The sequence below is a fragment of the Zingiber officinale genome, chromosome 2A, assembly GCF_018446385.1.
Source record: "Zingiber officinale cultivar Zhangliang chromosome 2A, Zo_v1.1, whole genome shotgun sequence".
NCBI classification, from domain to species: domain Eukaryota; kingdom Viridiplantae; phylum Streptophyta; class Magnoliopsida; order Zingiberales; family Zingiberaceae; genus Zingiber; species Zingiber officinale.
Window position 1 is genome coordinate 5,694,030 of NC_055988.1, and position 144,179 is coordinate 5,838,208.

Below are 144,179 nucleotides of genomic sequence, written 5' to 3' on the forward strand. Positions count from 1 at the left end.
GAACGCCGGCGCCACCTACCAGAGACTCATGAACAAGGTGTTCTAGAAGCAGATCGGTCGAAACATAGAGGTATATGTCGATAACAAACTAAGAAAATCTCCAAGAGCTATTGATCTTTGTATAGACATCAAGGAGACATGTCAAACTCTGAGGGCTTATGGAATAAAGCTGAACCTGAACAAGTGTCTGTTCGGCGCCAAAAGTTGTCGATTCCTGGGATATATAGTCACCAAGCAAGGGATCGAGGCGAATCCAAGCAAGGTCAAGGCTCTAAAGATATGCCACCACCACGCAACTTAAAGGAAGCCCAACGGCTAACTGAGCATATTATCGCTCTGCCCATATTCATATCCAAATCATCCAATAGGAGCTTACCGTTCTTCAAGGTGTTGCGTCAGGTTACTAAATTCCAATGGGATGCGGAGTGCGACCGGACGTTTGAAGAACTCAAAAATTATCTCAACTCCTTGCCTATATTAGCTAAGCCGAGTGCAGGAGAGCTGCTCTGGATTTATCTGTTATCCACCGAAAATGCGGTCAGCTCGGCATTAGTTAAGAAGAATGGGCAAGAACAATAGCCTGTGTATTTTTTAAGTTATATATTCAAAGACATTGAATCCCGTTACACTGGTCTGGAAAAATTGGCTTACGCTTTGGTACTAGCCGCTCAAAGACTTCGCCCGTACTTCCTCTCCCATCCAATCATCGTGATGACTAGCAGTACCTTAAGAAGAGTCCTCCTCAACCCAGAAGCACCCAATTGGTTGATCAAGTAGACCGTTGAGCTAAGTGAATTCGACATTCAATACCAACCCTGAACGACGATAAAATCTCAGGCCTTAGCTGATTTCATCATAGAAATCCAGAGTAACAAGCTAGAAGCAACTTGGAGAATATATGTTGATGGCTCTTCCACACGACAAGGTAGCGGGATCGGCATCCTGCTCATTTCTCCAAAGGAAGACCGAATGTAACTTTTCGTTCGGCTAGATTATCGTGCTACCAATAACGAGGTCGAGTATGAAGCCTTGATACCTGGCTTGCAAGCAGCGAGGCATGTCGGAGCCACAAAGGTCCTCATTCACTCGGACTCCCAGTTGGTCGCACAGCAGCTGGCGGGGGCATTAGAGATTAGCAACCCCCGACTCAAGTTATATGCAGAAGCCTTTGAGAACCTAAAGACAAATTTTCAAGAAGTCACTGTCCAGAAGATTCCCCGATCGGACAATCAAGCAGCAAATGAACTGGCTAAGTTAGCAGGTTTCTTTGGTGGCGCATATTGACCAAATGGTGGGAATTGTCTTTCTGAGCGACTAGAGAACACCGTTAATCGAATTTCTTCGATCGGGAAGTACGTCGGTTGACCAAGAAGCGACATGTTTATTGAAGAAGAGAGTCAGACAGTTCACATTGGTCGGACATCAGCTATACAAAAGAGTCTTCTCTAGGCCTTTGCTCAAGTGTGTTGGACCAGAGGACGCAACGTACATCTTGCAAGAAGTACACCAAGACTCCTGTGGAAGTCATCCGGGTGTCGTTCACTAACTCGAAAGATTCTCCTGGCCGAATACTTCTGGCCAACTCTCCAAAAGGACGACAATCACATGTCTATCCTGCCAAAAGTATCACAATATTTCACACCGGCGGACCATCGTCAACTGTATCTTGTCCGTTCAACCAATCGGGCATGGACATCGTGGGGTCGTTCCCTATGGCAACCGGTCAGCGGAGGTTTCTGCTCGTCGTTGTGGACTACTTCTCAAAATGGGTGAAGGTCGAGCCGCTAGCAAGAATAAGTGTGCAGATAGTCATTAAATTCATCTAGCAAAGCATCCTCTGTCGATTCGGCATCCCCCGCCATCTCGTCTCGAATAACGGGAGGCAATTCGCGGGTTAGAAGCTCAGAGAGTGGTGTGAAGATTATGGTATCCAACAGACATTCATCTCAGTTTCCTACCCCCAGAACAACGGCCAGACAGAGATTGCAAACCAAGAGATCCTCAGAGGCTTACGAACTTGGCTCGACCACGTAGGAGGTAGCTGGGTCGACGAGCTCTCAAGGCTACGTTTGGTTGGGTGTAATGTAATATAGCTTGTAATGTAATCAAATTTGTAATGTAATGTAATGTAATCTTGATTACATTACTTCATTTGTTAATATAATGTATGTAATCTTTGATTACAGGGATGATTACATTCTTTTGTTTGGTATCCATTATTTTTTATAAGAAATGTAATTCATATTATTATAAAATGACAAAAATATCCTGCGACTTCTATCGACGGCCGCCGCACCTCTGTCGGAGCTTGTGTTCGGTGACCGATGTCGGCCGGCCGGCCGGCGACCGGTGACGACTGGCGGCGGAGGGCGGCGGCGGGCGCCGACTGGCGACCGGCGACAGCACCCGCTGACCGGCGACAGCGGCCGACGACCGGTGACCGGCGGCGGCGGCCGACGACCGGCGACCGGCAGCGGCGGCCGACGACCGGCGACCGGCAGCGGCGGCCGACGGCAACCGGTGGTGGCCGGGGGCCTGCGACCGGCGGCGGCCGGTGAGCGGCGACGGCTGCCGGTGAGTGGGCGACAGTCAGTAGGCTAACTAGGGGTATATTCGGTATTCAATTTTTGGTTAAACAATGACCTCGTAATGTAATCGGATTACATATTATTTGCTTTGTGATCCAGATTACAAAACTTCACTACCTTTTGTAATCGATATTACATTACATTACAGGTTTAAAGTTTAAACAAACAAAATAATCAACCTTGTAATGTAATCCTGATTACATTACAAGGCAGATTACACCCTACCAAACGTAGCCCAAGTGTCTTGTGGGCACTTCGCATTACTCCAAAGAGCCAACCGACGTAACACCATTTCAACTGGTATATGGAGGAGAAGTGGTGGTTCCTATAGAGATTGGAATATAATCCGACCGAGTACGACTCTACAACGAAGGAAATGGCGATCGAAGGCTAATGGAGCTTGACTTGGTGGATGAAGCGCGAGATAAAGCGGTCGTTCGGCTAATGGCTTACTGACAGCGGATGAGGCAGAACTACAATAGAAGGGTGATCTCGAGGTCCTTCCAGGTCGGTGCTCTAGTGTGGAAGAAAATCAAATCGGTCGATGACGTCACCAAACTTGAAGCTCCATGAGTGGGACCTTATAAGGTCGTACAGAAACTCCGCTTGAGGGCCTATTACTTGGAAGACAAAAATAGGAGACGACTCGAGCGGTCGTGGAGCGCAAATCATCTCCAATCCTACAGGCATGATTGAGAGGTGCGTGAGCAAATATAAAAGTACTTGTGTATATGCCTTCTAGATGCAGGGCCAACATGAATAAAATCGAAGTTTTCCAGACTCTTGGGCCGACCAGGCCAAGTTAAAAGTCGAGTGGCGACTATAAACCCCTGTCGTCATAGCGGTCGAGTGGCGACCTTAAACCCCTGTCTACGTCAGCAGTCGAGTGGCGACCTTAAACCCCTGTCTCAGACTTCAGCGCTGCTTCAGCCTCCTTCAAATTCTGAGCCAACACCCTATACTTTTTGTTTTTTTATTTCTAGATCTTCAATGGCCCGGAGCTTTCTGGTGTTGGCTGAGTGGATTTTCGACTCAAAGGAGGTTGCTTGTTTATTGAGACGAGCCAGTTGTGTCGCATACTCGGCGCTCTTACCTTTCTCCATCTCCAGCATCTCGACCCTCTTAGCCAGATTGACCCTTAGTTGCGACATCTCAATATTCATTTGCTCCAGTTGCGCCCGAGAAGCAGATGATTGGTCACTCGGCGCACGCAGCTGCTTAACTTCGTGCTCCAAAAAAGTAAGCCTTTAGCACATGGCTAGACTCTCTACCCAATATTGTGAGGAATCAGGAAATTATAAGCAGATCAAGGATAAATTAAGAATATACAACTTACCCCAGTAGACATCTGGGTATGGCTATCCGCAAGTGCTCCCGGAGGCATGATCGTTGCATGGGCTCGGGCGTCCGCCCATATCTGTGCGAGCGCCCCTTGAATGATTATCTGGTGCTCGAGGGCTCGAGATTCAGCGCCGTCTGATTCACGCCATTCTTCAGTCGGAAGATGAATAACCGCTATTATGTGGCGCTGACCGCTCGGAGCTGATTAGGCCGAGGTGGCTCTACTGGATGGCCGAGATGATGATGTCGGCCGGATGCCAAACTTTTGAATCTTCAGCGGCGGCGGCATGAAGGCAACTGGCGGCGCACAAATGGTTCCCTGGGACAGACCGGATATGGATGGTGTCCAATCAGATGATGTAAGCGAAACAGTCACCGTGGCGGGAGCTGGCGTTGAGGTTTCAACTCACTCAGTGGAAGGAAGGCAAGAGCTAGTTCTAGTGGGTGTCCGCACAACGGAGGAAGTGGAGCAGGATGTAGCCTCCACCCTGCGCCTCTTGCGGCTTATCAATGGGTCTCCAAAAGAGGCTAAATCTGACGCCCCCTCAATCGGAATCACCGACAGCCGAGCAGGGGGAGGCACCAACCGCTCCACCGCTGGGCGTCCGGCTGGCTATCCCTTCGCTTGCTAGGGTTGGTGTTCCCTCTCTCTCTCCGAGCAGGTCTTCTTGCGAGCCGATTGACCTCGAACTGTGACTCTACAACTCAACAACGATCGTCGATTTGTTCTCATCGTCCGCAAGCTTGGCTTTACCAACCAGACGAGCACGCAACATGACTTCGGCTGCAAAAGAAAGGAAGAAATAAGTTAGATTCAAAAGTTAGGCCAAGAAGGAGCGTACTTAGGCTACACAGAAGTCTTGTGTAGATTAGACTCAGGCCGAACACGTATTGAACACCCTCTAGCAACAACTTGTGTATATGAAATTTCTACCCGTCTAATTGAGAAGCTGTGTGGAGGTAATCCAATCGGCTCTTGTATTTCTTGAGCTCTGGAGGATTTGACGCCTCTAATTGTCATCTGGTCGGGAAGTCCGGTCGCTCGGGAAAGCAAACAAAAAAGTAATATTCCTTCCAATGTTTATTGGAGGAAGACATCTTATCAAAGAAAACAAGGCCCACTCAGGCTTGGAAAAGAAAAGTCCCCAGCTCGGACAATTTGAGATAATAGAAATAATGAAAGAGTCAAGGAGTAAGGGGGATGTCGTGCAGGCGGAATAGAATGATGACCCCACACAACAACTGAAAGGAGTTTGACACTAGTTGGTGGAGAGAAATATGAAAATATTTACAAACAACAAAAAAGAAAGGGTGGATCAGGAACCACAGACCGACGGTAAATTGTTCCCTAAAAAAGGTTACAAAATCGGACGGCGGTTCATCCGGACGATCGAAAGCCGAGGGCAGGCCAATTTGGTAATCAGAAGGAATTTCAAAAACACCTCTCAAACTTTCAGCATCGCCTCCATCGAACCTGGATTCAAGGGATGTGTACCAGAGCCCAGGGACAGAAGCATGAGGTTGTGAGAAGCTTGCCATCGAAACTAAAAATCAACAAGAAACAAAGAAGAAATGTGACTGGAAAAGGGGACACTAAGAGCAACGAGCAGCTTCAATCGAAGGGGGACAATGGCTTACTAGAAAGATTGCAGAGATCGCTAGAGGAAGATCGTGAAGACGAAAAGCATGGTGACGCCGCGATGCTCACTAACGAAGACGAGGACGACAAGTGGGGAAATCGGAGAAGCACGCGAGTTTATAAACCTCGAGGCTAATCGACCTCAATCGTTCGATTCGGCGGTACAAAAACCTAGAAGAAACAGCGCACGTCTCAGGATCGGTGGATATCCACCTGTCACATCGGGCATGCGGCGACAATAGTAGACGTGTGCCATTCAATCATCGAGAGTATTTTAATGCGCTTCATTACAAAGATATGGTCACGTGCTCGCCCATAATTATCAAGAATTTGCACATGCTTCGAAAAATATAGGTGACATCAACGATAACCAAGACCGCTCAAAGAAGCGTGTTTGGAGAATTTTCCATGTGTCACTGCTCATTGCCCCGCTCGACGTAGAGACCCTCGATCGTCCATTGGTCATGGTCAGACAGAGACCGAGCGGCGTTGGTTGATGTGCCGATCGAAAATTAGGGACCGAACATTTCGATCGGAAGTAAAAAATCGCCAAGGACCAGTTGTTCAGTCAGTCGGACCTATAGCCTCCTTCGACTAGACTTAAGGGGGAGGCTTGTAATGTGGTAATAAGGGAGAGCTCATCTGTCACGGATCAATTGACACGGTGTCGGTCAAAGTTAAGGCGGTCAACGTCGGACTTACAGTTATCTCGATCAGAAAAGGAGCGGCCGAGCGGACATCACCTAGCCGGTCGGGGCATCATGAGCCGGTTGGCAGGGAAATGAGCTACTCGGATCGCCCGTCCGATGCAAGAAATGACAGTACACATGAGGAAACAAGAAAGTAAAAGAAAACACGTCGTCTATCATTAAATATGAGGAAGTCAAGATAAAGAAGAACACTACATTTGAATAATGACAGATGAACGATCACAGAAAAATGTATAAAAGGATACGTCAGGTATGCAGAAGACAAGATTTATCATTTTTCTTGATTACTCTCTTTTTCTGATTTTGACTTGAGCGTCGGAGAGTCAACGCCAAAGACCCCTTCCATAGTTTAGTTTTGTTTTACAGGATCAAAATCTTCTTCTCGTCAACCGTCACTATATCTTTAGTTTCTCAACTTTCTTCGTTCTAAAATACAGATGGAGTCAATAATTAATAATGTATGAAAAATAATTGATAATGTAGTGTAAAAAAATAATAGAAAATAAATTATTATAAAAAGAAATGGTAGATTTTTATATTTGTAACGTGGTATTAAATTGACATATGGGAGATTATAAAAAAAATCATATAAAACTTTCGAGATATCTTAACATTAGAATATCTAGATTATAAAAATAATAATTTTGGTAATTTCTAAACAGTGCCATTTTAAATTCACCGGTTGGCCCACTCCTGCCGCCAGCAGTGGGTCCCGCTCTCGCTAGCCAAACGTGCGCTGGCAGAGCGGTGACGGCAGCGCACGCGTGGGAAAACGAATGGCGTGAGACACGGGTCAAATTTTGTACACGTACGAGTGGGAATTATCAACATTGAGCGCGCCAAAACATGCCCAATTTCAACCATGCAATTCACGCACATCCTGTCGTTGGTGGCCCCCACTGGAAATTTTGTAATTATAACATGTCGCATTGGGTTCAGGCCCATGCTGTTCACGAAAGCTGCGTGTGACTGCGAACCGTCTAAAATCTAATTATAAATTAACGGATGAAACTTTTGACAGACGATTGACTATTTTGAGAGCTTCTTGATTTGTTTGAGTGGTTAGTAAGAAGAAATTTCTGTGGGAGATCGAATTAATTATTTTTAGAATTAGTCAATATAAATATCTAAGATTAATTAAAAAATAATAAAAGTTATGTGTAGACATGTAAAAGATTAAGTCCCAGATTAATAAATTAATGGATAACTTTTTTTTTTAATAAATAGATCCTTCATTGTGAATATTTTTTAATTTACTTAAACTGTTAGTGACAAATATTTGTGAAATTGAATCGGTCCTCCTTAAGATTGATCGGTATAAATTTAGTATCTAGTGTGAATTAAAAAAATAAAAAATAAATAAAAGTTGTATGTGGGACTTCCAGTCTAAGGTGCTGTTATTATGTCTTCTAAGTAGTTAAATAAATATTTAAAGTTCGAATTTTAACTATAATGCACTAGAGAGATTTTTCTCTGGTAGTACAACAAATTTAAGAATGTTAGTGACTTGTATGAATATCTGTGAACGTTTTCTGATTTATTTTAGAAGTCGTTGGAAAATTTTTATGAGTCAGATTGATCCTTTCCAATATTAGTTAGTTTAAACAATTAAATATTTAAATTATTAATAAAAATAAAAATTACATGTGGAACACCCGGAGGGATGGTGCAACAGTAAAATGTTTGACATAGTAACCAGGTACTCACGCTCCGATTTTCCATTATGATGTATTATATGACATTTTCTTTAAATGAGATTAAAAATTTAGGACATTAGTTGCGCAAAAAATGAGCCTTTCTAGATTTATTCTAATGATTGATAAAAATTTTTTAGAATCGAGCCTATCATTTCTAAAAGTTTATCAATTTGAAGAATTAAATATCTAGATTTTTTAAAAAAAAAAGAAATTTGTGTGTGAGTCCCATGTCATGGTAAAAATAAAACGGACTCACACACAATAATAATTTAGAATTTAGGATTCAAATTTCTCATAATATTATATGTATGATGTTTGAATCACTCGTAATATTGTGTCATCTATCAAAATTTATATAAGCTTCTAAAATTTACAGGAGTTGATGTTGGATATTGGGGTCTAAATGGACCAATACGATTTTGAGGAGGAAAAATCGGAAGCCATCAATTGTTGAAAGTCGTAATTGACTTCAAAATTGAAATCTACGTTTCGCGTAGATAGATTTAGACTATTAATTTGCTCAAAACCGATTAAGGGTGAATGAGAAATTAATGTTCAAAGTCGGCTCAAAATAACGTTGGTTATTCATTAAGGAAATGCATGGGAGAATAGTCCCACATCGGAAATTTCCAATGTGCATTCCTTACTTATTAATGATGTTGAGTTATTGGAGTTAACTCAGAAAAGTACCAGGTACTCTCTGCTCAGGGGCGAGCAGGTGCTCGCACCTGTGAGCCCGCCACCCGCCACGTGCGCACGTGCGCACGTGCGCACGTGCGCACGTGCGCACGTGCGCAATGGGCGCTTTGGGCGCTTTGTAGGCGCACTTTGTACTTCACATGGCAGTGCCTATGTGGCATCCTCGTGGGCAAAGGGAGATGACTGGACAGTTGGTTGGGCGAACGGATGGCAGCCGTTGATCAACGTTGATCAAAGAAGTATGGTGGATCGCTTGTGATGCGATCTAGAGCGTTGGATCACAATGAGTCACGATCTGACGGCTTGGGATGAGACATGATCTGAAGCATCGGATCAATGGATCCAGATCCGATGGCTGATAGATCTGAGGGTCACAACTCTTAGATCTGATGGATGAGATTAAAGGGGCTATGTGAAGGGTTATAACTCTTCAGTCCGGACGGCCCAGATTAATCCACCCAAAGGTCACACCCCTCCCTAAAGCCTCTTCCTTCTGTATAAATAGAACCCTCCAGATTGGAATCAAATCACTCAACTTAATCTTCTCTTCCTCAAGTATTCACTCACTCATCTTGTGCATTCAAGAGTCCAAGAAGCCTACGAGAAGGTTCGCTGGTCTCGGAAGTCGGAGTGCTACGATTCCGAGACGATTGTCGTCGTTGTATCTTGGGAACGAATTGCAACAATCCGTTAAGCACCGTAGCGGAGCAATATCGTTTACGGAGATAGTGTCGAACACTAGCCTCGACGATCAGTTTGCATACTCCGAATTTACCGGATCAACATCGTAAACGATATTCCGTACAAACCGATATGGCTACCAACGAACGCTATTCCAACGCCGTTCCGACGGTCGTTCCGACCGTCATTCCGACATCCATTCCGACGGAGAAAAGCCGAGAAATTCACGGAGCCGACTTCAAAAGATGGCAGCAGAAGATGTTGTTTACTTAACAACGCTAAACCTTGTACGGTTTTTGCGTGAAGACCCGCCATCGCTACGGACGGTAGCAAGGTTGCTTGCGATACGTGGACGCACGGAGATTTTTTGTGTCGCAACTACATTCTCAACGCCTTGGACAACACGTTGTATAACGTGTATTGTTCATTGGAGACAACGAAATCTTTGTGGGAATCGCTTGAGAAGAAATACAAGACCGAAAATGCCGGACTGAAGAAATTCATCGTCGGTCGGTTTCTGGATTTCAAGATGGTGGACTCAAAGAGCGTCTCATCTCAAGTCCAAGATATGCAATTAATACTGCATGATCTGGACGCCGAAGGAATGAAGCTGAATGAGTCATTCGCAGTTGTTGCGGTAATTGAGAAGCTCCCTCCGTCATGGAAGGATTTCAAGAATTACCTAAAGCACAAGCAAAAGGAGATAGGGCTGCAAGACCTGATCCTGAGGCTACGAATAGAGGAGGATAATCGAAAGTTATCCGACTGCAGAGGAACCAAGCGGACTATAGACGATATGTCCAACCTGGTCGAGCCGAACGCTAAAAAGCCGAAACAGTTCAAGAAGAAGGCACAAGCGAAGAAGTTCAAGGGATCCTGCTACAACTGTGGAAAGGCAGGACACCTGTCCAAGGACTGCAGACGCCCGAAGAAGCCAACCAAGGGGCCAAAGGATGCTGCGAACCACGTCGCAACCTCTCTTGAGGACTTGGATCTCACTGCGGTTGTATTTGAAGCCAACTTGGTGGATACCAACCCGAAGCAGTGGTTCATTGATACTGGAGCAACTCGTCATATCTGTTCCGATAAGGCGATGTTCTCCAAGTATACTCCGATAAATGGCAGGAAGCTCTATATGGGTAATTCCACGACGTCGCCAATTGTCGGACTCGGAAAAGTTGTTCTGAAGATGACGTCCGGAAAGGAGCTAACACTCATTGATGTACTCCATGTTCCCGACATCAGTAAGAACCTAGTTTCTGGAGCGGCATTAGTTAAGGCCGGATTTTGGCTAGTGTTCCAGTCAGACAACTTTGTACTTACGAAGAATAATATCTTCGTAGGAAAGGGGTACCTAGAAAAGGGTCTATTCAAAATGGTTGTAATGCCTGTATTCCGAAATATTGATGGTAATAAAATAAATGCTTCCAGCTATGTTGTTGAGTGTTTTAATTTGTGGCATGATCGACTCGGACATGTGCATAATAATACTCTTAAACGTCTCGTCAAATTAAATTTATTACCAAACGTCAATGTTGACAGAACACACAAATGTGAAGTGTGCGTGGAAGCAAAAATGACGAAACTACCTTTTCATTCGGTGGAAAGGTCAACGACTCCTCTAGAGTTAATACATAGTGATCTATGCGACTTGAAATTTGTGCAAACTATAGGAGGTAAAAAGTATTTTATTACTTTTATCGATGACTGCACAAAGTTTTGTTATGTCTTTCTTTTAAGAAGTAAAGACGAAGCCCTAGAGGCATTTAGAACTTATAAAACAGAAGTTGAAAATCAACTTGACAAACGAATTAAAATAATTCGTAGCGATAGAGGTGGAGAATATGGTGCACCGTTTAATGAATTTTGTTCAGAATCTGGCATTATTCATCAAACAACGGCACCTTACTCACCTCAATCGAACGGTGTTGCCGAACGTAAAAATCGGACACTAAAAGAGATGATGAATGCCTTGTTGATAAATTCAGGCTTACCTCAAAACTTGTGGGGGGAAGCAATATTATCGGCAAATCACAATCTCCTCATAATAAAAGTGATAAAACTCCTAATGAACTATGGAAAGGCCGCGAGCCATCGTACAAATACCTGAAAGTGTGGGGGTGCTTGGCAAAGGTCAAAGTACCTAAACCAAAGCAAGTAAAGATCGGACCTAAAACGTTCGATGCGGTATTTGTCGGATATGCCCATAATAGTAGTGCATATCGTTTCCTAGTTCACAAATCAGACATTCCTGATATTCATGTGGGAACAACCATAGAATCTCGGAATGCAATATTCTTTGAAAACGTATTCCCAAATAAGAAGGGAAATGTTGAAAATGATAACAACGGAAGTTCAAACGAGAATGTCGTTACCGAACTTAGCTGTTATAAAAGAACTATTGACAATCAAAACAAAGAGCCACGTCGTAGCAAACGGGCTAGAGTTGAGAAATCGTTCGGGCCAGATTACATAACTTTCATGTCAGAAATGGAACCAAGAACATTAAGTGAGGCTCTCTCTAGTCCCGATGCTCCAATGTGAAAAGAAGCTGTCAATAGTGAGATTGAGTCTATCATGAATAATCATACTTGGGAATTAGTAGACATTCCTTCTGGTAATAAACCATTAGGTTGTAAGTGGATACTAAAACGCAAGTATAAAGCTGATGGATCAATTGACAAGTATAAGGCCAGACTTGTAGCCAAAGGGTACAAGCAAGAGGAAGACCTTAATTACTTCGACACCTACTCACCAGTGACAAGGATTACGTCCATACAAGTGCTAATAGCCATTGCAGCACTGTATGACCTTGAAATACATCAAATGGATGTTAAGACTGCGTTCTTAAATGGTGAGTTGGAAGAAGAAATTTATATGGAGCAACCCGAAGGGTTCATAGCTCCAAGAAATGAGAAAAAGGTGTGTCGACTTGTTAAGTCGTTATACGGACTTAAGCAAGCGCCTAAACAATGGCACGAAAAATTTGACAAAGTAATGCTGTCAAACGAATTCAGAATAAATGAATGTGACAAATGCATTTATGTCAAAGACACACCCAAAGGCTATATAATCGTCTGTCTGTACGTAGACGACATGCTAATAATGGGCAGTAATCATGATGTAATCATGACTGCAAAGAAAATGTTGACCAAAAATTTCGAAATGAAAGATATGGGTCAAGCAGATGTTATATTGGGAATTAAAATTCTCAGGACATCAGAGGGGATAGTTCTAACACAATCCCATTATGTAGAATCAGTATTGAAAAGATTCAATGCGTACGATCTTTCTACTGTAAAAACACCTATGGATCTAAGTCAACACTTAGCGAAAAATCATGGTGAGACCATATCGCAGTTGGAATACTCTCGGATAATAGGCAGTTTGATGTATCTTACAAACTGCACACGTCCGGATATTGCCTGTACGGTCAACAAGCTGAGTCGTTTCACCAGTAATCCAAACGACGCCCATTGGAAGGCATTGATGCGAGTTCTTAGATATTTGAAATATACTATGAACTATGGATTACATTATGGAAAATATCCCGCTGTGTTGGAGGGATATTGTGATGCTAATTGGATATCAGATACAAAAGACTCCAAATCCACTAGTGGATATGTATTCACGATCGGTGGGGGAGCAGTATCTTGGAAATCCACTAAGCAGACGTGCATTGCTCGGTCAACTATGGAATCCGAGTTTATAGCACTAGACAAAGCAGCTGAGGAAGCTGAATGGCTGCGGAACTTCTTGGAAGATATTCCGAGCTGGGAAAAACCTGTACCTGCCGTACTGATCCACTGTGATAGTCAATCGGCGATTGGAAGGGCACAGAGTAGTATGTATAATGGGAAGTCAAGACATATACGTCGTAGACATAATACCATTAGGCAGTTGATCTCGAATGGAGTGATTGCAATCGACTATGTTAAGTCCAAAGATAATTTGGCAGATCCTCTTACGAAAGGGTTGAGTCGAGATCAAGTATACTGCTCATCAAGAGGAATGAGATTAAAAAATCTACAACTGAAAACGACTGAAGTGGAAAACCCAACCTTGTTGACTGGAGATCCCAAGATCTTGGTTCAATGGGACAACAAAGTTTCAGAAGTTGTGGTTCAGCACAGGAGATAGTTTATCTCTATCCCAATCCTAGGATGAATTTGTGCTGTCCTACCTCATGTAGTGAGGTTAAGCTTATGCTTTTAGTGACTTTTATACCTTATAAGGTGGAGTATGGTAGGATACTCTTGATAGAAGTGTCACCTATGTGAGTGTGAAGACAGGCCGCTTCAATGAAACACTCATGAATCCAAGATGGTGTCCATGGCCAAAACGGAACCATCCATGAGAACCTAAAGTAGGTGAGATAGGTCTCTGTGTGAGTGTTATTGTCTTAGTATACACAAACAGCTGAGCAGTTCAAGACATCACGTTCACTGCGCATACCGATAGCATTCCACTACGGAAGGTTCAAAGCCACAAGCTACCTCTCCCGATGCAGTGACTTATCGATTGGACTCTTGTAAAGTGTCAGCATGCATACACGCATTACATTAATTTCCATTCATGTGGGGGATTGTTGGATATTGGGGCCTAAATGGACCAATACGATTTTGAGGAGGAAAAATCGGAAGCCATCAATTGTTGAAAGTAGTAATTGACTTCAAAATTGAAATCTACGTTTCGCGTAGATAGATTTAGACTATTAATTTGCTCAAAACCGATTAAGGGTGAATGAGAAATTAATGTTCAAAGTCGGCCCAAAATAACGTTGGTTATTCATTAAGGAAATGCAAGGGAGAATAGTCCCACATCGGAAATTTCCGATGTGCATTCCTTACTTATTAATGATGTTGAGTTATTGGAGTTAACTCAGAAAAGTACCAGGTACTCTCTGCTCAGGGGCGAGCAGGTGCTGCGAGGAGCATTGAGGAGCTTAAATTTATGCTCCAGGTGACATTGCAGTGCCTACATGGCACTCGGGTGACGTGTCAGGCTAGTACCTGACATGGCAGTGCCTATGTGGCATCCTCGTGGGCAAAGGGAGATGACTGGACAGTTGGTTGGGCGAACGGATGGCAGCCGTTGATCAACGTTGATCAAAGAAGTATGGTGGATCACTTGTGATGCGATCTAGAGCGTTGGATCACAATGAGTCACGATCTGACGGCTTGGGATGAGACATGATCTGAAGCATCGGATCAATGGATCCAGATCCGATGGCTGATAGATCTGAGGGTCACAACTCTTAGATCTGATGGATGAGATTAAAGGGGCTATGTGAAGGGTTATAACTCTTCAGTCCGGACGGCTCAGATTAATCCACCCAAAGGTCACACCCCTCCCTAAAGCCTCTTCCTTCTGTATAAATAGAACCCTCCAAATTGGAATCAAATCACTCAACTTAATCTTCTCTTCCTCAAGTATTCACTCACTCATCTTGTGCATTCAAGAGTCCAAGAAGCCTACGAGAAGGTTCGCTGGTCTCGGAAGTCGGAGTGCTACGATTCCGAGACGATTGTCGTCGTTGTATCTTGGAAACGAATTGCAACAATCCGTTAAGCATCGTAGCGGAGCAATATCGTTTACGGAGATAGTGTCGAACACTAGCCTCGACGATCAGTTTGCATACTCCGGAATTTACCGGATCCAACAGTTGAATCAATAACTTTGAATTAAGAATTGAATATCTAAATTAAAAAAGAAAAAAAAAGTTACGTGTGGCGTGGTGTGCAGCGGTAAGCTTCCGGATTTACGAAAAAGACCGCCCACCTTTTAAAAAGACAACAATGGAAAAAACAAAGGATCAAATTATAAAAAAATAATGAACGCGTGTGCCCTCCAAATTCACGATTAACTTAATTGAGAATGACTAACCATTTAATTAATTGACTAATTGAATTGAAAACTTTCAATTACTAGAGACGTCGTTCAGAATCGGGAATAGGTCAGAATATTTTATTTTCACTTTATAAAATTATGGAAAGATACAATAGCACACGAGGGTAGAATTGAAAAAAATGGATAAAGTACGGGGCAAAATCAAATTTAATTAGGCTGCCAACGATGGCCAAAGACATTCCATGGGATGGGACCATGGCTATGTCCCTCCACGTGAATTGCCTCTCGATCGGACGGAGGAGATCTCCCCGCACCGCCCCTCGACGGTTCCGGACCGCAGGATCCCAACCGGGCGACATGATGGGTTGCCGGTATATGCCCGGCAATCGACCGACATGGTCCAGTTCGTTGTTCGCCTTCCGCCCGACCGGCCTCGTTGTCGATCTTAAATCCCTAAGACGTTTCCACGCATTGACGCCGAGCTTGTCGTCTACGACTCCGCTTCTTCCCCCTTTTTCTATTGCGCTATAAATCGATGACAGGATCGTCTCGTCGGCAACCGACTCATCGCCTTCGACGAACTGATCTCAGGTCGCGTAGCTGCATCGGACGAAATCCAGCGACATGGCGAGCTACGTCGAGGATACCGAGCTGCGCCTCGGTTTGCCGGGATCCGATGCGCCGGCGTCAAGGGGTAGCAAGCGATCGCTGCCGGAGAATAGCTCAGCGGGGGACGAATCCTGCTGCCGGAATGACGGATCTGCCTCGGCGGCGAAGTAAGTCTTAGTCGTTGAGATAAAAGGTGCGAACTTTATGCGCCTTTTTGGTGGTTTTCGTTTGTTGATCAGTATATGTTCGTTGACATGCAGGGCGCAAGTGGTTGGGTGGCCGCCGATCGGAACGTACAGGAAGAATAACTTCCAGGCGATGAAAGAGGAGACGATGATGGTGGAGCCGGAGGCTTCTGGGTTGTATGTGAAGGTTAGCATGGATGGGGCTCCTTATTTGAGGAAGATTGATCTCAAGGTTTACAAAGGGTACCAAGAGCTCAAAGAGGCCTTGGACAGCATGTTCAAGTGCTTTTCCCAAGGTGAGGAAGATGATTTAACAATTATTACCATAAAAATATGATCTTTTTGTGTTGCACAACGTAACAATCTAATGATGTAAATTTATGTTTTTTTTTACTATGCAGGAGAATTATCAAGGAAAGAAGGGTGTAATGGATCTGAATATGCTATTGCTTATCAAGACAAAGATGGAGATTTGATGTTGGTCGGAGATGTTCCTTGGGAGTAAGTGTCATGATTTCCTTGTAATTAGCTTAATTTTGCAGTAATTCATGTGCGCTTAGCTGACAGGGATCTCTTTGATTTCATGTTTGCAGGATGTTTACATCTTCTTGCAAAAGGCTAAGGATAATGAAAGGATCTGAAGCAAGAGGTTTAGAATTCAGACAATAAGGGATCAACTACTCTACATAGATAATAAGGAACCAAGTATATTTTCTTTATGAAAAAAAAGGAGAATTTTGCTTGGATTTGCCCAAGTTCTGCCGAAAAGAAAGCTTGAAAGTGCATCTGCCAATTGGAGCATCTTCTGAAAGCAAAAGCTGATAAATGAAGATATCAAAGAAAGAGAAACAAAAAAAAGAGTAGCGAGACAAGATGCTACAGAGATGCTTCAAGCTTGCATCAATGTCAGAGATTTATATATAGTGTTCTTCAGGACTTGTCTTCCATGCAATTGTACAAAAGTTGTTTGCCTGTTTGCTTGATTCTGTAACATGTCAAAGTTGAATTTTGTGGCTAAAGATTTGTATCTTCCTGCTATGTTGTATAAGAAAAGAAAAGATCAGGTTTTGGGGATATATCTCTTGTCATTTTAACTTTTCAATATAATTATTTTGTTCCTTGTGATTTTGAGGGTCTGATTACTTGATATAAAAGAAACGCAGGAAACTATGATTTTTTGTATCACTCTTCTTTCTCTCCCTCATGTATTTTTTGCTAGTAATTGGATCTTAAATCATTACTACATCAAATTAAACCATATCAGATTGAGTTGGAAGCATACTGGTCTTTGACTTAATTTGATTAGGAACAATTGATTAATAGTTTGCTGATGGAACTAATATTATTGGAGTTGTAAAGTGAATCAAAGCCCTAAATATCTAACATCCTATTCTCTTCTCTCCCATCTCTCTTGCAGTAAACAAGGCCTAAGAAGACATGTGATAATGCTCCGACAACACATGTGATCACTGTGAAAGTGAAGAAGGGAGAGTGAAATCCCAGAAACAGATTTGTGAATTATTATTTCAGGCTACATTGTGGAAGGCAGCAGTAGATATCATAACTCATTGTGTGCACACACAGCCTCCATCATCTCCACATGGGATGATGACAACCTTCATAAAGCACCCTTTTTCCAGCACTTCAATTAGCTTCTGATGGACCAAAAGTCATCTCCAAGAAAGACTTTTTTTTTGTTTCTTGGCTGAGAACTCCATGATTCGCCAGGCTAGAGAAAAGCTAGTTGTGGCTGTGACAATCTACCTAAAATGCACGCTAGCAGACAGTTCATTGGTGCTTGGCCTATTCAGATGCACATCAACACAGATGTTGAAAATCTGAATGATAGTTGTGTTGATCTGCTAATGAATTGTGAGATGAAAAAGGATGGTGCATGGAAACGCACACTGTTCATTGTGAAATGGAGGAGGAGAAAAATATGAACCACAAGCATCGGTTGGTGCATTTGTTTTGTAGAATGAGATGAATGAGGACTAAAATACTGATTGAAAGAGAGTAGAAATAGACAGGAATCAACACGTTGATATATGATTTATAGATAGGTTTATCCGTTTATGAAATAAAATAGATATAAAATAATTGTCTTTATTTATGGGCATAGTAATTGAGGTAAAATTCCTTGCTTACTTAGGTTAAGAATGATCCAATTTGTCAGTGGTTCATTTTTGTTTCATCTACTGAAAATTCCATCGTTTACATAGCATAACTTCTTAGTCAATTCCGAAACGAGATCATAACCCTCACAAGTATGATTTGCAGAATCATGATCCAAATCATAGGATCGTATGATCTTACGATTCGGAAATACTAAATTGCTCCTGAATAATTTAGAATTATCTTTTACAATAGAGTCAAAGCAACATCGTTGGGATTATTTAAGATGGACAGAGAACATAGCATCATTGTGTTCTAAATGATCCTACGAGGATATTTTTTTAAAAAAAAAACAAAGCACCATCTTGAATTTACTCTAAGTTCATCTCAATGAGATCCCCTACGTGGTACAATAGTTTGACAGTTGAGACATGAAGTATTGTCATATGAGATTTTGGGATGGAAACTTGACATATCTGAATATGTTTTCTTCATATCTTGACCACCTACACTAATGACTAATAACTATCCATGATTTATATTCTTCATATTGACCTAGCAACGAATTGACAGAAGTACAAGGATGAGTCAATCACCTTTTACCATGTAAATTCGTCTTAATGATAAGGATTGACTTGCCAAAGGATTTGTAGCTTTGAATTGGGCCTTGGCCTATTTATATTAGTGGGCTTATTATGGAATTCAAGCTTCCATCGTTTGACCCTTAAAAATCCAACGAACGGTTGGATGAAAAACCCTACTCCACGTCTCACTCCCTTTATAATCTAGTGTCTTCCGTCCATTTTCTTTCGGAGGGCTCGCTTTAACCCTAACAGCCGTCGCGCTCTCTCTCGCTTCCGTCATGGCCGCCGCCGCCGCCGTTCGCCCCCTAGTCACGGTCCAGCCCCTCGATGGCGACATGGCTACCGATGCGGCTGCCACTGTCCCGCTCCCCGACGTCCTCAAGGCCCCGATCCGCCCCGACGTCGTCCGGTTCGTCCACGCTAATTTATCGAAGAACAGCCGTCAGCCCTACGCCGTCTCTAAGCGCGCCGGCCACCAGACCTCAGCCGAGTCCTGGGGAACCGGTCGTGCCGTTTCGCGTATACCTCGCGTTCCTGGTGGAGGCACCCACCGCGCTGGCCAGGGTGCTTTCGGGAACATGTGCCGTGGCGGTCGCATGTTCGCCCCCACCAAGATCTGGCGTCGGTGGCACCGTCGCGTTAACATCAGTATGCGCCGCTACGCCGTGTCTTCCGCCCTTGCTGCCACTGCCGTCCCGTCCATCGTCTTGGCCCGGGGACACCGCATCGAGTCCGTTCCCGAGATCCCTCTCGTGGTCTCTGACTCTGCTGAAGGCGTAGAGAAGACTGCAGCTGCCATCAAGGTACTCAAGCAGATCGGTGCTTTTCCTGATGTCGAGAAGTCTAAGGACAGCCAGAAAATCCGCCCAGGAAAGGGTAAGATGCGAAACCGCCGCTATGTTACACGCAAGGGTCCATTGATCGTCTATGGCACGGAGGGATCGAAGATCGTCAAAGCTTTCCGGAACATCCCTGGTATCGACATTGCTAATGTGGAGCGCCTCAACCTTCTGAAGCTGGCACCGGGAGGCCATATCGGCAGGTTCATCATCTGGACAAAATCTGCCTTTGAGAAGCTGGATCATGTGTTTGGAACCTTTGATAAACCATCTGAGTTTAAGAAAGGGTTTCTCTTGCCACGGGCGAAGATGCTAAATCCTGATCTCTCAAGGATTATTAACTCGGATGAGGTGCAGTCCGTGGTCCGCCCTATCAAAAAGGACGCAAAGAGACGTCATATCAAGAAGAATCCTCTGAAGAATCTCTACACGCTTTTGAAGCTGAACCCTTATGCCAAGACTGCCAGGAGAATGTCTTTGCTTGCAGAAGCTCAACGAGTGAAAGCAAAGAAGGAAAAGCTTGACAAGAAGAGGACAAATCTTTCCAAGGTACTCCGCGCATAACTTTCTTTGTTTTTTATTCTCTTACATAGCTTAGAAACAACCTTTTTTTTATTAATATTAGTTCAACATTTGATACAATTGAAGTAATACAGTCAATTCTAGGATTTGATAAAAAAACACGTGCAATCATGCATAATTTTGGTTGGTTATATGGAATTAGAAGTCTATTTAGATGTCATTCAATTTTTTTTATCTAGAAAATGGTTCAGTGCTCATATTGAAGCTTCAGAACATAATTTTACTTCTATGCCTTTTCTCTTGTATTGTTTCTGATCCTCTATGTTGTTTAGTTTAAATTATTTGTCTGGTAGGATTTGTTAAACGAGCATGATTATATTAAACGCACATATTTGACATACAAGTATAGAAAAAAATTCTTGTAATGAGTAATTATACTACTAATTACTTAGAACACATTAATACAAGTACAGAGCAGAACTGCATTGGGAATTAGAACCCCTGGACCTTGGAACAGCCACTAGGTTCTTAGAGTCACCTAAACATTATCTAACTACTTACATTGAAATTTCAAAGGTTTAGCTACAATACTTCTTAAGATGTACGTTTTAATAATGTTCTATTTCAAGGTTCTGGCAGCCAAGCATTTGGCTATACTTCATTGATCAAATCTTTGTTATTTTCTTTACCCATGGCTGTGTGATGCTTGTTTATCTCAGAATAGGGATAAAACTTGGATTCTTGTAAGTACAATTATTAGTAACTGTCATCTAATATATCGATAAACTCTTTTGTGATCTTATTTTTCCTCTCGCAGGAAGAAGCTGCTGCAATCAAGGCTGCTGGACGGGCGTGGTATAGAACAATGATCTCGGATAGTGATTATGCACAATTCGATAACTTCTCCAAGTGGCTGGGCGTGTCACAGTAAGCGCTGAGTCTCCACATTAGCTCTTAGCTCGATAAGCCAAGATTTTACTTCATGTTAGTTTCGCAACCAATTTGTTTGTCATTAAGAACACCTCATTCAGACATGTTTACATTTCCTCGAGTCTACTTTGTTTTGCATGTTTTGGTTCAGAATTTGGAAAGAGAATTTGGGTTCTTGTTTAATTTAAAAGATGTTAAAGGATTTTGCATGAAGTTTGTGTTCTTTGATTTGCCTTAAATTTTAGCTATATTTTCAAATATGTTTTCAACGAAATGTTTTCCCAAAATCATTCAGCGATATATAAGCTTTGCGTTTAACGTATCATGTTATAAGTTGCTTATATAAAGAGATATTCATGATTGTAGAGTTTGTTAAATTAAAGGTTTATGAGTAAGTTTGGTGTTCAATTCAGTATGAGCGTGTTTATATTTGTTTAATAAATATAAAGTTTGTTAAATAAATAAGGTCAAATAATTTGTTGAATATAAAGTTTGTTAAATAAGTAACTTTAAATAATTTATTAAATTAAATGATATGTTGTCTTGTTTGTCTGTCTGTGAATAAAATTTATGAATAATAATAATATTATTATTATTATTATGTAATTGTGGTATTAAATCCTATTTGATTAATTCTGGATCACCAATTCTGGAGGTGATCCGCGCAATTTGGGAAGTGCATAGTGGTATTGTTGCAGTCGTATCAATTGCAAACGTATAGAATAAAATGACATCAAATTATGTTTTATATATTTGTTTAATTCTTTTAATTTTATTTATATTTTTGAATATTATTTTTATATATTGAGTAATAATTTTTGAATAAGAATAGATTTTTAAAATATTTTAGTGTTTAAAAAATTATTATTTTTAATAGGACATATGAAAATGATATTGGAATGCATGAATAGAATCAGGAGAATTAGACAAACATATAAAATTAGATTTGTCAAACAAGTCGATCTGAGGTGAGGTGAGCCGACTATTTATCGGGTAAGGTGGGGGCAAATTGTTACTTCTTAATATGGCACATGAAAATTATATTGGAGTGTATGAATAAAATCAGAAGAACTAGATAAACATATAAAATTAGAGCTGTCAAACAAATCGATCTGAGGTGAAGTGGGGCGGGCTGACTATTTATCGAGGCGGGATAAGGTGGGTTGACGCGTCATCTTAGCAAATTGGAAAGTTCTTAATCCAAACCAAAGTGAGTTGCAGATTAGGCGAGCTAATCTTGGGTTCGTCAAAAAATAAATAAAAAATAAAGAAGATATACAACAACAACTACTAAGCTTTTTCCCACTAGGTGGGGTCGGCTGTATGAATCCTTTTACGCCATTGAGCTCTATCTCCTATTATATCATCATCTATATTTAAATAAATTTTATCTTGTTTTATTGTTGTTAACCAAGTCTTTTTTGGTCTTCCTCTTCCTCGTTTGATATGCATGTTTATCATAGTTTCACATCGCCTAATTAGAGCATTTATTGGTCGTCTAAGTACATGTTCGTACCATCTTAAACGTGTCTCTCGGAGTTTTTCCTCAATAGATGCAACTCCGACTTTCTCTCTAATACTCTCATTTCTTATTTTGTCCATCTTCGTATGCCCACACATCCACCTTAACATCCTCATCTCTGCAACTCTCATCTTCTGCTCGTGTGCTCAAGTCATAGCCCAACATTCAGCTCCATATAACATAGCAGGTCTAACTGCGATTTTATAGAACTTACCTTTAAGTTTAAGAGGTACTTTACGGTCACATAAAACACTCGACGTTCCCCTCAATTTCACCCATCCTGCTTATATTCTATGTAAGACATCTCTCTCAATCCCTCCATCATTTTGTAAAAATGATCCTAAATATTTAAATCGCTCGGTTCCAGGCAACTCGTCCTCTCCTATGTTAATAATTGTTTCATTACTTCTAATATTGCTAAACTTAAATTCCATATATTCTGTCTTTAATCTACTAACCTTAAAACATTTCCCTTCTAGTGTTTCCCTCCAAGATTTTAGCTTAGCATTTACTCCTTCACGTGTCTCATCTACCAAAATAATATCATCTGCAAACAACATGCACCACGGTACTGTGTCTTGAATGTGCGCAGTGAGCTCGTCCATAATTAGTGTAAAAAGATAGGGACTTAGAATTGATCCTTGATGTAACTCTATCTTTATTGGAAATGCTTCATTACTCTTTGAAGTCTTTACTCTGGTCGTTACATCCTCATACATATCCTTAATTAGTTCAATATATGTTACGCTAACACCTCTCTTTTTTAAAATTCTCCATATAATTTCTCTTGGGACTCTATCATACGTTTTTTCTAAGTCAATGAATACCATGTGTAGATCTTGTTTTTGCTCCCGATATTTTTCAATTAATTGTCTAAGAAGATGTATAACTTCTATTGTCGACCTTCTAGGCATGAACCCAAATTGATTTTCTGTCAAGTCTCCTTCCTAATCTTTTTTCTATTATTTTTTCCCAAAGTTTCATAGTATGACTCATTAGTTTAATACTCCTATAGTTTGCACAATTTTGTACATCTCCCTTATTCTTATATAAGGGAACTAGAGTACTTATCCTCCATTGATCAGACAATTTTTTCGTTTTCAATATCATGTTAAATAATTTTGTAAGTCATTCAATACCTTATTTCCCTAAGCACTTCCATACCTCTATCGGAATATCATCTGGTCCAACGGCTTTTCCATTGTGCATCTCATTTAAAGTTTGTTTTACTTCTGAAGTTTGAATTCTACGATAAAAATTAAAATTTCGATGCTCATTTGACCTAATTAAATTACCCAAGTTAAGTTGGTCTCCTAAACTTTTATTAAAAAGTTGATGAAAATACCTCTTCCACCACTCTTTTATTTCTCCATCGCTTACTAATACCCTATTACATTCATCTTTAATACATTTTATTTGATTAAGATCTCTTGTTTTTTCTTTCTCTCACTTTAGCTATTCTATAAATGTCTCTTTCCCCTTCTTTTGTATCCAATTTTTTATATAACCGTTCAAAAGTTTCATTTTTTGCTTCACTCACCACTTTCTTAGCTTCTTTCTTGGCTATTGTATATTTTTTTAAGTTTTCCTCATTCTTACAAATATATAATTCCTTATAAGCTATTCGTTTTTCCTTCACTTTCTCTTGTACTTTCTCATTCCACCACCAAGATTCTTTACTTAACGGTGCATGCCCCTTTGACTCACCGAGGACACTCTTAGCTACTATTTTCAACTTTGATACCATCTTATCTCATGTTGTATTTGAGTCATCGTATATTTCACCTAATGCTTGTACTTCTACCTTCTCCTTAAATATATGTTGCTTCCCATCCTTTAACTTCCACCACTTAATTCTAGGAATTGTATATATTTTCTTTCTATTTATACTATGTTTAAAACGTAAATCCAACACTACTACCATATGTTGGGTAGTTAAGCTTTCTCCAGGGATGACTTTACAATCTTTACAAATATTTCTATCCTTCTTCCTAACCATAAGAAAGTCAATTTGCGATTTATTATTCCCACTTTTAAATGTGACCAAGTGTTCTTCTCTTTTCTTAAAAAATGTATTAGCTAATATAAGGTTATATGCTATCGCAAAATCTAATATAGTTTTCCCTTCCTCATTTCTTGTTCCAAACTCATAACTCTCATGTACTCTCTCATATTCCTCATTTTTCACTCCGACATATCTATTTAGATCACCTCCTATTAAAATCCTTTCATTTGGTGAAATATTTTGTAATATTTCATCTAAGTCCTCCCAAAACCTTGATTTGGTAGTTTCATATAATCCTACTTGTGGTGCATATACGCTAATTATGTTCATAGTTTCTTTCGCCACTATTATCTTAAGGGCTATAATTCTATCCCCTTTTCTAACTACTCCTACAACTTTATCCTTTAACAAACTATCTACAATAATACCCACTCCATTTCTTGCTTTACTCTTTCCAGTGTACCATAACTTAAAACCCGTGTTCTCTATCATTTTTTCCTTCTCACCTATCCATTTTGTCTCTTGTATACACAAAATATTAATTTTTCTCCTAATCATCATATCTACTACCTCCATTGATTTACCAGTGAGAATTCCTATGTTCCAAGTTCCAAATATTAGATTATTAGTTTTCCTATCATATTTGTTCTTATCTAACCTATGGTGTGAGAACTTTTGCCTATTTAACACTACACTCAAGTTCTCATGAAGATGTAGTGGTCCTTGCTGAGACGTTACAGTCGGACCCTGTAACGCGAACTCTTGCATATTTATCACTACATCTGAGTTATGGAGATGTAGCGGTCATTGCCAAGACGTTACAGTCGAACCCTGCAACGCGTTCCTTCCGGGGAACAACCTAGCATTAGCACAATAATTTAATGGATTCATTCATGAAATATTTGCCATAGTTTGGCGCTGGCTGACAACCTAACGCAACCCTCCTTCTTTATCTGCGTTTGGGACCGGTCATGATCGATTATCATGGGCGGAGTTATAGAAATGATTAAAAAATTTAAATTTGAATGATGCTTTGAATTTATTTTTTTTTTTTTGCTATTTTTATTATAATTTGTATTGCTAATGACATACAAGGGATGAACTAGACAGTTATGCTTGGATCATCAATTATTTTCTTGTAAGGTGATATAGTCAACCCATCTAATATTTTTCGGAGTAAAAAGTATAATATACTTCACAGTTATCCGAGGTAAGAACTCTAGATTTCATTGTATGTTTTAGGCTTCATGAAATGACAATGCTAGATTCAGTAATACAAAAAGATGATAATCTTTCACCCTAGACGTGCTTTCGCTGCTAGATTTATGATTGATATGTTAAAGAATAGTGGATATGGGAACGAAAGAAGGCCAAACTTGTAGGCTAGTCGCATGGCACATAGCTGCTTGCTAGTTCTTAAGAGCTACATTCATCTAATTTTGCACAAGATAAAGAAGTCTATTTTGGCCAATTTTGAGCATATTAATTATTAAAAGGTATAAAAATATTTTTGCATGTGAATTCAAATTCAATTTTTTCCTCAACCGATAGGTCAATGCATGTCTATTGCGGGCTGATTCATGTGAGTCACGAGCCGAGTCAAGTTGATCCATTTAAATCTATCTTTAAATGAATTGATAAAATTTTAACTCTATATATTTAAATTATTTATTGATGTGGGTCAACCCTATTAATGTAAGCAGCACTCGATAATAATAATCAACCTTTATGATATTGATATTTGATAATATAACAAGGTATGATCATATTGACCCAAGATTAATCCAAATAAGATTTGATATTTGAAAGTGAGTGAAGTCTATCCAGGTCAAAGTTAACCAGATGACTAGTAAGGATAAGTCTAGTCATGACCAGATGGTCAACAGAGGAAGTTCTAACTGAATGTTAGACAAGGGAAAATCCTAGTGAGTGAAGTTAGACTCTGGTGAGTGAAGTTAGGAGGTGAAAGTCCTAGTGAGTGAAGCTAGACGATAAAAGTCTTGGTGAGTAAAGTCAGACGATGAAAGTCCTAGTAAGTGAAGTTAGTAATGAAGATCCTAAGGAGTAAGACTTAGGTAGTAAGGTATTGAATGCAGTCCAAACATGAAACCTAGTAGGTCGGATAGACTTACAAGAGTATGGCTTGATTCTAAGTGATTGAGGTGGTAGACTTGGAGGAGAGACCTTCAAGTAAAAGGTAAGTTTGGTGGATCAAATAGACTTACAAATATATGCTAGGTTGTTTGTTTGTGTTTTGAATGGTTGTTTTGTAGGAACTTGGAGTTGGAAGCAAAACAAAAAATAGATAAACATAAATGGGTGAATCATACTTGACTCGGGCTAAATCGGACCCAAACCAATTTAGTAGATCAAACCAATGGTTCGATTGACCAACTAGGTTCGGTTCATATTGCTGAGTTGTCAGAAATGTTGACATGGAAGATGATGTGGTAAAAGATCCACTTCATCTTTATGATTTGGATAAGGATAAACCAAATGATGTGGATAGAAATAAGACTTGATCCAGATATGATTTGATCCAGATATAACTTCATCCGGATAAGAGTTAATCCTTATAAGGATCTGATCCAACTCTATAAAAAGAGACGAAGGCTCTACGCTAAATATAACTTCTTTTATCCTACTCTTCATCTTTGCGCTCGGACAAACATGCTACGAAGCTCTGCGACCGGGGAAGCTCCAGGAAGGGTTCACTGTGCTCAAGACTTCCATATTTGCTACAACAGTTTGTTTGAAAACTCTGAAAAGGAGACCACTAATAGACGGGTGTCTCCTGTGATTAGACCTTGGATGTACTAACCCTGGGGAGTTGGGAACCAAACGAACGAACGATGAAATTAAGAAAAGCAACAGGTCAATATTCACTCCTATCGACACACAACGATCCTATAATTAGTATCAGAGCAGGAAACTATGATTGGACTAACCGATGATGGTGTAACCAAGCCACAGATTAAGAGAGAAGGGAAAAAATGTAATTTTATTTAATGTCGAATTTTAAATTACATATTATATGCTTCAAGTGCAAGGAGAGAGAGTACTATAAAAATAAGTGTTCTACTCGTAAGATTCAAGCAACATCATCGACGGCAAAGGAGGAACCATTGCCAAGAACTCGAAGGGGCAAAAACCACATCAAATGTTTCAAATGTCAAGAGTTTAGACATTGTAAAAACAAGTGTCACGTCCCAGAGAAGTCCCTGCCCGACAAACGGACAATATCTCCCCTGTAACTGTGACAATATAAAATATATATAGAATGTCACAAATCTACTAACAAGCTATATCAATAGCTTACATGGCTGGAACATACACAACCACGCAGTTATATACACAGCCCACTCAGTTGGAACAAAATGATCACAACCATACAGTTGTATAATAAACATCCCACACGGTTGTACAAAAAAACATAGCGAGAAATGAAAAGAAATCCCATACAAACCAAAAAGATACAATGCGTGTCAACACAGCTTAAACACAACAACAACAAGACAAATACCAAAATGATAAAATAGGCACATGGCTAAACACCCAATACAACGCCAATACTATAAAGAAAACGGGTAAGAAAACAAGAGCGAAGTAAAGACTGTTTTCTGATGTGACGTGGGACCAGCAGATAGGATACTCCAAGCGACTCCACAACCATCTACTTGCTACCTGAGGAAAAAGACAATACACAAATACAGTGGTGAGTGCAGATCACTCAGCTGGTAATAAACAAGATAGTGCATAGTCTAAATAAAATATAGAAATCAAAAGATACGGTCTCATCAGAGAAATAAGAACATAATTATAAATTGATATAATGAATGTCCATACCTAATCTGAATCCAACACATAATATCATGATCATAATATCATAGTAAGTGAACCTACCCAAACTGGAACTAACATATAAGGTCAAAATCGTAAATGACATACACATAGTGTAATAAATAGTAAACTCACAAGAGATCATCAACAAACTTACTCGTAACACGTGAGCAATATAACCGACAGCATATACATATATAATAAATGACATATATGAATCATGACAACCATATGCAACAATCATAACTCATGCAAGTGCAACATAACACAATCATATGTAGCTAGTATCTACTAGACATGTATGCAAATATATCTCCACAAGATGCTTCGCGCATCATATGCAAATGCGTATGTATGCCACATGGTCACCCCTGTTGGAGATCTTGTATATGGTCGGCTAGAAGATGGTTGAATAGTCAGTGCCCCCAAGTCACTTGCTCCCTACGTATTCATTATCACGGCCGAATACAAAGAATACAAATACGAATACGAAAGCTAATCTAAAGACAAGAAGAGAAATGCAAACCGCTAACAAGCTCGTTTATGTGGTTTGGAGATAATTTGCTTCTACTCCACGGCTGTCCGTAAGGTGGACGATCCCTCAATCCGTCTGTGGATTAATCCCCGGAAACTCCGACTAACACAATCCTCCTTGTCGATGGAGAAACCTCGCCACAATTCGACCAAGAGCACTTGGATTGCTAGGGCACTAGTTGACTACTAATTAAGGTTAACCACCACTAATTTCGTCAGCCTTAACCAAGCTCCAAAACCTTGGTTATATAGGCCACGGTTTGAAAAACTTCGCCTACCAGTTGATTGCCAAAACCATTAGTCGACTGCGCTCAGTGGATATTCGACCGTTACAACCCAATGGCTCGATACCAGTCGACTGATCCACACTGGTCGAGCGAACAAAAACATTCTGTTCGCTCTCAGTCGACTGCCCGGTCGACTGAATTAGTCGATTGGTACCTGAGTACAATCTCTCAGCACTCGGACTCTCACCCTTACGACTCACTTGACTCTTCGTTGCAGTCTTGACCTCTTGCCTTCAAGCCTACTTCTTTTAGCTCTCGTCTCTCGGATGCACCCAAGCCCACGGCTTATCCCAATGCCATCCTTCGCGTATGTCTCAAAGTCGCTTCCCTCGGCCTTTGTCCTTGTTGCATTATCCACGGTCCCTCGGATGCTCCATCCTTCACCGGACCCGAAGCCATCAACCTAAGTCATATGTGTATCTTGCAAACTTGCACACTCACATACACATATCAAATACAAGGGTGAACCTAACTTAAACCCTTTGCCTAAACACCAAAACACATGGTCGTACGAACCATTAGGATTGCTCCAACAATCTCTCTCATTTTTTATGTTTGGCAATATGTTTAAGTTAGGGAAAACATAATAGCAAATCAATATGCTAAAAACAATGGACTTACGTTACCAAGGATACACATTTGGACTTACACCGCCGAATGGATTTACATTGCGAAGGCTACACACTTAGACTTACACCGCCTAATGGACTTCTGTTGCCAAGACTACACACTTGGACTTACACCGCCGAATGGACTTACGTTGCGAAAGCTACACACTTGGACTTACACTGTCGAATGGATTTATGTTGCCAAGGCTACACACTTGGACTTACACCATCGAATGGACTTACGTTGCCAAGGCTATACACTTGGACTTCCACGGCCGAATCAAAAATGCAAACATGCATTAGAACCTATCCCAAGGCTCCCTCTACACTTATGCTCCCTATTGAGCTAGGAATTTTACCACAAGGCTATTTAAGAACCTATCACAAATCCCCCCTATACCTATGCTCCCCATTGAGCTAGGAATTTCTCACAAAGACATTTAAGATTTTCCCAACTAAACCTTACTTCTCCCTTTTTACCTAATATTATAAAGCTCCAATAATATCCCAATTATTGAAACTTGTCATCTAAATTGACCCTAAACTCATGTATTTATTCTATATGGATCTCATACACATAAATGATCTGACGAGGTCAAAATTCAGTGCTAAAAATAATTTCAGACTGGTATCAATCGACTACCAGAAGTACCAGTCGACTTCCCTTATCGAAACAAACCTACATAACTATTCTGTGTTCGATAAACACTGTTACCAGTCGACTAGCACCCTAATTTCAGCCCAAACAATATTCTGAATTTAATTTCAGAAATACATAAAAAAAACTCCACATACATCAAAAAATCTCCAAATTTTATGAACAGGTATGTTTTACCCATGTCTACATAGAAAAAATACATCTAAAAATGTATCTATCACCAATCCCAAGATTGACACAAAATCCAAAACTATCTAAATGGTTCGATTGAATCTTGACATAAAATCCCAGTTTTGGCTTCCTCTTGATGTATTTGCCTATAGTAAACCACAAATCCCTAGCATTGGTTTATATGACATCTATATATCCAAAACTAATTATCATGCAATATGACCCCAATGTCATATTTCCTTGCATAAAACACAACCCATGTGTGTCAATTCTCTAGGCTTGAGATTCAAATCCGTCTCCAAACCTTTTGACACATTTCATGACCCAATCTGAACTCCCAAGAAAAACCCACTTGAGATCCATTTGTCATGGGTCCCAAATTGACTCTTTGAGCTCCCCTAGAGCTCTTAACTTTGGTCACCTCCCTTGGTGACTCATCCATAATTGCTAGGTCACATCAATGCACCTTCGGCGACACTTGGCCTACAAACTTAACCTTCTTAACCTTGGACACCTTGTCCTTGGTTAGCTTTTCCTTACCTTTAAATGACTTTCCCTTGCCATTTATTGACTTCTTCTTGCTATAGTCATATGCAACTCTAGCATAAAACTTTCCCTTAGCCTTGGAGATACTAGATCGGTATCCTAAACCCGATCTATCATTGTTAGGTCTTTGACTACCCAACACCATATCTAACATTCTAGATCCAATATTGAATCTATCTAGGGTTTTCTTCAATTGATCAAGCTTTGTCTTTAACGCTTGATTTTCCTTTTCTAGGTTCCTAACCCTAGAATTGACTTGTCCACATTGGACATTTCTAGACCTACCCTTCATAGGCATGTGTTTCCTCTTCTTAGGATTAATACCTTAGTTCTCCTTAGGTCTACCATTTCTAAATTTATCATGAATGAGTCTCCTAGGGTTATAATCTACATTTACCCTATTTCTATCATGATATCTAAAGCCAAATTTTTTTTCACATTATTTATCCTAGCATGTATGGAGGAATTTAAGTTTGACTTCAAATTTAAACTAGGGTTTATCTTACCCTTTACCTTTAGAGATCCCCCTTGACATGAGCCTCCATTCTTCCTCCACTTCTTTTCCCACATCTTCAAATGTGCCAACTTCTTGAGCTCTCTCTTGGGCATTTGATGTGGTAGTGACCCATTCCACCACATGTGAAGCATCTAATGTACTTCTTCTCCTTCTTCTTCCTACAATTCAAATTAGATTCTAAAGGAATTGAATTGAGTTTAGGATATACCTCTTCTTACCCATTGGATATCTACTCTTGTAGTGCCCCTTCTCATTGCAACCGAAGCAAATGATGTGGTCCTTTAACTTGACTTCAGTGGAGACGCTTGTAAGGTTGACTTTCAAGACCTCTTCTTCACTTGTCTTGGATTCTTCAGCCCTTGAGGATGTAGATGATACCTCATCTTCTTTTCCTCCTCGGATGTTGAGCATGGCTCAACTTCCGTTTGTTCCTCATCTACTTGAGCAATTAAACTCATCTCCTTGGTCTTCTTCTTCTTGTGTAGATTTAGGTTCTTCTCGTAGAACCATCTTCACCTTGCTCCACAACTCATGGGCATTCTCATACTCACCTACACAACTCACAACACCATTAGGTAAAATATCAATTAAAATAGATATTACCTTTGAATTTGCCTTTGATCGTGATCGTTGCTCTTCCATCCAATATCGCGGTCGAAGTCTTTTTCGTTTCTTGTCTCTTGAAACTTCGAACGGGTCATTGATCACCATCATGGTGTCCCAATCTGTGTCGAAGAAGACATCCATCTTCATCATCCAAATGTGATGTCCCCTAAGTTTCCTCCTTCAAACTTTGGAGGTGCTATTAAGTCAGTCATCTTCTTGCTTCCTCGTGATTAGTCCAAAGGAGAGCATCCTTGCTCTGATACCACTTGTTGAGGATCTTGTATATGGTCGGCTAAAAGGGGAGTTGAATAGTCAGTGTAGGGATGACAATTTCATCCAAACCCGATGGAGGATCCGATACCTGACCCGAATGGAGGAGGGTATGGAGGGACTATCAATACTCGATACCCGACCCGAATACCCGATTAAATAATATATATACATATATTAAAGAAATTTTTTTCCCCGAAAATCAACTTGTTATTTTTGTTGATATTAGGAGGAGACTATATAGATGTTTAATATTTTTTTTAATTATATATATATATATATATATATATATATATATATATATATATATAAATAAAATGTTAATTTTAATATATTTTTGTTGAATGATAATAGTTGGATAGAAAGAAAAAAAATTAAAATTATAGAAGATATCCGATCTTTTAATAGGTATGGGTATACCCATCGGAGATCCTATACCCGATGGGTATGGGGACGGAGGATATAGAATCTGACCCGAACCCGACCCGTTGTCATCCCTAAGTCAGTGCCCCAAGTCACTTGCTTCCTACGTATTCGTTAACACAGCGGAATACAAAGAATACAAATACGAATAAGAAAGCTAATTTAAAAACAAGAAGAGAAATGCAAACCACTAACAAGTTCATTTACGTGGTTTAGAGATAACTTGCACCTACTTCACAGCTGTCCGTAAGGTGGACGATCCCTCAATCCGTTGGTGGATTAATCCCCGGAAACTCCGGCTATGACAATCCTCCTTGGCAGTGGAGAAACCTCGCCACAACTCGACCAAGAGCACTCGGATTGTTAGGGCGCTAGTTGACTATTAATTAGAGTTAACCACCACTAATTTCGTCAGCCTTAACCAAGATCCAAAGCGTTGGTTATATAGGCCACAGTTTGGAAAACCCTGCCTATTAGTTGATTGTCAAAACCATTAGCCGACTATCCTCTGTGGATATTCGACCATTACAACCCAATGGCTCGATACCAGTCGACTAGTGAAAGTACTAGTCGACTGATCCACACTGGCTGAGCGAACAGAAGCATTCTGTTCGCTCCTAGTCGACTGAACCAGTCGACTGATGAAACCACCAGTCGACCGATACCCGAGTACAATTTCTCAGCACTCGGACCCTCACCCTTACGACTCACTTGACTCTTTATTGCAGCATTGACCTCTTGCCTTCAAGCCTACTTCCTTTGGCTCTCGTCCCTCGGATGCATTCAAGCTCGCGGCTCGTCCCCAATGTCATCCTTCGCGTATACCTTAAAGTCGATTCTCTTAGCCCTTGTCCTTGCTGCCTTATCCACGGTCCCTCGGATGCTCCATCCTTCACCGAATCTGAAGCTATCAAATTGAGTCATATGTGCATCCTACAAACCTACACACTCACATACACATATTAAATACAAAGGTGAACCTAACTTAAACTCTTTGCCCAAACACCAAAACACATGGTCGTACAGACCATTGGGATTGCTCTAACAACCCCCGCCACCTCTCCAAACACCATGACCCCTGTATGGCCGAGAGACTTGGGTCCATGACAATTGTACTACCCTTCAAATACCACAATAGAGCAGCTGAGGCAGACAGTTCACTAAGTAGCTATCTAGCTACATAGCATCAGGGTCCCTAACTACTCACATCTCTAGCTCCCTGACTACTGTACCCTCCATATACCACTACTCATGATTGGTCGAGGCGGACAGAGTATAACACCGAGCGACGAAGTGAACACGATAGGACTAGCTCCACTCCTAGCTACCACTCTCCCATAGTGGCCAAATTGACAGCTATAAATGACTAACAACCTGCATAACCACAAGGGAGACATTTGATTGTCAGCATGCAATGCAAATGATGGGCATGATGTAGTAATCATGATATAGACACAGTCATCATCAATGCAATACCTCAATCCATCATAAATACTTCCAATACATGATCCATCAAACACCTATATTATAGGTAAGGGTAGATCCAACGGGTGTCTACTAAATATCAAATATAGTAAGTAGCATCACCAGACACGTACACACCATACACGTACGCAACCTACAACGTAGTTATAATCAACATAATACCTCTAATATCACACCAGACACATGCACACAACCACATAAGTATAATAAAAAAGAAACCTCTAATAATCACACCGGATATGTGTACATACACAACATACAAATGAACAATCAATCAGGTGACTCCTACAATACATACCAATCATGTGTACACTCAACATCAAATGCATAATCAATATGTTAACTCAGTCAACAAGATATCCCCTACTATACATACTCTACATGTATATACATAACAGAGTATAGATATCCAAAAGCTAAGATTGTATATGAAATAAATAAATCATCTTAAAGGTCAAGCACAAATATTAAGCATGATAATAATACAAATAGATTTAAGGTAAACCAACATAATCCATTAATAAAAAAATAATCATGCACTAAGTTCAAAGAACTACAGAGGTTGTTGGGTGCTACTTGGAATACCGTTCTGTTTCCCCTGTAAAAAAAATAATTTATACAAGCACAGAACTTTTCCTAGCAACACATGTGCTCTTCGGAAGTTAAACTTGGATTGGAAACGAAACTTAACATTTTTACTCCAAGTTCGTTCTTCAAAGTTAAATTTGGATTGGAAACGAAACTTAACATTTTTACTCCAAGTTCAACCCTTATGTTCTTCAGAAGTTAAACCATACTACAGAAGTTGATTAAATATCTATTTCAAAGATTGGCTTCCAGGTCGTTGACGAAGCACTAGGCCTTCTTGGTTATGGGATCATCCACCACTTCCTAGACAAAGCCTCTCAAAGAAATTGAATATTTAAACTTCTCACAGTAACCTTAGGTTTAACTACAGAGACCTCAATCAAAGCACAAGATCGAAACACAAAATTGAAGCACAAAAATGAAAACACGAAATCGCTAGCCTCTTGTGTTGGTATTTTAGGATCCATATAAAGAAAACAAAACCAGTTGTGCTGCAGAATAACTAGTTCTACCTTTCTTCGTAGATAAAGACCTCTTGATCTTCTGCCGTATTCCTCTCCTCTTCTTGGACGTCGTGTGGGCGACGATCTACCAAGACAAAAACACCCGAACCCTTTTTGTTTCCAAGCCGCCTACCACAAAAGAAACAAAGAAAAGAACGCCTCCTCCTTCTTCTTCTCCTCCAAACTGTCGGCCATCAAGGTGTTCGTCTCTTCATTTTCTTTTCCTCCAAGCTCCGGCCACCAAGAGAAGATGGGGCGTCAGCCCTAGAGGGAGAAAAGGGAAGAAGAAAAGAAGTGGGGCGCCGACCCTAGAGGAAAGAAAAGAAAGAATGGGGCATCGACCTTAAGGGAAAGGAGAGGGGTTTTAGTTGTGGAGAAAAACCTATCAATTCTTAATTGAATTGTTGATTTTTTTGGCACAATCTCCTCTCCTTTTATAACCTTTTGCCCCGGATAAAAAAGGAGAAAGAGTAATAAATTTTTGTTTAGCAAAAATGTTTAGAAAAGAATTAACATAATTCTTTTTAGAAAAATTTCTTAAGAAAAAATTAGTATAATTCTTTTTAGAAAATTTCTAAGAAAAAATCAACATAATTCTTTTTAGAAAAATCTCTAGGAAAAAATTAACATAATTCTTTTTAGAAAATTTCTTAGGAAAGAATTAATGTAATTCTTTTTAGAAAATTTCTAAGAAAGAATCGACGTAATTCTTTTTAGAAAAATCTCTAATTCTGTTGAGAAAAAATCTCCCCCCTTTTTTTCTTTTCTTTTCTTTTTCTTTTGATTTGGCCGGCCCCTTACTTGGGCACTAAGCAAGGCTTGGCCAACCCCTTTCTTGGGTAGGAAGCAAGGCTTGGCTGGCCCCTTACTTGGGCACCAAGCAAGGATGTGGTCGGCCCCTTTCTTAGGTAGAAAGCAAAACCAAAACGAATGAATGCGAGACTTTATAGAGGCTATAACAGGGAACGAGAGGAGGAATTAGTTTTGGCCTCCTGATCGACTTGAGCTTCCTGTGTTCTTATCATAAGTCCGTTAGTCCCCCTGTGTTTAAGATATCGCATGTCCGTTAATTAAATGAGTTATTGGCAACTCACTTAATTAACATCTAGCTCCAAGAGTAGTATCACTCAACCTTATTGTCATGTCGGACTAAGTCCACCTGCAGCGTTTACATGATAATCCTTATGAGCTCCTCAAGGGGGCATCATCAACCTAGATTACTAGGACACAGTTTCCTTTTATAATCAACAACACACCATATAAATAATATTATTTCTCAACTTATCAAGTCTATTGATTTAACTGAATAAATCTCACCCTTTGATAAATTAAAGAAATAAATACTAAGTATATGTGTTTGTTATTATATCGAGATTAAGAGTACGCACATCTATAATAACAGAGGTTTTATTCTTTTATGCAGTCAATATAAAAAGAAACAACCTCAAATGGTCCTGCTCAATACACACATAGTGTACTAGTGTAATTTTATAGTTAAGATAAACTAATACCAAATTATACTACAATCATTCCAATGGTTTGTCCCAATCCATCTTGGTTGTGAGCTACTATTTATAATTTATAAGGAACTAATAACATTATCTTTTATGTGACACCACACACCATGTTATCTACAATATAAATTAAATAGGCAACTGCATTTAACTAAATGCAAACATTTGACCAATGTGATTCTCATTTCAAAATAAATGTTAATATAAAGAGCTAGGCTTTTAGTATACATCCTAACAATCTCTCACTTATACTAAAAGACTATGCTGCCATACATCTGATTCTCATCCCCTCAACATGCCCATTAAAAGCTCTCGCCGGAAGGACCTTAGTGAAAGGATTTGCCAGGTTATCTGCTGATGCAATCTTGGCGACAACAACTTCTCCTCGCTTTACGATATCTCGTATCAAGTGGTACTTGCGCTCGATGTGTTTACTTGCCTTATGGGCTCGTGGTTCCTTCGAGTTTGCTACTATACCACTATTATCACAATAAATTGTGATAATTTTGGGCAAACTAGGAATCACATCTAAGTCCATCGGCTCAGTTTCTGAGTCATACAACTTCTTTGGTTGCCTCAGAGGCTGTCACATACTCAACTTCCATGGTGGAGTTTGAAACACATTTCTGCTTAACACTCCTCCATGTTATGGCTCCACCTCCTAAAGTAAATACATACCCCGAGGTTGACTTACTATTGCCCCCTATCTGATTGGAAGTCAGAATCCGTGTAACCCACAGGGAGCAAATCATATGCCTGGTAAACTAGCATATAATCTCTAATCCTTCTCAGGTACATTAATATATGTTTTACGGTAGTTCAATGTCCCTATCCTGGATTACTTTGATATATGTTAACCATCCCCACGGCAAAACAAATATCCGATCTCGTACATAGCATCGCATACATTAGGCTTCCTACAGCCGAAGCATAAGGAACTACCTTCATATCCTCTATCTCATTTGATGTCTTAGGACACATCTCTTTAGATAAAGGTACTCCATGTCGAAGAGGTAGAAAACCTTTCTTAGAGTTTTGCATGCTAAAACGAGCTAGGATAGTATCGATGTATGAAGCTTGGGATAAACACAACATTCTTTTCTTGCGATCCCTTATTACTTTTATCCCAAGAATATGCCCACATTCTCCCAAGTCCTTCATATCGAATTGTTTGGACAACCATACCCTTACGTCTGACAACATTTTGACATTGTTGTCAATGAGCAAAATGTCATCTACATATAGTACAAGAAATACCACCACGTTTCCGTCACTTTTCCTGTATAAACAAGACTCATCCGGACACTGAATGAATCCATAAGACTGGATCACTTCATCAAACCGAATGTTCCAATATCTCGAAGCTTGCTTCAGTCCATAAATGGACTGATTGAGCTTACATACAAGATGCTCTTTGCCCTTCGCAATGAATCCCTCTGGTTGCTTCATATGGATGTTTTCTTTAAGACTTCAATTAAGGAAAGTTGTCTTGACATCCATTTGCCAAACCTCATAATCCATATGAGCAGCAATATATAAAAGAATCCGGATAGACTTGAGCATGGCTACAGGTGAAAAGGTTTCCTCATAATCGATTCCCTCTTTCTGAGTATACCCTTTTGCAACAAGCCTTGCTTTAAAGGTTTCCATCTTCCCATCTATCCCTCTTTTTCTTTTGTAGACCTATTTACATCCAATGGCTTTTACACAATTTGGTGGTTCTACAAGCTCCTAGACCTGATTAGAGTACATATATTCTATTTCAGAGTTCATTGTATTTTGCCAAGATGCTGCATCTTTATCTTGGAGTGCTTCATCATATGTCTAGGGATCAGGTTCATATTTATCAGGTATTAAGTCCGAAGACTCTCCCAAAAACATGAATCTATCAGGTTGCTTAACAACCCTCCCACTACGACGAGACACTACTTGTAATTGTGCATCATTTATGGCATGTGTTGCAGTTTCTTGTGGTATCTCATCTTGTACCATTGGTACTAAAGTAGACGTGTCTTCTCTTATTTTCTCAAGAACAATTTTACTCATGGGCTTGTGGTTCATTACATAGTCCTCTTCTAAAAATCAGGCATTGGTGCTAACAATGACCTTCTGATCTTTAGAACTATAAAATAAATCACCTTTCGTTCCTTTAGGATAACCCACAAACAAGCGAACTTCTGTACGTAATTCTAACTTATCAGCGTCTCCCTTCAGCACATGTGTTGGACTACCCCAAATCCGAATATGTTTTAGACTAGGCTTACGTTCATTCCACAATTCTGTGGGAGTAGAGGTTACTGACTTAGAAGGTACCAAGTTTAGAATGTACACTGTCGTTTCCAGAGCATATCCCCAAAATGAATTTGGTAATTCTGAATAACTCATCATTGATCTAACCATTCCATAAGAGTCATATTCTTTCGTTTTACCACATCATTCTGTTAGGGTGTACCAGGTGCACACAGTTGGGATTGAATCTCAGCCTCTGATAAGTAACTCCCACTACAAGAAAACAGGGCTTTAGAGACGAAAAATTTCGTTTCTGAAGGTCATTTTTCTGTCTCTAAACAATATTTGAAACAGAATATTCCGTCTCAATATTCCGTTATTGAAAGCCCCGTAGCTAATTTTGAGACGGAACTATTCTGTTTCTAATTTCATAAACAAATTGAAAAATTGTTTATATATCTGTTTTTAATTTGACCAAATGAAATTTGTTTTTGAAAACAAATTTCGTCTCTAATTTTGTTTTAAATCCGTTATTAGTCTGTTTCAAATTATATAACACATATAATTTTAATCTGTTTATAATCCGTTTACAATCGTATTTATAAATCCGTATATAACAAATTTGGATCACAAACGATGCTTAACATTATTGATCCAAATTCACCTATGTTATAAATTCAATTAAATATTAATTTCCAAAATTGACTTTCAGGTTAAACATGGCGAGGCACTAGGCCTTCTTGGATATGGGAGCAACCACCACTTCCTAGACAAAGCCTTTTAAGGAAAGCTAATATTTAATTTCCTTATATAACTCTAGGTTTAACCAAAAAGACTAATCGAATCACAAATTCGAAAAACAAAAGAAAAACATAAACTCGAAAAACTAGAATCTAATGTCTCTTATGTTTGAAATTCTCACAAAGAAAATAACTAGTATGATGCGGAAGAAAATTACTAGTTATACCTCTTCTTTGTAAGCTAATAATCTCGAGATTTTCTGCCGTATTCCTTGCCTCGCCTTGGACGTCGTGTGGGCGACGATCCTCCAAGATGAACATCACCCAAAGCCTTCTTCTTCCTTCTCTAAAATCCGGCCACCACCACCACCAAGGAAAAGAGAGCAAGGGGAAAGGAAGAGGGGAGAGGGTCGGCCACAAGAAGAGCTCCAACAAGAGAATAAGAATTGTTATCTCATGAGGCCTCCCCTCCCCTTCTTTTATATTACTTGTCCAAGGTAAATAAGGAAAGACTTTTACAAAAAATTAAAATATTCCTCTTGTTTTTCCTTTTTCCTTTTTATTTTTCCTTTTCTTTCCTCTTGATTGATTCAATCAATCATGGATTGATTGGTTTGATTGGTCGGCCCCTTGCTTGGGCACCAAGCAAGGATGGCCGACCCTAAGAGGAAAGGAAAATTAATTTTGTAAAAATGTACAAGCAAAGAAAGAACGCTCTTATAAAATTTTATAAATTCTCTTTTAATTTCCTAAAGTGGATGTTAAAAAAGGAAAGTTTTAAAAATTAAAACCAAGTTTTAAAATTTAAAACATCTCTTCTAAATTTTTTTTTTTAACATGGTTACAAAAAAGTAAAGTTTTAAATTTAAAACTCTCTTTTAAAAACCCATGAGGATGGTTAAATAAGGAAAGTTTTAAAAACTTTTAAAACTCTCTTTTAAACCATGTGGCCTAATTCAAATATGGAAAGTTTTTAAATTTTAAAATCTCTCTTTTAAAACATGTAGATATCTACAAAGAGAATATTTTAAAAATTCAAAACACTCCTTACCTTTGAATTAATATGGCTAACCCCTTCTTGCTTGGACACCAAGCAAGGGGCTGGCCCCTTAAGAGAAGATGGTGGCCGACCCTTGGCTTAGTCACCAAGCCTTGGGCCGGCCCTCTCTTGGACACCAAGATGGGTTTTTCCTTGAGTGGATTTGAGGCTTTATTGAAGCTACGACAGTGACCTAGAGGAGAAATTGGTTTTGGCCTTCCGACGAGCTTGAGTATCCCGTGTTCGCCCCGAACACACAACTCAAGTTCATTAATAATAACTCATTCCACTAGAGAGTTATTATTGCACTACCGCACCAATCCCAAATTACATTATGGGCTCCTTCTTACTATGAGTGTGTTAGTCTCCCTGTGTTTAAGATATTGAATGTCCATTAATTTAATTGAGTTACTGACAACTCACTTTAATTAACGTCTTAGTCCAAGAGTAGTACCACTCAACCTTATTGTCATGTCGGACTAAGTCCACCTGCAGGGTTTAACATGACAATCCTTATGAGCTCCTCCTGGGGACATTCTCAACCTAGATTACTAGGACACAGTTTCCTTATATAATCAACAACACGCACTATAAGTAATATCATTTTTCAACTTATCGGGCCTATTGATTTATCGAGTTAAATCTCACCCTTTGATAAGTTAAAGAAATAAATATTAAATATATATGTTTGTTATTATATTAGAATTAAGAGCACACACTTCCATAATAACTAAGGTCTAGTTCTTTTATTAAGTCAGTATAAAAAAAAACTTACCTAAAATGGTCCTACTCAATACACTTAGAGTGTACTAGTGTAATTTATTAGTCAAGATAAACTAATCCTTAATTACACTATGACTATTCCAATGATTTGTTCATTTCCATCTTAGTCGTGAGCAACTGTTTATAATTTATAAGGAACTGATAACATAATCTTCTGTGTGTGACACCACACACCATGTTATCTACAATATAAATTAATTGAACAATTACACTTCACAAATAAATGTAGACATTTGACCAATGTGATTCTTTTATTTCAAAAATAAATGTTTACAAAAACTAGATTTTTAGTATACACTCTAACAATAGAGTATGTCAAAATCTCATCATTTCAGATACTCAAATATCCACAGTAAATGAATGACAATCCAAACTCCAAATGGTTACTCGACCTCTTAACTAAGAGTCTACCTAACAAGAGTTTATTACCACAACCCTCAAAATCATACCCGTAAATGCCCTCCGACAAATGTCAACGAAATATCGAACACCCTGATATGAAATATAGACTTCAAGACCATGAGTAATTGATCGTGTTGTCAAGGTCTCAAGCTACTTGGTAAAGATAATATTAGTTGAGTCGACTAACCATTTTCTTATAACCCATCATACTACGATTGCTCCACCTAAGGTTCAGTAACCTCTATTGACGAGTAATGCACACAAGGGTAGAGAAGCACTATCACTAAATAGCTGGTCGAAATAACTATCAATCGACGTTTTAATCCCCGTAAATCATCATATGATATTTCCGCTTAGTGACGGTGGAACTTCCTGTTGGTCAACTAACACCATCTTCTTCGCATCACTGCGGGTCATAAATCCCTAGGTGTCATCAAGAATATCTGCGATCGATCCATGAGTCAGGATCCCCCATGGAATAGCATTAGGCGAATTAACTGGTCATCGCCTTATAAACTGTTATACTACCAAAGGAGGTAGAGAAGTACTCTCTCAAAACACCTCAAGATAATCACCAAGAGATATTTTATTCCCAAAATGCATCTTCTGCATCTTCCTTCACATGGTGCTTGGTCACGTAAAGAATACGAAGCTAACATCATCTTTTTCACACAGTACAAATCATATATCTGAATGTACTCACCAAGTAACAGTTGCATCTCGTAAGTGTTAAGTAGCTAGCTCTACACTTTTCCACATCAGTGGGGGTCATCTATCTCAATGTACCTTCAAAACTATCCAACCAGGTACAGACAATCCATGGTCAAAGTCCCCATGGAATATGATACATCGATCCTCTATAAATTGATTGAGTCAACAAAAGTATACATCAAATTCAATTATTTTTACGTCTGAACAAGTCATGTACCCAAATGTACCTTCCAGGTTATCTAACCCAGTAAAAGTAACCCAAAAGTCAGAATCTCTATGAAATAGAGTAAATTGACCCCCTATTGATCGAACCAACAAAAGTAAATCAGTTCTCTACTGACCAAACCAACTAAGGTAAATCGATACTCTACTGACTGACTTAACATGAGTATGCAGATACTATCCACTACCCAACTAATATTAGCAGAGACTGATATGTGACTCTAACTCTCAATCAACTACACCGGTGATATGGTATAAGGAATCCCTTGAAACTGTAATCTCTGATCTCCAATAGGGTATGATAGACATCAACAGTAACCGACACACACATGTTATGCACACTACATACAACTAGACAAGTACTAACAGAAGAGTAGCAACACATGTCAAAATTGTCATAGACAACTATACATATACCAACAAAAATGTATGATAACAGTGATATAAACTTAACTCCTATAGCTTGGAGATGTCTAGTAGCTGCCAAGTCCCAAAACTCAAAAAGTCACATCGAGAACACAAAGCACGAAATCCAAAACACAGGAAATAAGCCTCGTAAACCTGTGACTCTGATACCAATAAATTGTCACGCCCCAGAGGACTCCATGCTCGACAAACAGACAGCATCTCCCCTGTAACTGTGATAATATAAAATATATATACAATGCCACAAGGCTACTCACAAGCAATATCAACAACTCACATGGCTAAAACATACACAACCACACAATTATATGCACAACCCACTCGGCTGGAATAAAATGATCACAATCACGTAGTTGTATAATAAACAGCTCACACGCTTGCACTAAAAATACATCGAAAAACAAAAGGAAAGCCCATACAAACCAAAAAGATACAATGCATGTCGGCACAACATAAACACAATAACAACAACAACAATAACAACGACAGCAACAAGACAAATACCAAAACGATAAAATAGTCACATTGCTAAACACCCAATACAACGCTAATACTATAAGGAAAACGAGTAAGAAAATAAGAGCGAAGTAAAGACCGTCTTCTGATGTGGCGTGAGACCAACAGATAGGATACTCCAAGTGACTCTACAATCATCTACCTGCTATCTGAGAAAAAAGAAAATACACAAATGCGGTGGTGAGTGTGGGTTACTCAGCGGGTAATAGATAAGATAGTGCATAGTCTAAATAAAATATGGAGATCAAAATATACAGTCTTATCAGAGAAATAAGAATATGATCATAAACTGACATAATGAATGTGCATACCCAATCTGGATCCAACACATAATATCATAATCATAAATTCATAGTAAGTGAATCTATCCAAACTGGAACTAACATATAAGGTCAAGATCGTAAATGACATGATAAATGCACATACTCGAACTGGTCGAATACACATGGTGTAATAAGTAGTAAACTCACCAGAGATCATCAACAAATCTGCTCGTAACACCTAAGCAATATAACCGACAACATATACATGTATAATAAATGAGATGTATGAAGTATGATAACCATATGCAATAATCATAGCTCACACAAGTGCAACATATGGCAATCACATGTAGTTAGTATCTACTAGAATTGTATGTAAATATATCTCCATAAGATGCTCTGCGCATCATATGTAAATGTGCATGCATAACACATGGTCACTCCCGCCACCTCTCCAAACACCACAACCCTTGTATGGCCAAGAGGCTTGGGTCCATGACAACTGTACTACCCTGCAGATACCACAATAGAGCAGCCGAGGTGAACAATTCACTAAGTAGCTATCTAGCTATATATCATCAGGGTCCCTAACTACTCACATCTCTAGCCCCCTGACTACTGTACCCTCCAAATACTACTACTCATGAGTAGCTGAGGCTGACAGAGTATAACACTGAGCGACCAAGTGAGCACGATAGAACTAGCTCCACTCCTAGCTATCACTCTCCCACAGTGCATGTAACGACCCAACTCCTGGGTACTAAGCTGTGAGCTGGAAACGCTACATTAACTACTGAAGCTACTGTGCTATACTGTGCGGAAAACTGGGTAAAATAAAATTTCACTAACTGACTCTATTAAACTGACAACTGGTACACCCATGCTGTTATAAGGAAGGGTTCAAGACCTTTCCGGTTGGGGTATATGTGCTAAGGAGGATACTTGACCTCTCATCTGAGCTAGAACTCAAAGCTAACTTCCCAACTAGCTGCTGTTCGATCCACGGATCGATCAAACTTGCCGCGATTCTGTGCCCTGCTGAATCAGTCTGCGGACCGATCCAGCAGAGGCTGGATCGGTCGGCAAGACCGATCCAGGTGTGTCTGGATCGGTCTACAGACCGATCCAGGCACCTGGAGACGCTGGGATGCCTTCTGTTCGATGCTGGGTCGGTCGGCTGACCGATCCAGGGAGATACAGTAGGCTACTGTATCCATCTGGATCGGTCGACTGACCGATCCAGGAAAAGGAATGGCACTGGATCGGTCTGATGACCGATCCAGGTTCTGATAGTCTGAAACGAAATCAGAATTTCTGATTTCCAGCACTGATTCGTGTCAAAAATCACATACACAAGCTCTAGATATATGAAAAACATTCTAACATGTAAATACTAATATTCTAAACATAATAAACTAAACAAGGCATAGTTTACTAAGCTATAACACCTAGTAACAAGACTTAAGTCATAAAAACTAGACATGTTAAGTACTAAAACTGAAATAAAAGCGTGTAGATCCCAAGGATCTTTATTCCAGACCCCTTGCACACACACATCATCATAGCATCGCCCTCCAGCCTCCGCTAGTCCACTTTTCTTTTACCGGTATCTGCAGTATAAGAAAAGTAGCATCTGTAAGCTAAGAAGCTTAGTAAGAAATCATCTACCTCACAAAAGCATGCAACGATGCGATTATGTTTTTAAAACATGCTGTTTGAAAACTGAACTGAGCATGGCAACATGGCATGGCATACAAACATGTACTGAACTAATCATGGCATACAAACAAGCTGAGCATAGTATACTGTATCTGAAACTAAGCAGGAATACTGAACTGGTCATGCATATACATCTAACTGGTCATGAACTCAAATCATGAAACTTAACTGAGATAATTAACTGAAACTGAAACTAAGTTAGTGTTTCCATCACTGATTATATAATTGGAAAAACTATATATAATAATAGATGAAAATACTAAACATGCTGCTGGGGCCCTGACAACTGTACTTACTGGTCCCGGGATTGCAAGTTCCGAATCCAGCAGGGTTACTAGGTTATCTGAACCTAGGGACGACTGTGGGAGTCCAGCCCATGGATATCTGATCCAAGTACAGTGTCATCTGAATAAAAGTAAAATACTGAATACTGTTTTATTTTACTTTGCTGTTCTAGGTTATCTGAACCTAGAGCTAGGTTATCTGAACCTAGGGCTACTGTGGGAGCCCACCCAATGGATATCTGATCCATATAGCTGTAATAACTGATAATAAGCTGAATAAAATGTTTCTAATACATTTTCCATGCTGTTAGGATGCCTACTGGTGCATCCTTCTGAACTGGGCATTCTACCGAATGCTTGGTGTGCACTAAAAGCACACCCTAAAACTGAAAACTGTAGAACTACTGAACTAATGCCAAAACTAACAAGCGAGAGCAATTATACTGCAGGTGAGGGGTTTCTTACCTCGTACGCTAATTTTCTTACAATTCTTTTCGCTAGAAATTCCGGTGGAGACGACTTCTCGACGATTCGCTCGCGTCTATGCGTTCCTCTCGCGGAGGGGAACGTTCTCGTGTCGGAGTCGTCGCCGGAGAGTGCTCTTAGGGCCCTAGGGAGGGAACCCTAGGTGTTCCCTTGTGGTTGGCGCCGAGAGAAGGAGAAAGAAGAGGAAGTGGCGTGAGGGCTTCGGTGAAGAGAGAATTGCCGAACCAAACTTCTAAAATAAATCAAACCCTCTTTAAGTTTTTAATTTATATTAAGTGGTTTAATGAACCCAACTCTAATATAAATATATTTGGTTCTCCTTTCTTTCAGCACGGCCCTGCTGGGTTCACTGGTTTCTAACATTATCCGCAAACCATAGGTCTCGGGTTCGATTCCCGCCTAAGCTATTTTGCGGTTCTAATTATTTTTGCTACTTCCGCTACTCGAAAAATTCCGGAAAAATATCTAAAAAGTCCAGAAAAATCATAGAATATTTATAATGCAGTTTCGAGAATTTTCGGGCGTTACAATCCCTCATACCTTATAAAAAGTTCGTCCTCGAACTTAGAACAATTCTGGGTACTTCTGTCTCATATTGGCCTCTATCTCCCAAGTCGCCTCTGCTGCTGTGTGATTTTGCCAGCTGACTTTGACTAATGGTACTTCCTTGTTCCGTAATTTCTTTACTGCTCGGTCTATTATCTGAATAGGCCGACTGTCATAGCTGAGATCATCACGGACCTGTACCAACTGTGGCTCAATCACCTGGGTGACGTCCGGAATATGCTTCTTCAGCATGGAGACATGAAATACGTTGTGGACAGCTGACATCTCCTGAGGTAGCTCTAGCTCATATGCTACCTTGCCCACTCTCTTCGTGATAAGGTATGGTCCCACATATCTGGGAGCTAGCTTGCCCTTCTTCCCAAAACGCATGACTCCCTTCATGGGAGCTACTCTGAGGAAAACTGTATCCCCAACTGAAAACTCTTGGGGTCTGCGCCGTGTATCGGCATAGCTCTTCCGACGGCTCTGTGCTGTCTCTATCCTCTGGCGAATCTGCTGTATGGCTACTGTGGTATCTGCTACTAGATCTGTCTGAAGCTCTAGTTCCTTCTGTTCACCACTCTCATACCAGCAGATTGGTGATCTGCACCTCCGCCCATAGAGTGCCTCATAAGGAGCCATGCCGATAGTGGCCTGATAACTGTTGTTGTATGCAAATTCGCTAGACTCGGATATTTGCACCAACTTCCTTGAAATCTAGGGCACAAGCCGGGCATATCTTGAGTGCACTGATTTACTCGCTCCGACCATCCGTCGAGGATGGAAGGTCATCTTGAATTTTAACGGGTGCCCATATGGTGTACACACTTCCGGAAGTGTGATGTAAATCATTGTCTGTTCGATATAATGGTTCGTGGGACTCCATGCGGCGACAATCTCCTTGAGATACAACCGAGCTAGTTGCTCCATGGAATAGGATATTCGATAGCTAAGAAGTGGGCCGATTTAGTCAACTCGACTATTACCCGGATAGCATCAAAACCATTCATGGTTCTGGGTAATCCCTATCAAGTCCATAGAGATATCCTCCCACTTCCATTCCGGAATCTGGATCGGTGAGAACTCCTCACAGTCGCCGATGTTACGCCTTAACCCTCGGAGGTTAGGCGGATCTTGGCGTATCTGGCGATATCTCGCATCCTGTGCCACCAAAATCGTTTCTTTAGATCCTAATACATTTTGGTGGAACCAGGATGCATCGCATAGGAGTCCTGTGAGCCTCGTCTAGAATCTGTTTGTAGTTCCTCTTGATCGGAACACAAAGTCTGCTCACCACAAGACACTACCCCCTTGGCGGACACTCAACTCTCCACTTTCGATTCTGCTAACCCTTGCTTGATTTTCTGGATTTCAGGATCCTGCTCCTAAGCTGTCTGAATATCATCAAGCAAGGTAGATGCTAAGGACATAGTGGAAAGCTGCCCGACTATAAGCTCGAGACTAAAAGCTGTAATCTCCTTCCTTAGGGGTGGTGACATAGCTGCTAAAGATAATAAGGTAGCACTGGACTTCCTGCTGAGTGCGTCTGCTACCTTATTAGCTTTCCCTGGATGGTAGAGGATATCTATGTCATAATCCTTGACCAGCTCTAACCATTTCTCATATTCAGATCCTTCTGAGTAAAGAAATACTTCAGACTTTGATGATCTGTATACACTCTGCACTGAGCTCCGTACAAATAATGTCTCCAAATCTTGAGAGCGAACACCACTGCTGCAAGCTCAAGGTCGTGAGTAGGATAGTTCCTCTCATAATCCTTGAGTTGTCTGGAGGCATAGGTGATCACCTTGCCCTGCTGCATCAGTACTGCTCCTAATCCCAATTTAGAGGCGTCACTGTAGATGTCGAAGCTGTCTGTGTTTTCTGGTATAGCTAAAATAGGAGCACTGGTCAATCTCCATTTTAGTTCGCTGAAGCTGTTCTCGCAGTCCTCTGTCCACTGAAATTTCTTGTTCTTCCTGGTGAGAGCTGTCAGTGGGGAGGCTATCCTGGAGAAGTCCTCTACGAATTTCCTGTAGTAGCCTGCTAATCCCAGAAAGCTTCTGATTTCACTGGCGTTCCTGGGTCTCTTCCAGTTACTTACTGCTTCTATCTTGCTGGGATCTACCATAACACCATCCTTGGAGATGATGTGACCGAGAAAGGCTACCTGGTCTAGCCAAAATTCACATTTCGTGAATTTGGCGTACAGCTGGTTCTGTCTTCAGATGCTCTGCATGGTCCTCCTGAGTGCTTGAATAGATAAGAATGTCATCGATGAACATGATGACAAACTTGTCTAAGTATTCTCTGAATACTCTGTTCATGAGGTCCATGAAAGTAGCTGGAGCATTTGTCACGCCGAAAGGCATGACTACGAACTCATAATGTCCGTATCTAGTCCTGAAAGCCGTTTTAGGTATATCACCTTCCTTGACTCTAACCTGGTGATATCCTGATCTGAGGTCAATTTTAGAGAACACTGTGGCTCCCTTTAGCTGGTCAAACAGGTCATCTATCCTGGGGAGAGGGTACCTGTTTTTAATTGTGACCTGGTTCAAGGCACGGTAGTCTATGCATAGGCGCATGCTTCCATCCTTCTTCTTCACGAACAACACAGGTGCTCCCCATGGTGAGTGACTAGGGCGTATGAAACCCTTGTCAAGAAGCTCCTGTAATTGCTCCTGAAGTTCCTTCAGTTCAGCTGGAGCCATGCGGTACGGTGCCTTGGAAATTGGATTTGTGCCGGGAATGAGCTCTATCTCAAATTCAATCTCCCTGTCTGGTGCTAAGCCTGGTAGCTCTTCAGGGAAAACTACTGGGTAGTCACAAACGACTCGAACCTCTAATAGCTGTTGGTTCTTGTCCTGGCTGGTGTTGACTACATTTGCTAAAAATCCCATGCATCCTGAATCCAATAGCTGCTGTGCTTTCAATGCTGAGAGAAACTTCCTGGCTTTTCTCTTTGGTTTTCCTGTGTACTCAAACTGTACTCCTTCTTCAGGTTGGAATATGACCTTTTGTTTACGGCACTCTATAGAAGCGTCGTATCTAATCAGAAAATCCATTCCAAAGATGACATCGTAGTCAGTCATTTCTAGCACTATTAGATCACCAAAAAGTTCTCTGTCTGCTATAATGACTGGCACTGCTCTGAGCCAGTGCGTAGATGCCATAATGTCTCCTGAGGGTAGTGTTGTCAGAAACTGACTATTGAGTACCTCTGGAGGTGTTGCTAATTTCTCGGCAAATGCCTTGGATACATAAGAGTGGGTTGCCCCAGTATCGAATAAGACAGTTGCATTATGCTGTAAAATACTGATCTGACCTGTGACAACTGTCGAGGCATTTGCTACGTCCTCTCTGGTCAGTGAGAAAATCCTGGCATTCGTGATAGCTGTGGGGGCTTCTAATCTGCCCTGACTGATCTGTGGACCATCTAAGGCAGCGTACATCTGGTGTAGCTGCGCTGGCTGAGCTCCATACTGTATCGGCTGAGGCTGAGGAAGACTGTTCTTATTCGGGCACTGCTTAGCCATGTGCCCTTCCTGTCCACATTCAAAACAACCTCGCGTACCCTTGCGGCAAACTCCTGGATGGTGTTTCCCACAAGTAGCACACTTGGGATGTCTGGAATGTTTTCCAGCTGGCCCTCCTTTTGGGTCACTGCTTGCCTTGCGTTTCCCCTTCCAGTTGGAGCTATGTCCCTGTTGTTTCTGCTGAGTACCTGAGCCAGCTTGTCCCTTGGGCTCTGTGGAAACCTGCTTCTGCTGGGTGATGCTGTGCTGATAGTGCTCGGTGATCAGAGCACTACTCACTAGCTCCTCTGTGGTTTGTGGCCTATGAACGCCACCAGCCACATTCATTGCGATCTCTGGTCTGAGCATCTTCAGCATCAACCGTACTCGTTCCTTCTCTGTGCTGACTAGTTCTGGACACAGACGGGCCAACCTGTTGAATTTCTTCACGGCTTCCTGAACTGATAGGTTGCCCTGACGAAATTCTGTAAACTCATCATAGTGTCGGTTCGTGACTTGCATGTGAAAGAATTCCTCGAAGAATTCTTTCTCGAAGTTGGCCCATGTCATCTGGTTTACTGGCCACTTCGATTTAATCCGCTCCCACCACATGCGCGTGTCTCCTGTTAAACAGAAGGAGGCACACTTCACCTTTTCGTGCTTTGGCCAGTTTAGAAGCTCCATCGTGCTTTCCAGTGTTTTAAACCATGCCTGAGCATCCCATGGTTCGCTGGTGCCTGAGAAGTTCTCAGGCTTAATTCTCTGCCACTGGATAAGGTAAGCTTCTCTCTTAGCCCCTGCTACTGGGGCTACTGGGACTGGTACTGCAGGCTGAGCTGGTACAACCTCTGTGATTACTGGAGTCGTGAGGTTCGGTACTGGAGTGACTGGGGGAGTAGTCTGCTGGTTAGCCTTTAAGGAGGCTATCTCCTGCTGCTGTTCAGCTAACTGCTGCTGTTGTAAGGCCTGCCTCATGCTGGGGCTCGGCCGCTGATGCTTTCTTAGCTGGACATCCTCGTACCATTTTCTGAATAGCAGAGAACACATATATATAACTAGGCTATCATGTTATAGTTAACTACTGGTAACATGTTAAATACTATTACTGTAAACATGAATTAATTAACTACCAACATGAGAGCAAACATGAAAGCACATATAACTGATATGAAAGCTGAAAACAAAACTGAGTGAGAGATGTTCTTACTTGGAAGCTGTAGGCACAATGCTGATGTATGTGTAGGAAGTAAGGAACTTGCTCGATACCACTCTGTAACGACCCAACTCCCTGGGTACTAAGCTGTGAGCTGGAAACGCTACATTAACTACTGAAGCTACTGTGCGGAAACTGGGTAAAATAAAATTTCACTAACTGACTCTATTAAACTGACAACTGGTACACCCATGCTATTATAAGGAAGGGTTCAAGACCTTTCCGGTTGGGGTATATGTGCTAAGGAGGATACTTGACCTCCCATCTGAGCTAGAACTCAAAGCTAACTTCCCAGCTAGCTGCTGTTCGATCCACGGATCGATCAAACTTGCCGCGATTCTGTGCCCTGCTGGATCGGTCTGCGGACCGATCCAGCAGAGGATCGGTCGGCAAGACCGATCCAGGTGTGTCTGGATCGGTCTGCAGACCGATCCAGGCACCTGGAGACGCTGGGATGCCTTATGTTCGATGTTGGGTCGGTCGGCTGACCGATCCAGGGAGATACAGTAGGCTACTGTATCCATCTGGATCGGTCGGCTGACCGATCCAGGAAAAGGAATGGCACTGGATCGGTCTGATGACCGATCCAGGTTCTGATAGTCTGAAACGAAATCAGAATTTCTGATTTCCAGCACTGATTCGTGCCAAAAATCACATACACAAGCTCTAGATATATGAAAAACATTCTAACATGTAAATACTAACATTCTAAACATAATAAACTAAACAAGGCATAGTTTACTAAGCTATAACACCTAGTAACAAGACTTAAGTCATAAAAACTAGACATGTTAAGTACTAAAACTGAAATAAAAGCGTGTAGATCCCAAGGATCTTTATTCCAGACCCCTTGCACACACACATCATCATAGCATCGCCCTCCAGCCTCCGCTAGTCCACTTTTGTTTTACCGGTATCTGCAGTATAAGAAAAGTAGCATCTGTAAGCTAAGAAGCTTAGTAAGAAATCATCTACCTCACAAAAACATGCAACGATGCGATTATGTTTTTAAAACATGTTGTTTGAAAACTGAACTGAGCATGACAACATGGCATGGCATACAAACATGTACTAAACTAATCATGGCATACAAACAAGCTGAGCATAGTATACTGTATCTGAAACTAAGCAGGAATACTGAACTGGTCATGCATATACATCTAACTGGTCATGAACTCAAATCATGAAACTTAACTGAGATAATTAACTGAAACTGAAACTAAGTTAGTGTTTCCATCACTGATTATATAATTGGAAAAACTATATATAATAATAGATGAAAATACTAAACATGCTGCTGGGGCCCTGACAACTGTACTTACTGTGCGCGCATCCCTACGAGACCCGGGATTGCAAGTTCCGAATCCAGCAGGGTTACTAGGTTATGGACGACTGTGGGAGTCCAGCCCATGGATATCTGATCCAAGTACAGTGTCATCTGAATAAAAGTAAAATACTGAATACTGTTTTATTTTACTTTGCTGTTCTAGGTTATCTGAACCTAGAGCTAGGTTATCTGAACCTAGGGCTACTGTGGGAGCCCACCCAATGGATATCTGATCCATATAGCTGTAATAACTGATAATAAGCTGAATAAAATGTTTCTAATACATTTTCCATGCTGTTAGGATGCCTACTGGTGCATCCTTCTGAACTGGGCATTCTACCGAATGCTTGGTGTGCACTAAAAGCACACCCTAAAACTGAAAACTGTAGAACTACTGAACTAATGCCAAAACTAACAAGCGAGAGCAATTATACTGCAGGTGAGGGGTTTCTTACCTCGTACGCTAATTTTCTTACAATTCTTTTCGCTAGAAATTCCGGTGGAGACGACTTCTCGACGATTCGCTCGCGTCTATGCGTTCCTCTCGCGGAGGGGAACGTTCTCGTGTCGGAGTCGTCGCCGGAGAGTGCTCTTAGGGCCCTAGGGAGGGAACCCTAGGTGTTCCCTTGTGGTTGGCGCCGAGAGAAGGAGAAAGAAGAGGAAGTGGCGTGAGGGCTTCGGTGAAGAGAGAATTGCCGAACCAAACTTCTAAAATAAATCAAACTCTCTTTAAGTTTTTAATTTATATTAAGTGGTTTAATGAACCCAACTCTAATATAAATATATTTGGTTCTCCTTTCTTTCAGCACGGCCCTGCTGGGTTCACTGGTTTCTAACATTATCCGCAAATCATAGGTCTCGGGTTCGATTCCCGCCTAAGCTATTTTGCGGTTCTAATTATTTTTGCTACTTTCGCTACTCGGAAAATTTCAAAAAAATATCTAAAAATTCCAGAAAAATCATAGAATATTTATAATGCAGTTTCGAAAATTTTCGGGCGTTACAGTGCCGAATGAACAGCTATAAATGAATGACAACCCGCCCAACCACAAGGGAGACATTTGATTGTCAACATGCAGTGCAAATGATGGGCATGATGTAATAATCATAATATAGATAGCAATCATCAATGCAATACCTCAATCCATCATAAATACTTCCAGTACATGATTCATCAAACACCTATATCTATAGGTAAGGGTAGATCCAACAGGTGTCTACTAAATATCAAATACAGTAAGTAGCATCACCAGACACGTACGCAACCTACAACGTAGGTATAATCATCATAATACCTCCAATATCACACTAGACACATGCACACAACCACATAGTTATAATCAACAAGAAATCTCCAATAACCACACTGGACATGTGTACACACACAATATATAAATGGACAATCAACTAGGTGACTTCTATAACACATACCAATCATGTGTACACTCAACATCTAAATAAGTGCAAAGAGAGAGTGAGCACTATAAAAATAAGTGTTCTACTCGTAAGATTCGAGCAGCATCATCGACGGTAAAGGAGGAACCATTGCCAAGAGCTCGGAGGAGCAAAAACCACATCAAATATTTCAAGTGCCAAGAGTTTAGAAATTGCAAAAACAAGTGTCTAGAGAAGAAGACGAAGAACAAATCCACAAAATTAAGGTTGCAATTTCGATTAGTAAGTTTAATTACAAAAATGTTCTTATGCATGATAAATTAAAGAATATTTTTCTCCAATAAATTAGATAATGTTCTATATGATAAATTATAATTGAAGTTTTTGAATAATTTTGATAATTCAAAAATTGATTTATTTAATAAAATATTTATATAAAAATTTAAATTATGTTAGTTCAGATAATTTGAAATTTAATTTAATTAATAAAAATATTAACTTTAAAATTTTAAATTTAATTAATCAATTTAATTCCAAAAATAATTTTATTAATTCAAATAATAAAATGAATTCAGAGATAAACCTTAAAAACTAAGAAATTATTAATAATAAATTTAATCAAGAAAATGAATAAGTAAATCTAGATCTAAATAAAATTTTATCTTAATCAATTTTTTAATTTATTCAATCAAAGACATCTAAATAGAATAATTCAACTCTAATTAATCCTAATAATGCAAATATAATTAAATCTCAAGAAAAATTAATTTAACTAATTCAAATTTAATTAATTTAATAAATCCAAAGTTAATTACATACTCTTCTAATTTGAAAATTTCTAATTTAACAAATGCAGAATTAAATAATAATTAAAATAATCCTAATTCATTTAATATGAATAATTCAAATTTAACTAAATCAAATTTTATCAATAATTCAAATTTAATAAATCTAAATAATAAAGATAATCAATAAGTCAATATAGATATTAATCAAATTAATCAAAATCTTGCTAATATATTTAATTTGAACAATTCCAACTTAACTAATCTAAAATTAATTAATAATTCAACTATCCAAAATTTAAGTAATTTAATTAATAATCAAGATAAATCTAATCTAATAAATTCTAATAATTTAATCAACCAAGATAAATTTTAAATTAATAATCAAGGTAAATCTAATCCAATAAATATTAATAATTCAACCAACTAAGATAAAATTTTAATTAAAAATCAAGATAAATCTATTCTAATGAATACTAATAATTCAACTAAGATAAAATTTTAATTAATAATTAAAATAATCCAAGTTGTGACGAAATCAACAAAAACTTGATCTAGTATTCAATCAAGATAAGAAAAAGTTAGATAATTCAATTAAATAAATTAAATAATGATCAAGATAATTTTAACAAATCAAATTTTAATCCTAAAAATTTGGACAATTCAAAATTAATTAATTAAGATAACTCTAAAAATAACTTGAACAACTCTAAAAATTTAGATAATTTAGATTTAAATAATAAATTAATTAATCAAGATAATTTCAAAAAATAATAATATAAATAAATCTAACTATTCAAATTCTAATTTTAAAATTTTTAATAACACGGAATTAATTAATCATAATAATTATAATAATTTAATAATTTTTTATATTACACATTTAAATATTAAAATTTTAAAATTAAATCTTGAAAACCTAAAAATTAAATCGACAGATTTTAAGAATACTAATTTGAATTTTAATGCCAAAAAATTAAATTTAATTAATTATAAGATAAGTACCCTTTAATTATGAAACAATAAATAATTTTAAATTAAAATTTAAAAAACCAAATGAAACCAATTAATACAATTTTACCAAATTTGATTAGAATTCATAAATCAAATTATAATTAAGTACCTTAAATTATGGAACTAATTAATACAATTTTCCAAATGAAACAACTAAATTAATAAAAATCAAAATGTGTTAAAGTGGGTTGATAGATTCGCGGATTCATATATTGAGAATTTGATATATTATTATAAAGTAATTAATAATTATTTGACTTGATTGACAGATGCATATTTGTCATGCACATTTATAATTTAAATGATTACTTTATGCTTATTTATGACATGTCATCATGCTAGTTTTACTTTCATGTTTAGTCAAGAATAATTATATAGGAAAAAAGATGATTCGATACTTGTACAATATAGTATTAGGTTGAGAAGAGATGATAGTATATTAGAGAAGCCTAGTCTTGAAAGTTAAGGAGGGTAAGACGTATCCTACTTAATCTACTTAGCTAGATGGAATTAACCAAAAATACCTCATCACATCCTAAATCAGTTAGACTGAGATTTTTCAATAGGATGATTAAATGTATAATTTCATAAAAAAGTTTTATTTAAAAGTGGTCAGTGTTCCGATACTTAAGAATACCTATGTGTCTTGCCACAATCTGGAAGTTAATTTTTGAAATATATATTTAACTTACTGATTGTTAAACATGAATCTGACACAAGACCAAATAATCTATAAAATTAAAAATAAATAAAGTAAAATTGACTAAACATCTCATAAAGCTCATAAGGATATCATGCTTGATTGTATTAAGATACTTAGAATATGTGAGATGATAAGGACCATCAAATTGAAATTACTTTGAAAATGTTTTCAAAATGTATAGATTGTTTTCAAAATAGTAATTCAATATATTAATGTTTTAATGAAATTCATGTTTGTTTGAATCTACCTATACATATAATTTTTTCCAAAAATTCTATACTCTGAAAATATTGATTGTTGATCAGCACTTAAAGTTAGAACCCATACATTAACATCTAGACCCTTATACAGATAGATTTCCTTGTGGTTAATAAGGATAACCAAAGTGTGTCAGGTTAAGGAGAGGTAGTGTTGAAACATTTTTAAAATAATTGAAAATATTTTAAAAATACTTTTGAAATAAAGAAGCCTTTTTAAAAAAAAAAAATTTAGCCTTTGAAAAATCTTGTAAATGTTTTTTTGAAAATTGTTTTGAAAATTCATGAAAATTCTTGAAAAGGCTTTGAAAATTATTTATAAAACTTTTTTGAATTTGTTAAAAAATCTTGACAAATATTTTTGAAAATTTACTTTGAAAATTCATGTTTTGACAATTGTTTTGAAAAATATACTTTAACTATTCTTTTGATTTGAATCAACCTCTAAGACACATACGTAGTTTTCCTTGTAGTTAACAAGGATTTTTAAGGATGTGTCAAGTTGAGGGGGAGTTCTAATTAAATTATCAAACATATTTTTTAAAATTATTTCAATTTTTTTTTTACAAGTATGTGGAAACTCCTTTTGAAAATCTTAAACATTAGGTTTTGGCCTTAGTCTAGATCAAACTCATAGAAAGCATATGAACCTATAGATCTAAGAAAAGAGCATCTCACAAACACACTAGGTTTATCTTGATTGTATTTTCATAAACATAGAATGACGTGAGATGCGTAGGCTACTTGCCTAGCCTTCATGTGCTTATATTAGTGCATCAACATAAGTCTGAACGAAAAATATCAAAATACAGTGATCAAGCTAAGCAATCCTTCTTAGTAAACAATGAGTTGGATCAAATCTTACTTAACTTGACTAACCAAGTGAACACTACTATCCTTTGTATAACTAGTCAGTAACTAATGATTAGATATATTAAAAATTAAATAATTACTTTCTTAAAATGCTATCAAAATAAGGGGGAGAATTTATCTATATAAGTTAAAAATGATCTCTCTATGTTTTTTAAAAAAACATCTATCTTGCTTTGAAAATTTTTCTCATTTTTTTAGAAATACTTTCAAAATTAGCCTTACATAGTTATATTTTTCAAAGTACTTTGGATTTTTGAAGAAAAATGTAATTTATTTATTTAAAAATTCTTGACAAACTTACTTTGAAAAACTTCAGCCAAATGTTTTGAAAAATACTTTTAGAATATTTTGAAAAGTTATTCCACTTTGAATTTTTTTTACAAACCTTTACTTCAACAATGCTCTTATATACATAATTCCTTAGAAGCTTTGCTTTAAACTTCCTTTGAAAATCTTACTTAGACATTTCTCTCTAAACTTTCTTTTGAACGTCTTACTTAGAAAACTTTAAATTTTTGAAACTCATTTTGAAAAACATCTTTACCACATTTTGAAAAATTATTCGAAAATCTTACTTGCAAAATTTCTCAAAATATTTATTCCTCCCTCCAATTAACCTGAACTTCTGTCTTGTTACAAAATTATTTAAAGTAATTAGTATTAAAAAATTCCTTACATTGCCATAATTTTTTGAAACTTGCTTAAAGATCTCAACTTGCAATATTTTCTTACTTATTTTTTATACATTATGTCTTTATTTTTTTTATGTATGTCAAAGGGGAGGATAGTGGGTTAAGTTAGAAAATTAAACTCACTTTAAACATTTTATGCTTTATTGCTTTATTACATTTTCTCTAAGTTTAACTTAGGTTGTCATTACATCAAAAATGGGGAGATTGTTGGTGCAAGTTGCACTAACAGTCTGGTTTTGATATATGACAAATATGTTAAAGTTAGATGGATTATTTGTCTAACGCTTCTACCAAGTGTGCAGGAGTTGACTGGTCTGAAGGACTTGACACCAGGTTGAAATCCAGCTAGGTCCACGGGGTCCGATAGCTGGTGGGGAATCTAGCTAGGTTCGCGAAGCTCGATAGCTGGTGCGAAGTCCAGATAAGTCAGCGAGGCGCGATATCTGGCGAGAAGTTCGGTTAGGTCCTTGAGACTTGACAACATACCAAAGTCCAGTTGGGTTTGTGGACCTGACAACTAGCAGGAAAACCTGGTGAGTCAGAGGCAAGTCGAGTGACTGTAAGTGGTAAGTAAAGGTAAGCAACTAGAGGAGAAATCCAGTGAGGACGTGTTCCCTGTTGAGAGAACTGTAGGTGTCGGTCCAACTTAGGTCAATTTGGGAAACCTAAGACGATCTTGACTAGATCCTGATCTTGAGGAGACAGGATGTAATTACTACTCATAATCTATCATATTGCGTTAACTCTATTTTACAAGGTAAAATATATCTTTTGATTGCCTAAACTAACCTTTTCTTGCAGGTGGAAAGGTTGAAGAAAAGGGGTTCGGGTGCCCGGAAGGAGTCTGAGCGCCCAGGGTCCGGGCGCCCAGACTAAGCTCGCTTGGGTAGGGCCATGGGTGCCCAGGCAGTCCGAGCGCCCGGACTCGGTCCAAGTGCCCGAACCCAAAATTTGATCCACAAGCTTACGTGGAGCATGTTGATTGACCAAGTCATGTGGTCCAGACGCCCAGAATGGACCTTTTTAAAGGCCTTCGACCCAGAGCTTCAAAACAACAACTGCAACGACTTTCTCTTCTGCTTGGTGCACCTAAAAGGCTCCCGCAACGCTGCTACGCTCCACCGACAACCAGACTTCAACTTTAATTAGTTTTTTATTGTCGATAATTTTTATATATAGTTATTGTACTTGCAATTTGTAATCATTTTGAACTATTAGTGGATTGCCCAATGAAATCACTCAACGAGTGTGAGCTTTGGAGTAGGAGTCGTTGAAAGTTCTGAACTAAGTAAAAATTTGATCGTATTAACATTGCTTCTTATTCTTCTGTTGCGTATCTGTTTTAAAATCGAATTTTTGACGATCGCTATTCACCCCCCTCTAGCATTCTCTCTGATCCTGCATGCTACCGTAGCCTCGTCGATTCCTTCTGTTTATGCTCCCTTGGATGCAAGGTCCTCCTCCAATCTCCCCCATGAATCTCCATTATTTTTTCTTTTTTTTGTTGGAGCAATCTAGATACCCTATGTTTGATGTTTGGGCAAAAGTTTAAGTTAAGTTTATTGTTGTATTTGATATGCATTGTGAGCATGCAAGATACAGGTACAACAAGGAAAGTCCAAATGTGATATTGGCAAAGGGGAAAAGTCCAAGAGGAGTCTTGACGGTGTAAATCTAAGTATAACTTGTTGGATCGAGAAGCGCTAGAGGGGGGGTGAATAGCGCTCGTGGCTATTTCGTTCGATTATCAGAAAATTATCGGAGTTAAAACGTGCAGCGGAATAAGCGGAAATAAAATAAAGAGACAACACAAAGAGACAGGTCGATTTTACTTCGTTCGGAGCTTAAGTCGACTTCTACTCGAAGGCCCGCGATCCTTGATCGCTTCCGGTGGACAACAACTATAAGCTCGTTAAAAGATTACAATTATGAGTACAAATAAAAGCTATCAAAAATTATACCGACAACAAGAAATGCTAATTCTGAAGCTTCGGGTCGTCGGGCACTTATAGTAGCACTTCGGAGCGTCTTTTGGAGCAGCGTGTAGATGAAAGATCACTTAGAATTCGTTGTATATTGAAGCTGCACCTCAACCCTCCTTTTATATGCGGTTCCGGGCGCCTGGAGTGTGACGTGGCCAACCAACCAGGATGCTCCACGTGGCGAAGTCGCGCATGGGATAGAATTTGGTCCCGGGCGCCCGGTCCAGCAGGTTCCTCACCTGCAAACAAAGGTTAGTCCGAGCAAAATACCCTGCAAGACAATGTTAGAATCTGATAAAATACAGTAAGTAATAATTGACAGTCTTCGGACTATCCGAGTCTGACTTTGGATTTCCAATCGGAAACCCTAGGTCGACCCGACGCCTACTGTTCCCTCTACGGGGAACGCGTCCTCACCTACTCCCCTCAGGAGAGATTACCTGATGCCAGTCCGGTCCTCCAGACCGACTGGACTTTCCGCCTAGGGTTACCACCCCTAGGACCTAAGGTTACCGCCCCTTAGGGTTTTCCTCCACCTAGGGTTGCCGCCCCTTAGGGTTTTCCTCCACCTAGGGTTACCGCCCCCTAGGACCTAAGGTTGCCGCCCCTTAGGGTTTTCCCTTTGCCTAACCGCAGCTAGGACTTTTCTGAAACACTTATTCAACATGTTAGATCACCATAAACCTTAACTTTGAATCCTTTGCCATTATCAAAACTCAGGTTCGATCGTCGGATGCTCCCCGCACCAACAATCTCCCCCTTTTTGATTATGGCAATCGAAATTCAAAGTTAAGTAATAATATGCAGTAAGGTATAAGTACAAGGAAAGGGGAAAAAAATGGCATTACAAACTCCCCCTTAATATAACCTCCCCTTAGGATTTTTGTTCTCTTTGAATTTCTCTACTCTCCCCCTTTGCCATACATCAAAAATAAGCTAGTTTTGAAAAAAAACTTAACTTTTCAAGACAAAACTCAGCAGAATTTTCTTACAGAATAAAAATTTTAAATAGAAGAGACTTGAAAGTCTTAAATTTGAAAAAATTTTAAAAGTTGTTTGAGGCAAAGGAGAAGCGATAACCTTAGTGTTTAATAGTTTACAAATTTTGTTTTAGTAAGGTATCAGAGCCCTAAGGTCCAAGCATGAGTCAAGATTTGGTTTTGATCATATATCAGAGCCCTTAAGTACAAGCATGCTTAAATTTTAATATTGCCTCTAGAGAACATCTTGCCAATTAGCTAGGTTTAGAAAATAATTTAACTAAGTTTAGGTAGAGAAAACTTAATTAAGTACTTAGCTTTGAAAACATTATGATTTGAAGGACATAAATAATTTTAATTTTAAAGCAAAAAAAATAGCTTGAATTTTCGAAGATATGCCAAAAATAGTTTTTTTTTTAATTTTGAGGTCAAGTCAAAAATTTTTTTAAAGAAAAACTAATTTTAAAACCGACTCAAAATCACTCCCCCTTAATTAATGCCTTAATAAATTTTTTTTTGTTCAGGAGTTCAAGCATGAGAGGTTAAAAAATTATTTTCCTAATTTTCAATCTCACTCATTCTAGATTAACAAGCATGTTTAGCATATGAGTGAGTGTGAGATGGAGTTTACAACATTGAAAATATCAGTTAGAATTCCAAACAGGTGACCATTATTTTGAAGATTTAAAAATTAATTGAGTTTAGAATTTCAAAGAATTTAATAACTTCTGAAAAGGGTTTTGAAATTAATTTTTCAGAGGATATTTCAAATAATTTTTGAAATAATTTTGAAATTAATTTTTCAAGGGATTTTTCAAATGATTTTTAAAATAATTTTGAAATTAAGTTTTAAAGATTTTGAACTGATTTTGAAAAGATTTTTCAAATAATTTTTTAAAAGAATTTTGAAATTAAGTTTTGAACTGATTTTGAAATAATTTTGAAATTGAGTTTAAAAGATTTTTGAAATAATTTTGAAGTTAAGTTTAAAAGATTTTTGAAATAATTTTGAAATTAAGTTAAAAAGAATTTTCAAATAATTTTGAAGTTAAGTTTAAAAGATTTTTGAAATAATTTTGAAATTAAGTTAAAAAGAATTTTCAAATAATTTTGAAGTTAAGTTTAAAAGATTTTTGAAATAATTTTGAAAGAATTTTGAAATTGAGTTTAAAAGATTTTTCAAATAATTTTGAAATTAAGTTTAAAAGATTTTTGAAAGAATTTTGAAATAATTTTGAAATTGAGTTTAAAAGATTTTTTGAAATAATTTTGAAATTAAGTTTAAAAGAATTTTCAAATAATTTTAAAGTTAAGTTTAAAAGATTTTTGAAATAATTTTGAAATTGAGTTTAAAAGATTTTTCAAATAATTTTGAAGTTAAGTTTAAAAGATTTTTGAAATAATTTTGAAATAATTTTGAAATTAAGTTTAAAAGAATTTTGAAATAATTTTGAAATTAAGTTTAAAAGAATTTTCAAATAATTTTGAAGTTAAGTTTAAAAGATTTTTGAAATAATTTTGAAATTGAGTTTAAAAGATTTTTGAAATAATTTAGAAATTAAGTTTAAAAGAATTTTCAAATAATTTTGAAATTAAGTTTAAAATATTTTTCAAATAATTTTGAAATTAAGTTTAAAAGAATTTTCAAATAATTTTGAAATTAAGTTTAAAAGATTTTTTCAAATAATTTTGAAATTAAGTTTAAAAGAATTTTTCAAATAATTTTGAAATTAAGTTTAAAAGATTTTTCAAATAATTTTGAAGTTAAGTTTAAAAGATTTTTGAAATAATTTTGAAATTAAGTTTAAAAGAATTTTGAAATAATTTTGAAATTAAGTTTAAAAGAATTTTCAAATAATTTTGAAGTTAAGTTTAAAAGATTTTTGAAATAATTTTGAAATTGAGTTTAAAAGATTTTTGAAATAATTTTGAAATTAAGTTTAAAAGATTTTTCAAATAATTTTGAAATTAAGTTTAAAAGAATTTTCAAATAATTTTGAAATTAAGTTTAAAAGAATTTTCAAATAATTTTGAAATTAAGTTTAAAAGAGTTTAAATAATTTTGAAATTGATATTGAAAAGAAATAATTTTGAAATTGATTTTGAAAAGATTTTTGAAATTGATTTTGAAAATAAATTTTTTAAATAATTTTGAAGAGATTTTTTAAATAATTTTGAAATTGATTTTGAAAAGATTTTTGAATAATTTTGAAGTTAATTTTGAAAAGATTTTTAAATAATTTTGAAATTGATTTTGAAAAGATTTTTTAAATAATTTTGAAATTGATTTTGAAAAGATTTTTAAATAATTTTTTTTTAAAAAAATAATTTTGAAAATGATTTTGAAAAGAATTTTATTTCTTAGTCATCTCACCTGATCTAAATTGTCAATCAGGGAATCCTATAATTGTTGTGAGATTAATTATGGTTGAATTTAAGGGTCTGGTTTAACTTTGTGTTAGATTCAGGTTTAGCTTTGGGTTCAACAAGTAAGCATTCTTTGGATAAACTTCTGGGCCATGGTGAGTCATCAGGAGCTCATTAAAGTAACCATGTCTTCGAGGTTTCCCAAATAGTCCTACCCATTGAGCTTAATACTAAACCTTGGTTTAACTAGTTAGGATCCATTTAAGGGTAGCTTCGGTCAGTTCCACTTGGCCAAATGCACCAGGTCGAAGTCATATCTTCCTAGACATGCGATGCCCAAGCTTCCCTAACGTACTATCATCCAAAAACTTCACCAATACCGTGGGTCAAGTTAAACCTAGCCCATTTTATTTAACCTTAATTACCCTGCCGGGTAGTCTACTCTTGGTTACCTTTATCGGGTGAATTAAGTTCGGAGGTGCCAGCTATTCTGGAGCCTTCCTTTGGATTTTAGTTTGATTTTGATTTAATTTAACTCGAATTTAACTTGATTTTAATTTAATTTAAATTTTAAGTTTACTTAATTTGATTTCCCTTTTTAGCTTGTTTCATAGTATTTAAGTTTTACTTTAGACTTGTAATCTAAGTCTAGATTTTGTGATTTGACTAAATTATTAACAATCTTCTCTAATTTATCAATTTTATCTTTTAAAAGGTTATTTTTTATTCCTAATTTTCTTAAAGTTAATTTCTTATTTTTACTTAATAATTTGGAGTTATTCTTGTTTAGATATGAATCAAATTTAATCATGGTATTATTAGCATGCGTATCTAATTTTGAAGAAAAATCTATACTTGAGCAAGCAAGATTAGTTGAACTACTGCAATCATGTGTTGTAAAAACTGGATTTTCATATAATGTAAATTTATTTACCTTGATTTCTCCCTCTGGATTATTGGGTCTTCTTTCTGGGCATTATCTTTTGTAGTGACCCATTTGATTGCATTTGAAGCATTTAATTTGTTCCATCCCTTTTTTGATCATTTTCTCCTTCTCCTTCGATTGTGCCGGCCGAGTCTTATGAGTAGGACACTCGTTTTTATAGTGCCCTCTCTCCCTGCACTTAAAACAGGTTATGTGACATTTGCATTTTGAATTTACATTCTTACCTCTCAAAGTCATGACAGGATCCTCCCCCTTGACTGTTGCCACCTCAAGTTCTGACTCAGATTCAGCAATTTCCTCTTTGGCCATTAGTGCTATGAAATCGGTCTGATCTGATTCTTCTGAGTCTGGTTCGGAGGTTGACTCTGGAGATTCGTATTTGGGTTCGCAGTCTTGTTCAATTTCTGACTCTGAAGGAATCTCATGAAGTTTGAGTAGTTTCTCCCAAAGCTCTTTAGCTGTGTCGAACCTTCCGACTCGATCAAGCTCTGAATTTGATAGTCCGCCCAGGAGAATACATGTTGCCTTTGCATTTGTCTCGAAGTTTCTTATCGTTTGTGCATCCCACTTGTCATAGGTGATGGATACACCTTCTTCAGTTGGGAGAATGAGTCCTATCTGGACTATGGTCTATGTCTCCACTTGGGCTTTCAGTTGGTGCTCCATCTGGTCTTTCCAGTAACCAAAATTTTCGCTGGACAGGAGTGGTAGGCTTGCGATGTTGCATCCATCTTCATAGGCCATTTAAAAACCTAGCACGCAATATAAACAAAAAACTTGTTCCAAGACTTGGTCTTGGATTAGTAGTGCTGAATAAAGATAGAAATAGCAATTTACAATTTTTTTTAAATAATAATAAAAAAATAAAAAAATATTATTTCAAAATTTGCTAAATGCGATATTTCGTTAATCCCAATCAATTGTGAAAAGATGAAAATGAATTTTTTGAAAATAGTTTTGGAGGGAAAAAACGAAAGGCGTATATAAACGACAAAGCCACGAAAGATGCTTGAATGGTGGTTGCACCAATTCAAAGCGACCCCGCTCTGATACCAATTGTTGGATCGAGAAGCGCTAGAGGGGGGGGTGAATAGCGCTCGTGGCTATTTCGTTCGATTATCGGAAAACTATCGGAGTTAAAACGTGCAGCGGAATAAGCGGAAATAAAATAAAGAGACAACACAAAGAGACAGGTCGATTTTACTTCGTTCGGAGCCTAAGTCGACTCCTACTCGAAGGCCCGCGATCCTTGATCGCTTCCGGTGGGCAACAACTATAAGCTCGTTAAAAGATTACAATTATGAGTACAAATAAAAGCTATCAAAAATTATATCGACAACAAGAAATGCTAATTCTGAAGCTTCGGGTCGTCGGGCACTTGTAGTAGCACTTCGGAGCGTCTTTTGGAGCAGCGTGTAGATGAAAGATCACTTAGAATTCGTTGTATATTGAAGCTGCACCTCAACCCTCTTTTTATATGCGGTTCCGGGCGCCTGGATCCCTTCCGGGCGCCTGGAGTGTGACGTGGCCAACCAACCAGGATGCTCCACGTGGCGAAGTCGCGGCAGGGATAAAGTTTGGTCCCGGGCGCCCGGACCTCCGGGCGCCCGGATCCATCCCGGGCGCCCGGACAGCCTTTTTCCAGCAGGTTCCTCACCTGCAAACAAAGGTTAGTCCGAGCAAAATACCCTGCGAGACAATGTTAGAGTTTGATAAAACACAGTAAGTAATAATTGACAGTCTTCGGACTGTCCGAGTCTGACTTTGGATTTCCAACCGGAAACCCTAGGTCGACCCGACGCCTACTGTTCCCTCTACGGGGAACGCGTCCTCACCTACTCCCCTCAGGAGAGATTACCTGATGCCAGTCCGGTCCTCCAGACCGACTGGACTTTCCGCCTAGGGTTACCACCCCCTAGGACCTAAGGTTACCGCCCCTTAGGGTTTTCCTCCACCTAGGGTTACTGCCCCCTAGGACCTAAGGTTGCCGCCCCTTAGGGTTTTCCTCCACCTAGGGTTACCGCCCCCTAGGACCTAAAGCTACCACCCCTTAGGATTTTCCCTTTGCCTAACCGCAGCTAGGACTTTTCTGAAACACTTATTCAACATGTTAGATCACCATAAACCTTAACTTTGAATCCTTTGTCATTATCAAAACTCAGGTTCGATCGTCGGATGCTCCCCGCACCAACATAACTTGGCAATAGTTGAAGTTCCGAAGGTGAGGAGTCTCTTGGAAAAGGAAGACCCGACAACAAGGACAAGATCGAAGGAAGCTCCAGAAGACAAGGCGTGAAGGATGGGGAGACATCCGAGGGGCGCGAGGCTGATGGAGGAGGTTAGAAGGCAAGGTCTAGGTTGGTCGGGGTGCTGAGTGAATGTACTCAGAGGTCAAATCCTAGGGTTAGAGTTTAACTAGTTGATTGGGGCAGGACACAAAATATTTCTGTGCCCGCCGGCTGCAAAAATAGTCGTTTGGCATTGTAGTAGGTAATTGTTACTGTGACACTACTATAGCATTATTGTAGTATTACTGTATCGTTACTATAGCAGTCGACTCCACTAACGGATTGAGATCATCCACTTTATGCATAGCCATAGAGTAGAAGTAAATGATCTCTGAACCACGTTACATAAACGTGTTAGAGGTTTGATTGTCTTGGTCATTGCCTCTAGGTTTAGCTTTCTATTTGTTTGTTTTGTTTTGTATTTCTGCTATACACTAACAAGTGTAGGAAATAACGATTTGAATGACAAGCTATTCACCCTCCTCTAGCAGACGTCAAGGTTCTAACATTTTCCCACAAAAACCCCACCAACTGTTCAATAAAATATGCATTCAAGCTCGCTAGAACCTCCGATAATGACAACGACAAGAACAAATCAAGACGAGGATCGGAGTCAGAGCGCTCGACTAGTAGCGAGACATACAATGCTACCCAAAGCTTCTCTCCGTTGACTCCACCACCGTCTTGGCGGAAGGACATTCCTCACCAAGCTCCCTTTAGAAGCCTAATGCTGGGATTCTAACCTCTCACATATAGACCTTTTCCAAATTTCTAGCACTCAGTGCTTCTCGATCAGGAGAGGCAAGTGCTCCTTCCCATCTTGCTCCACCACTTGCGCCGTCGACTCCTCGCCAGACGCATGCAAGCTCATAGGCCAAGTAGAAGAAGAAGCGTTGGTAGCCATGGCAACAGTTAACGAGAATAGATCGAAGAACAAAGCTCCACAAGGGTAAATTAATAAAATATTAAACTAAGTTGTAGTATTATCTAAGTTGAACCAAATAATATTAGATTATATTTTATTCTACATAATCTTGATTATGTGATTATTATGTAATTACATAACTAAGATTATGCATGATAATTTAAATAAAATACACCCTAGAAATTTAGCTAATTAAGTAAAAGAACGGGGAGAAGATATAGTGTAGCATAGAGTTAAGAAAAATACAATAATAATAATATTATTATTAATTAATTAGTGTTGGCATAGAATAATATTTATTTACATAATTTAGATAATAATAAATAAGATATTCTTTTTATCCAGTACTATTTAACTTCAATATTTTATAAGAATTATATGAATTTCGAAGTTTTCTTAAAAATATCTTTGATTTTCCACGTATTTCTGGGCCAGCCTGAGGTGCATCGGCCCACTAACTGTTACCACATTCCAGTCCAATCCGCATATACGTCGCATACAATTCGGCGGTTCCTCGGCTGCGCTGTGGCATAGGCACAGTGAGGCGACGGTGAGGGTTGAATGTCGGCCTCTTCACAGGGTCGCCTCCTTCGTCTTCTGGCTCACAACCTCAACTCCCCATCTGCCTGCAAACTCTGCCCTCTCTCCCCCTCCCTCCTCATTACCCTCCTCCGCCTCCGCCGCCTTCCCTCGCCTCCGGCTCCGATCCTCGCCTTCCCCCTCCACCGCTCCTTTGCTGCCTCCTCATCTTCGCCCACTCAGATGCCTCGCCGGGTAATCTCTAATTGTTCCTGTTGCCTTAATCCGTCTAATAGTAGATCTTCGAGTGATCGAAAACCAATGCCAAGACCGCCGTGCATTCGCCTTCCATTAATTTTTGAGTCGTTGATCTGCATCTCTTTCTTGGTCGAGATATCTTCATTTAATGCAGTTTCATTGTTTTCTTATGGTAGGGAAAACAGACCACGAGATGGAAGGAGAAGCAGCGGCCTGTTGCAGCTGTCACAGACGCAACGGGGTCGGCTTCTCCCACATCGGAAGATGCTTCGTTATCGATTGCCAGTGGAATTGGCAGGTTGAGCCTCGCTGATAATTTTGAAGCTCGTTCTGCTTCCAGGGTGTTGGGATCGGGCGCATCTCAAATGCAGAACCGTGAACCTGCGAGCAGCCATCCGCAGGTGATGTGGAAGCCAAAATCGTATGTGACCGTGAGCACTCCGTTGGCTGCGCCAGATGTGGTTGATGTCACGAGCTCAGTGGCCGCGTCATGTAAGGGAACGGCCAGTATCGGAAACACCTTGGTGAAGTTGTTCAAGGGCCCGTTGGGAGCAGATTTTAATGTGGACAATAACTCCTTCTCTCTGGCCCAAGTCAGAGCTACTTTTTATCCAAAATTCGAGAATGAGAAATCGGATCAAGAGGTATTTCCCGCTTTGAGTTTTTCATTTATCTTTTGTATTTGAGAATTATTGGAGATTAAATGCTAGATGTTTGTAAGTGGTTGACCTCTTGTTTCAGGTTAATTGCACTGTAATTGGGCCATACTAACAAGCAACATAAATGATATTTATGCTCTTTTTTTAAAATTTTTTTTAAGTGGTATCCCAGATGTCTAATTCGTCAAATTGAGAGCTTCCTCAAGATAATTTAGGAATGTCTTCTTTAAGGATTTAGGGTCAGTGCTAAGATAGCTGCCAGTTAGAAACTTGTTCTTAAGAATATGAAGTTAAACAATTAACATCATTTATTTCTACAACTTCAATAGGTTTCATGAAATATGCCTCAGTATGGGTTCCACTTGTTTAGCACGTTGTTAATACATTGGAGGACTTTCTCTTGATGATGATAGTCAGTATCCAAGTGATTGTCAAGGCTAAGTTAGAAATATCTAGAGCATTCTTACCATGGTTCTCAATCCATACCATTTTTAGCATAGTTATAAAATTCAAATTGGTAATCAAACCAGATAAGCTCTGGTTCACTGGTGTAATGTCGTATATATCCTTTGTATTTTAGTAATGAAAACAGGCATTTTTATGATTTTTAGGTGAATAATATAACTGGTTTTTCCCATTGGCAAGAACTGGCAGTTGAACTGCCTTTTTGGCAGTTTTTTTACAACTCCAATCTGTGAACATAACTGACTAAACGAGCGACTGGGTTCTGTTTTTTTTTCCAGTCGCACTGTCAATTTGTTTCAGCTTTAATAACTATGACCTTTACTCTAGACTCTCATTACGTACCTGTTTTCTTTTCCTGTTGAAAATTGTCATCTGGTAGTAAATAGGATACTTGACCAAAGCAAATTTCACACTTCTTATTCAGTGTCCTCATTGGGTGCTTTGTTCTGTTTGCAGATAAGAATGAGAATGATAGAGATGGTTTCTCATGGGCAAGCTATCTTAGAGGTGCAAAATTATTTATCTGTTACTTTTCTTTTATATGATTCCATGCTTGTCTTATTCATGCATGATCTATATATGTGTAGGTCTCTCTCAAACACTCCGGATCTCTTTTTATGTACGCTGGCCATGAAGGTGGTGCTTATGCAAAAAACAGTTTCGGAAACATGTATGCAATACACTGCACCATAAATTTTATAACTTGTAGCTACAATTTTGACACCAAATATATGATGCTGAAAGCATAATGCTCCATTCAGATACACTGCAGTTGGTGTTTTTGTCCTGAGCCGGATGTTTGTTGAGGCATGGGGTAAGGAAGCAGGAAAAATGCAAGCACAGTTTAATAAATTCCTGGAGGTATAATTCAAAATTTTTGTGCGTGGATTTAATTTACATAATTTAGAGGCTTTTTGCTGAATATATTTTAAACAAATGTATGCTATAATTTATCATCGTTTACCTACACAAAATTTGTTATCTACAATTGCTAGTTGACCGTCCTGATAGGGAGATATCAGGATAAAAATATTGTACTATCGACCATGATGACCTGTGCATTTGGCACAGAATCTAAGTTGCCACCATGTGTCTCATGGCATAAGGGTGCACTAATGTGCCAAAAAGGTAGCATGCATCCATGCTGCAAATAAAAAAATAATGTTAAATAAAGACTTGTAGCCATTTGTGCATGGACCAAAACCATCTTCAGTAAAATATTCTAAATATGTTGTGTCATTTTGTTTCTCCTTTACTGAATTTCATTATGAAGAATGTGTTGTTTGTGTGTGTATGTAATGAATTTGCTTTTCTTAATTTTTCACCATGAATATCTTGCTGGGTTTTATGAATTAAGAAATTTCCACTCCTTCAAGGATGTCGTCTGAAATATTTTAGTAGTCATGCATAACAGGCTTCTCTTATAACATTTCTTGTGCTACTTATCAAATTGATCCTCTCCCTTTTTTACTCAAGGAAAATCGGATCTGTATATCAATGGAATTGGTAACTGCTGTTTTAGGAGATCATGGACAGCGGCCTATTGATGACTATGGTACGGAAGTTTCCTTTGTCTTATTTGTTTTTATTATCAGTATTTTTTTTGGAATCCAGATTAAGGAAGTGTGCTTTTGATGCATTTTATTTTTCATACCAATAAATTTCATAGCTCTTATTATTATTATTATTATTATTTTGAAATTTATAGCATTATATTATTATGCTTTAATATTTAACTACATTTCTGATAGTAAGAGGTTGTTCAATAAAAAAAAAATATATATTATGCTTTAATATTTAACTACATTTCTGATAGTAAGAGGTTGTTCAATAAAAAAAAATATATATATTATGCTTTAATATTTAACTACATTTCTGATAGTAAGAGGTTGTTCAATGTGAAAATTAATCTTTTGAATCTCATAGTAGAGTGAAAACAAATTTGTTTAGATTTAAAGATTGTTATGATAAAATCAAGTTATATATCTACCTCTTCTCTAGTTCCAACATTTTAAAAATCAAACTTATGACATGCCATTCTTAGCTGTGATCTTAAGATAATACTGACTTGGCAAAATATCTGCTAGGAAAAAGGTAGGATCCAAAGGACAGAAGAATATAGAAAATCAGATCTGACTTAATGAATATGTCTAGCGAAAAGAATTCTACTAGTCTGACTAGCTTTTCCCTATGATGTGTGATAAAAAAATCTAAAACAAATGAAAGAGGTTGTCTAAGGCATTATTCTCAGGGGATATGGTTGTGGTATGCATACCATGTATTGAAGAAACTTTCTGCAGATAAGCAGTCTAACAAAAAATCCTGATCGTATTTTTTCGTCTGTCATATTCCACACTCTTTTTTTCATGTTTAAGGGTTGTTCTTCTCTTGGAATAATCACATAATTCAATTTGTTGAGTTGCATTTGATGGTTATATTAGCATTTTTTTTTAAAAAAAATAATTCTGGAATTTAGTTGTCACTGGAGAATTTCCTGTCTCAGCAGATGTTAATTTTGTCTTTCAGTTTTAATCAATATTAGCGTTTTTTCAAAAAAATAATTCTGGAATTTAGTTGTCACTGGAGAATTGCCTATCTTGTCTTTCAGTTTTAATCATGTAATTTGTTAGTTGCCCACTTGAAATCCTTGCAAGTCTAAATAACATTTAATTATCCTTCTATCTTTTGACCCTTGCTCCTTCCTGTGAAAAATGTGGATTGAATTGATATTACTCAAAAAAATTGTTTACATTCAAAATGGGAATACCCATTATATACAACATTAGAGAATAGGAAACTAATTATTTTGTATATAACAAATTAATATCTTTCTAACTAAATCCCTTGATTTCCTACTTTGTACTCACAGCTATTTTATTTCTGTAAAAGCTGGGAAATCTGTTCACAGCTGTTTGACATAGCTATACAAGCTGTGAAATCTGTTCACAGCTTGTCAAATCTGTACAGGTTATGACAGCTGTTTGACACTCCTCAAACTGAGGAATAGATGTTTTCCATTCCTAACTTGACTATAAGATCATGAAATCTAGAATTGTTCAGTCCATTTGTTAACACATCAGCCAATTGTACTTCTAACGGGATATAATACATACACACTAATCCTTCTTCCAATTTTTCCGTGATGAAATGTGTATCAATTTCAATATGCTTAGTCCTATCATGTTAAATAGGATTATGAGCAATATTTGTAGCTGACTTATTGTCACAATAAAGTTTCATTGGGTATTCCAATTTGATTTTCAAATAATCCAAAATAATCTTTAACTAGAGTAGTTCACATAATCCTTGAGCAATGACTCTAAATTCTGATTCAGAAGATGATCTTGCTGTCACATTTTGTTTCTTGCTCCGTATCACCATATTACCACCAAGGAAAGTATAATATCCTATAGTTGATCTTCTATCCACTAGAGAACCTGCATAATCTGCATCTGTGTGAGCTTCTAAAGCTAGTGTCTCATTTCTCTTGAACAAAATTCCCTTTCCTGGAGTGCCTTTCAAGTAATGTAATACTCTGTAAGCAGCTTGAAAGTGAGATTTGCTTGGATCATGCATGAATTGGTTGATTACACTCACAACATATGCAATGTCTGGACGAGTATGCAAGGTATATGAGCCTACCAATCAACCTCTGAGACATTCTTTTGTTAGTTGGTTCTTCCTTAGCTTTCTCCTATCTTGTGATTTGGATCCATTGGATTAGAAATCGGTTTACACTCAATCTTCCTTGTTTCAGCTAACAAATCAGTCACATATTTCTACTAAGAAATAAAAATTCCTTTGGTAGAATATGCTACCTCAATATCAAGGAAGTACTTCAGTTTGCCCAGTTCATTTATTTCAAACTCCTTTATTAATTGCTGTTTTATATCATGTTTTTCCTTTTCATCATTTCCGGTCACAATGATATCATCTACATAGACTAGAAGAGCGGTCACCTTCCCTGCTGCTGAGTGCTTAACAAAGAGAGTATGGTCCCCTTGGCTTTGGTTATACCTAGATTTCTTCATGACTTTTGTAAATCTTCCAAACCATGCCTTGGTAGATTGTTTTAGATCATAAAGAGCCTTCCTCAGTTTACATACTTTGTTACCAGTATCCCCTTTAAATCCTAGTGGGAGGTTCATATAAATTTCTTCATCTAAATCTCCATGAAGAAATGCATGTTTCACATCATATTGTAGGAGTTGCCAGTTGAAGTGTGTAGCTAAAGATAGTATAATTCCGATCGTATTTATTTTTGCAACTGGAGCAATGGTCTCTTGATAATCTACCCAATAAGTCTGAGTATAAGGTTTTGCTACTAACCTAGCTTTATCTCTCTCTCTCTCAAGAGATCCATTTATTTTGTATTTTAATGTGAAAATCCACTTACAATCAACAATGTTCTTCCCCTTTGGCTTCTCAACAACCTCCCATGTCTTATTCTTTTCTAATGCATCCATTTGCTCCCTCATGATATCCCTTCATTCCCTTTTTGACAATTCCTCAGAAATAGTATTGAAAATAATCATGATATTTAGACTCATAATGAATCTTTTATGAGCTGATGATAGATGTTTAAGAGAAACTTAGTGAGATAAAGGATAGAGAGGGTGTTTGGTGCATTCTCTAGTACCTTTTCTAACAGCAATGGGAAGGTCAAGGTTATCTGTTAGGTCAGTGGATGATTCAGTAGATTGTAAAGGTGGGTCAGAACTTACCATGATCCCAGCATCAGGGTCAGAGGTTTGTGGTTGAGGTTCTTGGACATGTATCGCTTCTGGCCCGACCTTTCTCCTTGAATACTTGAGGGATACTTAGTATCACTAGGAGGAGACTCACTAGATGGAATAGAAGATGATTTGATATGAACTTGAGTAGGAGGAAGATCAAGAGAGTTAATGGGTTCAAATGACTCACAAGTTCTATCTTTTGTCATTAAAATCTCTCCCTGAAGATGGGACTTGGAGAAGAATGGGGTATGCTCAAAGAAGGTAACATCAGCCGTTGTAAAACTTTTGAGATAAAGGGTGGTAACACTTATGCCCTTTTTGAGTGGATGAATATCTAAGGAAGACACATTTGATTGATCGAGGATCTAGTTTACCTCGAAGTGGACTGTGGATATGAACAAAAGCAGTGCACCCAAAAATCCTAGGAGTAAGTCCATTTATGGTTTGGAAATGAGGATTAAACTCATTGAGGAGTTGTATGGGACTCTTGTTATCCAAGACATGTGAAGGAAGTCTGTTTATCATATATGTGGCATTAAGGATAACCTCTCTCCAATAGGATTTAGGGACATTGTTGTGGAAAAGAATAGCACAAGTAGTGTTGAGTAAGTGTCCATTTTTCCTTTTTGCTATTCCATTTTATTAGGGTGTATAAACACAAGACAAATTATGAATAATCCCTTGAGATTGGAAATAGAAGGACAAAGTTTGGTTGCGGTAATCTCTAGCATTGTCAGTTTTAACGCTTTTGATTTTCACTCCAAATTGATTTTGAATCATTAAGTGGAAATTAGGAATAATAATATTGACATCAGACTTTTGTTTAAGGAGAAACACCCATGTAACCTGAGTACAATCATTAATTAAGGAGACAAACCATCGAGCCCTAGAAATATTGGGAATATTAGAAGGATTCCATATATCACTATGAATTAAATGAAAGGGAGTAGAATTTTTTTTTATTGCTAATAGGAAAGGGTACATGAGAATATTTTGTCAATTCGCAAACATCACACTGAAATTCTGAAACATCCAATCCTTGAAAAAGATGAGGAAACATGACCTTTAAAACTCTAAAAGAGGGATGGCTAAGACATTTGTGATGCAACCAAATATTGTCCTTATTGGTAGAACTGTGAAAGGACAAAAACAAATTATTCTTCTTAGTGGATTCAAGGTAGTAAAGACCACTATGTTCCTTAGCAAGTCCAATCCTCCTCCCTGAGTCCTGATCTTGAAAAACACAATAAGAAAGGGAAAAAAATAGTATGACAGTGAAGTTCAGTAGTTAATTTTTGAATGGAAACAAGGTTAGCAGGCAATTTTGGTACATGGAGGACGCTTTTAAGGATAAGGTTAGAAGTAAGATGAACATTTCCAAAACCAACAACAGTGGCTAAAGATTCATTGGCTACTATAATTTTCCTGTTACTTGGGTTGGGGTTATAAGTGTGAAAAATTTTAGAATTGGGAGTCATGTGGTCTGTGGCACCAGAGTCTATTATCCATGAGTTATCAAACAAACTGTTTGAGGTATTCATACAAGAAGAGAGTGAGGGGATACTGAGAGAGTCAAAGAGCATGCGCCAGACGGTTTATCAAGAGAATTCAACAATTCTCTAAGTTTCTCAATTTTTATACTCTTGAATCTGCCAAGAATTGAGTCGTCTTCCATATTGGATTGCTCGATCAGGTGTGCTTGAGATTTGTATTGCCCCCCATGACTTCCCCATTCGCGGCTTGGTGGTTTACCATGTAGTTTCCAACATGTCTCTTTGGCGTGGCGAGGTTTCTTATAGTAGTTGCACCAAGATGGGTTTATTGTCTTTAATTGGAGTCACACCATACTAATCTTTCTCCCGCAAGTTAGTTTTGGCAGCAAGGGCTGATCCAGCCATGAGTTAGGGCTCAAGCATCACACTTAGCTTTCCTCAACCCAGAGTAGAGAGATCACCTCTGCTAAGGACGGTATGCAGTCTTTGCCAATGATTTGGATTCGGGCTTGATCAAATTCAGGATTTAAGCCTGCCAAAAAATCATATACATGCTCCTTTTCAATAAATTCTTCAAAACAGCAGCATTTGAAGCACATTGCATCTCAATTACTTGGTGGTAATCGAGTTCTTGCCACAAATTTTGCAAAACCGTGGAATATTCAGTGACTGATTTATCTCCTTGCTCAGTGGCACCTGCTTTGACTTTTAGTTCATAAACTTGGGCAGCATTACGGGCTTTTGAATAAGTACGGGTAATGCAATCCCAAATTTCATGAGCAATAGAGAGAAACATACATGTATCATTGATGGATGATTTCATGGAATCCCATAACCAAGACATAATTATAGAATTTTCTTCATCCCATACCTCAAAAATTGAATCAGTCGTGGCACGTCCTGCCCCAAGGATATGGCTAAGTTTCCCTTTGCCTTTGAGGTATGTACGAACAACCTGAGACCATTTCAAGTAGTTCTTCTAGTTGAGTCAATTGGAAGCCCGAATATTCTGCAGATCACCAATTTTCTGGTTTGAACTATCGTCATTAAACACAATAGATTGGGTAGGGTTGTTGGAAATGGTTGTTTGAGAATCGGCCATGAAGAAATGTAAAAAAGAGAATTAGCTTTGATACCATGTGAGAATTGATATTACTCAAAAAAATTGTTTACATTCAGAATGAGAATACCCATTATATACAATATTACAATAGAAGAGAGAATAGGAACTAATATCTTTCTAACTAAATCCCTTGATTTCCTACTTTGTGCTCACAGCGGTTTTATTTCTGTACAAGCTGTGAAATCTATTCACAGCTGTTTGACATAGCTATACAAGCTGTGAAATCTGTTCATAGCTTGTCAAATCTGTACAGGCTATGGCAGTTGTTTGACACTTCAATTTAATACTTCAAGATGCTATGGTAATATTCTATATGGTGTTTCTTAACATATGTTAGTTCTGTTCTCCTGATATATTGTAATGTCTTTGGCAGTTGTGGTGACTGCTGTTGCAGAACTGGGCCATGGTAAACCTAAGTTTTACTCGACTCCTGATTTAATTGCATTCTGTCGGCAATGGCGTCTACCTACAAATCATGTTTGGTTGTTCTCAACAAGGTAACATTGCATATATCTGTAGTGCTGCTGGATACTGTTGATCAAAATAAACTTTTTTTCTACTTCTATTGATTTAATGCAATTTTATTGACTTTCCCACTAGGTGTCTTTTGTGACCTGGTAAGTGAGATTGTCTATTTGTTTGATTGGGCCTTTATGGTCTCAAAACGAGACTAAGTCTTCTGAGTTATGCTAACTATATGTGAACTCAAGAGCATATTGACATAGTACTTTTCTACACCTATTCAGCCTCATTTAGTTCATAATCTCCGGAAAATTATTGCTAGAAGAAATCATAGGAAAAGATAAATCTAAAAAATCTTCACAAATCATGTTTGTGACAGAAATATTCTGGAAATAATGAATAATATGTCACTTCAAGTATATAAGTAATGTTAATTTCCTTTGGAAGACATACATGTGTTGATACTAGTTGGTATGGTTTAGGAGGGAAAGTGGAGAAAGAAGAAGAGGAAGAGGAAGAAAAGGAGAGAAGTGGAGGAAGACATTTACCTTCTCTCTTCCATTGTGATCGTCCTTTATATTCAAATCGTCTGTCGTTTTCCCTAGAGAAGTTACTCTCCCCCACCCTTCGCAACTGATGAACTTTCATGCTGAAGATTCCTTCACAATACTATTCAATACTATTCTTCAATTGTTGCCTCTGTAATGACTGAGCCTAACCTTTGTAGTGACTCCCTGTGGGGTAGTCATCAGAAGCCTTGTGTGCTTGGTGGAAGCTTCGTGCTTTGTCACCATCATTATGGAAGCCTTGTGGGCCCCAAGGAAACCCTCAGTTGTGTTGTTATGAAGAAAGTCTCCCAACTAGCTTCATCATCTCAGAGAGTTCAGTGGGCCCGTCGACATGAGGAATGAATTGTTTTGCATGTCCCAATTGGGTAACACCCTTGTATGCATGTTGACATGACATAGGTATAGCTATGACAAATGAGTCTCGCTTGTCACACTCAGCTGCGAGAGAGAGAGAGAGGAAGGTTACATGTGAAAACTTCTGGACTTGTCTTCTTTGTAGGTGACATATGTCATGTGGCAAAGAAGGGAATTTTGATGGCATTGCACATGAGGAAGGATAGGAGTCTGAGGACTTTACGCGAGAAGGGGATGGAGTTTGGCAACATGTAGGGAGGTGGAATCTTGTGCTTGTGCTGATAGGAGTGGAGCGGAGAAGACAGTTGTGGGATAAGGTTCCCCTCCTTGAGGGGCAAGAGGGTGATGAGGTTAGATAAGAAAGTGGAAATTATGTTTTAATATTAATACTACAAGTTGTTTAACTAATGCTACAAATTAGAGAAGTTATACTATGAGAACATATACTATTTAATTATATAAACATATCTACTAATCATATAATTTATACTATAACCTATACTATTCATTAAGATGTTTGGGTTATATGATAAGTTGGGTAATATAAATTATGTAACTTAGGATGAATGACTAATAGCATAATCTATATTATATATCATGAGTTAGGGTTTGGTTAGCAACATTAACTTTTATATTTAAATGATTAGTTTAGTGGATACCATTACTCGGGTTATATTGTTAATAAAAAAATTATTTCTAGCTGTATATTAGATTAATATTAAAATTTTAAATTTTTTGTGTTCCTGTGTTCGTCTTATGAATTTGAACCCTTTTCAATTAATCCCCGTATCCTCATCTTGAAAAAATTGGGTGTCCAACACTTGGATACACATACACCATATTGGTTCCTGTAACCAAGTCCAAGTAACATAGATTGGCAGAGAATAAAATTTTAAATTATGTAACAGGAAGCAAAAAGAGTTTTGGGATGCATAATCTGATTGATATTTGCTCCAACTTCGAGAGTTAATTGATATCTGAATTTTGAATGGTATCTCCTGCTCAGGTTCGGATACTATATTGGATAGGAAATCATTAAAATCCTAAATCTCCTTTTCATGTTTAATCTAAGGAAATTGTGTTATAGATGATGGTTTGGACATGTGGGAAACAAAATAGAATTGATGGTTTTATCGTTGAGAATTCTTTTTTTATCTTGTATAATTGGCTTGTTTCAACTAGTTCCTAATGGGGTGTAGAGCAGGCTTTTGCTAACACGAGACTGTGCAGTTTCCAAGTATTTTTGCTCATATTTTATATTTTGTAATTAGTTGGCTTCCATTTATATGGTTTCTTGTTTCTTTTGAAATGAGACAATATTTTCTCTTCAATTGTCACACATCTCAAGTTGTGAATTTTCAAACTCATGTAACGCTCTATATTCTAATTCATGAGCAATTGATCTTTTGTGGACTTTTATTTAAAAGGAAGTCAGCCACATCCTTTTTTGCTGCATTTGATGCCTTGTGTGAAGAAGGGACCGCAACACCTGTGTGCAAGGCTCTTGATGAAGTGGCAGACATTTCTGTTCCAGGTAATTTAGGGCAATATTGCTTGGTTATTCAATAAGCTAAAATGGTGAGCGTCATATTGTAGTAGAGCGGTTTCTTTTCTATGTCAGTTTAGTCCTTCATATATCACACCTTGGGTATCTCTTTCTTATGGTGCCTAATACCCCCCAACACCATGAGGGCTCACTTTTTGCTATTATCTTGTGTTGACATCCGTTGCTAGACATGAACTATTGGTGTTTTAATAGGGTCCAAAGATCACATAAAGGTGCAAGGTGAAATTCTCGAAGGATTGGTTGCACGTATGGTCAGCTGTGATAGCTCGAAACACATGGAGAAAGTTTTGAAGGATTTCCCTCCCCCATCATTAGATGGAGGTAACCTTGGTTACAATTTTGAACAGTCATATTTTTGGTTTTTATTCTGTGTGAATGATTAAAGTGAAGAAAAAAGAGGTTCGATAGAAAGATTGGATATGTGACACTGAATCTATATTCCCTATCTAAGGAGCCAAAACTCGTAGGAGTTTGGAATAGTTTGTTTTCAATTTTTAGTATCTTATGCTTTTGATTTATTACAATTGGTTGTCATTTTTGTTTTGTCCTTTTTGGTAAAACTTGGTTGTATCCAGGCCTCCTTGTTCTGTTGATTGCTATATTTAACAAACTTATTTTATGCATATTTTTTCTTGGCTACATCAGGCCTCCTTATTATGTTGATCATTTAAGGCTTTTTGTTTAAACAAACTTAAATTTAATAAAATGATAGTGCTTTTTTCTTATTTGGTGATCTTGACATATATGAGTAACGAAACCTCACATAATTTGTTTGGAACAAAATAACTCCAATACTACATGCCACTGTGCTAAACATATGCATTTTGGTTAGTGATGTGAATCTTGACTTTGACTAATGGGGTTGCTCTTCCTTTAAGTCAACATAAGCAACGTGCTTAGCAACATGCATTGTGACACATAAATTAAAATTCGAGCCGTTTCGCCCGATACGTGGGAATCATCTTGTTCCATCCATGGGCCGACATCAACATAATGCAAACACCCTAAGGCGTAACTTGGCCCCGGCGATGCATCTGGACGTGTTGTGCTGGACAAGGATCATTGGTAGGTTTACACTTAGGTTAATAATTTTAATCAGCAACCCTCACACGACGGAGCACCTGGATCACTACAAGGTGCCCCAATCAATTTGGCCGTGAAGGACGCCCATGGTGGTCACCCATGGGAGGTGTGCAGGATATAAAAATATTGAAACTAGATCAGCACGACACAATATGGTACCGAAACTATATCATTTCAGTCCAAGACCGAAACCATGGCGTGGCTCGAGATTTTAAACCATGTTGTGACACACTATTTAGTCTCGTATGCTGCAATGTTGATTAATAAGGATGCTTTATAAGCATAGATGAGAGACCAACTATTAATTTAGACTTAAATACTTTGGACTAGTTGGACCTAATAAGTTAAAATTTTAATTCTCTTATTTAATTTGTGACAATTGATATTAGAGTGATCTAGTCCTAAGCATGTTGAGGAGTTTGAAATGGCTGCTATGTGATAATGTAGCCACTGTTGAGCTTCACATACTGTTAATTAAAGTTGATTTTGTGAATGAGTTGAACTTTGGATCTTGATGAGATGTAAAGCTTTAAACAGGAAGACCTAATTTCTCACTCGTGTACTCTGAGTGTACAGATAAGCTTAGATGAGTAAGCTACTACTCAACTTGAGCTTTGACATTTTGAGCTAGTGGTTGGTCCTTACAAGTGAATGTGTTAATTTTCTTATCTAAGGAGGATGTGACATGTATGGCTAGAATCCCTACTAATTGGATTATTAGGATTGCTGTTATTCATTAGTTCTATAGTAAAAAAAAAAAAAAAAATGGCAGCCCGGTGTACGAAACTCCCGTCATGTGGGGTCCCGGGGAAGGATCCATTGTACGCAGCCTTACCCTGCTTTTTGCAAGAGGCTGTTTCCAGGATTCGAACCCGTGACCTTTTGGTCACATGGCAAAGTTGCGCCAAGGCTCTCCTTCTCATTAGTTCTATAGTCATTTATCTTAATTCATCAAGGTTTTTGTATTCCAGTAAATTATTACCTCTAGATGTATCTCAAAAGATTGTAGTACAATCATATGAACAAAAACTTAAATTCTTTTATTTTCTAGTATAAATTCTTTTAATGAGAATATTAATTTGCAATAATAGGCGTTAGCTATTGATCAAGGATAGTCCAATGCTAGGTTGCACTAGTGGTGTGATAGTAGAGTTGATGTGGCTACGAGGTTATGAAAACTTTCATTTAACACGTTAACATTTTTTGGATAAAAGATCAGGTTTAGCCTACCTTGACCTTTAAGAGGAGAAATCTGTATATATTTTAAACCACTTATTTCAATACTTTAGTGATTTCATATGGATCTTAATTGAATGAGGTAGGGTAGCTGTGGATATTTGAAAACCTGAAAAAACAATTTACATGTAAACTCACTAATTACTCATTACACTTTGAAGAGTTTGGTGGTGGGTCTTCTTGGGCATAACAGGAAGCATTTTCCACCAAGAATTTATAGAAAAGAATACAAAACAATTATGCGCAATAAGTGTCAGGGAGATAGTTAGGTCTGGTTGCTATATTTGGTGACAATTGGGAGAGAGTTGGACAGAAGTTCTTTCTTTGTAAATAATTCAAAGAGTTTCTAGGCTAATCAGCTTGGAGAGGAGACTTCAGAAAAGTTAAATTGGCAGGATCCATTAGTGTAATCTGCTTGAAAAAGTAACTAATTTGGTGTGGCAAGTGTGCTAGCTAGAAATTTGGACATCAATTTCGTTTACTGAATTTGTTTTTCATTTCATAGATGGCCTCATTGATCTTTCTGAAAAATGTTTGGTAGTACCTTTTTAAAGAAAAACAGTGACTGCTTAAATTTGCTAGATTACTCATCAATTTTCCTTTGCGAATACTCTATATACTGGAGATAAATGAATATATATATCTAATTCTATGTTGTCTTGAACTTCAGTTGGACTTCATATGGGACCAACATTGCGTGAAGTGTGTGCTGCAAATAGGTCAGATGAAAAGCAGGTAATGCCCCAGACCCTATCTTATCGTCACCTTCTTTACTCTTAGATTTACTTCAACTTTGGTACATTAGCATCACTTTTCCTTTGAAGTCTGTAGCAAGTTAAACCTATTATTATTTTGACTTCTTCATGTGTAGCAAGTTAGAGCGCTTCTTCAAAGTGCTGGCACTTCTATGTGCCCTGACCATGCTGATTGGTTTGGGATTGGGGATTCTGGTGTCCATTCTCGTCAAGCTGATCGATCTGTTCTTTCAAAATTTTTGCAAGCTCATCCTACTGACCACGCAACAATGAAGCTGCAGGTAGTGCATACTGATTTTTTTGACCTCTTGTTTACCATTCAATTTTATTATCAATAATGTGCTAGATGATACACCATACATTTACACATGCCTATTAGATTCTTAAATTGTCATGACTCATGACTATGAATCTTCAAATGATTTCTGTGTGTTGGACTACATATTTCTGGAAGTTTGTTATATTTTCTGAAGGTTGTTGTTTGACCTTGTATTCATCTTAAATGCCATGAAATTGACTTTTTTTGGGGCTAAGATTGGCACTAAGGTTTTGGACAAACCTTATGAGTAAGATTGACATCCATTTACATTTTTGATGTTTGCCTAAGCCAGACGGTGGATTAATTTCTGGTCAAAGCTGAGTAGTATTTCTGGTAACCCCTCAAATTGATTAGTGAAGTATGGTCTGTTTACTACCATTAGCAGACTGGAAACACAAAATCAGTCAACCATAATGTTCAACTGTGGTTTGTGGGAGAATGCTTCTAGTAATCTCCCTGATCACTCCACAATCCACTTGCATATAACCAAAACTCATTGTTTCATGTTAACTATACAATCCCACTTTTAACAATCAAACAAGATCTCCTAAGATACCAAAGGTATTCAAAGTTATACTCTATTTAATTATTCTGTTTCAAGGTTCTCAAACTTGTTTATCTAGCTTCGAGTATGTCTCCATGTTTATTACTTTGGAATGTCCCTGACAGCCACATGACAGTTTAGTCAGCAACTGCTATAGTGCACATCAGATGAGGAGGGAATGCCTGGCTAGCTGGCCACACGATTTGATTACATGCTACAAGAAACGTACATAGAGAATATGGAAACCCACATAAAACTAACTATTTACATCTATAACATGTGAAAACAAATAAGATACATAAATTTGTATTGTATTCTGAAAACTAAACTGTGAATTTATAGAATTTATAGATCATGTTTTTGTGCCAACTATTTGGGATCAACATGAACTCTATCCCTCCGTTGGGTTTTATGCATGGCTAGTGATTACTAGTAATATTCAAACATTTATAAATATCAATAATGTTCTTAAATAATGAGATAATGTCGATAACAAAGTCCAAGTAAAGTCGTGCATAATGTAAGATAGAAACAACAGGATAAAATAAACTCAAGTGTCCTATTTCTCAAAATTTATGTTGTGTGTCCTTATAGCAGCTTCTAGCACATTGTTCAGACCTCAAATCAGACAGACTCAAGGCATTCTACTGTCATGGCCCAGTAGGCAAATGATGGGATTCAATTAGGAAATTGAATATTACATTGCAATATGAGAATAGACCTGGTAATCACAAATCATGAAAGAAAATGAACTGATTTCTGATTACTGCTTGTACATGTCCACCCACATTAAAATTAATATTATTTTTGAGTGGGCAAACACAAACAACAAACCATATAGCTAAACTAATCTGTATATCATGGTGCAACACTGTATGCTACGCATCAGTCAAAAGCATTTGACTGAAACTGTGTGCTTATCCTTTCCACTCTTAGGGCATGTTTGGTCTAAGGATATCACAATAACCAAGGTTATCACAATAACCAAGGTTATCTACCTACAGTAATACAAGATAACCGTGTTTGGTTCGAGGTTTTTCTTGATTCCGAAATTTTTCTCGATTCCAAAACGTCAGCAAACATAATCAATCTCGCCATCGAACTCGGAATCAGAAAACCATGGGCCGCCCAAGGTTTTTCTCGATTCCGGAGGTTAAGCAATTTTTTTTTTTCTGAAATGACCCTCGAAAGGATTAGAGCGCAACAGGGTGGTGTGGTGCGGAGGTTCGCTGCGGAGCTTCATGTAGCGTGCGGTGGAGCAGTGGGCGGCGGCTGACGGCAATGGGCGGTGGGCGGTGCCAGATCAACAACGGGGTAGTGCGGAGGTGACAACATGCAGCGGCGTTGCATTCCTTCACGCGTGTAGATCACCGCGAAGCTTCGTGGCGGCCGAAGGTGGCAGCAGCGGCAGTGGGCGACGGTGGTGGCAATAGTGGGTGGTTGTGGGCAGCGACGGGCGGTGGGCAATGGCAGCGCAGCGGTCAGAGGTGGCGGGTGGGTGGCAAGCAACAGCAGGCGGCGGGTAGCAAATGAGTGGTAGAAGGGGGGGAGGGGAGGAAGATGACAATATTTTTTGTTTTTTTTTGTTTTTTATTTTTGAACTTAGGTATTTGATTAAAACTTTAGCTAATTAAATCAATCAACTCCTAGCTATAGTTGGAATAAATTAAATAGATATAATCTAAAGCTCAATAAAATTATCTCAAAAAATTCTAAAATAATAAAAAAAATTATCTAATTTTATTTATATATATATATCACTATTAATAATAATAATAATAATAATATTATTATTATTATTATTATTAAACCAAGGATAATACGGTAAAACATCACACTAAGTTATGTACTAAAACCTCCAAACAAATGAGGTTTTATTGTATTACTTAAATTGAACTAAACATCCTCTGGTTAGTAATCACATAACTAAGTTATGCGTGATACCTAAAACCAAACACACCTTTAAAGCTATCCTTGAGAGCGGTAGCTCATGTTCTTCCCAACATTAATACAATTACGGATGTTCACCTGAGTTTGCTATATCTAACACTTCAAACTCGTCAATGTTGCCAGTTGCACGATTGAGGGTGACAGAAATTGTATAAACAACTCATGGTTTCATAACTATGTCAGTTTCACTGCAATGATCATGGATGTGTCATCTAGAAGGCCAAATCATTTTTTTCCTTTATCCTATTTAGTCTTTCTTGACACATTGTTGTATATTTGTTTAGTTCTGCTGAAGCTTTTTGGCTCACTTTAGAAACAGCTCAGTTTTTGTCAGCTCTGATATGATTATTGTTCATCTTCTTCCTAACAGATTCTTATGTTATATCTTTATGCATAATTAATTTTTAAACTGAGACAGGAGATGATTCGTTTAATCAAACAAAGGCATTTTCCTGCTGCTTTTAAGTGCTACTACAACTTCCACAAAATTGATTCCTTGGCAAGTGACAACATACATTATAAGATGGTAATCCATATCCACAGTGATTCTGTCTTCCGCAGATATCAACAAGAAATGAGGTACATATTATTGGCTGATTTGGTAATTATGAATTAACTAGCAGCTTAGTTATTGCCAATCAGCACTTGTGTATTATTAAGTCATAAATACTTTTTTTTAACCTTCCAGGCGAAACAGAGGCTTGTGGCCACTGTACAGGGGTATGCTACCTGATTCTTCTCCTTGTTTTTTTTTTCTTTTTGTTCTTTTGTTGTTTTCTGTGGAAGTTAGAAGTGGCTCCTGACCAATTTTGTATTATTATGTTTCTTTTGAATTTCTTTGTTTCTTTCTAGGTTTCTTTGTTGATGTTAACTTATTCAAGGTTACCAAGGAGAGAGCTGCCGAGCTCTCCAAAGAGGGTGATTCTTTCCTTAAGAGTGTTAATGGCAACCCCAATTCTAGTTCTTTAATGGCTGAAAGTCTTGCTGATGAGGATGCAAATCTAATGATAAAGTTAAAATTTCTGACATACAAGGTACGATTGATTTGTTTATGATATATGTTAAAGGTATTAGATTAATATGCTTATCAATCTATTGGGGTTGATCCCATATTGATATTTAGGTCTAGAGTTTCTATCTGGTTTCCTATTTACATCTGATTATTCTTTTATGGCCAATACAGTAGATCAATTTCACCACAAATATAGCATGGTAACAGAGCCACTTTTCTAAAGTTAGGGTTTACAAAAGTGATCCTCTCAGGGAGAGGTTGCCACTTGTACCATTGTCGCCAGCATCCTCCCCTCACTCAAGCTATCATCTTTTCTTTCTCTATTCTCTCTTATTTCTTGGGTCATTCCATCCCACGTCACTGCTACTGCACATGGATGACTTCACAAGTCTCCATCCAATCAAACCTGCAATGTAGCACCATGCAAGCCAAGTGAGTCTTCCTTCTCACTGCTTCAGTTGCACTGCTTCTCACAGCCAGGAAAAGCCACCACAAGCTTTTCCTCCTATGGCAAGTTCTCATACGCAAGTTGCTTCCTTCATAAGCCACTATGAACCATCCAATGCATGTGACTTATGACCCAATTAATCCTCTTTGACACCATCTCAAGCTCCTCTTAGTAAGCTCTAATTTGGTACAAGTCCTTCAAGAAACACTCCTTCAGTGTCAATTCTTCTGCCAATGCTCATCTTTCAGCACAAACACCTCTCCATCTTCTTGTTATCTTGACATCTCTTTGCATGCTCACCTCCTAGTTGACAGTAGCAGCCTCAACTTCAACCCTCTCCTGAGGATTTCCTGTAAAACTGAGTATAACTTGGCTGCCACTTATTATGGTGTTGTATTTACAGATGTGGGTTTCCTTGTCAGTTTTTGGGGGCCAAAATTCATGACTGGCGAATGGAGGTGTTACTCAAAGCTTGGGCGATTGATTCTCATGGGGATGGAGAATTCTATGCCTAAATCTCTCACCTATGCTGACTCTATACTCTTTCCTGCTTCATTACTCACATACATGGCATGGAGTTCTGGTAGAAGGGATATTGGCATGTGCAGTGTCCCTTTCAACTCTCGTCTTAACATCGTACCATCCAACCACATCAATCACCTCTCAGTCAATTTTGATGCTTTTAGTATGACTTGTGTCATGAAAATTGGTGATAGTCTTCTTCAATCTCAATCACCATCTTGAATCACTGCTTGCCTGCTCCTCTCATGTTGTTCCAAACTCCACAACCCCAATTCATATCCTAATGTCAGTGACCATCCACAATGAAGAAAGTCCTCTTCATAAGACACTGGATCTATTCTTTTAAGATTTTATGTTTCTACTTTATCTCAGCATCTTTTCGAAGGCACTTCTTGGCAAAATCCAGTATGCTCTTCCTCTTTGTTGTGACTTTAAAACCATTGGGAACATGGACATTTGGTTCACTTGCCTCCATATTATGGTATTCTAGTTCTTGTTTTGTTAATGCTCTTGTTTCTTTCCCCATGATCTGGATATTCTTTGTCTTCCTCTTCAATTACTAACCTCACGTTGTTCCTCCATTAGGCCTATAATTTCCTCTCCCTATCGTCCCGGTTTGTAAGTGCTAATCTTCTTCGCCTTTTGAATTCTTGTCAACTCTATTTTATTTGTGAGCTACATATGAGCAGCCTAAAAGCCAATAAAGATATACCCAAATAGAGAAGAACATCTTGTTTCCACTTTTGTGCATCCAACAAAGGTTGAGCTCTCTTTACCACCTCCAATGAAGAGCTGAATAGTGAATATTTTGAATTCATATTTTCCTGTGTCCAACTAATAGATGAGTGCACTATTCATCTTTACTTTAGTTAACTCAAGGTTTAAAATTTCTGGCCACGTCGAAGGTTTGGTTTATGTCCGAAATGATATGGCTTTGATATCGTATTGTGCCATGCCAATATGGTTTTGGTACTTTGTAAAATATAAATATATTAATTAAAAAATATTTTATTAATATTTGATTGTTATAGATTACGTTGGTTTAAATTAGATTTAATTTGGATTTATTTTTATTAGTTTAAAATTAAATCATATTTATATATATAATAATTTAATTCATAGTAGTATATTTTATAAGGTTAAAAATTATATTATATTTATTTTGCCTAAGAATCTATTCCCTTGGGTTTTTTTTTTCTCACTTTACCTCAAAAGTCAAAACAGATGAAGGAGCGAAAAAATTAACCATCTTTTAAGAGATTTTTGTTTTTTGTATTTATCACGGGACGAATGGAGGGAAAAAAAAATTAACCATTCTTAAAGATGTTTTTTTCTCTTTGTTTACCCTCGTGGACGAATGGAGGGAAAAAAAATTAATGATGCAGGAGGTAAATGTAAGAGAAAAAAACATTAAGAGATGTAAAGGAATAGGATATGAGATGCAGGAGGTAAATGTAAGAGGAAAAAAATTAATGGAAGGAAAAGGAAGAGGATACGAACAAAATTACCGTTAAAAAAATAACTAAAAAAAACTCTACGGACCTTGCGGCGCCCCGCGAGGTCGCGACTATTTATGTGACCTTGCGCGGTTGCAAAGGGTCACAGTTGTTTCCGCAACCTTGCAAAGGTCGGCACTAGGTCGTGACTGTCTCGGCGATAGTGAGGTTGTTGCAAGGCCACCACGAGCCACAAACCTATGTTGTGCCGGTCGCCCGGGGCAGCGGCCGCGAATCTATTATTTCTTGTTGTATGTGTCACTCATGGATAAACCCACTCAAGAGGATAGTTCTTATTTCATGTCGTCCTTTCTCTGTTTTACCTCACTCTCTGTCAATGTGCTCATTTAAGGACAAAGACATTGTTGGTTGTATGCTCAGCATAATTCCTTAGTCATTATTTCACTTGCTATGAGTATTATGTTTTCTTTTCATTATGGTCATATCTTAGCCTACACTTTCTGGTTCACATAACAAGCTGAACATAGATCGGATGTATGCTCTAGCTTTCCAGCTTGAGGAAGTGTTAGAGGTATTTGGTCAATTTGGTTAGCAGCGTACGGGGTTTAGTCTCACATTAATATTTTTGATCTTGGGTTTCCAACTTGCTGTAACTATATGTTGTCTAGAAAATGAATTTAACATTTTTTGCTTTGCTGTTGATTATCAAGTTAAAGCTACTTGTTAATTCTTTACAAAGGTTTCTTCTGCAAAGACAGATTTGTCAGCTTCAATACTTTGATTTGGCTTTCTCATGTCTATACTTTTGTGCAGCTACGAACATTCTTGATCCGGAATGGATTGTCAATACTTTTCAAGGATGGTCCTTCTGCCTATAAAACTTACTATTTAAGGTGAATATTTCCTCCCTTTGTTCTAAAACAATCATCTAATATGTCAACTGCTGCTGTAATTATCTAATTTTTAGGATTTCGAGAAAAAAAGACAAATCTATATGAGCTTAGTGTGTTCTATATATTTGTCTAGTACATCGACTGCCATTGTAGTTATGTAATTTAGGACTTTGAGAAAAGGGAAAAAATCTATATAGTTTGGTGTGTGCGCTGCATGATCTTTGATCTGATATCTGGCTATTTTATTTTATCCTTTCATGGAAATGCGTATTCATTTGGTTATTTTATTTACCTCATTATTCTTAGATTATGTGTTTTTTTGGATATGTTTGTCTCTAGCCCATCATTAATTCCAATTCCTCATGTTTGTAAATATAGAACCACCAAAATTTAGTCATCTGTTCCAGTTAATAGTGCCCACATGAGATTACCTGAACTTTCCAAAATTTGAAGTTTTGGCATCCAGCTAGTTTGCCATAACTCTTGTGATATTGTGGAAGTTGGAAAAAAGCTTCAACGAGCTACAACTTGATAAAAACTATACTGTTTGTTTAGTAACTGTGGTTAAGGAAGCATGCATAGAACTTCCAAAAATTTTGACTAGCAAAGATATGGATCAATTGTTTCCTTGTGAGCTAAATCTTCTAACCTTGATCAAACACAATAATAGATCATAGTAATCTTGATTTCTTCTGTTTAATTTGGTAGGCAGATGAAAATTTGGGGAACATCAGTAGGTAAGCAACAGGAGCTGAGCAAAATGTTGGATGAATGGTATTTTCTCCTAACATCTTCTGAACTGGTTAGGTCCTTGATAGTATATTATTTTGTAACTAAACATGTTAATATTCAGGGCTGTTTTCATTCGGAGGAAGTATGGCAACAAACAGCTGTCTTCTTCAACTTATCTCAGTGAAGCAGAACCTTTCTTGGAACAATATGCTAGGCGTAGCCCACAAAACCAGGTATTGGTTGGAGCAGCTGGAAATTTGATTGATACTGAGAATTTACTGGCAATAATAGAGGCAGGTAGAGATGAAGAAGGTGATCTCCATAAAGAAGTGGATGAAACACCTTCAAGACCGACTGCTTCAGTTATGGACTCAGTTCCTAAAGATGAAGGCTTAATCGTGTTCTTTCCAGGTAAATGTGCCTCTTATACTTCCACAGGCTGATTTGACATTAATGGGCTTGAATTATCAGGTTGTGATGAGACAACCTTATTGTGAGGATTTCGATCAATTTTACTGGATAATTTTTAATTTCGTATGCATTTTGTTGTATCATAGTTTCACGCTTAGCTATTTTATATTTGTGGATAGATAGCCTGAAAAATATTTGTTTGATTGATCTTATGAGTTGATTAAATGAATGTCATGTCATAGGAAATGGAAGTGGACATGATTACCTTGGTTAGAAGCTAAATGATTAGAACCCTAAGTTCATGGTTTTTATGGTTTCCCCAAGAGCAAGCAAGGTCATTGAAGCAATTAGGACATGGCCCTTATTCACAAGTGTCTTGTGCATTGCTAATACATGTACTCTTTTTTTGCTTCGTACATTAATAACTATCTTGCTTATTTCAGAGTTTATTTTGGCAAGCTTTTATCTTAGTCTCATCTAGAGGTATTCACTTGACTTTGTTGCTACTCAGGCATACCAGGCTGTGCTAAATCTGCTCTTTGCAAAGAAATACTGAATAGTCCTGATGCTCTTGGTGATCAACGCCCTGTGCACAGCTTGATGGGTGATCTTATCAAAGGTACGCTAGCTTTCTGAGCTTTAGATTTAAGGATGCAGTTGCACACAAACTGTTTATAGTAAAAAGCTGCTTGTCCCAATCATTTGGTTGGGCTTAGTACCTTTAACATTTGAATTGTTTTTTAAGAAACATGTCCTAGCGATTCACTTATTTGCCAAGTATTTATGCTCAGAGAAATTGGTCCCTAATCTAACAATTATTGTTAGTTAGGAAAGGATAGTGTAAAGGTTGGGGTTACCCAAAATGCTCTGCAAATATTTGATTTTTTTTGACAGTTCTCATAAGCTGTTAGACTAGTACGCTACCAATAATCAGCAGTACACTGTCCTTTATAGTTTCTTTATCTTTTATTTGTAAGTGTGCGATAATTTGTTTATCCCAACATATTTTTCATCAGATACAGTGTAAATAAAAGCCAAATGTTTGAACTGATTCTAGAAATCATTTCCCCTCAGCCCTCTGCTATGGATTCAACCATATCCTCTGTGATGATCTCAAGTACATGAATAGTAGAAGAAAACATAATAAGCAAATTAAAAATGTCCCTGTTGTGAATTCCTACCACTACTAGGTTGCTTAATACAAATTCTTGATTTAATCCTTGATCACTATGAATTCTTCCTTTTGCAAATGCTTCTCAACTTTGGTGATTGGTCCATCTCAAAGCAGGTTTTTTTGCATGAAGCCTTGATAACATTTGACAAATTAGATATTAGATCTAATTCATATATATATATATATATACTGGAGGACTGCGTAAAATATTTCAAAAGAAATAATTTCACTCTAACATTGTAATAGTCATCCTTTTCTTTCATCATTATGTAATCGGCCATATCTCCCAGTGTCATTGAACCTCCATGTGACATCTCTTATGCGTGTGCTCGTGACCCTTCTAAGTCCCTGCCTTGTCTTAGAGCCCCAAGTGCTTATGTCTTCCTTCAAGAACTCACATCTTCTGGTCCTTGTGAACATCAACTCACTAGAGGTTGTTTCCCACATTCCCTTCTTTAATGTTGTGTTTACATTGATGGAAGAAATTAAAATCAGTGGAAAATTCTAAATCCTGTTATTTGAAATAAAAAGAATTCTTAATCTTTATTGAAGAGAGACATTTATATACAAACTAGGAATCTATCTTAGGAAAGAATCCAAATAAGAAAACTATAATTAGGCTAATTGACAACTAGCTAATTGACATATATATATTAACTAATATATACAGATAATACTCGTCCTCAAGTTGAAGCATAGATATTAATCATGCATAACTTGTTACAAAGATAATTAACCCGAACCCCATTTAAAGTTTTGTGAAGATGCCCCTAGTTCTTCAGTCTTTACATATCCTGTAGAGATCAAGCCTTGTTGAATTTTCTCATGAACAAAATGACAATCAATTTCAGTGTCCTTATGCAATATGAAGAGAAGCTTGGTTATCACACCACAGTTTTGCGGGTACTGAAATTTTAAGTCCTACTTAAGTCAAGAGTGATAAATCCACATTATCTCACAAATAGATCTCACAAATAGACTGTGCCATAGCCCTATCTTCTGACTCTACACTGGATCGTGATATAGCATTTTACTTCTTACTCTTTCAACAAAGATATAATAATCAAAAGTAGATCTTTTATCCATTTTGGAACCCACCTAATCTGCATATGAAAGACATTCAATATGAGTGTGCCCATGATTTGCATATACGATATTCCGTCCGAGTACTCTCTTCAAGTAACACAATTTATTCAAATGTTGTCCAATGATGAACTATTAGAGATGACATAAACTGCACTAACCGAATATACAATATCTGGAGGAGTAAGGTAATTCAACTTCCCAACCAACCTTCGATATCTCAGGATATTTAAATAGTTTCCCATCTCCTATGAGTTGCATGTGTCATTGGAGCACTATAACACTTTGCCCCCAATTTTCCTTTCTCAGTTAATAGGTCAAGGGCATATTTTATCTAAGATAGAAATATATCATTTTTGCTCCTTGTAACTTCAACACCTCAGAAATATTTTAGCACTCCCAAGTATTTCGTGTGAAACTAGTATGAATGAAAGATTTAAGAGATAAGATTTTCGTAGTATCACTTTCAGTGATAACAATATCATCCATATACACAACTAACATAATGATACCAGCTCCTGATTGCTTGTAGAACACAGAATGGTCAGACTTTTTTTTCATCATACCATATTTTTCAATAACCTGACTAAATTTTCCAAATCAAACATGAGGACTCTATTTTAAACCATACAAAGATTTTTGAAGATGACTCCCCTAAGCAACAAATTCAGGAGGTTGCTCTATATACACTTTCTGAGGATCATTATGAAAAAAGATATTCTTGATATCAAGTTGATGTAAAGGTAAATGATGAGTAGCGACCATTGAAATAAACAATTGAACAGATGTTAGAATAATCCACACCATAGGTCTGAGCATAACCCTTACCAACAAGATGGACTTTTAATCTGACAACTAATCCATCCGGATTGACCCATTTGCATCCAATAGCCCATTTCCTAGAAGGTAGATTGGCATCTAAAGTATTCATCTCCTCTATTATTGCATCTTTCCAACCAAGATGAGATATGACCTTATGGACAGTTTTAGGAATAGAAATAGAGTCAAGTGAAGCAATAAAAGAATAAGAGGAAGTCGACAAGCCGTTATAAGAAACAAAAGAAGTTGGATAAATACACTAGCGTATACCTTTGCGTAATGCAATATGAAGATCATCGCTCGGTTCTAGATCTAATGACAAAGTAGTAGGTGCATGACATGAATCAAGGGTTGACGGCTGGAGTAGACTTGAATAATAGGAGTTGGTTCCGGGATGGATGCGAAGGACGTGATAGAATACACCAACAAATCATCATCCTTCCTTTGACGAGTTAGAATAGGTGAGGACAGAAAATAAGGTGTGTGTTCCATGAATGTAACATCAATTAAGACAAGTTATTTCTTTATATTAGGATAATAACACCTATAGCCTTTCTGGAGATGAGAATAACCAAGGAAGATACACTTCCAAGACTTGGGATTTAATTTAGTGACATGCAGAAGAATATTCTGAACAAAACAAGTTCTACCAAATATCTTAGGGTTAATAGGAAACAACTTATTGGGGAAAAGGATTTTGCAAGGGATCTCACGAAGAACAGAGGATGACATGCGGTTAATGAGAAAATATGATATAGAAACTACATTAGTCCCAAAAGGTTTGGGAACATTCATTTGAAATAAGCCACACCATTTTGGGATGGAGTATCAACACAAGAGGTTTCATGAAGCATGTCATTCTAATCCATAAAAGATTGGAATAAACCGGATGTATATTCCTTGGTATTATCACTTTGCAAAATACGGATAGACACATTAAATTGAGTTTTAATCTTAACGCAAAATGCACAAAATAGAGAGAATAACTCAGAATGACTTTTTATTAAATATAACCAAGTTATACGAGAATAATCATCCACAAAAGTAACAAAGTACCTAAAATCAAGTTTAGATAAAATAGGACAAGGACCCTAAATATCAGAATGAACTAATTCAAAATGAATAGTAGCACGTTTATTTACTCTAGGACTTGAACTAAGGCCATGATGTTTTGTAAACTGACACAACTCACAATCTAATGAAGACACCTTACCATATTGTGGACGAAGCCTTTTGAGCAAAGGAAGAGATGGATGTCCCAACCTACAATGAGTCTTGAAAGGAGAAGTGACACTCGAGCAAGCAAAAGAATTTTAGATCAGTGTGTTCAAAATGTAGAGGACTCATGTCCTTTACCAATAATCTTCTTCGTCAAAAGATCCTGACATAAGCAATGATCGAAACAAAATGAGATGCAACAGTTAAGATTACAAATTAGTTGATTAACAGAGAGCAATTTGAATAATAAATTAGGTAAATGTAAGACAGAGTTAAGATTACAAATTAGTTGATTAATAGAGAGCAATTTGAATAATAAATTAGGTAAATGTAAGACAGAGTTAAGATTACAAATTAGTTGATTAATAGAGAGCAATTTGAATAATAAATTAGGTAAATGTAAGACAGAGGATAGAGGAAGCAAAGGGGTAGTGCTATCTTTGAACTAAAAAGTAGAAATGAGACTAAGAATTGCATGTCATATGATCCGTGGCACCAGAATCAATGACCCATTTGGAGGATGAGGAAATAAGACATGCGTTGTGTTTAATTGAATTAGCAATGACAGTGACAGAGGAAGATGAAGACTTGAGTGATTCCTGATATTGTGAGAACTCGGCAAATTTGTCTGCAGAGATAAGAACAAATTTATCTGAGGCATCATTAGTGAACACAATATGGACTGTGTTTTTGTTGATTTTTTGTATTGAAGTTTTCTACACTCAAACTTTGTATGGCCTGGCTTACAAAAATAGTTGCACACAATACCACAAGAATTTGGCGTTCGAGTTTAAAAGTCCTGTGAGCCTCCTCCTTTGTTTCCACTGTGGCCAGTTGATCTTCCAGGCACATAATGAGTATTGTGACTTACTAAAACACCACTAAACGGAACAGGTGTGGTGTTTTCTGTACGGAGAACACGACTAAACACATCTTGTAAAGAGGATACATCAGATCATGAGAGAACTTATAATTTAGCAGACTCAAAATCAGGAGATAGGCCAGCAAGGAAGCTCATGATAGTCATCTGCTCTCGTTGGCATATTAAGCTTCTTATGTCTTCTTGAATGCTATAAATAATTGATGAGAGACTAATCTTATCTTTCTACACAGTAGAAGGCTTTGAAAACTTCGTTCATGCGGGAGAGATTCTGTTTTCTTGAGTACAAAAATTCCAAATAATGCATCAGTTCTTTAACAAATTCATAGTGATTGATCAAACCGATTATCTCACTATCTATATAATTTTGAATCCAAAGGAACAAGCGAGCATCCTCTCTAAGCCATATCTTTAGGGCAATCATCAGTTAACTGACCATCTTTATCAATACTTCGTAGATAAAGATGAACAATCTTCAATCCAAATAGTTCGAACCATTTAGCTTATGGCTTGTGATTTTAGACATCACAGGCACCATATCCGTCATAATAGAAGGCTTATTCTTAGCCATAAGATCCCGAAATAGGTCAAATAAAAGAATCTGAAGGAAGATCAAATGCAGCAACTGATGGGCGGCAAGCTGATGGTCAGTGATGGCGACTGCTTGGCACTCAGAGAAACTGCATTTGCTCGGTCAGGGACGCAGCAATGGCGGCTGCTCGGCTCATGGAGAAACTGAAGGATTCTGTGTGGTTTGAAACATAATCTGAAGGAAGATCAAATGCAGCGACTGATGGGCAGCAAGCTGATGGTTAGGGAGGCAGCAATGGTGGCTGCTCGGCGCATAGAGAAACTGCACCCAGGGAGGGCAGCGATGGTGACTGCTTGGTGAGGAGAGCAGCGACAGCTGCTACTCACGGGAGTCGTAGGCGGCGGCGAGGAGAGCAGGATGGGTTGGGGTATCTCTAAAGCCACTTAGAGATGTGAGCAGTGATCAAGCCCTGCTGGATATCAACGTAGGTAGAGAGAGCGCGTAGTTGGCTCGAACACTCTCCCTCGTTAGGGTTTCTGCCTCCACCGACGATCACTTCCTCCTTTGATTCGAGCGTTTGCTAATTGTCATGGATAAGATCACCCCGTTGAGCTCCGTCGGCGAGGTGTTCAAGGTGGATGTTGGCGAACACATGATAGATCGGTGGAGCGTACAAAGACGACGAAATGACCAACCAAGAAGTTGGCAGTGATGCCGAGGTTGCTGGCGAGGGCGGCCTGTCGCACCCAGAAGGCCTTTGGGTTGGTGCGCAAGCATCTGAGATGGCCACGAGGGGGTTCGTGGGATGTGCTGACTAACAAGAGAAGAAGAGGCGGGCGAGGGTGGTGGCTGCCTTTGCCACACGCGAATAGGGGAAAAAAATGAGAGGATAGCAGCGGCGTTGATGGAACCCTAATTTCTAATGCTCTAATACCATGTTATTTGAGATAAAAAGAATTCAAATCTTTATTGAAGAGTGAGACATATTTATATACAAATTAGGAATCTGTCTTAGGAAAGAATTCAAATAAGGAAACTATAATTAGGCTAATTGACAACTAGTTAATTGACCTATATATTAACTAATATATAGAGATAATAAATCCCAATGCTTATCACAGATTCTAATGTTTGTTCATAACTAACCATTTATTTACACATTGAAAAATTACTAAAAAAACTCAAAATTCTGAATTCCACTGCTCTATTTCCTTTCTTTTCCTTTTCCTTTTTCCTCCTCAAAAGGTAAGCACAGCATAATTGTTGCCAACACTGTCCAGTCACTAGCTTCCTGGGCGATCGGCTTCATAGCACTGCTCCCTATAGTCCATCCCTGAAGCTCTACTTCCTCTTGTTTCTTTCCTGCAAGAGAAATAGAGTGCCTCCACTCCTGCATCGCCCATCGCTGTCTGCTGCAGTTATACCCATCTCTGCTGTCGCTGATCCATTTTAGTAGAACCTAGCCACGACAACATACAGTAGAGCCCTGACAATGTTCAGCAGAGTTCATCCAGCCAAGCCCAACATACTCCAGTAATCTTCACCCACTTTTCCAAACGAAATCCAACCACAGTTCAACCGACTCAGTAATCAGTCAGCACTATTCAATAATAATCTCCATTTGAGGAAATGTTGAACTCTTCCCCACTATCTGTGCTTGTATCTGCTCGTTGTGCCATTAGATTTAAAGAGTGATATAGGGCTGCAATTGCTTGCTCTGTATTCCTTTCCACTTTTCCAAATTAAATCTAACCACAGTTTGATCCATTCAGTAATCAGTCAACTCCATTCAATAATAATCTCCATTTGAGGAAATGTTGGACTCTTCCCCACTATCTGTGCTTGTATCTGCTCGTCGTGCCATTTGATTTAAGGAGTGATTTAGGACTGCAATTGCTTGCTCTGTATTCTCTCTCACACAGGTCATTATATGTGCTATTTTCCAGTTTTTGTTCATTCAACAATCAAAATTGTTGATATGCTATCCAAGTAATAGGTTCATATCAGGTATATGTAATCTTTAAATGTGTTCCTCGCTTGACAATTGTCTCAATTCTCATAAGTTATATATGCAATTACTTTCAAAAGCTTTGTTGATTGTGAATCCAATCACACTGTTATAACATTTTAGTATGAACTCATATCCTTTTAAAAGTAAGAACAATGTTCACTAGCATATAATTTATCTTTTCAGGAAGATATTGGCAAAAAGTGGCTGATGAGCGAAAAAAGAGACCCTATGCCATAACTCTTGCAGACAAAAATGCCCCAAATGAAGAAGTGTGGAGGCAGGCAATGATCTACTAACTAGAATTTCTCCAAGTAATTCATATGCATCTTTATTTTGTCAAGTTTGGTTAACCTGTTCATTCAATTCCCAGATTGAAGATATGTGCCGAACAACAAAGGCCTCAGCTATTCCTGTCATTCCTGAATCAGAAGGTTTATTCTTAAAAGAAGATTTTCTGTGTGCTTGCTAAATAGTTTGTATTTTTTTTTAATATTTTCATAATTGTTTTACCTTCAAGAATCTTTTGATCTCCATCATTTACACATTTAATAGTGTCAAATCACTCCTTTGCTTTTCTTGACTTTAGCAATTTGGTAAATACCCTCGTTGTTAGTTCCTAGGTTGTCATCTACATATTGAAATCACCAGACTATACAATTTTCATTCCAGATAATTCTGTGTAAGTAAACAAAGAGAGGATTTATATTATTTTCCTTCATCCTATCCATGTAGCTGGTTAAGCATGCTTTTGTTATCCCCTATAGATGTACATTTGGATATTTTCCCCAACCTTAAATTTTCTTCAGAGAAATGAGTTCTTTATAGAAACTAGTTCATCAGAAACGGTTAATATTTCTTCCTTAAGACACTATTTAAATTATTTTATTAATTTGCAGGGACTGATTCTAATCCATTTTCTCTTGATGCTTTGGCTGTCTTCATATTTCGTGTACTACAACGAGTAAACCATCCGGTAATTCCTATTTTCCTATAATTTTAAGAGTTACAACAATGATTGCCTACTTACAGTTGTTGGCTTTGCTTTTGGCTCAACTTTAAAGGGAAATTTGGACAAGGCATCTCCAAATGCAGGTTATGTGTTGTTAATGTTTTATCACCTCTATGATGGCAAGGCATGTAAATCTGTCACTGTATGTTGAATTAGTAGAACTATTTTGTAATTCATTCTCTTGATAAATGGGTGGGCATTTTCTTCAGGATCACAGGGATTTTGAAAGTGAACTGTATGAGCGATTTGGCTCAGTGGTGAAGATGCCTTTGCTTAAACCAGATAGGTAAATAGATTGTTATGCTTTGCTTACTATGGTCAAATTGCAAAATTTGAAGTTCGTAAGCATTTCATCTGGTAAAGATGAACATTTGTAAAGTGGAAATTCATAAAAATAGGACCTGAAATCAAAGGAAATAAACAATAAACAAATACTTCTGTAATTGAGAATTTGTCAATTATAACTTCTTCACTATTATGTGCTGTTTATTTTTTTCTCAAATTGCATAATTACTTCATATGGTATGCCCTATCAATTTAGATATGAACTTTGTTTTTTGCAGGAAACCCTTACCAGACTCAGTAAAGGATATATTGAATGAAGGCATAAACCTTTACAGGCTTCATACCAACAGACATGGAAGGTACATTAGAACTTAGAAATTAGAAATGTGATATTTTGTGCTGAATAATTCATTCCTCTGATTGTCTTGATGCAACAATTTTGGTACAAAAGCTTAAAAATAAGTTATGCGTTTAATAATTGAGTTATTAATAACATGCTTTGTGTCAGAAAAAAAAAGAAAAATTAAAAACAAAGATGTTTTCTTAAATCATCTGCTCTAGTTTGATATTATCAAATCTTTATAAATATACACCTAAATCAATAATTTAGTTTTAAGTCATTTTGGAATTCACATCCTGATCCATCTTATCTCAGCACTTAACTTCATCTATCACTTTCTGAAGCAAATAAATATTATTTTATATATTATGACAATTTTTGTCATTACTTCTCCATTCAAGTTTTCTAGCTTAAATCTTTTATAAGATTCAAAGATACTAAAAATATTCTAACGTGTAAATCTACAACTTTTTTAATCAAATCCACCTTTTTTGTACTCCTTTTTCTAGATCTAAAACATTCTCTATTATTTTCTTTTGTATTAGCGACACTTGTTTTTATCTGTCTCTTATATTTTCATGTGTTTGTGAATTTATTTAATATATCCGTTCAACTGCAAATTGTTATATATTGACTTCTTAAAAATCTTTGTTAGTTGTATCATTGCATTGTGTGTCTTTTAAATGTTGATTGGCATGATATTGTAATCTAGACTGGAACCTGCCAAAGGTTCATATGCAAAGGAGTGGTCGCGCTGGGAAAAAAGGCTGAGAGAGATTTTATTTGGAAATGCTGATCATCTGAATGCGATTCAGGTAAGTAACTTCTTGTTTTTCACTCAGTTCACTGAACAAACTATTGCCTATGTTTAACTGGCTCATTCCTTGACATGTTTTTAGTTTGAATAGCCCTCTTGTGTAATACATCAGATTTCACAAATTACAATAGCTAAGAAAACATTTTTCCTATTTTTAACTTCGATATCCCATTCTCTCCAATATCTACTCACTATAGAAACAAGGGAATTATTATTTTCTCTGACAGGCCTTTTTACAATCTTGTGAGTGATCCATTGATAAAAAAAGAGCTTAACAATCTATCATTGCAATCATTGTTTTTTGCAGTGCCTTCAAGACACGTTTTTAATCTGACATTTTAATTGCATTTGTTTATAAGGCATGAGTAATGACATAGAGCAAAGCCGAGGTAAATACCTCCCTTATGTGCTAGTCACTATTCCAAAGGCTAGTAGCTGCCCATGATTTACCTCCTCCGTGTTGGCCTTGGGACGGGTTGGCGGGGGCGCTGGGAGTGAGCGTATTCGCCTTTTTGCCACAATGAGTAATGACATAGATCTTATTAATTAGAATCTTTACCTCTTCAATTGATCATAGGTTGTATTATGTAAATCGCAACGCTAAATCTACCTCTCCAGTTACTCTTCCTTGTCTTCCCTCCTAGTCTGTCTCCTCGAGCCTACCAGTTTAGCTGCTTGGTTGCTAGCCCTAGTTCAAAATGTGGCCTCTCTTTAATAGAATCATTGTCAGTAGGAACACTGTTGTCAGTGATGCCCTCACTGATCCTCTAGACTACATGCTTATGAAAGCTACTGACAACTTCGAGAGGCTATTTAGTGACCGCCTTGGTCATCACAAGCTTGTCGAATAAATCATCGCATGGTGAAGTCAGTTGTGTGGAATGCTAAAACGGGTGATTAGAGTAGGAAGCATGGTAATAAAGTGCATGTAAATCTTAGGTAGATAAGTATGGCCTGCGGTGGACATGAGATGACAAGTTTTTCTAATTAATAATACTAATATCATCTTTCATACTATATAGAGAAATGAAATTAAACTGTCTTATTAAGAATGGTATAAATGAAAACTTCAGCCTAAGTTTTTTGATGGAGATGTATTTTTGCAGCTATTCTAAAATATGAAAACGTGTCATGGACAATAAACATTTTTACATCTTATACGCTATTTATATATTTTATCTTAATATTGTCTAAATTATACATGTCAAGTTTTATATCCTTAAATCAAATTGCGCTACTCAAATAATTTTCTAGCTACGTCACTCCCTTATCATTATATTTGTTAGTATATAAATTGAAACTTGTGGTTCCAGGTTCCATTTGACTTTGCCGTAAAAAGAGTCCTAGAGCAATTGAAAGATGTGGCAAAAGGGGGGTTCAAGACGCCAGAGAGTGAGAAGAGAAAGTTCGGTAACATTGTTTTTGCTGCCGTCACATTGCCTGTGGAAGAAATTAAAAGCGCCCTGGATAAGGTACCTCTTTGATCTCTCTCTCTCTCTCTCTCTCTCTGAACCGTTGCATCCAGACAGTAACCTATCAACTTGTGTCTGAACAGGTGGCCTGTACAGATGCAAAAGCCAAGGCTTTCATTGAAGGCAAAAACTTGTCAAACAGCCTGATGAAAGCTCATGTAACGCTAGCCCATAAAAGAAGTCACGGTGTCACTTCTGTTGCTAGCTATGGTGTCTTCCTGAAGCAGAATGTCCCAGTTGATTTTACGGCATTGCTATTCTCCGACAAGCTGGCTGCTTTAGAAGTGCAACTGGGATCAATCAACAGCGAAAAGATAGACTCTAAAAATGAATGGCCTCATGCAACTCTTTGGACCGCACCTGGTACACCACCCAAAGAGGCAAATACCTTGTCTCATTTGGCTGCTGAGGGTAAAGCGACAAGAATAGACATCAAACCACAGATCACAGTAAGTGGAGTGCTGGATTTCTTTTGACTGCCCAACTACTCTCCTAGCAACCATCAACGAGCATCCGATCAAAGAGTATTTAGTATTTAGTTTGAGAAATTGGCCAGATGAGTGAGGTTTCCCATGCATTCTGTACAGAATATGCAATAAAAAAACTTGGGACAGAAGCGTCGTTTTAGATAGGAAATGCACGAGAGATTTTACCGACGTGCTCTTGTGCTTTCTTCCTCCCTTAGGGTTTTTGACATTCTTTTGAGGGTGCGTTATGTTAAATAAGTTAATTAAAATTGTGTTGCATTTTGATACGTCCAACCTTTTATCCTATGTGGCTTGATGTAAAATTTATGAAAGAGTGCACTTGAAATGGAGTTTGTACAGTCTGCACGGTTTGAACTCTATTTGACAACTATCATATCAGATACCTGTCATAGGTACAATGCTCATTTCAAATTCCATACAGAACACTACAGCAATCCATTCCCAACACTCACTCCCCAATAGAGGGTCTAAACAATCACCTCTATGTAACTGATTAGTTGTTAATTTGCCAGCAATTCTAGACATGAACAACTTTCAAGGCACAACAATAAGAACAATGCACTGTCAACATATGAAAATTTTATAGCATTCTTGTAGCTACAATTATCATGCTTGCATGAAACCTTTATTTCCAAGAGATCAGTCACCCTTTGTCTTTGGCCTCATGCATCGACAGGAGCCTCTCTTCTTCTTACGAACTTCTCTCTTTCCATATATGTATTCTTTCAGAAGCATTCCAGATTTATCCACAATTTTAGTCTTTCTGATTCTGTTTTCTTCTTCTTCCATTTTCTGCACTTGTAACTGCAATTTCTGCAGCTCCAACTCCAGCTTTCCAATTTTTTCAGACACCTTCTCAGCCCGATCTGAGATTTGCCTTCTGTTTCTGCTTCCTGCATCTTTCTTAATCTCCCTGACTTCGTCGTTGGATTCAGTCAAGTCTCCAGCTTTATTTGTTAACTTGCTGTTGAGCTCAACCAGCTTAGAGATGGTTCCCTCAGCCTCCTTCAATTGTACTTTGACAGCATCGAATTCAAGTGAGGTGCTGTTGATGTTTTCTAGTGCTTCCATTTTCTTGTGTTGTTCTTGAACACTTGCTTGAAGTGCCAAGAGCCTCTGTGCATTAGAACAAAGCCTCTCCATCTCCATTTGGTTCCGTTCATGGTCGGATTCTATCTCAGATTTTTTAGACTCCCCTAATTTGTCAACGCCCAACTCTTTCTCAGATACCAGCTCATTTGAAGCATGGCTTCTTTCCACTTCCTCAATTACGATGGGCGATTTCTGCTTTTGTTTACTGCTATCCTTTTCAGTTGTTCCCCACATTTCGAGCCTTTGATAAAAGGTTTCCTTGACATTTTCTCTCTTTCTTCCTTCATGAGAATGGATGTCCTTCAATTGTGTTGGCAGTGATGAAGCATTCAACACAATGTCAAGCTCTATATCTCTCATAATCTTTTCATATTTTTTCTTGCGGCTACTGTTATCAGAGTTGTCTTTTGATCTCAGTGCTTCTATTTCGTGCCATGCAGCCTCTAAGCTAGCATTTGAGTCTAACCTTTCCAGCTCCAAGAGGTTCCTGGTATCCTTCACCATCTTCTGAAGTGCCCTGATCTTCGCTTTTAAGTGGCACAATTCTGGGATTCCTAGCTGCGATCGAGTGCCATGAGATTGGCTTGTCTCTTGCTTCTTGTACATATGGCTGACTTGGTTTCCCTGAAAGAAAAAAAAAAAAAAAAAAAAAAACTCGACTTTTTTGTTATAGAACAATGAGTATTAATAAGATTCCTAATTTCTATTAACTTGTTGAAAAATGTAGATAAGTAGCTACTTGACATGACATTTTGGTTCATTTGCTTGATTGGATAAAACTAGTTTCATTTGCTAAACCAAAGAGAACCTGTTTTCCCTGGTTGCTTGGTGATGGATGGTATTTCCCAAAAGATTGAGACTGTTCTTCCAAGATATTGATATCATCCAAGAAAGTCTCTAGAATTGACATATACGTATTGACTTCTTTGTTCAATCTTCTGTTGTCAACCTCGAGGCTATTCACTTTCTCCTTCAGTTCATTGACTGTTTCATCTCTGATCATGATTTCATCATGTAAAGCTTTCCTGTGCAGCATCCCATTTCTCTGTATGCTTTCACATTGCAGTATCTGTTCAATTACTTTATCTCTAAAGAATGTTACACAAACTGTGGCACTCTGTATGTCGTTCAGCAATGATGAAATTTCTGCTTGATAGTCTTTTCTGATTCCACAATTATCACTTTTCTCCATTTCTTGTTTAGCTAACTTAGCTTCGATAACCTTGATCTTAGATTCTTCTATGTTCCTGTGCAACTCTGATTTTGTAACTTGCACCATGTCTTTATCTAGTAATAGCTTATCTTCACAAGCATTGATTACATTTCTAGCCATGTTCATATCATTGTGAAGCCTCGACAAACATCTTCTGCACTCGTTCAAGTCGATGAATGATAATTCAAGCTGTTTGTTCTCAAGTTCAAGCATTTTAACTTTTCTATGGACCAGCATTATCTCCTTGATCAGTTCATCTTGCGCCTTGCAAAGATAGTCCCTTTCATCACTCACCAGCTTCAACTCCAATCCTGTCTCAGCAAGGTAACTCGTGAGCGACGCGCAAAGGTAATCTAAGGTCATGATCTCTACAAGCAAGAAGTTGGTCTCCTCCTCCAAGTTGTCCTTCATTATTGTCACTGCATTTAGTTTCTTCGAAAGAAGCTGGTTTTCTTCGACCATTCTAGCGGTTTGCCTTTGCAACTTGCGATGAGCCTCTTGTAACTGTGACAACTGCCTGAATAGAATGTCTGCTTCATCCTTCAAAAGCTCCTCCCTCTGGTTGCTACTCTGCAACTTTTCCTCCAATTGTTTGTTAGCCTCGAAAATTTTATTGTTCTTTTCTATTAGCACTGCAAATTCCTTTTCCCTTGATTGAGTTTCTATGTTACAAGCCAAAACTTCTCCTCTAAGATCGGCGACATACAATCCAAACTGCTGAAGAAGAGTAACAACCACTGCTTTTTCAAGAATCAGAATTTGCTTCTCGTCGTGTGCCTCTGAAATAGAATTGATCAAGCGTCTGACTTCATGCAAAATAAGCTGTAAAAGAAATTCTTCTTTGGCATCATCCAATGAACCCCATTTCAGATCAATCTCAAGCATGTTTGTTATCTGAATGATCCAGCCCCTTAATTTCTCACTTTTCTTTTCAAAGAATGCAATTTCTTTCTCTTTAGTGATGCACGTTTGCTCGATATCATGTAAACATCTTTGCAAGATGAATACTTCAATCTGACCATTGATGACCATTTGCCGTTCCACTTCCAGTTCTTCCTCCATTTTCCAACACTGCTGTTCCCCAAGGTGGAGCTGGTTTTCTAATGCACTCAGCTGACTTTTACTCGAATGAATGAGAGATTGATGCTTTTCCTTTTCGAGCCTCAGAAATTCTTGCAATTCAGCAACCTTTTGAAGTGCCGAAGCTTTTTCGCGCTCCAGATTTGAGCATTTACCTTCTAATTCAGTGTAGCTACTCTCCAAGTTCCTTAAACTCCAGCTGATTCTTTCGACCTGAGCCAATGACTATGTTTCAGGTTGCATCAGCTATGAATCTATAGCATAATATAAGATTGATAAAGAACATACCTTTGTCTGAAGAGTATCCTTTTCAGAAAGAAGTGAGTATTTCTGACCATGAAGAGATTGACAACATTCATCTATGATCTTGAAATTTCCTTTCAGTGTATTTAGTTCAACATTCACATCAGAGAGGGAGTTCTCCAAGAATGTATTTCTTCCCAGGAGTTTCTCGATGTTCCGAGCAGCCACATCCATATGAGAGAGGAGCACATCCTTTTCATCTCCGTCCAGAAAAACCCTTCTCCTGATATTTTCACATCTCTTTTCTAAAATTGTAACATTCTCTCTTAATGTTTCCAGTTCTTCATTTGCATCTGAAAGTGAAGCTTCCAGTATGGCATTCTGCTCCGACATCGATTGAATCTTTCTAAGGTTGTCTGAGTTAACAACTTGTTGACACTCATGGTTCTTGATGATCTCCTTCAAGTCATTGTTTCCATCTTTCAACTCTTTTATCATTGCCTGAAGATTCTCCATCTCCATAGTGACTGCTTGTATTTGCTCTTGCAAGATACTGTGCCTCTGTGCTGAATTAAGAACTTCCTTCTCCCCTCTACATCGTTCGAGTTCTTCTCCAAGTTTGGTATTCTCCTGCCTAACCCTCTCTAATTCTTCCTCTATGCTCAACTTGATCAGTTCCATGTCTTGCAATTTCTCATGCAAGTGTTCCAATTCATGCTCATGTTTCTTGACAAGTTCATGTAGATCCTCTCTGCAAATTTCAAGTTCTTCATTCAGTTTGGCCTTCGAATCCTTCAGGAAAACTATCTCATCCTTCAGATTTAGCATTTCTACAGTAAACATAAGACTTTGTTCATTCAGTCTGTTGTTTTCCTCCTCGACCTTCTCCTTCAGTTTCTCTAAATTGTTTCGGTCTTCTTTGATTTCACAGAGCTCCTGATACTGCAGCTCCTTTTCCTCCTTGAACAACTTCACTTCATCTTGAAGCTTTCCTTTGATTCCTCTCAGAGAAATTATCTGATCCTGAAGATCGATTATCTTGAGAGTAGATGAAAGTTTTTGCTCATTCACTCTGTTGTTTTCCTCCCTGACCTTCTGAAGTTCTTCCATTTCTTTAAGCTTCTCAAGTGTAAACATCTCAGGCAAGTTCTTCAGATCGATCTCCTCCGGAAAAGGTCTATCCATCTTCATGGCCTCATCATCACCATCAAAAAGTTCAAACATTTCAGAATCCATCGGCAGCTCATCAGAAACTTCAAGTGGGATCTGGTTTGGAAAAACAACAGCCATTGTTTGATGAGCCTGGCGAAGAACCCCGGTGGCATTGTCATATCTCTCCGCCAAAGCGCGGTAAGCGCGGTAGAATTCCTCCACTAGTTTCATAAGCTCAGGTCTCTTCTTGTAGTACATTTCTGCTCGTTTTGCAAATGAATCAGCATCCTCTTCTATGATCTTGATCATAACTTTTATCTTGCTATCCATATCTGTTCAAGTAGTAGCATATGTTCAAATCTAGCTTACAAGTTCTAAATCAGATTCAAGCTGATAGCTAATTGAAGTTCTAAACTTCAAACAAGAACAAAGTTGGATCGAAATTCTTCACCTGAGAGGTTCTCCTGAAGCCACTTAGAATTCTTAGGACTGATATGGCTGTTCCACCACCATGAATACAAGCGCCTCGACCCGGAGTGAGAAATTGTTGCCATGATTGAAGGCCAGGACTTAGCTACACTTTTAGTTTGATCCGATTTCAAATCCGAGGAAGAAGATCACATAAATGAACTGGCTGTGCCTGTCCAAGAACAGAGCTACAAAGTGATATTCACTAAATGGCAAATCACATCCGAAAACAACACAAAATTCACATTTAAGGCCCAGTAATCAAGAAAGAAAGATAACAGACAAGGATGAAAAGGACTTCTCTCCCAACATTGAGTTGGTGAGACAGCAACCAAAACCTTAGAATTGAATCCAAACTGATAGATAGCTATTTCACATCTGATCTCCATGAAATGGTGTTCCCAATAGACAGTGCACTATAGCAAGGCTCTTCAGGAAAGTCATTGTCAAATAATTCAACTTCTTCTTCTTCTTCTTCTTCTTCACAGGTATAAAACTCACACTGCTACTCTTGAAACCAAAGAAATCATCAACAGGACCAATCCATGGAGGCACTTAGAATAGATCATTTGTTTATGACTGAAAGCTGCATACCTAGAATAGATCATTTTTTTTTAGCTGCCCTATTCCTTTGATGAGAACAAAGAGGGAGGAGATGGTGGCATCATTGTGGCAATTGTCACTACAGCTTGGAAAAGATGCAATAGTTTCTTTTCTTTTTAATAAAAATGCAATCTTAGCATTAGAAGATGCATGGATTAAAATAGTGGAAATAAAAAATAGGAAGAAAAGAAAGAGAAATGCAGTGCCCTTGCTGTCACTTGTCCTTGTTCGCTCTCAGAAAATAAAGCATGCGTTGGCTCTTGACTACTGCCCAATTAAATACACCAAAGTCCTTTCCCTTCTCTATAATTTTTTTTTTCAAAGAAAAAAAAAGTGCCTTGCTGTTCATGTTGCTATGATCATCACGGGGAAAAAGAACATCCTGCATAATGTTTTAAGCTACTATTTGGATGAAATATATATATATATATCACAAAGAAGTTGGTTGAAGCATTGATTTCTTTGTTCTCAAAGTTGAACCACAAACTTAAATGTCTAAAAAAGAAATACCAATTCAAAACAGTATGAACAACTATTTTATTTACTTCATTAAATTATTTTCCCTGATTCTCCAATTGTTTCTGTGACATTTTACCACAAATTTCCCCCTTTTAATATAATAATAATAATTTATCTTTGGGGGTGAATAATCTATTCAATTATTTGAAGGTACCAAGAACAAGAATTGGTGGATTGAACTCCATGAGATGCACCTTCCACTTTTGGGTAGTGATCTACATTTTTTTTTTCTCTTTGGCAATGATAATATTCTCAATTGGGTCCAAAAAATTGTTTGTTTATTTATTTATTTTAAGTTTGAAGCAAGATTCTAAAGGAACTTTAGGCTTCTAACTTATTGGATAGCCTTTATCTACAAGGACCACTAATTGATTCATGCACTCATTTATTAACTTGAAAATTATTCATTTTTAAAGAGAGATATACATATTTATTATCAGCCCTTGTAGTATAAACAAACAAAAAACAGATAAATTGTCATTCTAAAAGTAAATTCTAAAAGTTAAAAAAAATAGACAGAGGAAGTACAAGAAACACAGAAGATCAAACACTGTTGCATATAAACTGACCTCTTGTGATGAAACTTGGAATTATTCTCCATATATAGATCTTACACATATCATAAAATTAATTATTATTATTACTTTTATTTTTCAGAAATTAAAGTGGCTGCCCTACAACGTATGAAATAGTACACTGACACACATGAAATGTTTCTTTGTCACTTGACAAGAGTGATCACTCTCTGTGACCACAACCACACAAAAATGTGTATTGAGTTTTTTATCTTCTCCTTTATTTGTTCTTTTTTTTTTTGTTTGAGAAAAAAGAGAGTGATTGTCTTGTTGCATATTTGTGCTATGAAAAAGTTAAAATTATTGATAAGAAATGAAGTCATCCATGTGTTTATTTGGTTGCATTTGGATTTGAATGGCTTGCACTAAGACAATATATTTCATAGTGATCCCTAAGAGAGTCTCCTTGTCTTTACTTAGTTTCTTTGTCTATTAGTACAGTACACTAAAATGACTTCTATCTTATGATTTAATTGTGTAAATATTGTTAATTCGAATTTCATTTTCACTGAATTATATATTAGATACAATCAATTGAACACACAAGTAGAATTCAATTATGGATAATATATATATATATATATATATATATATATATATATATATATATATATATATATATATATATATATATATATATATATATATATTATCCATAATTTGTCAATAAATGAACTTTAACTAAATAAATGAATTTAACAATAGAAGATGATTTAATTTTCTTGGACTAGTAAGAGACCCATAAGTCATTCTTGGGCCATGTTATTTCAAGCCCAGACTTTAGCCCAATAAAACTCTAAAGTATTTCAAATTACAACAACCAATAATAACAGATAAGTCTTATATCATTAGATGATATCGGATATATGAATAATTCTATATCATTAGGCTATATCTCTATTATATTATTAATTATATTTAAATAAATTTTATTTTATTTTATTATTATTAATCAAGTTTTTTTTTTTGGTATTCCTCCTCATTTAATATGAACATGTCATAGTTTTATATCGCTTAATTGGAATATTTATTGGTCGTCTAAGTATATATTTGTATCATCTTAAATATGTCTCTTGGAGTTTTCCATGTAGGTGCAACCCCAATTTTTTTCTAATATTTTTATTTTTTTTTTATCATGTCCATCCTTGTATGTCCGAATATCTACAACTCTCATCTTCTACTCTTGTGTCATAACCTAACATACAATTTCATATAACATAACAGATTTAATCATCTTTTTAGAAAATTTTCCTTCAAGTATTAGAGGTCTTTTACAATAAAAAAAAAAAACATAGTGTTCTTTCAAATTAAGTTAAAAAAATTCTCCTAAATTTGGTCGATAATTTTGATAATTTTGATATTAAATCTGTATGAACGTGAAAAAAAAAAAGAAGATCATATATGAAATATCCAAATTTAATCTTCAAATTCAATTGAGATCACGCAGCATTTCTCATTGGGTTAAATTACTCGAAAGTAAAATGATTTGCTTTGAAGATTTCATCCAAATATTCTATCTTTCTTCTAATCTAATAATACCTTCTTAAAAGTCGTTTTTTAATATATATATATATATATATATCGAAAATGGTAGATTTGATCTATAGTTCGATAGGATCCTCCTACATTAATTATCGCAACACCTTAAGATCAAGAATCTAACTTACTGTGTAGATCTAGCTAAAGCTGCTTTAGTTTAACCTCCTTTTTTTCTCAATTATTTGCTCCTTTTGATGTGAAACTCCAAGAAAATGACTTGAGGGAAAGGCCAACCTCTATCAAATCGTTATGCGAGACTTCAGTCTATAAAGCTAAATAAGAAGGTCTTAAAGCTGAAAAAGAAAAGTGTTTGGAGAAGAAACTTTACTCCTTTGACTCTTCTTTCTCTCCCTCTCTATTTGTTTATATATTTATGTCTATATATTCTTCATAAGCTTCTCATGATGCAGAGCAAAAAGAAAAGAGAAAGCTTAATATTACAGTCATTCATATTAAACAAGTAGAGGATTGAATATGAAGTTTTGACATGACTGATGCATGGTTGTGAGGTGGAGGAGGTTGATGGAAGATCACAAGGAAGGGCATTCATGGCCTATTGATTGATCAGACAGTTTGATATGAAGGGCTACGTGCCTAGTAATTCTTTGGCAATTCTGAGGCAGCTTCTCCTCAGACAGTTCCCAAGACGGTTCGAGCAAGATCATGAGTGCCAGTGCAACTCACCTTAATTTATGGCCTTGAGGAGCTAAATCAAACAGGGTGTCTCCTATCTGCTCAGTGAAGGCCAGGCAGGAACCTGAATTCGAAGGACGCACGAACTGGTCTGCCCCTTAAATACAGCATTCGAGCAGCAGAGGAGCCCTACAGCCACGAGGAAGCTCGAGGTGGAGATGTTGTGGCAGTTGGTGCAGCAGTAGACAAGAACAGACAGCCCAGCGTTCTAGGAAACAATTGACTGCACGCAGAAAAGTGGCGAAGGTGTTCTAGACATTCCCCTTCCATTTAATGCAAAAGATGAACCAAAAACAGGAAGGGAAAAAAAATCACATTTTTACGAGTAGAGAGACTTGTTCGAGATCAAACTATTCTATTGCGAGTAGAAAAATTCGATTTTTTTTAAGCTAATAATCATCTCTCGAGGATCAAACGAGTCTTTGTCATTTGTGTTCTTCACTGGTTTTTGTTACTCCTGTAAAGGAACAGTGAGAAAAGAACAGCCAACTGACCGCGGGCAGGATTTTGAGGATGCAGGAGCAGAGTCAGCCTGGAGACAGGGACTGACGAGGGACGGGCAGCAGATGCGTAGTTGTCTACTCGTATTCTACGACTCTCTCTCTCTCTCTCTTGGACTCTTCTTACCAGCTTTGTTCTGGTTTTGGGGGAAGCAAAGTGCCTGGGAGGAAGAAGTCGAGGAGAGAGAAAGGCAGGTTTACGAGGGAGGATAAAGCTCCATGCTTCCGCTTTTTCTCCTCTTCAAATTGGACGCTTTGCTGTAGCGGAGTCCGAAAACAAGGCCTAGGCATTGGGGAGAGGGGAGGAAGGCAGTGCGCGCTCTCCCATTCGCTCTTCTTCCCTGAATCTGCGTCCACAATCACAGCTTTCCCCTTTCTTAGGATCCGTAGGCTTCGGATCCCTCTTTCTTTGCGGAAAAACTTCATCTTCTTCGTCGAAAAAAACCGGCCTTTTGCGCTTCTTCGACATCGACATCGGCATCAGCAGCGGTGTGCATGAAGGAGGACTTGTGGAACAATGAGAGATGACAGCTCGAGGAAAGACAAGGTTTTCTATCGCAGAAATGTTTGGTCTTCGAGAATTCTGATCTTGTTTTCTGATATATATAATCTCCTTTTGATTGAAGAAGTCATCTTGGTCCAAGACGGTACGAAAATGGTTCGGCACCAAGAACAAACCTCAGCACTTCCACGCCGATGATGATGCGTTTGGAAGAGGTAGGCCTCGTATCCTGTTCTTGTTGCTGTTCTGTTCTTTCCTCCATTAACGATTCTGAGTTTTCATCAGAAGACGATGGGAAATGGAGTGCCAATTCAGCAGACATGGAGATAAACACAGCGAAGAAAAACAGAAGAGGTAAAATACAATGTTGCCATCTCTCTTGTTCTGATCTTTTGACCACAAACAGGATAGTCATTTCCTTCTCGATTTCTCAGAGAGACAGTTCAAGAGGAACTCAGATGCTGACACAGCTCAAGTTGCAGATGTTCAGGATTACAAGTAATCAATTCTCTTGCTCCTTGCAACAATTTGCTTTCTGATATCTTATTGATGTGGTTTTTGGTTCATAGAATTTTTGTATCGACATGGAACGTGGGTGGCAAGTCCCCAACAAAAACTCTGAATCTTGAGGAATGGATCCATACATCACCACCTGCAGACATTTATGTTCTGGGGTTGGTTCTGCACTTCACTCAGCTAAATTTTGAGATGTTGAAGTAACATTTTGGTTAGTTCCTTTTTTTATTCTTCTTCTTCTTTTTTCAGATTTCAAGAGATTGTTCCTCTCAATGCCGGCAACGTTCTCGGTTCAGAAGACAACATTCCGGCCAAGAAATGGCTGACACTCATTAGAAAGACATTGAACACTCTTCCAGGCGCAGGTAATTGCGGCAGCTACCGTTTACCGTCTCCGATCCCCAATCCACTGGTTGAGCTAGATGCTGATTTTGAGGGATCCTCTACGAGGCACATGAATTCATCATTCTTCCATCAACCGTCGTTCCTCTACACGAGTCGTAGTTTGAGAATTGGTGATGATATCGCGGTAATGCAACCATGGTTGGATCGAAGGTATAGTGTTTGTGACCGGATGAGCATCGAGAGCAGGCCGAGCAACTTTGATCCCAATTTCAGTTATGGAGGCTCACCCTATGATGAGATTGGCAGGGGAGAATCACCTTATGCTGGTCTTTTCTCACCAATGCCATTTGCTTATGGAGCTCCACAGTATTTGGAAGAAACCGATACGTCCTCATCGGTTCACTCGAGGTGTTTGTTTCGATAATTCCATTGATTTACTTCTTCAGTGGTAGAAATCTTTATCTCAGAAAAGGTCTTAATTCCTATGTTACAGTTCTAGATACTGCTTAGTTGCAAGTAAGCAGATGGTTGGCATATTCTTGACAATTTGGGTTCGAAGTGAAATTAGAACCGACATAACGAACTTGAAGGTCTCTTGTGTCGGAAGGGGACTAATGGGTTATCTCGGAAACAAGGTTAACATCTTACTTCTTGCATCTTGCATTACACTGACTACTTTGTCTATTGGTACTAGCAAACTGTTTGTTTTCGTCTGTAGGGTTCGATAGCAATCAGCATGTGTTTGCATCGAACGAGCTTTTGCTTCGTCTGTAGTCATCTAACTTCAGGAGAGAAAGAAGGAGATGAGTTGCGGAGGAACTCAGATGTGATTGAGATATTAAGGAAAACAAAGTTTCCTCGAGTGCAGAAAGTGTTTGACGACAAGTCTCCCGAAACAATTCTTGATCATGAGTAGGACTAATCTTCACACTTTGCTATTCACTTGTTCATATTGCTCTCATGTGATCTGAAAGGAATGAATTGATGATGGTTTTCTCTTGTTATCATGTTCTTATTTCAGTCGCATTATATGGCTCGGCGACTTGAACTACCGTATTGCTCTTTCGTATCAATCAGCAAAAGCTCTAGTTGAGATGCACAACTGGAGAGCATTGTTGCAAAGGGATCAGGTAGTTGGCCAATTCTTTCATAAGTGTTGTTTAAGTGGTAGCTTTTACTTTCTTAGTGTTGCTTTGAACTAATTTGATTGATCAAAAGTATGTAGATTCTCCCTAAGAGGGCAAAATGACTCCTTGTGGACTAGTTAAAAGCTATGAATCTTCTAAACTCAATACATTTTTTTGTAAAAAAAACAGCTTCGAATAGAGCAACGGTGCGGCCGTGTCTTCCAAGGATGGAAAGAAGGAAGGATATCCTTTCCCCCCACCTACAAATATTCAAACAACTCCGACCGATATGCCGGTGAAGACATACACCGTAAAGAGAAGAGGCGAACACCGGCATGGTAGTGTTATAATTCTTCTTTGGCATAACTTTCTCAAGTTGATCTAGTCTCTTAGCTAAGCAAGATCTTTTTAGGTGTGATCGCATATTATGGCATGGACAAGGCCTTACTCAGCTAGCTTATTTACACGGCGAGTCGAGATTTTCCGACCATAGACCAGTACATAGCATTTTCACCGCAGAGGTCGAAACAGTCAACCGCAATAGAATCAAAAGCACGAGCTCTAGCTCTCGGGTTGAGGTGGAAGAACTATTGCCATACTCTAATGGTTTCGCGGAAACTTACTATTAATTCATTGGCACAAACCACAAATCAAGGTCCCAAACCTTTTTTTCCATCAAAAACATCCCTTTATGCACAAATCATACAAGAATCACTCGGTATACTGATCAAAAACATCCCTTTATGCACAAATTATACAAGAATCACTCAAGCAAAGAAAGCAGGTGCTTATTATCTGTTTCTCAAATTTGTTCTTTTTTTTTCCTTTAAATTTCTCAACTGAATGTTGCTCCTTTTTTCATGAAAACAGCAAGGGATTCAAACCAAAGCAGTATCAACAACTGAGCTCATTTCTGCTTGCTGACTGCCAGAAAAGATGCAACACAGCAAGAGGCCAGTTCCAGACTTCCACCAGAGAATTTTGCTGGCCACAAGATAACCAGATTTGTTTCTTCTTTTTTTTTTTTCACTGGCAAGTCACTTGGCAGTTCCATTGAGTTGATCAAGGAAGATGCCCCAATAAAAGCAACCACTGGTGCCTTTCCCAAGAACTGCCAAGTGGTGTGTCAGTATAGTTTAAGCATTGATGTCTGAGAAAGAGTGCAGGAATATGTTTTTCAATAAAGAATGAGAGGATTGAGACAATTCATGGTAGGCAGAGAGTTCTTTCGGTTGAATATGCTGAAGAAAGGTGGTCAGTTCTGAGTAGACTCATTGCCACTGTCATAAAGAATTAGCAGTTGATGATTTGGTGGATAGTGTTCTTGAGCTTTTTCTTGGAAACAAACTGGAAAAGGGATGAAGATGGAGATAGCAGATCTGGTTGGGGAACTTGCAGACATGAGCTCAAGGACCCCTAAAATTAGGCAGAGGGAATAGGATATCTGAATATTTAATGTGAGTGTCAGTCAAAAGGAATGGAGTATCAGCCTTTAGAGGGAGGAATAAATTTGGTGTTTAATAATAAAAAAAATAATAATTAATCAGGTTAGGGAACATTGAGTTTGAGTGGTTGATCCGGCTCCACATAAGCTATCAAGGATAAATCAGGAAGTACTTATAGCGGATGACCGAGAATTCCAACGTCCTTTGTAAATCTCATTTGAAAGAAAAATACACCATAATTGAAAATTACATCGTGGATATATAGGAGACAACTGAGTGTCTTGACCGTTGCATCATAGCTCCGAAGGTTGATGTTGATTGATAAGAATTTAATTATGCTTGCTCATTAATTAAATGAACAATAATTAAATAAATAAATTTGAATACAATAATATTCATTATGTTAATTAATAAAACTCTTATAATAGATTTTAATATGATAGATAAATAAATAAATTTATCTTATCAAACTTAATAACCAATTAAATAAATTTAAAATATAAAACTTTTAAATAATCAAATAAATTTATAAATTTAGAACTCTATAATTTAAATGAATGAAACTAAAGCTAAATTTAAAACAAACTTATAAACAAAGAAATCAAATCAAACTTAATAATAATTTCAACATTTTGATTCATTTAAAACTTAACTTAATTTGATTAGATTATTTTATCAAACAAATTTAAATATCATAAAAAAAAATTAATTAACTAGATTTGTAACATTTAGGATGATCAACCTGATCCCATGAAAATTTTCACCATTGTAAGAATAAATCAAAAAAATGCACATGAAGGTTCATTTTGACAGTCAACGTTCTCAAATTTACTATCGATTATGAAAAAAAAATCTCAATAATACCTCACAACTAAATATCGATCTCTAGATTCCTAATCCTGGAGAACTTAACCATAACATCCTACCTCCGAGCACAATTTTAAACATCACAAATTTGATCCCAATTAATCTGAGACTATGTTCATTAAATTCTAGGGAGATCAATAACAAAGGTGAGTGTCTCACAGCTTGATCCATACACAACTAGGCTGAAGGTATTTTTGTTGGTGCGGGAAACATCAGACGATCGAACCCAAGTTTTGATAATGGCAAAGAGTTCAAAGTTAAGTAGTCTTGTGATCTAACAAGCTCATGGAGTTTGCAGGAAAGTCCTAAGTGGTACTTAGGCAAAAGTTCTAGCTGCGGTTAGGCAGGTGGAAAACCCTAGGGGGTGGTAACCCTAGGTCATAGGGGGTGGTAACCCTATGCGGAAAGTCTTGGCGGGTCGAGAGCTTCAGGCAAAAGTCCTAGGGGGTAACCCTAGATGGAAAGTTCTGGTGTCGCGAACCAAGTGGAAGATTGGACGGGCCGGGAAGCGGAAGTCCAGCAGAAAGTCCGGAAGCTTCGAACGCTGAGCAAAAGTTCAGTCGATCTGGAGGATCGCACTGGCAACAGGTAAATCTCCTGAGTGGAGTAGGTGAGGACGTGCTCCTCGTAAAGGGAACAGTAGGCGTCGGGTCGACCTAGGGTTTCCGGTTGGAAATCCGAAGTCAGACCCGGACAGTCCGATGACTATCGATTATATCACTTATAATATGTCTGTGCTAACTTTGTTTTGCAGGGTTTTGTGTTTGGGACTAACACATTTTGCAGGAACAAAGAAGCACATTTGACCTCGGATGAACAGTGTCTGAGGCGCCTCCATGGGGCTTGGAGGCGCCTTGGGTGCAAGCCGAAGTCAGCTGTCCAGAGGAGCTGGAGGCGCCTCGGAGGAAGCTGAAGGCGCCTTGGACCAGGCGTTGGAGGCGCCTTGGACCAGCCTTGAGGCACCTTCAATGAGATAAGGCGCGACCAGATCAGAGCTGATCCAGGCGTGCGACTCGGCGGCCTGGAGGCGCCTCGGACAGGCTTGGAGGCGCCTCCAACACTGTTTAAAAGAGGGGTCGAGGCAGAGGCTCAGTACATCAATTCTAAAGCTATTATTCATCAACGTGCTGCTCAAAAATGACCCGACGAAGCTACGACGAGTTTTCGACAACCCAAAGCTACAAGTTTTCCTCTTAGTGTTGTCGATATAAGTTTTTCTTTAATTATTACACTTATTGTAACTTACATTTGTACAAACTCTTTGCGCGATATAGTTGTTGCCCACAGTAAGCGATTAACGATCGCGGGCCTTGGAGTAGGAGTCGTCATAGGCTCCAAACCAAGTAAACGACCTGTGCCTTCTGTGTTTGTGTGATTCTTTCTATTTATTCCGTTGCTTTATTACTCGAACGATTTACGATTCCGAAACGCGAAATAGCCACAAGCGCTATTCACGCCCCCCCCCCCTCTAGCGCTTTTCAATCCAACAATTGGTATCAGAGCGGGGTCGCGTTGATCTGGTGCAACCACCGATCACGCAATTCTTTCGTGGTGTTTTCAATTTTTACGGAGTCAATTAGAATCTAGCTTAATAGCTATATTCTAATTATTTTTTCGAATCGGTTTTTGCTCGAAGTTGGTGCAACACCACTCGAGCTCGTGATATTAATTTTATTTCCCGCACTGCTAATCCAAGACCTAGTTTTGGGACATTTCTGTTTTTTTTCTTCTATTTTGCATATTATCAATGGTCCAACAAGAAGGATTCAGCACCGTTCGTCCCCCGCTCTTCACCGGAGAAAATTTCGGGTACTGGAAGGGGCGAATGGAAACCTTCCTCAAAATACAGTTCGACATGTGGATGATCATCAAGACGGGATTGCAACTACCAACCGACGAAGATGGCAAGCCTACACCCTGCGAAAAATGGGAATCATCCCTAATCAAGAAAGTGGAAGCCGATGTCAGAGCTATTTGCACCCTCCAATGCGGACTGACTAAGGAGGAGCTCAACAGAGTTGGACCGTTCTCCAGCGTAAAAGAGCTATGGGATAAGCTGATTGAACTCCATGAGGGCACCTCCGACACCAAGGTGAGTAAAAGATACCTTTTGTTCAATAAATTATATAATCTGAAAATGCAGGACGGAGAGACAGCAAGTCAACTCCACGCTCGCATACAAGACATTCTCAACTCCCTCCATGCGATCGGGCAAAGAGTCGAGAATCGGGATATTATAAGGTACTCTCTAAATGCTTTTCCAAGGAGTACATTGTGGGCATCAATGGTAGATGCCTACAAAGTCTCCAAGGACTTATCTTCCATTAGATTAGATGAATTGTTTTCGGAATTCGAACTGCATGAACAGACTAATACACCGCCAACCGAGAAGGGTATTGCTTTGGTTGCAGGTACCAGTCGAACACGCGAACCAAGATCACGACGAAGAACTGAACTGGAGTCGAAAGACGAACCCGACTCAGACAATGAAGACAATGAATTGACCTCTGAGCTCGTGAATCTTGTGAAGAAGCTCTACAAGAAGAAGAAGGACTTCAACAAGAGGGACCTAAAGAAAGCAGTCCAATCCAAGGAGAGTCAACCAAGCTCTAAAGTCAAGTTCGAAGTAACTTGCTACGGGTGCAACCAGAAAGGGCACATCAAGGCCAACTGCCCAAATCAGAAGGATGCAAAGAAGCAGAAGAAAAAGAAGGTGCTGAAGGCGACATGGGAAGAATCTTCAGAAGAAGATACCGACGACGAACTCGATCAAACGAGTCTACTTGCACTAAGTCGAGTCGGAAGTCGAGTCCGAGCGAAGCCACGGATCCGTATCCGTTTTCGAAGGGCTTGACACCGCTGTAAGTGTACCTCGGTTAAAAATTTTAGTTAATTACTTATTACGCAAATTAGCTAAATCAAACCTTAAGGTCAAGTCACTTCTAAAGGAAGTAGCAGTCCTTAAAGAAGTGACTAACTCCAAAACCTTGTCTGACCCAGTTCAGACTGGAAATTCAACTCAAGTTCAAAAACTTGAGGAAGAAAATTCCAATCTGAAAACTCAGGTCAAGGATTTGAAAAATACATTAGAACGGTTCTCTTTGGGCTCCAAGAAACTTGACCTGATTCTTGGGACACAAAGAGCCGTTTACAACAAAACTGGGCTAGGTTATAAAACTAAAAGAAAATATAGAACTTACCTGTCCTTAGTAAATAGACAAAATAATAAATCAGTCCAAGCATGGGTACCCAAGTCCAACCTGGTTAATCAAGTTAGACTTGGTCAATATTGGGTCCCTAAGGATCAAATACATTACCTCGATAGATCATACCGAGGTTATGATCTAGGGGGAGCTAGAAGAAAAACAATAAACATAAAATTAAATTAAAACTCAAATTAAATTAAATTAAAATCAAATTAAAATCAAATTAAATTAAAATTCAATTTAAAATTCAAATTAAATCAAAAATCAAATTAAAATTAAATTTAGATTTAAATTCATATTAATTCAAAATTCAAATAAAATTCAGAAATTAAATTTTTACAAAATCTTAAAAATCGAAGGGAAGGTTCCAGAATAACTGGCATCTCCAAACTTAATCCACCCGACAAGGGTAACCAAGAGTATACTACCCGGCAGGGTAATTAAGTTTAGATTAAAATGAGCTAGGTTTAACTTGACTCATGGTATTGGTGAAATATTGGATGATAGTACGTTGGAGAAGCTTAGTCATCACATGTCTAGAAAGATATGACTTCGACATGGTGCATTTGGCTAAGTGAAACTGACCGAAGCTACCCTTTATGGATCATAACCAGTTAGACTAAGGTTTTGTACTAAGTTCAATGGGTAGGACTATTTGGAAAACTTCGAAGACATGGTTACTTTAATGATGTCCTTGTGACTCACCACAGCCCAGAAGTTTATCCAAAAAATGCATACTTGTTGAACCCAAAGCTAAACCTAAATCTAACACAAAGTTAAACCAAACCCTAAAATTGAACCTAATTCATCTCACAAAAATTATAGGATTACCTGATTGAAAATTTAGATCGGGTGAGATAACTAAGGAATAGAAATTAAAAGGAAATCAAATTTAAAATTCGAAATTAAAATTCGTAATTAAAATTAAATTAATTCAAATTAAAATTCAAATTCGAAATTGGAATTAAAATTTGAAATTCGAAATTAAAATTCATAATTAAAATTAAATTAATTCAAATTCAAATTAAAATTAAAATTTGAAATTCAAAATTAAAATTCGTAATTAAAATTAAATTAATTCAAATTCAAATACAAATTCGAAATTAAAATTCGTAATTAAAATTAAATTAATTCAAATTAAAATTCAAATTCGAAATTCGAATTAAAATTTGAAATTAAAATTCGTAATTAAAATTAAATTAATTCAAATTCAAATTCAAATACAAATTCAAATTAAAATTCGAAATTCGTAATTAGAATTAAACTGTTCAAATTTCATTAACTTAATTATCTTCCTAAATTAACTTAATTATTTTTCGAATTTAATATTTCTCAAAATTAATTTAATTAATATGCTTTCAAAATTTAATCAACTTAATATTTTCAAAAATTGATTTACTTTTTCTAAATTTAATTAACTTAATAGTTTCAAGAATTAATTTAAACTTAACACTTTTCTTTCAAAATTTAATTAACTTAATATTTTCAAAAATAAATTTAAACTTAATACTTTTTCAAAATTTAATTAATATTCTTTTAAAAAAATTATAATTAACTTAAATATTTTTCAAAAAGTTAATCAACCTCATTTTAAAACTCAATCAATTTAATTAGTCCTCAACATTTAATTAATTTTCACAATCCTAATACTTACTCAATCACTTCACTTTCTTTTCATCAAATAGAGTTCAATTCAAACACTTTATGGGTAGGAACATAAAAAATTGTATCAGTGGATATTGGATAGTGGATGCTCCAGACATATGACTGGAGATAAGTTAAAGTTCACAAAACTCAAATTAAAGAGTTTAGAGTCTGTTGCATTCGGCAACGACGACAAACTTAAGGTAATCGGAAGAGGTAACATCGAGCTCAAATCCGATTTTACTATTCAAAAAGTGTTACTAGTTGAAAACTTTAACTTTAATTTACTGAGTATAAGCCAATTGTGTGATAGTGGTTGATCCGGTTGTAAGAACAGGGGACCCCCGTCCGGTGGGGTCAACGCCACGTGGAAGTCAAAATGGCAGGTGGTCGGCCGGAGAGGGAGTGGGCTGATCGGCCTGCCGGCCGGCCGGTGTCTAGGTGATGGTTATAGGCGCCCTGTCGAAAGTCAGGGTTTCGGCGCTCAACGGACAATATCACATAGCCGAGCGGATCGCTTGGCCGAATACACGAGGTAGCATACTGCTAATAGTCTCTACAAAGCACCCCCACCGAGAATCTTCCTAGACCGTTATATGTGTGTGCCTGGTCGGACGTAAGGCGGATGCAAGCCGGCCGGACGCTCGGAGGCCGGCCAGCCGGACGCTAGTTCGGGAACCAAGTGGAAAAGGACAAGGGACATCTTTTTCTGACAGCGGGTATGTTCCACATGTAGGCCATACTCCAAATCTTACGACAGGGGGTTCCGTTGTCCCATCAAGGACATGCTTTGACTGTAGCAGTATGGGTCAGGTAAGCTTTCTGACAGACACATACCGAGGTATGGGTTGCAGACACATACGCGCCTCGGTGGACGTGCAGGAGCTCTTTCACCGCTCTATATAAAGAGCCTCATACTTCGCCGGAGGTAGGCAAGATACAACTTGGGAGTCACTTGTTTTACTGCTAGCTTGTCTGACTTAAGCATCGGAGGGTCGCCGCCGGGAACCCCTTCCCGGCACGACTTCTGTGCAGGTTCGCCGGAGCTTCGTACGATTAGCCGGGGATCTCCATCAGTGACTCGGAGAGCGTCACGTGCCCAGCGTCCGTTGATTCAGCATTCGGACAGGATCAAATTGGCGCCGTCTGTGGGAACGCTCCTGCATCCGATCGGAAGCAATGGACGAAGTTGGACGACCACACTGTTGGAGTGTATACTGAAAGCCTAAGGTTTGTAAACATTCATGTTAAATAAAGAATCACATTTGGTCAATTTATCTACATTTGTTTGTAGTTGTTCAATTAATTTATATTGTAGATAACATAGCATGTGGTGTCATATGCAGAAGATAATGTTATCAGTACCTTATAAATTATAAACAGAAGCTCACGACCAAAATGGAAAGGAACATACCATTAGAATGTCGTAGTGTAATTAGGTATTAGTTTATCTTGACTATATAATTACACTAGTACACTCAGAGTGTATTGAGTAGGACCATTAGAGGTCGTTTCTTTTATACTGACTTTATAAAGGAACAAAGACCTCAGTTATTATGGAAGTGTGTGCTCTTAATCCTAATATAATAACAAGCACATATGTTTGATATTTATTTCTTTAATTTATCAATGGGTGAGATTTAGTTCGATAAATCAACAAGCCCGATAAATTGGGAAATAATATCACTTATAGTGTGTGTTGTTGATTATAGAAGGAAACTGTGTCCTAGAGATACTAGGTTGATAATGTCCTCAAGAGGAGCTCATAAAGATTGTCATGTTAAACCCTGCAGGTGGACTTAGTCCGACATGATAATAAGGTTGAGTGGTACTACTCTTGGACTTAGATATTAATTAAATGAGTTGTCAGTAACTCACTTAATTAGTGGACATTCGATATCTTAAACACAGGGAGACTAACACACTCATAATAAGAAGGAGCCCAAAAATGTAATTTGGGATTGGTGCGGTAGTTCAATGATAGTTCTCTAGTGGAATGAATTATCATTGATAAAATTAAGTTGTGTGTTGGGCGAACACGGGATGTAATTTTATCGGGAGACCAAAACCAATTCCTCCTCTCGGTCCCTATCGTAGCCTCTTATTTATAGAGTTCTATACCCACCTATACCCACCTTCTATACCCAATAGGGGCCAAGCTAGCTTGGGAACAAGCTAGGGCCGGCCTAGGTATAAAATTGGGTGGCCGGCCCTAGCTTGAACCCAAGCTAGTAGGGCCGGCCAAATTAAATTAAAAAAAAAATTTTAATTTTAATTTTTATTATTATGTGGAAGATATAATTTAAAGAGAATTAAAATTAAAATATCTCTCTTGTAAAAGATCTACAAAAGATTAAAGAAAGAGATTAGATCTCTTTCCTTATTTGTAGATTGGAGAGATGTTTTATTTTCTCTTTAAAAATTATTCACATGTTGATAAAATTAAAATTATAGAAATTTCCTTTTATCAACCATGAAGAGATTTTAAAGAGAAATTTTATTTTTTAAAATTTCCGGAAACAAATTAGGAAGTTTTAATTGTTGATTAAAACTTGTCTAATTTTTTCCTTCATTGATGTGGCCGGCCATTGGTTTTAATTTGGGAAATTTTATTTTATTTTTCTCAATAAAATCATGTCAAGGAAATTGAGGAAATTTTATTGTAATTAAATTTCCTAATTTGCCTAGGCCAAGGAATATAAAAGAAGGGGTGAGGGTGCCTTCATGAGACACAACCTCTATTATTTTCTCTCCCTATTTTGTTCCTTGGTGTGGCCGGCCATCCTCTCCCTCTCTTCCTCTTGTGGTGGCCGAACCTCTCTCCCTTCCTTGGAGCTCTTGTGGTGGCCGGATACTACTTGGAGAAGAAGAAGAAGAAGGAGAGAAAGCTAGCATCTCTTGGAGCTTGGTTAGTATTTTGGTTTTCTTCTTTGGTGAAGTTCTTCCTTTGTGGCCGAACCTTGCTTGGAGGAGAAGAAGGTGGTTGGTGGTTTCTCATCTCGGTAGATCGTTGCCCACACAACGTCCGAGGTTAGAAGAGGAATACGGTAGAAGATCAAGAGGTTTTTCTACAAGGTATAACTAGTAATTTTTATTTCCGCATCATGCTAGTTATTTATGGAAATAATACTAAATACAAGAGGCTTACGTTCTAGAATTTCGAATATGTTTTTCGATATTGTGTTCTTTTATTTTTTCTTTTCCTTGTGATTTGATTGTTCTTTTTGGTTAACCTAAAGTTATTTTAAGAAATTAAATATTAGCTTTCTATAAAAGGTTTTGTCTAGTCGGTGGTGGTTGCTCCCATATCCAAGAAGGTCATGTGCCTCGCCACGTCAGTACTGGGAACCAATTATGGAAATTAATATTTAATGGAATTAATAACTTAAGGAGACTTGGGTCGAACGTGTTAAGTTCCGCAGGAGATCCAAGTCAAAACCTAAAAGAACAAATAGATTAAGTTTTGGATCAAACGTGTTAAGTTCCGCAGGCGATCCAAAATTTAATTTAAAAGAACACATGGTAGCTAGGAAAAGGTTCAGACCTTTGTACAAAATTTTTGTACAGTGGAACCTATAGGTTTTCCGAGTAGCAACCAACACACACATGGTGATGCTCTCCGTGGAGAAACTCGACGCTCTGACAGAGGCAAGAGTAGCTAGGCTCGTGGAGCAACAGGAGCAGAAGGCTCAAGTAGAAGGATAACGCAGCAGGCCGCCTCCACCTCTGGGGGGGCGGCCATGGAGGATCGACCGGGAAGTTTCGCCATCCTCCTGGCCTTGATAAATTTCGACTAGTACATTGTATCCACCTCACTCCACGGGTATTCGGGAGTTGAGAAATTGAGTCAGATCTTATGCTGATCGGCAGGTTAGTTTTTCAGATATAGTTTCTTTCGGGCATAGAATTCATCGTGATTTTCCGAACGAAGGCCCCGAGCCGTTCGGCCGGAGGTATAGTATCCGAGCCAAGCGCTCGATAACGAAGGCCCCGAGCCATTCGGCCGGAGGTATAATATCCGAGCCAAGCGCTCGACGAACGAAGGCCCTGAGTCGTTCGGCCGGAGGCATAGTATCCGAGCCAAGCGCTCGATAACGAAGGCCCCGAGCCATTCGGCCGGAGGTATAATAACCGAGCCAAGCGCTCGACGATGAAGGCCCCGAGCCATTCGGCCGGAGGTATAATATCCGAGCCAAGCGCTCGATGCCGAAAGCCCCGAGCCATTCGGCCGGAGGTATAATATTCGAGCCAAGCGCTCGACAAGGAAGACCCCGCGCCGTTCGGCCAGGAGTACAGTATCTGAGCCCAGCGCTCGACAAAGAAGACCCCGAGCCGTTCGGCCGGGAGTATGTTATCCGAGCCAAGCGCTCGACGAAGAAGACCCCGAGCCGTTCGGCCGGGAGTACGATATCCGAGCTGGGGGAAAGGTGCGCTAAATGTAAATTTATACACATTTCGGTCGCCTATGACCTTGTAATGCAAGAAGCAAAATTATAAAGATGGCAAATATCCTCGCCGACTGGCTGTATTAAAAGTAGCCTTAAAGGCCGTCAAGCTCCGACGTTAAATATCGAGAGACGATTCGGCGTCTAAAAACCCTCCGAGCGGAAGACCGTCGAGCTCCGACGTTAAATATCGAGAGACGAGCCAGCGTCTATAAATCATCCGAGCGGAAGACCGTCGAGCTCCGACGTTAAATATCGAGAGACGAGCCGGCGACTATAAATCATCCGAGCGGAAGACCGTCGAGCTCCGACATTAAATATCGAGAGACGAGCCGGCGTCTATAAATCATCCGAGCGGAAGACCGTCGAGCTCCGACGTTAAATATCGAGAGACGAGCCGGCGTCTATAAATCATCCGAGCGGAAGACCGTCGAGCTCCGACGTTAAAAATCGAGAGACGAGCCGGCGTCTATAAACCCTCCGAGCGGAAGACCGTCGAACTCCGATGTTAAAAATAGAGAGACGAGCCGGTGTCTATAAACCCTCCGAGCGGAAGACCGTCGAGCTCCGACATTAAAAATCGAGAGACGAGCCGGCGTCTGTAAATCATCCGAGCGGATTAAAGCAATAAAAAGTACGGCCAATGTCCCGAGGCACGCGATTTCGATACCGTTCGATCGTCTCTACGCTCCGATTGGCCCAGTATCCAAAAGTACTTGGCATTTGGTAAACGAGCTCTACCATCAAAGAACACGGTATATTTCGCCGAGCGGGGAGATCACGACGATTACTTTGTTAAAAATCCCTTTTGGGGAGCACGAGAAGTAATAATGGGCGAGCGGATAAACACACATTTTGGTTATGAAAAGAGACAGCAAATACAAGGAAAGCATTGCGTTAAAGGTAAAGCTTTAGGCCAAGCGGCCTAATTACAAAAAAGGATGATATCCGGGCGAGTGGCCGAATTACAGAAAACTACTCAATATAATCATAAAGGGTCTTCGGGATGTTATCCAGAAGCGCCACCTGATCGCCGGCCGGAATATTAGTGGACGCCGGAAGAAGGGCTTTCGATTTCAGATAGGTCATGGTGGCGGTCATTGCCAGATCGAAGGCGGTGTACATCCGCTCGCAGATTTTTTCCGAGAATTCGGGCGAGCGGATGTAGCCTTGTCTTAGAGCTGCAACCCGACTCGGCTCGGCCTCTTGGTACTCTTTGAAGGCCAATTGAGATGCAGCGAGGGATTCCTGCAAAGTGGCCAGCTCGTCCTTATGCTTGGCGGCGTCGGCCGAGCGGCCCACTTTCTCTCTGTCAAGCTGCTCCGTCAGCTCCTTTACCTTCAGCTCCAGGCCCCGAGCCTCCACGTTCTTCTTTTCTAAGTCGGAAATGGCCATGTTTTTCCGAGTGGTGGCCAAGGTTATTTTTGTGTCGAGCGACTTGACTTGTCGCTCGGACTCGGCCAGGGCGTGGGCCTGATCGGTCGTCTTTTTCTGCTCAGCCACCAGCAAATCTTGAGCCTTCTTAAGCTTCTTCTGCAGCTCGGAATATGAAGGCCCTGAGGGCCGGACGGACCAACTGCTGGCTTCAGTTGTCGCAGCTCTTCATCCACCAAGGCCAAGCGGTTGGAAACCGCAATTTCCTCCACCCATCTCTGACAAGAGAAATTAGAAGCTGTTAGTGGCCGATCGGAAGGAATGAATACAAAAGTTGGTAGATTACAAACTTAGCCTCGTGGCCTGCTGTATATGGCTGTTAGCCAAATTCCCGATGGGGATCATGGCGACGCGGGCTCGAGCGTCGGCCCACATCTCGGCGAGATGCCCCTTCAGGGTGATAGTATGCTCGGGCACAGTCGGTTGGTCGGCCTCCGGCAGCAGCTCTTCAGTCGGGAGATGAAGAGTAACCCGAATCGTGCGGCCATGACCGGGGGTCGTCCGACCGGCAGTCGGAAGGGGATCAGAAGTCGGCGCAGAAAACTGCGAATGAATGGTCGAGCGTTGGACTGAATGACGAGCAGGCGGAAGAGTGCTCACCGGAGTAGCTTCGATTGGAGCAGCCGGTTCGTCCCATTCAGAAGGTGTTCGGTCGGACGAAATGACTTCGATCTCAGGCGCCTTTCCTCGAGCGACTGCGGTGGCCCGGTCGGAGGGTTGGACCGCGGAGGTAGCCGAGCGCAGCGGAGTCTCCACTCGGTGCCTCTTTTGCAGAGGCTGCTCCTCCTCCCGAGCGGAACCTTCCTCGGGGGAGTTGGTTCTCCAGGGGGGGTGGCTCCGCTGGCCACGTTTTGCTGAGAAGCTTGAGCGGCCGACTCAGCTTGAGTCCCGCTCTCTCCTTCCTGGGATCCGACCGGCTGGATACCCAGCGCTTCCATTTCTTTGGTCGCCGCGGCTTCCAGAGCTGCCGTCTTTCTCTTCAAAACGCCGGCCATCACCGAATCCATGACGATGTCCGTTGCAAAGGAAAGAAAAGAAATCAGTTAGCAATCAAAACAAATGCCAAAGTAAAATTCTTACCGAAGCCGGTCGGAAGAGGAGTCCGTATGGGACTCAGGCCGAAGATGTACATCACTCCTTCGTGAAGAAGCTTATTAATGTCAAGGCGCAGACCGGCTAGCATATTTGCAGCATGAAGGTAGTCCGGTCGGGTCTTGAATTTCTTCAGCTCGAGAGTCGGGGGTAGGCTGACCTGCCACTGGGTCGGGAAGTTGGCCCGATCGGGCATACGGATGTAGAAAAAATAATCCTTCCAATGTTTATTGGAAGTAGGTAGCTTGTTGAAGAAGACTAAGCAGGGTCGAGCTTGGAACATGAAGGTACCCGGCTCGGCTTGCTTGGGGTAATAGAAATAAAAAAAGACCTCCGGTCGGAGGGGGATGTTGTGAATCTTGAACAAAACAACAACACCACAGAGGAGACGAAATGTGTTGGGTACCAGACTGCCGAGCGGCACACCGAAAAAATTACAAACATCTACGATGGGAAGACACAGAAAGCTCCGCGCGGCGGCTTGTGCGGTCGAGCGGAGGGACCGGCTAAGCGAATTTCGAAATCATCTGGGATTTCGAAATTGTCTGTCAGAACATCGAAGTCCCGCTGTTCGAATCGGGACTGCATGGTAGTGTACCATGGACCGAGGGACTGGTCTTCAGGATGAGAAGAACTAGCCATGAGCCGAGCGGGAGAAATCAAAAAGGCAGAAAGGTAGAAGAAAGACGGTATCAAGTGAAAAGAGCACCCGGGAAGCGAAAACTAGGGAAAGAAATGCGAAGAAAGTATCGAAGACGAGAAAGAAAAGGGGAGAATCTTACGGAAAAAAGGATCGAGGGAGGAACACCGAAGATCAACGAAAGCAGGAAAACACGATCGTCGGAGCTCTAGAACGAGACGAATAACTGGGGGCACGCGTGAGGAGGAATGAGGCAACGGCGGAGCAAACGAAGATTTTATAGGGTGGAGGCCGGACGGCCTCCACTGTTGGATCCAGGTCACGGGAATCAAAGCGCGCATCGCGCCGTCCATTTCGAATCGCTTCGATCACATCAAAGCACCATGCCACCGCCGCTGTACGGTGATGGCAGTACGCCACGTGGCATTCGACCATTCGAAGTATTTAATGAACGCATGCTCAGCCTTAATGTCGAAGATTGGCGCAGAACACGAGGGGATCCAGTGAATGCCATTGTTGATTCACTTTAAGGTCATCTCTGCGGAAGACCGATCGGATGATACTAGCACAGAGGATCAGCCCGGCTAAATTCGCAGTCCAGTCAGTCGGACAAATCGCCTCCTTCGACTAGACTTGAAGGGGAGGCAAGTGATCCGGTTGTAAGAACAGGGGACCCCCGTCCGGTGGGGTCAACGCCACGTGGAAGTCAAAATGGCAGGTGGCCGGCCGGAGAGGGAGTGGACTGATCGGCCGGCCGGCCGGCCGGTGTCTAGGTGATGGTTATAGGCGCCCTGTCGAAAGTCAGGGTTTCGGCACTCAACGGACAATATCACATAGCCGAGCGGATCTCTTGGCCGAATACACGAGGTAGCATACTGCTAATAGTCTCTACAAAGCACCCCCACCGAGAATCTTCCTAAACCGTTATATGTGTGTGCCTGGTCGGACGTAAGGCGGATACAAGCCGGCCGGACGCTAGTTCGGGAACCAAGTGGAAAAGGACAAGGGACATCTTTTTCTGACAGCGGGTATGTTCCACATGTAGGCCATACTCCAAATCTTACGACAGGGGGTTCCGTTGTCCCATTAAGGACATGCTTTGACTGTAGCAGTATGGGTCAGGTAAGCTTTCTGACAAACACATACCGAGGTATGAGTTGTGGACACGTACGCGCCTCGGTGGACGTGCAGGAGCTCTTTCACCGCTCTATATAAAGAACCTCATACTTCGCCGAAGGTAGGCAAGATACAACTTGGGAGTCACTTGTTTTACTGCTAGCTTGCCTGACTTGAGCGTCGGAGGGTCGCCGCCGGGAACCCCTTCCCGGCACGACTTCTGTGCAGGTTCGCCGGAGCTTTGTACAATTAGCCGGGGATCTCCATCAGTGACTCGGAGAGCGCCACGTGCCCAGCGTCCGTTGATTCAGCATTCGGACAGGATCAGTGGTTATTCAGTTCACTTTACAAAATCTGAATGTATAGTTAAAAATATTGATAATCCTGTAATCATACTTAAGGGCACTAGGAAAGATAATGTCTACACCATTAACCTACCAACATCCTCAATAAAGTGTTTTCTAACACAACAAGAGGAAACTGAGTTGTGGCACAGAAGACTGGGACACACTCACACTAGACTCATTGCAAAAATGAGTCAAAATGGTCTAGTTAGAGCTTTGCCCAAATTAAAATTTATTGAAAACTCAACCTATAATGTTTGTCAATAAGGTAAACAAACTAAGGCAAACCATAAATTAACCAACCTTAATAGAACAACCTCAATACTTGAGCTCCTTCACCTAAACTTGTTTGATTCACATAGAGCCAAGTCACTAAGTAAAAATCAATATTGCTTAGTAATAATCGACGATTACTCAAGATTTACTTGGGTAAAATTTATAAGAAATAAAAGTGAAACCTTTGAAGTATTTAAAATCTTCTGTAAACTAATAGAAAATGAAAAAGACACTCAAATAAAAAGAATTAGAAATGATCACGGGGGGAATTTGAAAATCACAACTTTAATGAATTTTGTGAAATTAATGGGTATCAACATGAATACTCTTGCCCTATGCCCCCCCCCCAACAAAATGGCCTAGTAGAACGTAAAAACCGAACCCTACAAGAAGCCGCTAGGACTATGTTAAATGAATACAAACTATGCAACCAATTCTGGGCTGAAGCGATAAATACAGCATGTTATATCCAAAATAGAATCTTAATTAACAAATCCCATAATAAAACACCCTATGAAATATATTACAATAAAATTCCTAATCTAAATTACTTAAAAGTTTTTGGATGTAAAGTAGACATTTTAAACACCAAAGACTACTTAGGAAAATTTTCATCAAAAACAACTCTAGGAATATTTTTAGGGTATTCAACAACTAGTAGGACATATAGGGTGTATAACAAATATACTCTAAAAGTTGAAGAAACAATAAATGTAATATTTGATGAAGATAACAAAATAATAAATGAAAATAATACAGAAAATCTTAACCCAAGAATTATTGAAGATGATGAAATTCAATCTAACTCTAATAAACCAGAGGAACAAACCTCTGACCCAAATATAAGACCAACAAGAGTAAGTACTTCTCACCCACCTGACCAAATTTTGGGTGATCCAAACCTAGGAGTCAGAACCAGATCTTCCTATAGAAACCAGAGTCAGATTGCCCTTATTTCTAAAATTGAACCTAAGACCATTGAAGAAGCCCTACCTGACCTAAACTGGATCATTGCCGTGCAGGAAGAATTAGCCCAGTTTGATAGAAACCAAGTTTGGGAACTTGTACCTAAACTCGTAAATAAGTCCATAATTGACATCAAATGGGTATTTAGAAACAAATTAGATGATCAAGGTGATATAGTGAGAAATAAGGCAAGACTAGTAGCCAAAGGGTTCAGCCAGGTTGAAGGTTTGGACTATAACGAAACCTATGCACCAGTAGCTAAACTCGAATCCATTAGAATGCTACCGGCTTATGCAGCACATAAAGGAATTAGATTATATCAAATGGATGTCAAGTCAGCCTTTTTGAATGGGTTTATTAAGGAAGAAGTATATGTAAGTCAACCTCCAGGGTTTAAGGACTTAGACAACCCAAACCATGTATTTAGACTGAAAAAGGCATTATGTGGATTAAAGCAAGCACCTAGGGCATGGTATAAACGGTTATCCAATCAAATGATATCCAAAGGCTTTAACCAAGGACAAATAGATCCGACCCTATTTGTAAAAACCGTAGAAAAAGACATCTTCATAGCCCAAATCTATGTTGATGATATAATTTTTGGCTCAACCAACTCTAAACTTTTAAAAGAATTTATTAAACTAATGGAAAATGAATTTGAAATGAGTTTGGTTGGGGAACTTACCTTTTTCTTAGGCTTACAAATCAAACAAACCAAAGATGGAATCTATATTTATCAAACTAAATATGCTAAGGAATTAATTAAAAAATTTGGCATGGAAAATTAAAAAATTATAAATACTCCAATGGCAACCAACATCAACATTGACTCTAACCCAGAAAGAAAACCAGTAGACCCAAAGTACTATAGAAGTGCAATAGGTAGCCTACTCTATCTAATCGCAAGTCGACCCGATATATTATTTGCAGTAGGTATGTGCGCAAGATACCAATCTTGTGCAAAAGAATCACACCTAACATATGTTAAAAGGATATTTAGGTACATTAAAGGTACCCTAAACGTAGGACTTTGGTACCCTAGAACTTGCACCTTTGACCTTTTTGGCTATTCTGATTCAGACTATGCCGGGTGTAAACTAGACAAAAAAAACACAAGTGGTAGCTGCCAAATTCTAGGTCAGCGCCTAGTAAGTTGGTCAAGCAGAAAGCAACACTGTGTTGCTCTATCCACTACTGAAGCTGAATACATAGCCCTAGGAGAGTGTGCCTCTCAACTCTTGTGGATGATGCATACATTAAAAGACTATCAACTAGAATACAAAAATATAAAAATTTTAATTGGCAATATGAGCTCAATTAATCTAACCAAAAATCCAATTCACCACTCAAGGACTATACACATAGAGGTAAAACACCATTTTATAAGGGATCATGCAGCCAAGGGTGAAATTGTATTCAACTATGCTGAGTCCAAATCAAACATAGCTGACATCTTCACAAAACCCTTATCAGAACTTGAGTTCAGTGCACTTAGAAGACAAATAGGAATGTGTTGGGTAGAATAGGTATTGATTTTCAAATTAGTTTCCTACCTTTACTCTTAAATGTTTTACTTGTTTTCAAAATCTGCTTAAGTTTAAAATTATATTTCTAAATTCTAGGCAAAATGTTGTTTTCAAAATCTCAATTTTACTAGTTTTTCAAAATATGGACTTAGCCTAGGCTCTACCTTAGAAATCATGTTTCCCTAGAAATCAGCCAGGGCATCTCACAAACACCTAGGCTTACATTGATTGTGCTTGAAAAATATAGAATGGGGTGAGATGTATAGAGTACAGCCTGAACTCAAGAATGCTTATATCTGTGTATCAATATGAGTCTGGGCATTAAATACCTAATATACAGTAATCAAGTCAAGTCATCCAGCCCTAATCAAATCTAATTTGATCTATTGACTTAACTTGACTAACCAAGTGAAAGTTGTTGTCCTCTAGACAATCAGCTAGTAGTTTGATGGTTAGACATGTGACCAAGTAATTAAGTATTTGATTTGTTAAGGCTACTCAACTTGCACATTAGGACTCTGATACCTTACTAAAATAACTTAGTTAACTTACAATCAAATTAACTCAACTCATGCTTGGACATTAAGGTTTAACCTTATTTGTTCCTCCTTGGCCGTTAAGTATTTTGGAATTCATTATTCATTATTCATTTTTTCAAACTTTCTTAATATTTTTGTTAAAATCCTTTGAAAATTTAGTGAAGTTTATTTTGTTCTTTTCAAACTATTATTTAAAAACTTGTTCAAAATTAAAAGAATATTTACCAATAAAGTCTTGAAAATCTATCTAATAGAGTTTGAAAATTTTCCCCAAAGATTCAACTAAGTTTCAAAATTGGCTAAAGTTATTTTTCAAAATAAACTTTTTACTAGCTTACTTGAAAGAAAATTATCTCCTTAAACATTCAGCTAAGAATTTTACAATGAAAATTAATTATAAAAAGCTAAGTGTTTGAAAGGTTCTTTAAAATTAGCCAAAAATCCTTTCCTTAAAGCTAAGTGCTTTCTTTAAAATTTTTTTCCAAACTTAATTCAATTTTCGTACTTAAGAAAATCCCTTTTAAAAAGACTTTTAAAAGTTTAATGAAAAATCTTTAAATAAAGTCTTAAAAGCTTAAGTTTTCAAAATTTTGACTAATCATAATTGTTTTGCACTTAAACTATTTTTACTTAGTCAAATTTCACTAAGGTTTTTCCTACAAAGTTTTAAAAGCCAGGTATTTTAAATGTTATTTTTGGGCTTCAACATTTTTACTAAGTTTTTCTTACAATTTTTTTTTTTTATATATGGCAAAGGGGGAGAGTAGGACAAAAAATTCAAAATTCAAACTAAGGATAAGAGTTCTCTTATTAAGGGAGAGCCTTAACTTTGAAAACTTAAAGTTTACCTTAAATTTTAAAATCCTTTTTGCTTATACTTAACCTGTTACTTAAGTATGCTTACGTTTGTGCTTTAACTCCTTATTTTTAAGCATGCTTATGTTTATTTATGCATTTTGTTTTACTTAACTTTGAATTTGAGTTGTCATAATCAAAAAGGGGGAGATTGTTGGTGCGGGAAGCATCAGACGATCGAACCCAAGTTTTGATAATGGCAAAGGGTTCAAAGTTAAGTAGTCTTGTGATCTAACAAGTTCATGGAGCTTGCAGGAATGTTTTAAGTGGTACTTAGGCAAAAGTCCTAACTGCAGTTAGGCAGGTGGAAAACCCTAGGAGGTGGTAACCCTACGTCATAGGGGGTGGTAACCCTATGCGAAAAGTCTTGGCGGGTCGAGAGCTTCAGGTAAAAGTCCTGGGGGGTAACCTTAGGTGGAAAGTCCTGGTGTTGCGAACCAGGTGGAAGACTGGACGGGCTGAGAAGCGGAAGTCCAGCAGAAAGTCCGGAAGCTTCGAACACTGAGCAAAAGTTCAGTCGATCTGGAGGATCGCACTAGCAACAGGTAAATCTCCTGAGTGGAGTAGGTGAGAGCGCGTTCCCCGTAGAGGGAACAGTAGGCGTCGAGTCGACCTAGAGTTTTCGGTTGGAAATCTGAAGTCAAACCCGGACAGTCCGATGACTGTCGATTATATCACTTATAATATGTCTGTGCTAACTTTGTTTTGCAGGGTTTTGTGTTTGGGACTAACACATTTTGCAGAAACAAAGAAGCACATTTGACCTCGGATGAACAGTGTCCGAGGCGCCTCCATGGGGCTTGGAGGCACCTCGGGTGCAAGTCGAAGGCAGCTATCCAGAGGAGTTGGAGGCGCCTCGGAGGAAGTTGAAGGCGCCTTGGACCAGGCGTTGGAGGCGCCTTGGACCAGCCTTGAGGCGTCTTCAATGAGATAAGGCGCGACCAGATTAGAGCTGATCCACGCGTGCGACTCGGCGGCCTGGAGGCGCCTCGGACAGGCTTGGAGGCGCCTCCAGCACTATTTAAAACGGGGGTCGAGGCAGAGACTCAATACATCTATTATAAAGTTGTTATTCATCAACGTGCTGCTCAAAAACGACCCGGCGAAGCTACGATGAGTTTTCGACAACCCAAAGCTACAAGTTTTTCTCTTAGTGTTGTCGGTATAAGTTTTTCTTTAATTATTGCACTTATTGTAACTTACATTTGTGCAAACTCTTTGCGCGATATAGTTGTTGCCCACAATAAGCGATCAACGATCGCGAGCCTTGGAATAGGAGTCGCCACATGCTCCGAACCAAGTAAATAACCTGTGTCTTCTGTGTTTGTGTGATTCTTTCTATTTATTCCGCTGCTTTATTACTCGAACGGTTTACGATTACGAAACGCGAAATAGCCACGAGCATTCACCCCCCCCCCCCTCCCTTTTGCGCTTCTCGATCCAACAATTTTTGCTTAAATTGTTAGTCGTTGTGATTACATTACAAGGTCATTGTTTAACTAAAATTTAAATACTGAATATACCCCTAGTCAGCCGTCGGCCGGCGGTCGCCGACCACCGATCGCCGCTGCCGCCGCCACCGCCACCGGTCACTAGTCAATGTCGTCGCCGTCGTCGGTCGTCGCTGATCGCCGGCTACCGACGGCCGCAAGCTTCGACAGAGGTGCAACGACCGTCGATAGAAATCGCAGGATATTTTTATCATTTTATAATAATATGAATTACATTATTTATAAAAAATAATGGATACCAAACAACAATAAAAAAATATAATCACTCTTGTAATCAAAGGTTACATGCATTATTGATTATATTACCAAACATAGTAATATAATCAAGATTACATTACATTACATTACAAATTTGATTACATTACAAGGTCGATTACACTACATCCAACCAAAAGTAGCCATAATATGTTAAATTGTTAAAAAATATATCAAAAATAGAAAAAGTCAATCTAAAAATGTATATAAAAATTATCTTTCTTCTCTGTTTTTGTTTAACAAACCATTTGCACTGGTTTAGGAGGTAGCAACAACTATATATGTTACAGCTCCTCTTCTTTCATAAGAACATGGTTGTGATTTTCCTACACTATGCTACGAACTCTGAGGCTTTGAATATTTCATCCACATGTGCCCCGGGCACGTAAATAACACCGGTCAGTGAGCTCCGGGTTCGCCCGTAGAACAAGTACACGACAATCCCCAACAGCAGCCACACCGAAACACGGAGCCATGTGCCAGCACTATCATCAAACACACAATCAAACATGATGAGAGAGTGAGATTATCACAAGACCGTTGTCGGGCAAGTATAGCCTTACCTGAGATTTACCAGTAGATATGTGTTAACGAGGATGCAACAAACGGGAAGGAACGGTACAAAGGGGCAAATGAAACCTGCAGAGACCACCAAAATATTGTAACTTATCGGAATGTAGAGGACATCATTGTCGGTAGTGTACCTCCGGCGTGCCCAAAGCTGTGGCGAGCATTGTCTTGGCCAATCCAGTAAAGCACAAACAAACCAGCCAGAAGAAGCAAGCCACCAGCTGAGCATGCAGTGTAGCGTAGGAAACTACTAAGACACACGATTGGAAGGTCGTTAGGAATTGCTTATGTATATGAATTGAATAGTTCATTCAAATTCGGTCATTTCATGATCGCTAATAGTCGTAAATAGTTCACTAGGACTACCAAGAGATGCATGAAGATGACCAGGATTCATCACTAGTATCTGAATCACTTACTCAGGCAAGAATGAGTAAGAAGCTGATATAGTGAGGATAAGCACTCCGGCACATACAAATGCTATGCTCCAAGCTGCTTTCTGCCGCCGAGCTTCTTCGTTCAAATTCTCTACAACGAAACAATGGCAGCAACTAATGCAGGCAAGAAATGCAAATGATGTTTGCTAAACATAAGTTGCATAATCATGAGGATACTGACATATGACATTGGCAATTAATGAAGAAGTTTATAGTTCAGAGATTTAATAGATTTTGAGTCATAATTACCTTTACTAGTTTCCTTCACGATCAGAGGATAATCAAATGATTCCTTAGAGATAGCTTCAGATATGTCATCATCTTCTTGGTCATGTTTACTGCAGGTAATTTCAGAAGAAGCGGCCTTTTCCTCATTATTTTGAGAATTATTGCGAAATGAAACTGAATCGATCGATTCCTGGAAAGAAGACGGCAGAGGAACCTCGCTTGGAGGAACATATCTCAGTATCAAGATTGAAACGGCAACTATGGTGAATGCGAGAAGTGTGCCAACACTGACCTATGCATTACAGAGTATACAAAATGCAGGGTGGTTAGTAGCTCTCTGAAAGTTTGCACACCTATGTAAAGAACATAGGAGAGCCTAAAGTTATTTACCATTCCAGCTAATTGTGAAACATCCATAAAGAATGTTAGGGATGACGCGAAGACCCCGGTTACAATCGTGCTCTTCACCGGTACTTTTGTGTGCTCATTAACATCAGAGAAAAATGATGGCAACAATCCATCTCTAGACATTGCCATTAGTATTCTAGGCTGACAAAAAAAAAACATACAGAATTCAGAATATTAGTACATTGAAAACCATGACTAGTTACAGAGTTCAAAAAAATATATTTGGTATGAAAAACAGTGTTGCCGATCGCCAAAGTACCAATTGAATCTAGAAGTGACAATTCTTCACCTGTTGTTAAAAGAACCTACTCATCTTACTAGAAAAAGGTATTATATTTATACAATGTAAAATCATTTGTTTGATCATTTATGTTTCGGTCCTCGCCAAGTATTGGTGTAGGCTAGAATGCTCATTTATACATGTTTGGAGCACCTGTGGGAGCATTGAACCCATCAAAGCTGAGCAAAGTGCGAGACAAGCACCCGATGTGATTATGTACCTGATTATCAAGAAGTCAAAGAAAAACAAAATCATGAAGGAAGGAGGAGAACATTACAGAATGACTATCAGGGAGATGCATGAGCAAGTAACTTACACTGCCCAGTGAACATCGTTCCTCGCAAATGCAGATGATATTGGAGTGTCAGGGTCCAAAGCAAAATATGGAACCAAGCCAACTACAACCATGGAGACCATCATATACAAGGAACAACATATGGTCAAAGCAGCCGCTATACCTAAAGGCAAGTCTCTTTGAGGATTCTTAACCTGCATAAACACAATGAACAATTAAGCATCGTGTACATCAGGATCACTAAAAGTAAAATAAATAAATATAACCTCCTCAGCAGTGCTGGCAACAGAATCAAATCCTATGAATGCAAAGAAGACAGTTGCTGAACCAGCAAGCACTCCATTTACACCATAAGGGAAATACCTGAAACTTTACAATACACCATGAGAACTAGAATTAATTAAAATCTTTGAATGAAATGTTTAGTCATAAATTACCCGCCAGTTACACTATATCCAACCCATCCAGTCTGGAAGCAGATATATCCACCAGCAATGATGACAAATAACAGGACGCAGACGTTTAGAGTAGTGACAATTCCTTGTACAAATGTGCTCTGCATTGTAAAGCATCAAAAGTTAAGAAAGCAAACTGCATAAGATTACCATCAAAAGCCTGGCTGTTAGTGGCATACCTCCTTTATTCCTAAGCATAGTAATATAGTCACAATCAGCACTAGAGAAGCGGCACAGGGGTCAACCACAATATCGGTGCCTGGTATCTGAACACGTGCCAAAAATGAAGGCAGACTATCTTTTCCTCCAAAAACTAACGCCTGAAATCCATATTGTCAAGAGAACCAAGAGTCAAGGTATTTTTTTGGCATTATCATCATTTCTCCAAGAATTTCAGATGTTAAACATATTAACGCATTGTTTATATTTGTTAAAAGAAGCATTCAACAAAGTTGAGAGAAAACACACAAATGTTATTTGTTGAACTTTACAAGGTATTTATCGAGTAAGACAACAAACAAAAGAATATATAGACGAGACAAACAATTTGCATATGATGTTGCAAAAATATCAGTATGACAAAGGACTATGTTGTAATGTGAATACAAGTCACAAGTGATAGAGTTACTTGGAGTGTAACAAAAGAATTCCCGAAAATACTAACTTTTCATCAAATTCTAGTTGTTTTACATTGGCATAGATGATCCTACCAACGATATTCAAGCTCAACTTTCATGGTATCAATGAACGTTGAGAGTGCTAAATATATTGAAACTCAAAGCTAATCATGAATGCTTGAGTTATAGAGAAAACCTTTAGAAACTACAGTTTTAAAGTAAATTAAACCTCATTATATAAGATTCTTTCAATAATAAGAATTGAAAGATATCTAGACCTATTGTTCAACTAGGAGATGTAGAGATTGGGACATGCTGATGCAGATATCATTAAGAAGATAAAAAGGCTAGTTAGTTGAAATGAAGGGAGCTATTGAAGTCTTGTGTGATCGTTATGTGCTCCTTGAGATAAAAGAAAAATTATGGATTGTTGTTTAGTTGGTCATACTTTATGGATAGAACTGTTGGGCAGATACAAAATAGCATGTATAAAAAGTTGATATAGCAACGATCAAATTGTTAAAATGGATATGTGAGATTCCTAGAACAGATAAAAACAATACCGTAGATATCCAAGAACATTGTTATATTTTACAAATGGCATATCTGTCATTGTAAATGAGTAACCAATCAACTTAGATAAAAAGCTCAAGGTAATGGAAACTCACTAACCAAGTTTGGAGATATGCCACGAGCAACAGCTGCTCCGCCAATGGTATACTCAAGAATTAAAGCCCAGCCAACAATCCAAGCAACCCTGACAAGAAAGATAACAAACATGAATTACCAACTAGCTTATGTCTGATAAATCAGCACATCCCCCCGATTTTGAAGCTCGAGTAATGCCAGAACTAGTTTAACTAAAATATCTTGCAATGATTCCTTCAGTAATAACACAAATTTGATTTTGCTATTGTAAAGAATTAAATAATCACCCTTCTCCAACACAAATGTATGAATAATGGTAGGCGCTTCCTGCAGAAGGGCAACGACTTGAAAGCTCCGCGTAGCAGAAAGCTGAAAGAGCAGCTGCTATCCCAGCAATCAGAAAGGAGATGGTGAGAGCTGGTCCTGAATGCTCTCTGGCAGCAGTGCCAACAAGAACATAGACTCCAGCACCTATAGTCGTGCCAACACCTGTATAGATAGGAAGAAGAATAATTATGGCATCAAAATCTAAGGTGATCAAAAGTCGATTTCACGCTAGAAAACAAACAGAATATATAATTGTGTGTCAGACATCAACTTCCTTTAAAAGGAATTCGTTGACGAATTTAGCGACTGCAGGAAAAATGACCATTTTTTTTTTAACCTTCCAGCGAAATCAATAACTAAACGACTAAAAGCATCAAAACTACTATTTTTAGGGCAAAAAGGAAGCAGAGTAACATATCACTCGAGTAGAAATCCAACTGCAAAAAAGGGGCTTAGACTTGAAGCAAAGGAAGGACAAAAAGAATGGACGTTCTTACCTATGACCACAAGCTGCGGAACCGACAACGCCTTGGCGAGCTGGTGTCCTCCGCCAGTCCGATTAGAGTCTACCTGTTTCCGCCTCGTCAGGAAGCGGAACCCCACCCCGGAGAATGCTTTCTCCTCCGCCGCCCCCTCCCTGAATTCCATCATAGAAAAGCACAATTTTTTATTATTATTATCGATAATCGAGATCAAACAGATCCCGCCCCAACAAAGATTGGAGCTTTTTTTGTGCCCCTGGCAGAAGGTAGGAGGGAGAGAGAGAGGGAGGAGGCCAGGGAGAAGAAATCGAATTCCTCTCCCTCACTTATCAATCCTTCCCCTCTTTCCTCTTCTTCCCACCCCTCCGTACAAGGAGAGCTTTTCGCCGCAGTCTTGAAGGGGAAGGACGAGTTTATTAATCTTACTAGGATCCCCCCCAATCTTCCTTGCAAGCCGAGACGAACAACGCCGCATCACTGCCGTCCAGGTTGATGGAACTCGGCGCTTACCGTTCACGTACACCGAATGAACAGCGGATCGTCGCAAGACTTGGCACGGCACTTGGACGGGGATCCGAAGATCATGGAAGAGGCAACGACTGCCGTCTCTCCCAATCGATGCGGATCAGTGGGTCCCACTTAATCATTTCCGTCGTCATTCTCCAGCTGGAAAGCCTTGCCGGCTGTCAAGTTCAGTGAATTTTATTTGGCT

The 144,179-nt window shown here is 38.5% G+C and overlaps 7 protein-coding genes across 12 annotated transcripts; 4 read left to right on the forward strand and 3 right to left on the reverse strand.

The window, feature by feature from the left end:
- Positions 1-2,277: 2,277 nt before the first annotated feature.
- Positions 2,278-4,218, reverse strand: LOC122043501. Its single transcript, XM_042604135.1, has 5 exons — positions 4,155-4,218; positions 3,925-4,064; positions 3,682-3,817; positions 3,210-3,268; positions 2,278-2,568 (listed from the first exon to the last, which is right to left on the reverse strand). Exons 1-5 carry the CDS (start codon positions 4,216-4,218, stop codon positions 2,278-2,280), a joined length of 690 nt encoding a protein of 229 aa, XP_042460069.1.
- Positions 4,219-15,732: 11,514 nt separating this feature from the next.
- Positions 15,733-17,124, forward strand: LOC122044375 (auxin-induced protein 22D-like). Its single transcript, XM_042604874.1, has 4 exons — positions 15,733-15,981; positions 16,075-16,295; positions 16,401-16,500; positions 16,593-17,124. Exons 1-4 carry the CDS (start codon positions 15,830-15,832, stop codon positions 16,666-16,668), a joined length of 549 nt encoding a protein of 182 aa, XP_042460808.1. The 5' UTR covers positions 15,733-15,829; the 3' UTR covers positions 16,669-17,124.
- Positions 17,125-18,910: 1,786 nt separating this feature from the next.
- LOC122040609 (60S ribosomal protein L4-like) lies at positions 18,911-21,202 on the forward strand. The gene is made up of 2 exons (XM_042599975.1): positions 18,911-20,086; positions 20,877-21,202. Exons 1-2 carry the CDS (start codon positions 18,977-18,979, stop codon positions 20,988-20,990), a joined length of 1,224 nt encoding a protein of 407 aa, XP_042455909.1. The 5' UTR covers positions 18,911-18,976; the 3' UTR covers positions 20,991-21,202.
- A 47,997-nt stretch (positions 21,203-69,199) lies between these two features.
- LOC122040611 (tRNA ligase 1-like) lies at positions 69,200-104,751 on the forward strand. 2 transcript variants are annotated; one of them, XM_042599980.1, is made up of 27 exons: positions 69,200-69,471; positions 69,651-70,118; positions 71,055-71,105; positions 71,186-71,268; positions 71,360-71,459; positions 72,075-72,153; positions 78,324-78,447; positions 80,763-80,869; positions 81,095-81,223; positions 83,892-83,956; positions 84,093-84,257; positions 87,208-87,368; positions 87,478-87,509; positions 87,642-87,823; positions 91,042-91,121; positions 91,830-91,895; positions 91,975-92,264; positions 92,776-92,883; positions 100,165-100,262; positions 100,352-100,412; positions 100,878-100,954; positions 101,043-101,114; positions 101,200-101,276; positions 101,554-101,634; positions 102,328-102,430; positions 103,746-103,904; positions 103,988-104,751. In XM_042599980.1, exons 1-27 carry the CDS (start codon positions 69,259-69,261, stop codon positions 104,378-104,380), a joined length of 3,624 nt encoding a protein of 1,207 aa, XP_042455914.1. In that variant the 5' UTR covers positions 69,200-69,258; the 3' UTR covers positions 104,381-104,751. The 2 variants fall into 2 exon arrangements, with proteins under 2 accessions (XP_042455914.1, XP_042455915.1); XM_042599981.1 differs by having other exon boundaries at positions 69,660-70,118.
- A 14-nt stretch (positions 104,752-104,765) lies between these two features.
- On the reverse strand, positions 104,766-110,373 carry LOC122040610 (protein NETWORKED 1A-like). Of its 4 annotated transcripts, none has more exons than XM_042599977.1 (6): positions 110,235-110,373; positions 109,979-110,145; positions 109,624-109,812; positions 108,066-109,504; positions 106,293-108,002; positions 104,955-106,108 (listed from the first exon to the last, which is right to left on the reverse strand). In XM_042599977.1, the coding sequence occupies exons 3-6, from the start codon at positions 109,724-109,726 to the stop codon at positions 105,032-105,034; spliced, it is 4,329 nt and encodes a 1,442-aa protein (XP_042455911.1). In that variant the 5' UTR covers positions 109,727-109,812; positions 109,979-110,145; positions 110,235-110,373; the 3' UTR covers positions 104,955-105,031. The 4 variants fall into 4 exon arrangements, with proteins under 4 accessions (XP_042455913.1, XP_042455911.1, XP_042455912.1 ...); XM_042599978.1 differs by having other exon boundaries at positions 109,979-110,150; positions 110,235-110,364; XM_042599979.1 differs by having other exon boundaries at positions 104,766-106,108; positions 106,293-107,990; positions 109,979-110,364.
- A 2,917-nt stretch (positions 110,374-113,290) lies between these two features.
- Positions 113,291-118,091, forward strand: LOC122040612 (type IV inositol polyphosphate 5-phosphatase 7-like). The gene is made up of 12 exons (XM_042599982.1): positions 113,291-114,616; positions 114,696-114,786; positions 114,857-114,925; positions 115,006-115,069; positions 115,141-115,245; positions 115,337-115,840; positions 115,926-116,067; positions 116,151-116,344; positions 116,454-116,562; positions 116,749-116,897; positions 116,972-117,343; positions 117,430-118,091. Exons 1-11 carry the CDS (start codon positions 114,587-114,589, stop codon positions 117,186-117,188), a joined length of 1,674 nt encoding a protein of 557 aa, XP_042455916.1. The 5' UTR covers positions 113,291-114,586; the 3' UTR covers positions 117,189-117,343; positions 117,430-118,091.
- A 20,608-nt stretch (positions 118,092-138,699) lies between these two features.
- Positions 138,700-143,842, reverse strand: LOC122040613 (cationic amino acid transporter 2, vacuolar-like). 2 transcript variants are annotated; one of them, XM_042599984.1, is made up of 14 exons: positions 143,483-143,842; positions 142,946-143,147; positions 142,683-142,767; positions 141,573-141,713; positions 141,376-141,494; positions 141,205-141,301; positions 140,960-141,132; positions 140,797-140,863; positions 140,346-140,504; positions 139,977-140,247; positions 139,710-139,818; positions 139,425-139,537; positions 139,284-139,359; positions 138,700-139,205 (listed from the first exon to the last, which is right to left on the reverse strand). In XM_042599984.1, exons 1-14 carry the CDS (start codon positions 143,634-143,636, stop codon positions 139,052-139,054), a joined length of 1,920 nt encoding a protein of 639 aa, XP_042455918.1. In that variant the 5' UTR covers positions 143,637-143,842; the 3' UTR covers positions 138,700-139,051. The 2 variants fall into 2 exon arrangements, with proteins under 2 accessions (XP_042455918.1, XP_042455917.1); XM_042599983.1 differs by having other exon boundaries at positions 139,425-139,540.
- Between the last annotated feature and the right edge of the window lie 337 nt (positions 143,843-144,179).

Coding starts and splice junctions, on each gene's coding strand:
- LOC122043501 (XM_042604135.1), bottom strand. CDS start 4,218: ATGCCGCCGCCGCTGAAGATTCAAAAGTTTGGCATCCGGCCGACATCA. Junction 3,269..3,681: donor GATGCTGGAGATGGAGAAAG/GTAAGAGCGCCG, acceptor TCATGCCTGTAG/GATTGGAGATGATTTGCGCT. Junction 2,569..3,209: donor CTCCTATTTTTGTCTTCCAA/GTAATAGGCCCT, acceptor ACTCACCGGCAG/CCGTCGCCGCTCACCGGCCG.
- LOC122044375 (XM_042604874.1), top strand. CDS start 15,830: ATGGCGAGCTACGTCGAGGATACCGAGCTGCGCCTCGGTTTGCCGGGA. Junction 16,296..16,400: donor GTTCAAGTGCTTTTCCCAAG/GTGAGGAAGATG, acceptor TTTACTATGCAG/GAGAATTATCAAGGAAAGAA. Junction 16,501..16,592: donor GTCGGAGATGTTCCTTGGGA/GTAAGTGTCATG, acceptor TCATGTTTGCAG/GATGTTTACATCTTCTTGCA.
- LOC122040609 (XM_042599975.1), top strand. CDS start 18,977: ATGGCCGCCGCCGCCGCCGTTCGCCCCCTAGTCACGGTCCAGCCCCTC. Junction 20,087..20,876: donor AGAGGACAAATCTTTCCAAG/GTACTCCGCGCA, acceptor TTCCTCTCGCAG/GAAGAAGCTGCTGCAATCAA.
- LOC122040611 (XM_042599980.1), top strand. CDS start 69,259: ATGTCGGCCTCTTCACAGGGTCGCCTCCTTCGTCTTCTGGCTCACAAC. Junction 83,957..84,092: donor ATAGGTCAGATGAAAAGCAG/GTAATGCCCCAG, acceptor CTTCATGTGTAG/CAAGTTAGAGCGCTTCTTCA. Junction 100,955..101,042: donor TACAACGAGTAAACCATCCG/GTAATTCCTATT, acceptor TCAACTTTAAAG/GGAAATTTGGACAAGGCATC.
- LOC122040610 (XM_042599977.1), bottom strand. CDS start 109,726: ATGGCAACAATTTCTCACTCCGGGTCGAGGCGCTTGTATTCATGGTGG. Junction 109,505..109,623: donor GCTTCAGGAGAACCTCTCAG/GTGAAGAATTTC, acceptor CTACTTGAACAG/ATATGGATAGCAAGATAAAA. Junction 108,003..108,065: donor AGGATACTCTTCAGACAAAG/GTATGTTCTTTA, acceptor CCTGAAACATAG/TCATTGGCTCAGGTCGAAAG.
- LOC122040612 (XM_042599982.1), top strand. CDS start 114,587: ATGAGAGATGACAGCTCGAGGAAAGACAAG. Junction 115,070..115,140: donor GCAGATGTTCAGGATTACAA/GTAATCAATTCT, acceptor TTTGGTTCATAG/AATTTTTGTATCGACATGGA. Junction 116,068..116,150: donor TGGGTTATCTCGGAAACAAG/GTTAACATCTTA, acceptor TTTCGTCTGTAG/GGTTCGATAGCAATCAGCAT.
- LOC122040613 (XM_042599983.1), bottom strand. CDS start 143,636: ATGATGGAATTCAGGGAGGGGGCGGCGGAGGAGAAAGCATTCTCCGGG. Junction 139,819..139,976: donor CGTGAAGGAAACTAGTAAAG/GTAATTATGACT, acceptor GTTTCGTTGTAG/AGAATTTGAACGAAGAAGCT. Junction 139,541..139,709: donor TCTTACTCATTCTTGCCTGA/GTAAGTGATTCA, acceptor CGTGTGTCTTAG/TAGTTTCCTACGCTACACTG.